This window comes from Oncorhynchus gorbuscha, linkage group LG08, assembly GCF_021184085.1.
Source record: "Oncorhynchus gorbuscha isolate QuinsamMale2020 ecotype Even-year linkage group LG08, OgorEven_v1.0, whole genome shotgun sequence".
In the NCBI taxonomy this organism is placed as follows: Eukaryota; Metazoa; Chordata; class Actinopteri; order Salmoniformes; family Salmonidae; genus Oncorhynchus; species Oncorhynchus gorbuscha.
The window spans coordinates 36,275,211-36,419,389 of record NC_060180.1 but is presented as its reverse complement, the minus strand read 5'-3'; the positions used below and the strand labels follow the sequence as shown (position 1 = coordinate 36,419,389).

Below are 144,179 nucleotides of genomic sequence, written 5' to 3'. Positions count from 1 at the left end.
CGGGCAGTAAGGACAGCGTGGTTGATCTATGAGGGTGAGGGTTTGTGTAGTTTGCTGTCATTGATCATTAATCACAAAGTGTGGCTTGAACGCATGTGTGGCAATGTCGGTTACTCTCCCTGCAATAAAGAGGTTGGATTGAACCCTGAGACACCACATGCCTGATAACAGACATTCCTCTGAAATAGCAACTGGGAGAGAGAACAGTATACAGTGCTAAAAGTCTCTTTCGTGTTGTGTCGTGTGGATTGCATGTTGGCATGTGTGTTGCTCATGCCTGGCTGATCCATATTAATCCAGTCATGTGATTCCTTCTTATAATCCCCCAGTCATATCATGATGGGTTGTCAACAGCAATCTGGCCTGGTGGTTCATTCAACATTATGTTCTTTCGTCATCCATTTTGAATATGTATTATTCCATTCTCCTCCACATTTTCACTCTCTCGCTCTCCACTGTCCCACCCCACCCATGTTTCTCTCTCTCTCTCTCTCTCTCTCTCTCTCTCTCTCTCTCTCTCTCTCTCTCTCTCTCTCTCTTCCTTTTCCATTTCTCTTCATCTACCCCCCTGTCCTTACCCGTGTGTGTGTGTGTGTCTGTGTGTCTTTGTGTATGCACGTGTTTTGTGCATTATCAGTATGCTGATGGGAGGTATTGGGTGTACTCCCCAATTCTGGGTCGTAAGAAGCTCAACTCAAGCTCTAGCTGCAATGTAAGTCACGGCTGCTGGTTGCACAAGCCATAGTCCGTCGTAGTGTAATGTCAAGTGGTGTAGACTGGTGTCCGCTTCATTCCCCTGATTCTGAGCTTCTAGAACCCACCTCAAATCACCCCCTAACATAGCCCCTTAGGCACTTTGTGTAACTTAGATCGGAAAGGATCGGACAAATGTGAGACAAAATGACAAAACTACTAAACAATTAACACCCGAGATAGGGCTAGAAGACCTATTTAGGACTTGTGGAAGGTCTTCCTCCCTAAATGTACTTTTTCTCTCTCTTCCTCCGGTTTCTGCGAATGCTGACCTGTGTGTCTGCTGCCCCTGCTGGTTGGGTGGTGTAACAACAGAATCAGGAGGACAGGAGCTGGGTGTACTCTCCTCTGCACTACGGCTCGGAGTCCAGACCTGGCTCTGACGGGGAGAGCGAGACAGTAAGTGTGCACTTCGTCCATACCCATACAGAGAAGTTTCCTTCACTCATACCCTAACTCTAACTCGCCCTCTCGCTCAAATGTCTTTTTCTCAACAGTAAGTTGAGTGGAGTCTCCAATGTAAGCAAATCACTTTGAGAGGATTGAAGACTACAGACAGAAGCCGTGATGCTTCGCGACGCTCCAGGAAGCTCTATGAAGCTTCTACGGCATTGTGTAACCCTTGTGGCCCAATCTGCATGTGAAGGCTTGTTTTACCCACATGGATGGAGAAGGATTCTGTGGGGGAAAAAATAATAAAATGTTATTTCTCTGCTTTGGCAACACCTTCGTAACACACACGCATGCTAACACACACGTCTTCACACTCACACACCCTAACATTGTCCTATACAAGTATGCAACATGCGTGTGTTATAATAATAATGTGCCCTTTGCCGCAAAATCAACTCATAAGCATGAAAGTATGCATAATCTTCAATGGGAGTATTTTGAATAAAACCCTATTGCAATCATTTCCAAACATCAGCTAAGGCTGCCCAGAGAGACTATGGTAACAGTACTTTAGTTGGTCTTGTTGTGTTAAGAATGATATTTGTCTTTTGTTAACTGTGCTGTAGTATCACAAATGGAATATCATGTGTTATATTGTCTTGGTCAGGTTTTTGACTCCTATGGTTAAATGTTGGAGAGTTTTGTCTTTTTATGAAGCAGAACTTTTTTTCTCTCAAGTTGTTTATAATGTTGTGTGGTGTTCACTGGTCCGATGGTGGTGGTTTCAAATTCAGCTCAATCAATAATGTAATTTGAGAATCGTGAACATTTCTGTCTGGAATTGTGCTGTGCTCCGTGTTCTCACTGGGCATACTGGAGTCTTCAGAATGGTCATGAAAACCTGAACAGTTTATTTTATTATTAGCCCTCTAAGACTATCATTTTGTAAATGTAAAAAAAAAAAAACATATCTTTGTCATTGTTTTACATTTAAATGTTACATTTGAGTAATTTAGCAGAAGCTCTTATCCAGAGCAACCTACAGTTAGTTGGTGCATTCATGTTAAGATAGCTAGGTGGGACAATCGCATATCATATACATAGTGAGGACACATTTCCTCAATAAAGGAGCTATCAGCAAAGTCAGAGCTAGAAAGGGGGGGGTCAAGCGGTCAGTTTTTATTTGTTTCCTCTATTGCTGGGGAATGTTTTTCAGTTTTTTTTTTAGATATACTGAACAAATGTGATATAAGATCATATAAATGTGTTATTATTGCCTTACTGAGAAATATTCCCCTGGTCAGTTTCATTTTTTTTTTGTAAATTAATTTTGATCAAATGGGCCAGGGTAGGTGTAATATAAAATATGGTAATATATGCCATTTAGTAGACGCTTTAATCCTAAACGAATCACAGTCATGCATGCATCCATTTGTACCGATGGGTGGCTCCAGTGGGAATCAAACCCACCACCCTTGGAGTTGCAAGCGACTGAGCCACACACAGTGTGTTGAACTTCAGCGTAACTTTCAAAATATATATTGTTAAAATACTCTATTATAAGAGGTCCATACACTCCTCAATAGTTCTATAATGTCATTCTTCAGCATCTAAGAATATTTTTTTTTGTTTTTGTGAATTGTAAATAGTGTGTGTGGTAGTGGGTGCGTGGGTGACAAAGCGAAAGGGTTGGTGAGGAAAATAAGATATTGCACTTTGTCCTGGTCGATAATATAAAACATCAAGGGTTAAAAAAAATTACAAAGTTGTTCCAGTCCAGGGAATTTTAAAGGCTATAAACATTACTGTAACATTTAATCAATGTCCATCCTTCTAAAGGTGCAATCTGTAAGTTATCTGGCTCACTGTGGCTACCAGACAAAGGGAAAAAACACAATTGACCTGAAACAAAACACAAAGAAAAAAGATATATAATTCAAATTTGTCAATGATACTGTACTTGTACGACTTCATTATCAATCCCCCGAAAGGTGTTGGGGTGAACGTACAGATTGCCCCTTGAAGACAAACCAATGGCTGTTTGTTAAGTGTTTTGACAAGGAGTTGGAGCTTATCACTGAGTAAAAATTCAATCATATCTTGTGTAAGAATTAGTCAATTAAATCTCTCACTTAACAGGATCGGTGGCTCCCCCACGGGACAGTTGAGCTAACGTAGGCTAATGCGATTAGCATGAGGTTGTAAGTAACATTTCCCAGGACATAGACATATCTGATATTGGCAGAAAGCTTAAATTCTTGGTAATCTAACTGCACTGTCCATGCTATTGTTTGAGGAGAGTGCACAATTTTGAACTTGAAAAGTTATTAATCAACCAATTGGGCACATCTTGATACAAAATTTCGAACAGAAATACAATAGTTTATTGGATCAGTCTAAAACTTTGCACATACACTGCTTCCATCTCGTGGCTGGGCTGGAATAATACATTAGGGCATTTCTCTTGCATTTCAAAGATGATGTTACAAAAAAACCTGTAGTTTTTTTCTTCGTATTATCTTTTACCAGATCTATTGTGTTATATTCTCCTATATTACTTTCACATTTCCACAAACTTCAAAGTGTTTCCTTTCAAATGGTAACAAAAATATGCACATCCTTGCTTCATGTCCTGAGCTACAGGCAGTTTGATTTGGGTATATGTCATTTTAGGTGAAAATGGAAAAAAAAGGGGCGGATCCTTATCCTTTGAACTTGTTATGTAAAATAATGGCTGATATTTATTTATTTGCGCAGGGCTGCAAACACTTGAAGAATCTGACCCATAGAGGTGCTATATTCAGGGACGGCTCCAGACATAAGAAACATAAGGGGTCACTTAGTGGTCGCATGGGGGCCCCCGACCCCCCAACAAAAAAACATTATTGTGTTTTGGGGGTAATTCAGGGTCTCAACTTACTGTTGAGAGTTAGAATAGTAGGAGCAATTTCCACATGTGGTTGTGCATCCACAGCTTTTCTTTCATGTCAGTCACTGACTGTCACTAAATTAGCCATGTTGGTTAACAATTCTTAAGAGCCAGTTATCTAAACTTAGTAATCATGTCCGAATACCAACCAGGACACTGTTTCCCAAAAGCATCTAAAGGCTAAATTAATCGTGAGACCCTTCGTAGGGAGCATCATTAAAACTCTGAGCTGGTTCCCAAAACCATCATGATGAATGTTTCTCTTAAAAACGCTTGTAATCTAACGCCTGCCTCAGACCACTCGTAGAAAATGCAAGTGTGTCGTTAGACTGCATAAAAATTCAACAGTAATCGGCCTATTTGAACCATATTGATATACATTTCATGTTCAATCAATTGAGTTCTATTTTGCTGCTTGTAGGCTACTGTCTATAATTTGTCTCAATATATTTCATGATGTGTGGCCTAACATGTGCACTGTGATGTGCCAAATCGGTGATTTAGTGCATTTTCATTTGGTAAGCATTGGAATAAGCCCCCTCGATATTTGCATCCGTATGTGGTAATATCTCTGGAGGTGATCCGTCATCAGTATTGTGAAATCACTCTGATGTTAAGGTAAGATCTGAACGGAGAAAGCTGATCTGAGAGCAGCGCTGCCTTTAGATCCTATCAGTATCAATACATGCTCCAACAACGCACGTAACAAACATTCCTTCTGCATGATGTTTTGGGAAACATGACATTTTCGGCCATTGTAGGAAAGATGCATCTTTATAACACTTGTAAAGGCTAAATTCCAGGGCTATCAGGAAACTGGGCCCGGGTCTGCAGGACACGTGCCCAGGGGCTCTGACCTCCACGGGTTCCCCGTTGATTTGATTTTATTCGTCACTCTTATTTAAGGCTGTTGCGGCGACCATATTACCTCCACACCTGCAGTTGAGTCATGACCGCATTGAGTCACTGTAATCTCCTTTTATGCGCTCTGGACATGTGTGAATAAAATCCAACCAAACTTTATTTGTTACATGCGCCGAATACAACAAGTGTAGACCTTACCATGAAATGCTTACTTACAAGCAGCAGTGCAGTAACACAATAAAAGAACAATAAAGAGGCTATATACAGGGGTACCGATTAGTTGAGGTCATTTGTAATGTAGGTAGGTGTGAAGTGACTATGCATAGATAATAAACAGCGAGGAGCAGCAGTGTACAAAAAAACAGAAGGAGGGGGGTGTCAAAGTTAAATAGTCTGGTTGCCATTCGATTGATTGTTCAGCAGTCTTTTGGCTTTGGGGGTAGAAGCTGTTAAGGAGCCTTTTGGTCCAAGACTTGCCGCACCGGTACCGCCTGCCGTGCGGGAGCAGAGAAAGCAGTCTTATGACTTGGGTAATAATACCTAACTCACTAATGATCATCAGGTCACTAATGGTCTGGTACTCAGGGCTCTAGTGTCCCTCTAACCACTCTGACATCAATGCAAATGCAACCGAAAATCACATCAAACACTTATCATCAAAACCGTATGTGCTTTTAAACCTCAGCTCACTGTGATCGATCGATATGAAGAACGAATTTGAACAGCAGGTTGAAACTGAGTGGAAAACATGGTCATTGTGGATGTTGTTTCAAAGCCTAACTCAACAAAATGGACAGCGCTTTCTAAGGTGATGACAAAATCAAAACACAAGATATGTATATTGGAGCTTACAGTTACTTCCACTGGAATCTTTAATAAATAAATAACTTTAACATACGGCTCTCTTCTGATGTCGGTATCAATTCTTTGACGTCCATCACTCAAGCGGGTTGCTGGCTAGCATCAATCCGGCTGGTAGCTAGCTCCATTAATTGAACTCACGGTAATCCCGAAGGCGAAAAGGACACATCGGTGGTATGGAACAATCGTCTTCCAGAACTAGCACGTCCTCTTCCTCCCACGATACTCTGACGGAGGTCTCCTCTCTACTCGTTATTATTCTCTAACTCTCCACCTTTTGCAACACACTTGCCCGCACACTCGCTCGTGCCACCTCCTCCCAGGACCTTTCAGAGTCGGCGGTGATATCACCTTCCTCATAGTAGTCTTGGAAAGTCCCTGAACAGAACGGCAAAAGCCATATCCCTAGACTCCGCCACATTCCCCTCTGCAAAACCCTGCCAAGCCCAAGTACCTCTGAACACAGAAAACAACCATTCACATGCTTGACCTTGCAGTGCACATCAACTTAACTTCTACAGGTTTCATGTTTCGGTATCACAGGATAAGGATAAGACATGCACTTCCTAAACCTCACAGGCAATGTACTCCTAGAGCTCCTCTCTGACCATCGGGGACCCTCCAACCCCTCATTCGCTGTGTGCATGCTTTCTTCCTCCTCAGGGGGTGCCTCCTCTTCCCCTGACATCAACTCAGGCTCTTCTATGCCTACTTCCGTTTGCAGAACCCCTGCTGGCACATCCCCATGACCGTCCTGGGGCAGTGCTCTCAACATGTCATGCATCGTACGATTGAACCTTCCACATTGACCATTTCCCTGAGCGTGGTAGGGGCTACTGCGACTTTTATCGATACCATAGAGATTTCAGAGTTCCTTGATCATGTTGGCCTCAAAACACCTCCATTGGTCAGAATGCAATCTTGCTGGACACCCATAGTATTTGATCCAATACTGCAACACAGCATTAGCCATAGTGTGAGTTGTCTGGTTCTTTGTCAGCACTGCTATGTTGAACTTGTTAAACATGTCTGTTAAGACCAAGACATTCTCAAATCCATCTGTTGTCCTCCAACAGCGTGACGCCCATGGCAACAACCTCTCTTGGTACCATCCCGTTGCTGCAAGTCATGCGTTCCCTTTGCATGGGGAACACATCCCTATCCAAGGCACAGCGTTTACATTGTTTCACCCATATCTGGACAGTCTTCAGCATACCAGGCCAGAAGTAGCTCTTATGCATTGCATCATGCTTCTCTTCATATGCCTGGAACTGCAGTGGTTCTGGCACTACCAACTGCCACATTACCTCTCCATCTCTATGATCTATGAGCCTTCTGAAACAAAGCCTTTCTCATTCACCTAGAAGAACCCTGGAAGACTCCTGAACAGCTAATTAAAGGGCTACCCAGACCCCTCTTTTTACGCTGCTGCTACTCTCTGTTTACTATCTATGCATAGTTACTTTAACTCTACCCAAATGTACATATTGCCTCAATTACCTCGTCTAACCTGTGCCCCCGCACATTGACTTTGTACCGGTAGCCCCTGTATATAGCCTCGCTACTGTTATTTTACTGCTGCTCTTTAATTATTTGTTATTTGTCATTTAAATGTTTCACTCTTCTAGGTTTTACTTAACACTTGTTTTTTCCCTCCGTAAAACTGCATTGTTGGTTAAGGGCTTGTAAGTAAGCATTTCACTGTAAGGCTGTTGTATTCGGTGCATGTGACAAATAACATTTGATTTGATTTGATTGGAGTAGCCGACCAAACATGAGTAAAAATTATAACCAGCAGGAAAGTGGCCTCCATTTGCTATTGAATTGTTTTCTCTTGTGTTTTCTCTTGCCTCTGTTCCGGCCCATTTGATAATGGACCATTCTAAATCAAAACACATTTGACATATTAGTAAAGACACGATTAAATTGAGAATAGTCTGATGGGTGGAAATATGATAAATTGATGAGAGAACATCGTTGTTTTCTTCAACTTTCTCACATGATCACTAGCCTATAGTCCATCAAGCCCATATATCGTAAGATTTCTAAGGCGTTCGAAGGTTTCTATCATCCACAGCTAAAGTTGCCAAATAACTTTAAATCTAGCATATAAGACCTGTTTCAAACAATCCGTTTGAATCTGAACATAGTCACTTCAAATGTGCACTCTTGCTTTAGTATATGGCATTTAGCAGACGCTTTTATCCAAAGCGACTTACAGTCATGTGTGCATACATTCTACGTATGGGTGGTCCTGGGAATCGAACCCACTACCCTGGCGTTACAAGCGCCATGCTCTACCAACTGAGCTACAGAAGGACACATATCCGTTCTATTTTATTCAGGTAAGTTCAATTATATTCTTCTTACTATGAAATCATATCATGTAAAAAAAGAATTGCACGGGATGGGGAATGGCGTATATCCAGATAACATACAGTAGGCCAACTCATACTCTGTTCTTCTGAAATACCTGTTCTTCATATCATAATGTTTCTTTAGACCTGCCTAACGTAAATCATGGATTTATTGTGATGGTGTATATGCAATTGATTTATTATACTTTTCTAAATGTAGATGTACCAAAGGTCTGCATCAGTAGCTGCTATGCATGGAGGCCTGGAGATGCTACATGTGTTTATGTTCATTAATGGTCCGTGAGATCGGCAGTCTTTTGCATGACAGTAACCATCTGACTAACAGCCCTACTCTCACTCAGACATAATTAACAGGGCAAAAATGTTCTCTCTACTCCATGGCAAAATATTTACATTTACATTTACATTTAAGTCATTTAGCAGACGCTCTTATCCAGAGCGACTTACAAATTGGTGCATTCACCTTATGACATCCAGTAGAACAGTCACTTTACAATAGTGCATCTAAATCTTAAAGGGGGGGGGTGAGAAGGATTACTTATCCTATCCTAGGTATTCCTTAAAGAAGTGGGGTTTCAGGTGTCTCCGGAAGGTGGTGATTGACTCCGCTGTCCTGGTGTCGTGAGGGAGTTTGTTCCACCATTGGGGGGCCAGAGCAGCGAACAGTTTTGACTGGGCTGAGCGGGAACTGTACTTCCTCAGTGGTAGGGAGGCGAGCAGGCCAGAGGTGGATGAACGCAGTGCCCTTGTTTGGGTGTAGGGCCTGATCAGAGCCTGGAGGTACTGAGGTGCCGTTCCCCTCACAGCTCCGTAGGCAAGCACCATGGTCTTGTAGCGGATGCGAGCTTCAACTGGAAGCCAGTGGAGAGAGCGGAGGAGCGGGGTGACGTGAGAGAACTTGGGAAGGTTGAACACCAGACGGGCTGCGGCGTTCTGGATGAGTTGTAGGGGTTTAATGGCTACAGGCAGGGAGCCCAGCCAACAGCGAGTTGCAGTAATCCAGGCGGGAGATGACAAGTGCCTGGATTAGGACCTGTGCCGCTTCCTGTGTGTGGCAGGGTCGTACTCTGCGGATGTTGTAGAGCATGAACCTACAGGAACGGGCCATCGCCTTGATGTTAGTTGAGAACGACAGGGTGTTGTTCAGGATCACGCCAAGGTTCTTAGCGCTCTGGGAGGAGGACACAATGGAGTTGTCAACCGTGATGGCGAGATCATGGAACGGGCAGTCCTTCCCCGGGAGGAAGAGCAGCTCCGTCTTGCCGAGGTTCAGCTTGAGGTGGTGATCCGTCATCCACACTGATATGTCTGCCAGACATGCAGAGATGCGATTTGCCACCTGGTCATCAGAAGGGGGAAAGGAGAAGATTAATTGTGTGTCGTCTGCATAGCAATGATAGGAGAGACCATGTGAGGTTATGACAGAGCCAAGTGACTTGGTGTATAGCGAGAATAGGAGAGGGCCTAGAACAGAGCCCTGGGGGACACCAGTGGTGAGAGCGCGTGGTGAGGAGACAGATTCTCGCCACGCCACCTGGTAGGAGCGACCTGTCAGGTAGGACGCAATCCAAGCGTGGGCCGCGCCGGAGATGCCCAACTCGGAGAGGGTGGAGAGGAGGATCTGATGGTTCACAGTATCGAAGGCAGCCGATAGGTCTAGAAGGATGAGAGCAGAGGAGAGAGAGTTAGCTTTAGCGGTGCGGAGCGCCTCCGTGATACAGAGAAGAGCAGTCTCAGTTGAATGACTAGTCTTGAAACCTGACTGATTTGGATCAAGAAGGTCATTCAGAGAGAGATAGCGGGAGAGCTGGCCAAGGACGGCACGTTCAAGAGTTTTGGAGAGAAAAGAAAGAAGGGATACTGGTCTGTAGTTGTTGACATCGGAGGGATCGAGTGTAGGTTTTTTCAGAAGGGGTGCAACTCTCGCTCTCTTGAAGACGGAAGGGACGTAGCCAGCGGTCAGGGATGAGTTGATGAGCGAGGTGAGGTAATATAGGGAGAAGGTCTCCGGAAATGGTCTGGAGAAGAGAGGAGGGGATAGGGTCAAGCGGGCAGGTTGTTGGGCGGCCGGCCGTCACAAGACGCGAGATTTCATCTGGAGAGAGAGGGGAGAAAGAGGTCAGAGCACAGGGTAGGGCAGTGTGAGCAGAACCAGCGGTGCCGTTTGACTTAGCAAACGAGGATCGGATGTCGTCGACCTTCTTTTCAAAATGGTTGACGAAGTCATCTGCAGAGAGGGAGGAGGGGGGGGGATTCAGGAGGGAGGATAAGGTGGCAAAGAGCTTCCTAGGGTTAGAGGCAGATGCTTGGAATTTAGAGTGGTAGAAAATGGCTTTAGCAGCAGAGACAGGAGGAAAATGTAGAGAGGAGGGAGTGAAAGGATGCCAGCTCCGCAGGGAGGCGAGTTTTCCTCCATTTCCGCTCGGCTGCCCGGAGCCCTGTTCCGGGCAGCAGAAAACATGCTTTAAATCTGGAACAAACAAAAAAACTCCACCCCATGGTAAACTGGGTACAATTGCAGGAAATTAGATGCAAAATTCTCTTCGCTGGCAGAATTTGTAGAATAGCATGAGTTGTAAAGCATGTGTTGTAAAATTGATACATTTTATGTCTGCCCCATGGCAAAATGAGTAGACTTGCGTGAAATGTGTTAATAAAATTGCTAAATGTTCTCTCTGCCCCATGGCAAAATGGGTAGAATTGCAGAAAACATGCTTTAAAATGGCAACAGTTTCTTTTTTTAACTGACCTGCAGTAGTTCAAGCGCATTTCACGGGGCATACAGGATCTGTGCTAGGGTGGTTTTGCCACTAGGTGGCAAAGTTGTAACGTTTAGGAGAGTTGAGTTTATTGACATTACTGTAACTCTATTGCAAAATTCAATTGAACAATTGTTTTTCATTTCCCAGACAGTATGATGATTTTTTGCTTGTGTTCTTGAGTGTTTGTGTGTGTTTTCTGATTTGCCCTTTTTCTTGTTCCCTGGAGAGGCTTTTCCATTCTTGATCACACACACACACACACACACACACACACACACACACACACACACACACACACACACACACACACACACACACACACACACACACACACACACACACACACACACACACACACACACACACACACACACACACACACACACACACACACACACACACACACAGCACAGTTTGATGGTGTATTTCTTTAGTGCTAAAATAAAATGTCTGCCTTGGGTCGATATGACTCAACCTCACTCAATCTAGAGGCTCGTTTATAATCTCAGGCAGCACACACACATTTGTATTTCTGTTTTATGTTTGCCTACAGTACTCTCCACCTCTACCACAGAAGGGGAAAACAAGAGCAAAAGAGGAAATCCATGAGATATCTGTGTGTGTGTTTGTGTGTACGTGTGTGTGTGTGTGTGTGTACGTGTGTGTGTGCTTGCATACATGTACTTGTTTTCCTACATTATCAGGTCCCCAATGTCCTAACATTTCACTCCAATGTCCTGAAAAGGTAGGAAAATCAGAACTCTTTTGAAAACTCTGGACTTTTTTCAGGTCCTGAATGCTATTATAAGCTTAAGGGTTAGGTTTAGATTTTGGGGGGGTTAGGGTTAGGTTTAAGGTCAGGTTAGGAGTTAGGTTTAAAGTTTTAAAGGTTCAAGGTTAGGTGTATGGTTCGGGGTTAGGGAAAATAAGATGGCGCCAGAGAAAGATGGCTGATGTTTTTCCATACTCCCTTACTAAATGTGTTTTTTTGTTCGTTTTTTTTGCGTTGTTTGGAACTTATTTTAATTTTTTTAAACTTATTTAACTTTTAACTGGTCTGTACATAATGTCGTCTCTTATGACCGAAAACAACTTCTGGACATCAGAACAGCGATTACTCACCATGAACTGGCAGAAGTAGTTTTTCTTCCTTTAACGAGTCCGACGAACCCGTTGTGAAGGACATACTGCTTTCCCGGGAACAGGCCCCAGATCACTAGCCATGTAGCATTATTACTCATCTCATGTGTACAAACTGGACTCCACACTATTCTACGGTATCTTAGTCACTTTTAAATTGTGTTTTTATATTGCATCACCCATTTCATATATATATATATATGTATTCTATACTACACCATTGACTGCCATCCCAAGCACATCAGATGCTGCTGCCTGTAGACATAGATTAGGAATCAGTGGCCACTTAAGAGGAAATTAAACACTAGCCACTTTAATGATGTCTCCGTATCTTGCATTACTCATCTCAGATGTGTAAATTGTACTTTATACTAGTCTACGGTATCTTAGTCACTTTAATTGTTTGTAAATATTGCATCACCCATCTCATATGTACACTACCGCTCAAAAGTTTGAGGTCACTTAGAAATATTCTTGTTTTTGAAAGAAAAGCTATTTTTTTGTCCATTAAAATAACATCAAATTGATCAGAAATACAGTGTAGACATTGTTATTGTTGTAAATGACTATTGTACTTGGAAATGGCAGATTTTTTATGGAATATCTACATAGGCGTACATAGGCTGATAATGATCAGCAACCATCACTCCTGTGTTCCAATGGCACGTTGTGTTAGCTAATCCAAGTTTATAATTTTAAAAGGCTAATTGATCGTTAGAAAACCCTTTTGCAATTATGTTAGCATAGCTGAAAACTGTTGTTCTGATTAAAGAAGCAATAAAACTGGCCTAGTTGAGTATCTTGAGAATCAGCACAGGCTCAAAATGGCCAGAAACAAAGCACTTTCTTCTGAAACTCGTCAGTCTATTCTTGTTATGTGAAATGAAGGTTATTCCAATGCCAGAAATTGCCAAGAAATTGAAGATCTCGTACAACTCTATGCACTACTCCCTTCACAGAACAGCGCAAAATTGCCCTAACCAGAATAGAAAGAGGAGTGAGAGGCCCCGGTACACAATTGAGCAAGAGGACAAGTACATTAGAGTGTCTAGTTTGAGAAACAGACGCCTCACAAGTCCTCAACAGCTTCATTAAATAGTACCCGCAAAACACCAGTCTCAATGTCAACAGTGAAGAGGCAACTCCGAGAGGCTGGCCTCCCATACATACTCCCAATCAGAAGCCATGGATTACAGGCAACATCCGCACTGAGCGAAAGGCTACCGCTTTCAAGGAGCAGGACTCTAACCCGGAAGCTTGTAAGAAATCCCGCTATGCCCTCCGACGAACCATTAAACAGGCAAAGCATCATTACGGGACTAAGATCGAATTGTACTACACCGGCTCCGACAGTCGTTGGATGTGTCAGGGCTTGCAAACCATTACAGACTACAAAGGGAAGCACAGCCGAGAGCTGCCCAGTGACACGAGCCTATCAGACGAGCTGAACTACTTCTACGCTCGCTTCTAGGAAAATAACACTGAAACATGCATGAGAGCACCAGCTGTTCCGGACTCTCCATAGCCGATGTGAGTAAGACCTTTAAACAGGTCAACATTCACAAGGCTGCAGGGCCATACAGATTACCAGGGCGTGTACTGCAAGCATGCGCTGACCAACTGGCAAGTGTCTTCACTGACATTTTCATCCTCTCCCTGTCCGAGTCTGTAATATCATCATGTTTTAAGCAGACCACCATAGTCCCTGTGCCTAAGGTAACCTACCTAAATGACTACCAACCCGTAGCACTCACGTCCGTAGCCATGAAGTGCTTTGAAGGGCTGGTCATGGCTCACATCAACACCATTATCCCAGAAACCCTAGACCCACTCCAATTTGCATACCGCCCCAACAGATCCACAGATGATGCCATCTCTATTGCACTCCACACTGCCCTTTCCCATCTGGACAAAAGGAACACCTATGTGAGAATGCTATTCATTGACTACAGCTTAGTGTTCAACACCATAGTGCCCTCAAAGCTCATCAATATGCTAAGGACCCTGGGACTAAACACCTCCCTCTGCAACTGGATCCTGGACTTCCTGACAGGCCGACCCCAGGTGGTAAGGGTAGGTAACAACACATCCGCCACGCTGATCCTCAACACAGGGGCCCCTCGGGGGTACATGCTCAGTCCCCTCCTGTACTCCCTGTTCACTCATGACTACACAGCCAGGTATGACTCCAACACCATCATTAAGTTTTCCGATGGCACAACAGTGGTAGGCCTAATCACAGACAACGACGAGACAGCCTTAAGGGAGGAGGTCAGAGACCTGGCAGTGTGGTGCCAGGACAACAACCTTTCCCTCAACGTGATCAAGACAAAGAAGATGATTGTGGACTATAGGAAAAGGAGGACTGAGCACGCCCCCATTCATATCGACAGGCTGTAGTGGAGAAGGTTTTGTGAGCTTCAAGTTCCTTGGTGTCCACATAACCAACAAACTAACATGGTCCAAGAACACCAAGACAGTCGTGAAGAGGACACGACAAAACCTATTCCCCCTCAGGAGACTGAAAATATTTGGCATGGGTCCTCAGATCCTGAAAAGATTCTACAGCTGCACCATCGAGAGCATTCTGGCTGGTTGCATCACTCACCGGTATGGCAACTGCTCGGCCTCTGACCACAAGGCACTACAGAGGGTAGTGTGTACGGCCCAATACGTCACTGGGGCCAAGCTTCCTGCCATCCAGCACCTCTATACCAGGCGGTGTCAGAGGAAGGTCCTAAAAATTGTCAAAGACTCCAGCCACCCAAGTCATAGACTCTTCTCTCTGTTACCACATGGCAAGCGGTACCGGAGTGCCAAGTCTAGGTCCAAGAGGCTTCTAAACAGTTAACAACCACAAGCCATAAGACTCCTGATGATCTAATAAAATGGCTATTTGCATTGATGCTGCCCTTTACTTACTTGTTCCTTTTATTTCTTATTATTTTTCATATTTTTTTAACTGCATTGTTGGTTAGGGGCTTGTAAGGAAGCATTTCACTGTGGTCTAAACATGTTGTATTTGGCGCATGTGACTAATACAATTGCATGTCTTGTGTGGATTCAATGAGTGTCCAAACTGTGTACCAACTGCTTGAACAGACAGTTTGGTACCTTTAACCCATCAACACCTCGCACAACGACCAATATTGATGCAGTCAATCTCTGATAAACTTTGCAAGGAGAGATTGACATGCATGTCATTGATATTTGCCCTCTGTGTACATCTAAGTGCAATAAGTGCTGCTCTGTTCTGGACCAACTGCAACTTGCACAACTGGACATTAGTCCAGGTGAAACTAAACATGATCACACAACTGGACAGTAGTCCAGGTGGAACGACACATGATCACACAACTGGACATTAGTCCAGGTGGAACTAAACATGATCACACAACTGGACAGTAGTCCAGGTGAAACTACACATGATCACACAACTGGACAGTAGTGGAACCAGGTGGAACTGGAAAAACATGATCACACAACTGGACAGTAGTCCAGGTGGACAGTAGTCCAGGTGGAACTAAACATGATCGACATTAGTCCAGGTGGAACTACACATGATCACACAACTGGACATTAGTCCAGGTGGAACTAAACATGATCACACAACTGGACAGTAGTCCAGGTGGAACTAAACATGATCACACAACTGGACAGTAGTCCAGGTGGAACTAAACATGATCACACAACTGGACAGTAGTCCAGGTGAAACTACACATGATCACACAACTGAACATTAGTCCAGGTGAAACGACACATGATCACACAACTGGACAGTAGTCCAGGTGGAACGACACATGATCACACAACTGGACAGTAGTCCAGGTGGAACTAAACATGATCACACAACTGGACAGTAGTCCAGGTGAAACGTCCAGGTGAAACACATGATCACACAACTGGACAGTAGTCCAGGTGAAACAACACATGATCACACAACTGGACAGTAGTCCAGGTGGAACGACACATGATCACACAACTGGACAGTAGTCCAGGTGAAACGACACATGATCACACAACTGGACAGTAGTCCAGGTGGAACGACACATGATCACACAACTGGACAGTAGTCCAGGTGGAACTACACTGATCACACAACTGGACAGTAGGCCAGGTGAAACACATGATCACACAGCTGGACAGTAGTCCAGGTGAAACGACACATGATCACACAACTGGACAGTAGTCCAGGTGGAACTACACATGATCACACAACTGGACAGTAGTCCAGGTGGAACTAAACATGATCACACAAATGGACATTAGTCCAGGTGAAACTACACATGATCACACAGCTGAACAGTAGTCCAGGTGAAACTACACATGATCACACAACTGGACAGTAGTCCAGGTGAAACAACACATGATCACACAACTGGACAGTAGTCCAGGTGAAACTACACATGATCACACAGCTGAACAGTAGTCCAGGTGAAACTACACATGATCACACAACTGGACAGTAGTCCAGGTGAAACTACACATGATCACACAACTGGACAGTAGTCCAGGTGAAACTACACATGATCACACAACTGGACAGTAGTCCAGGTGAAACTACACATGATCACACAGCTGGACAGTAGTCCAGGTAGATCACACAGGGACAGTGAAAACTACACATGATCACACAGCTGGACAGTAGTCCAGGTGAAACTACACATGATCACAGTAGTCCAGGTGAAACTACACATGATCACACAGCTGGACAGTAGTCCAGGTGCGACAATACTAGGGCCTGTAGGACCTGTCTGGTTGACTGAGATATCAAGAAAGCAGAGCATTGCCTATCATGGACATACCTCTTCCCATTTCAATAACCATTTAGTCTATAGGTTAAAGTGTTTCCAGTACCTGTTTGACTGGGAGGGTTAATGCCCGGAGGAGAGGTGCTGGGTTCCCTCTAGAGACTTCCACCGACGACACCCCGGTCAACCAGGTATGCACCCAGGTAGGATGCCAGGTGGCACCCCTAGAGGAGGTGTACTGTCGCACCCTGATCTGGTTTACCTGTCCTTGTGATTGTCTCCACCCCCTCCAGGTGTAGCTTATCATCCCCAGTGTATTTATCCATGTGTTTCCTGTCTCTCTGTGCCAGTTCGTCTTGTTTGCCAAGTCAACCAGTGGTTTTCCTTGCTCCTATTTTCTCCTGTCTCTGTTTGTTTCTAGTCCTCCAGGTTTTGACCCTTGCCTGTCCTGTCTCCAAACCCGCCTGCCTGACCACTCTGCCTGTTCTGACTACCAGCCTGCCTATCCCCTTGTACTGTTTTGGACTCAGATCTAGTTTGTGACCCCTGCCTGGCCTGACCTCGAGACTGCCTATCGTCTGGTACTGTTTGGACTCTGACCTGGTTTATGAACTCTCGCCTGTCCTGGACCTGCCTTTGCCTTCTCCCTTTGTTATAATAAATATTGGTGCTCTACCGCATGCTTCCCGTGTCGGCATTTGGGTCTCGCCTTGTGCCCTTATACCGTTACGCATGATTAAGAAGGCTCAGCATTTGTTTTTTTGCATACATGCCTAAATTCACTAATCTTGTCAACAAAAAACGGGGTTGGCAATATCAAAGGGTTTTGTTATGAATGAGCCGTCAGCCTCAATGAAGGATGGAGCTGAGTTTGCTTTTGTGCCCGGGATTTCATTTAAGGTACTCCAGAGCTTTCCACTATCATTGTTTATATAATTTATCCTTGTTCCATAGTAGAGTGTTTTCTTATTTTTCTCTAGTTTAGTTAGGTGATTTCTCAATTGACTGTATGTTTGCCAGTCTGCTGTGTTGACTGACGACTTTGCCATTCCCTTTGCCTCTCCCCTCTCAGCCATACAGTTTTTTCAGTTCATCATCTATCCATGGGGATTTGGCAGTTTTAACAGTCAGGTTCTTTATGTGCCTGTCAGTAAGAGCAAGATGCAGTTTCATAAATGCTTCAAGTACGGTGTCAGGATGTTCCTCATTACACATTTCAGACCAACAAATATTTTTCACATTTTCAACATAGGAATCAATGCAAAACCTATTGTATGATTGTTTATACACAATTTTATGTCCAGTCTTTTTTTTTCTTCTAGATTTTGCTATTATATTATGATCACTACATCCAATGGGTGTGGATACAGCTTTAGAGCAGATTTCTGCAGCATTAGTAAAGATGTGGTCAATACGCGTGGAGGATTTAGCTCCTGTTCTGTTATTAAATACCCTAGTAGGTCGGTTGACTGATAACCTGAACAAGGTTGCAGGCACTGGTTACAGTTTGAAGTGGACAGCTTGATGAAATTCAGTCACCCAGAAAATATACATCTCTGTTGATGTTGCATACATTATCGAGCATTTCACACATATTAACAAGATACTGACCGTTAGCACTTGGTGGTCTATCGCAGCTTCCCACCAGAATAGACTTTAGGTGAGGCAGCACTTGACATCAGATCCTCTCTAAACTTTACACAAAGTGTGTGTGTGTGTGTGTGTGTGTGTGTGTGTGTGTGTGTGTGTGTGTGTGTGTGTGTGTGTGTGTGTGTGTGTGTGTGTGTGTGTGTGTGTGTGTGTGTGTGTGTGTGTGTGTGTGTGTGTGTGTGTGTGTGTGTGTGTGTGTGAATGTCATCGCGGGTGTTAACTCAGCCCTGTCTGGCCATAATGGAATCTCTGATGGACAGGGATCACAGGCTGCTGGTCCAATCTTCTCCTTTAATGAAAACAAGATTCCTATTTCTCTTCTCTCTTTCTCTCGCTCACCCTTTTTCTCTTTTCATCTCTTCTCTATCATAGATTCTAACTCATGTTTTGTTGAGAAAGAGACATAAAACATATTGTTGGAAAGCAAGGAAGGAATATAATGGATGCCTTCTAATAAAGACAATAAACCCTGCATGTAGAAATTGCTAATTTTATGGTGCAGTAAGTCAATGAGACTGGGAAGAAAATACACTGAATGCCCACAAGGTTTTGTAGAGGCATGAAAAGTATGAGAGAGACAGAGGAAATACTATGGGCAGAATGCTGGATAGACTACTGGGTTAAAGAAAGGATGGTGTAAAGTGGCTCAGAGAGAGAGGGAAGGTGAAGAATGATTGCAGTGTTTTTGTGGCAGTTATCGGAAGCTGATCAGAGTGCCGTGGGGTTGGTTGGGGAATTTGGGATGAGGTCTGGATAGCATCACATTGGCCCAGGAAACACACGCCGTTTGCCACCGTCGAGGTCTCTTCCTGTCCTGTGACGCTGTAACTTCCTTCTGGTGGCGCTCTCCTGACATCCATGGCTGTCCTCACGGCCTGGTTGTCATCACAGCCTGGTTGTCATCACGGCCTGGTTGTCATCACGGCGATTGGTGTTTATTTACATTTTCAAGGCATGGAGAGTGTGTGCGCGTATGTGTGTATGTCTGTCTATGCAGCACCACTAGGCTTCCAAACAGTCTATCTTGTCCTAGTATCAGTGACCTTTTTAACCTGTTCTTTATCCTTGCCATGTTGTGCAGTATGCTTCATTCTCTCTGAAGTGAAGGTACTTCTCCCCTATTTCACACACCACCAGTCCTATGAGTATTTCTCCCTTTTCTCATCTCTCTCTATCCCCTTAGATTCCCTTTGTGTGTGTGTGTGTGTGTGTGTGTCCCTCTTCTTCTCTTCCTATCCCCACAACTACTTTCTCCTGCCAGACGTCCAGACACAAGCACTCTGTCATCACCTTGTCAAAACAGTTTTAAACTCAGACAGACACCATCCAATGGTGATGACTCCATTCTCTTTCTCTTTTCCTCTTTCTCTTTATCAGTTGTGAAGGTTTTAAAGTGTATTGGTTAGGCCAGTGTGTTTTTGCCAGGTTTCGGGTGTTAATGGTGCGTAATAATTACTCACTTCCTGCCAATCATCCCTCATGAGCCTTGGCTCTTTACAGTTTCCATGGGGGCCATAGCAGTTGCAGTGGCCCACAGGAAACCGTGACTTACTGGACTCCAGGGACCTGTTACTGAGAGCGAATAAAAGCCCAATGATGTTGTTAGGAGATTCTGGCACAGGGTGATGATACGTGATGCCCCAATGAGGCAGGAGCAGGTGGGTGGGCAGGTACTTGTGCATGCTGATGACAAGGCTCAGTGGCAATGAAATGAGGGCTTACTGGCAATGCAGAAATGTGGGTGTATGTGTGCATGAATGTGTGTCAGTGTGGTCAGGGTCTCCTCCTCTCATAGGGCTTGATTCAGACTTAGGAAACATATCCCTTTCTTATGCATGCCTTTCCTATGCACTTCACAGTAGTTGGTATTTAGACTTACCTTACGAAGGGGCGTAACAGGCTTTGCAGGTTTGATTCCCTTGCACACGCTGAATTAAATGTAATTTAAATGCTGAAAACCCTCCCACTTGCTGTCCAACAGATTTTCTCATGGAGTTTTCATTCAATAGGGTACCATGTCTGCAGCATTGAAGATCCCCAAGAACACAGTGGCCTCCATCATTTCTTAAATGGAAGAAGTTTGGAACCACCAAGAATCTTCCTAGAGCTGGCCGCTCAGCCAAACTGAGCAATCGGGGAGAAGGGTCCTGGTCAGTGAGGTGACCAAGTACAAAATGGTCACTCTGAAAGAGTTCCAGAGTTTCTCTGTGGCTATGAGAGAACCTTCCAGAAGGACAACCATCTCTGCAGCACTCCACCAATCAGACCTTTATGGTAGAGTGGCCAGACGGAAGCCACTCCTCAGTAAAAGGCACATGACAGCCTACTTGGTGTTTGCCAAAAGGCACCTAAAGGACACTCAGACCATGAGAAACAAGATTCTCTGGTCTGATGAAAACAAGATTGAACCCTTTGGCCTGAATGTCAAGCGTCATGTCTGAAGGAAACCTGGCACCATCCCTACAGTGAAGTATGGTGGTGGCATCATCATGCTGTGGGGATGTTTTTCAGTGGTAGGGACTGGGAGACTAGTAGGGATCGAGGGAAAGATTAACAGAGAAAAGTAGAGAGAGATCCTTGATGAAAACCTGCTCCAGAGCGCTCAGGACCTCAGACTGGGCCGCATACTGGTTCACCTTCCAACAGGACAATGACCCTAAGCACACAGCCAAGAAAACACAGGAGTCTCTGAATGTCCTTGAGTGGCCCAGCCAGAGCCCGGACTTGAACCCAATCTAACATCTCTGGAGAGACCTGGAAATATCTGTGCAGCGCCGCTCCCCATCCAACCTGACAGAGTTTGAGAGGATCTGCAGAGAAGAATGGGAGAAATTCCCCAAATACAGGTGTTCCCAGCTTGTAGTGTCATACCCAAGAAAACTTGAGGCTGTAATCTCTGCCAAAGGTGCTTCAACAATAACTGAGTAAAGGGTCTAAGGCTGTAATGTAACAAAATGTGTAAACAGTCAATGAATACTTTCCGAATGCACTATAAGTGTGTCTTTCTCCGTTTTCTTCCTACCTCGACTGCACCACAGCAGCTGATCTGTCCTTTATCAGACACAGACACAGCACTCAGACCAGCAGAACCAGAACTTTTAGCCAATAAGTTGGCACATTGGCACCACCTTTACATTTTTCTGTTCTGACTGAGTGACTGACAGACAGTCAGAACGTGTCTCACTAGCTTTGATGATGTGCACTTGACTTTGGATGTGAATTTGCGCCAACTGAGCCAATCTTAAAATCGGGGCTGGCCATCTTGGTAAAGGGGCCGGCCGTTGACAACTGGTCAGCCAAATGCTCAATATAGATAATTATGACAACAGAGAAATTGCGCAAAAGTCAATTAAAAAACCAATCCCATATTTTTGGGGTCAATTTCAACCAGCCCACCCCAATAAAATCTGGTCCGGCCCTTCTGGCATTTGCCAGAATTCAGAACTGCCAGATGGCCAATCCGCCCATGCGATCCCCTTATCCAATTGGCTTACTTATTTACCTAGCTTTTATCAATAGCTCTCATCAATTTGTAAATTACAGTACATGGAAAATGGTGTTATTTCTATCTGAAAAAATGAAGTAGATGCTGCTCCATTTGGAACCGAGAGGTTGCGCGTTTCATTGCACATGAAGGTGGTGGAGTCAGATTACTCGTAGAGAGAAAAGTGCATACTACGTTTCCATTTACGCCCGCTTAACTCGGGTCCGAATTACCCCCCATAGAGATTAGCAGTCCAGTCTCTAACTGAGGCCTGAAATCTCCCTCTCAGCGCTCACCCACTAGGCTACAGCACACACCCACACACAAAAAAAACACACAGAAGTACATTGATTTATGATTATGAGAAAAAGATGATAACATTTTCAATATATACTGCTCTTTCCATGGCATGGACTGACCAAGCGTAATCCAGGTGAAAGCTATGGTCCCTTATTGATGTTGCTTGTTAAATCCACTTCAATCAGTGTGGGTTAAGGGGAGGAGACAGGTTAAAGAAGGATTTTTAAGCATTGAAACAATTGAGACATGGATTGTGTATGTGTGCCATTCAGAATGTGAACGGGCAAGACAAAAGATTGAAGTGCCTTTTGAACTGTGTATGGTGCCTTTTGAACGGTGTATGGTGCCTTTTGAACGGTGTATGGTACTAGGTGCCAGGAGCAGCAGTTTGTGTCAAACTGCAAAGATGCTCGATTTTTCACGCTCAACAGTTTCATGTGTGTATCGAGAATGGTCCACCACCCAAAGGACATCCAGCCAACTTGACACAACCGTGGGAAAAATTGGAGACAACATGGGCCAGCATCCCTGTGGAACGCTTTCAACACCTTCTAAAGTCCATGTTCCAGATTTTTGCTATACTCTAGTGTATTTTATGTATGGTCGTATGCACACTGCAAAAAGTGACTTTTAAGCAAACAAAACATTTTATATTGAGTGATAATTCGCTTCTCTTATTTTCTTGTTTTTTTACCAAGCTAAATTATCTAACAATATTGTTATCTAACATAATTTGCTTATTTTAACATGAAAAAAAAAATGCTATTTTTGGTTAATAACTCAATTAAAGATCAATTACTTGTTTTAAGCCTTTTTTTAGGTTAAAATAAGCAAAGATATCTGCAATCGACGTTAGATAATTAACATGGTAAGAAAAAAACAAGAAACAAAACATTTTAAGTGAATTATCACTCAACACAAGATATTTAAAATAGGCTTTCTTAGATGTACTTTTTGCGGTGTATGTGAACATGAACTGTGCAGGAGGACTATGTGAAACAGCCCATTCATGGTGATGACATGAACTGTGCAGGAGGACTATGTGATACAGCCCATTCATGGTGATGACATGAGCTGTTCTGTACTTCCCCACCACATCCTATTGGTGTTTCATTCACGCATGACTATACCTGCTTCACATGTTTTCTGCAGATGACTATGTGGACATGTTAACAGATCTCTCTCTCTCTCCCCCTCTCTCCCCTCTCTCTCTCTCTCTCTCTCTCTCTCTCTCTCTCTCTCTCTCTCTCTCTCTCTCTCTCTCTCTCTCTCTCTCTCTCTCTCTCTCTCTCTCTCTCTCTCTCTCTCTCTCTCTCTCCCTCTTCATTTCTGTGTAGTCTGCATGTTCTGTATCAGGGGGAAATGGGGCGTAACAAAGCAAACGTTTCATCTGCAGGGAAAACTCTGTTATTATTTGAGCAGGAGAACAAAGGAGAGGAGGAAGAAAGCAGCAGAGGAACAACAAACAGGGAGAGGGGGTGAAAGAGAATGACAGAATCAGTTAGAAAGAGAGAGAGAGAGAGAGAGAGAGAGAGAGAGAGAGAGAGAGAGAGAGAGAGAGAGAGAGAGAGAGAGAGATGGATGGATGGATGGATGAGAGGAGAGAGAGAGAGAGAGAGAGAGAGGATGATGGATGGATGGATGGAGAGAGAGAGAGAGAGAGAGAGAGAGAGAGAGAGAGAGAGAGAGAGAGAGAGAGAGAGAGAGAGAGAGAGAGAGAGAGAGAGATGGATGGAGAGAGAGAGAGAGAGAGAGATGGATGGAGAGAGCAGATCAAAGCAGATGGGAAGTGTTTGAACTCCAGAGGGAGAGAACGAGACGGAGACGAAGATTTGGTCCTGTGTGGGAGGTGACTCTGTACCTACCTACCCATCATGCATTGCGTCACCCCTATCAGCCCACTCATGGTTTTTGGGCCATCACTGTTCTTATTACGTTACCATGGATATGATAAACCCCCATAAGAAACCAACAAAAGGTTACAGAGTTTTTTGGGATTTGGGAACCAGTGACAAAGTCATTTTAATCAAAATCTGATATGATGGCATAGCTTGCCCAAAATTGAGATTGTATATTGAGTTAGATACGATTTATTTACACAGCACAGCAAAACGCCCTACAACCATGGTCTGTTGAAGGTTTTATAGTTTGCACACTTTGCTCCCATGACAGCATGCCAGAATACTGCCAGGATAGGAGTCATTTTAGGAATCACATTGAAATGAAAATATTTACCAAATTAACAAAGTAAAAAATGATAAAAAAGTAACACAATAAAATAACAGTAACAAGGCTATATACAGGGGGTACCTGTACCGAGTCAATGAGCGGGGTTCAGGTTAGTCGAGGTCATTTGTATATGTAGGTAGGGGTGAAGTGACTATGCATAGATAATAAACAGCGAATAGCAGCAGTGTACAAAACAAATGGAGGAGGGGGGGTGGATGTCAATGTAAATAGTCTGGTGGCCATTTTATTAATTGTTCTGCAGTCTTATGACGGGCAAAAGAAGCTGTTAAGGAGCCTTTTGGGCCTAGACTTGGCACTCCGGTCTAGGACTTGGGTAACTGGAGTCTCTGACAATGTTTGAGGCTTTCCTCTGACAGTGATGTACTGGGCCGTACGCACTACCCCCTGTAGCGCCTTACGGTCAGATGCCAAGCAGTTGCCATACCAGGCGGTGATAGAACCGATCAGGATGCTGTCGATGGTGCAGCTGTAGAACGTTTTGAGCATCTGGGCACCCATTCCAAATCTTTTCCAAATCTCGTCTCCTGAGGGGGAAAAAGTGTTGTTGTGCCATCTTCATAACTGTCTTGGTGTGTTTGGACCATGATAGTTCGTTGGTGATGTGGACACCAAGGAACTTGATGTCCAGGAACTTTGTAGTCCGTAATAGTTTTCAAGCCCTGCCAGATCCGACGAGCGTCAGAGTCGGTGTAGTGGGATTCATTCTTAATCCTGCATTGCTTGTTTGTTTGTTTGCTTCGCTTGTTTTGATGGTTCATCTGAGGCCATAGCGGGATTTCTTATAAGTGTCCTTGAAAGTGGCAGCTCCAGCCTTTAGCTCGATGCAGATGTTGCCTGTAATCCGAGATTTAGCCGGTGGTAACTTGCGGAATAGACACTGGCTGTAATACAATGGGTGGGTGTAATCCTGACTGCAGGTTGGTTAAAAACTACATTCCAGCTGGCGTCTATTCCAAAAGTTACTACCGGCTATTTCTTGGATGTTAAAATGCCTATTTAGTCTGTTCCATCTGACTGCGCAATCAACTGTCTCATCAGCCCAGCCCGGCAATTTATAAACTTCATCTCCACTATAAAAAGCATCTAGACATTATCTCACATTTCTTTTAGACTAACCTTTCGTTTTCAACAGCATAGATTTATATTAACCTTGTTCGCTGTCTCCCCGACATTTGCAACATTGTTTCAATATTCAAATTCGATCTCAGGATGTCAGGATGAGACAGACAGGCAGGCAGGCAGCATTTCTCAGACAGTCAAAATCATGAATCAGCTAGCATCATTATGGATAATATACAAAGAAATGTCAGTTGAGAAAGGGTCAAATGAAGCAGTGCAGCCAGGTTGCAGTCTTTCCAGCTTCAGTATGAAGTGATTGTGTTAAATGTGTTGTTGGCTAGTTCCTCTGAACAACAGTGTCCTGACGAGTGAGCAAATGTTCTATGCCAGGCGAAATCCTGCCTCATTAGCTCATTGTTATGGATGTATTCAAATTAATGTCACCGGCTTAAACAAATGCAAATGCAGCTACTTTGCTGTTATTCTGGCAGCACTTTTTGACGCGACTGTACAGTATGTTAGCCATAGATTGGTAGCAACCAAGGGATAAGGACATTGCCAGCCAGTATGGCAATGGAACATTTAGAATGAACAAGAAGACTGAACCACTGGGTTTCGACACTAGCAACCAAACTGATAGAATGAACAACCAGCCGGCTTGGGTAGCAACCCTTGATTTGTGTCGGGACTATATCTTTTGGAATCGATGAAAGAGTATGAGTAAATTAATCAAAATAAAGTTTTATTTATTTATTTATTGATATTGAAAGCAAACGTCGAATTGAAAACAGTATTGGTATTGTTGAGTTCGATTTTCATAATAGCAAGCTACTGTAGGACTGATGGTTTGGTCAGCTAAACTAACAGGTCTGTTTGTTTGGTTACCAAGGCAACCACTGTAGCTGTCTAGTAAACTTGCAAGCTACTTCAGTGGATGTTGAACACGTCTACTGGAAAATGAACACATTTCCAGGCTTTACTGTATATGTATTTATATTCCTAATGTGATTTGGAGCCTGGAGTGTGGTTTTGGAGCCTGGAGTGTGGTTTTAGAGCCTGGAGTGTGGTTTTGGAGCCTGGAGTGTGATTTTGGAGCCTGGAGTGTGGTTTTGGAGCCTGGAGTGTGGTTTTGGAGCCTGGAGTGTGGTTTTGGAGCCTGGAGTGTGATTTTGGAGCCTGGAGTATGGTTTTGGAGCCTGGAGTGTGGTTTTGGAGCCTGGAGTGTGGTTTTGGGGCCTGGAGTGTGGTTTTGGAGCCTGGAGTGTGGTTTTGGAGCCTGGAGTGTGGTTTTGGAGCCTGGAGTGCCTGGAGGTTTTGGAGCCTGGAGTGCGGTTTTGGAGCCTGGAGTGTGGTTTTGTTGGAGCCTGGAGTGTGATTTTTTTGGAGCCTGGAGTGTGGTTTTGGAGCCTTTTTTGGAGCCTGGAGTGTGGTTTTGGAGCCTGGAGTGTGGTTTTGGAGCCTGGAGTGTGGTTTTGGAGCCTGGAGTGTGGTTTTGGAGCCTGGAGTGGTTTTGGCCTGTTGGAGCCTGGAGTGTGGTTTTGGAGCCTGGAGTATGGTTTTGGAGCCTGGAGTATGGTTTTGGAGCCTGGAGTGTGGTTTTGGAGCCTGGAGTATGGTTTTGGAGCCTGGAGTGTGGTTTTGGAGCCTGGAGTATGGTTTTGGAGCCTGGAGTATGGGTTTGGAGCCTGGAGTGTGGTTTTGGAGCCTGGAGTGTGGTTTTGGAGCCTGGAGTATGGTTTTGGAGCCTGGAGTGTGGTTTTGGAGCCTGGAGTATGGTTTTGGAGCCTGGAGTGTGGTTTTGGAGCCTGGAGTATGGTTTTGGAGCCTGGAGTGTGGTTTTGGAGCCTGGAGTATGGTTTTGGAGCCTGGAGTATGGTTTTGGAGCCTGGAGTGTGGTTTTGGTATGTTGCAGTGGTATCAACTGCTGTGGTTGGTTTTTGGCACTCCATCGTGATTGGAAATCTGTCCTGGAATTAACATACTGTGGTGGTTCTGTTTTTTTTCTATAGAGGGGGAAAGATGGGTTGGGTTAGGGGGTTGAGAGGTTTAGGGAGAGGCTGGTCGTGCGAGAGGTGAAGTAGAGGTGGAGTTCTTTCTCTCTCTCAGTAATGAAGCAGGAGAGATGTGACAGGCAGACTGTCTGCTCTGCTCTGCTCTGACCTCTGTAGATTACTACACTATGACGGGGGGGGTAAGGGTGAGGGTTATTTGTGTGTAGTAGGGCTATGTAATGGTTGACCTTCCATGCAGGTTCTGGCATGTGAAGAGTTCATTCATGGACACATACGGTGTTATCCTCAATACTGCAGGACACATGTGGACATGGACATGTTATCAGTAAGGGGGGGGGGGGGGTGTTGTGGTGTTCCTTACAGCTGCTAAGGAAGAAAGTTTTATTGCCCAGGCTGACTGATCAACCAGCAGCTCAGTAAAGAAAATATTTGACATTGTTGAAATGTGTTTTAGCTCCTAAGTATCTCTGAGCAGAGTCTGTGTTTGTCTTTGCCTTGGGCGGAGACAACAAAGTAATTGATTTCAAATAGAAATCCCCTCCTCTATAGTCTGTCCTATCAAGATTTAACTCATCCCAACTGAGATAGAGGGGTAGGGAGCCCATAAAGGACAAAACTCTCTCCATCTCTACTCACTTTTAATTTCTTTCTCTCAGGCACTCTTCTCTTCTTCTGTTCTGCAGTCAAGCACCCCAGTACTATAACAAGTTAAATGTGCTCATGTAGTGGAGAGGGTTTGGTGAACATGTAATGAGTAGCCTTACCTTGATCCTGAGGCTTCATGTTATCTACCAGAACAATTACCTGTAGGCTTTAGCTCAATGTGCTAACATGGTCTTGAGGCCCACAGATGACCTAGGATTGATACCCAGTCTGTGACATTTCCATGAAGTTTCTCTGCTTTTGGGATCTTTTCCCATGACCTCACAGCCAATTCTTACTCTGCCGTCATGGCTGCCTGAGCAAGTTCACTGAATCGACTTGACTGCAAATGACTCAATTCTTCTCTTTCTCCATTGATTGGACTCCTGGCTGTGAAAGTGTACCCCTTCCCCTCTCTCTCATCTCTCCATTCACCGTTGCCCTTTCTCCATCTCTCTCTCTCTCATTCTTTTTCTTCTTCTCTCTCTCCAGGGTGTATCATGTTTCAGTCCAAACATCAGTAATTGTCCGGTCTGTGTTTGACTAGCGGGTGGCATGTCCTCAGCTCCGAGTGCCCGATATTCAATGACAATGGCTCTTTTTCTCCAGCCGTAGTGGAATGCTCGAAACGCTGTCTTTGATACATTTGATCTTATGTAAATATTGTTGAAGCTGTAGGATCTTTCCTTGTGTGTCATAGTCAGACTAGCTATTCGAACCGACTCCGATATACCCCAGCATGTATTTGGTCAGCCTTGCTTTATGTAGACATAGTGGTTATTGCTGTCAATAAGGGTCTCTGTGGTTATAAATGTTGAATTGAAGTACAGAATCTATGGGAGTCCATTCACCCAATCGCCTGCTATTACCTGAAAATGTTGGTTGTATTTTTCAACCATCTCCTTTACTATTTTCTCCTTCACACTTCTTTCTTTTCCTCTATTTCCGTAACTATGGAATCCCAATGTTGGGCAACTTCCAAACTCATGTACATACAGTATGTTTCATTCTGTATATTGTTGCAATAGAAATGTTTGACGCGGTAGGAGAATATGGTACCGCAACGGGAGAGTCCCAGTCAAACCAAGAGGGTTGTGTTGCGTTCCTCACCTTCGTTTCCAGTAAATGGGACTTTACTAGAAGCAACACTGGTCCACAGGTCTGACCCCACGAGCACACGCCCTTCTGTCAACACACTAGCCACTTACTCTTTCTTCAGACAACCGTGGGTGCACGGGCGCGCGTGTCTTTTGCATGCGTGTGCATTGCATTTCAGGCACCGCATTCATTCTCTAGAGAGCAAACAGACATCGGGGAGCAGCATCAGATTGTAACGGAGGCGGAGATAGATAATGATCTATAATAGGAGACATGATGTAATGTAGATTGCTAGTCTGAAAGACGATGTGATACAGATTTGTAGTTGACTTTGTCAGACACACACAAGCGTGTGCGCGCATGCATACACACCCATGCACACACGCACGCACGCACGCATGTGCGCACACACACACGCACGTAACGCAAGCACACCCACACACACACAAACACAAACACACAAATGATGCACTATTGATTTCAGTCCCCTCTGGGGATGGACAGACACTCTTTCTCATGACGGCACACTGTACGTTGGGCATTGTTGGGTATTAAGAGTGTTATGTGTTATATTGCACATTTCTGAGCACCCCTCACAATGAGGAGATGAACAGACGGAGAGATGAGTGTAGAGGCGCTTAAAGGAGAGAAGATCCATGACAGATTCTTTCATCAGCAAGAGACAGTATGTGTACCTTCTTCTCTCTCTCTATCACTCTCTCACGCTCTCAAAAACACTCTCCTCTCCATCCTCTCCTTCCCACTCACTCTTTATTTTCTCCCATCCTCCAACAGCAGTGGGGAGTGTACCCCCTGCCAAGGGAAAGCAAACTCGGTGTTTTCAGATGTTCCTATGAAACCATAACAAAAAAGCCAGGAACGGACGATCTGACTGATGCAACTGAAACGTCCTGTTGAATAGCCTCCAGAGCCTAGGGGATTCATGTTATAGACATACACCTACTGTACACACACACACACACACACACACAAGAGGATTAGAAATTTGAGTTAGAATGTGAATTTCAAAAAAGTTAATACAATGGAATTCTCTTTGAGTTGGGTAGCAAAAACGTTAATGGTATACTCTTGGACAAATGTGGTTCCAAAAAGGGTTCTTTGGCTGTTCCCATAGGACAACCCTTTTTGGTTATGGATAAAAAAAACTTTTTGGTTCCAGGTAGAACCATTTTGAGGTCCATGTAGAACCCTCTGTGGAAAGGGTTCAACTTGTAACCAAAAGGTTTCTACCTAGAACAAACAAGGGTTCTTCAAAGGGTTTTCCTATGGGGACAGCCGAAGGACCCGTTTAGGTTCTCGATAGCACCTTTCTTCCAAGAGTAGTCCTCCTGAAAGGCACAATGTGTAAGTTGTGTTGTTTGATTTGGTTGGCTAGGGAGCTAAGTGATCTGGTTCTGAAGTTGGGGTCATAGTTCATTTGGATGTCTCTCTCTCTCTCTCTCTCTCTCTCTCTTTCTTTCTTTCTCTTTCTTTCTTTCTTTCTTTCTTTCTTTCTTTCTTTCTTTCTTTCTTTCTTTCTTTCTTTCTTTCTTTCTTTCTTTCTTTCTTTCACTCACTCACTCACTCACTCACTCACTCACTCACTCACTCACTCACTCACTCACTCACTCACTCACTCACTCACTCACTCACTCACTCACTCACTCACTCACTCACTCACTCACTCACTCACTCACTCACTCACTCACACACACAAATGAACAGACAGAGAGAGATATATAGAGACTGTTTCTCATTAGGACAGTAACCCTAGTCTATGTTTGTCTCATGTGATCCAAAACAGGAAGTAAAGGGCCACCTTTCAGACATCCCCTAGCAGAACGGACTGCACTTTCATGTCCCTCTGTGCCACGCACACACACACACGCACACACGCACGCACACACACACACACGCACACACACACACACACACACACACACACACACACACACACACACACACACACACACACACACACACACACACACACACACACACACACACACACACACACGTCTGTTTTAAGGTCTCCTCCCCATACATGTGCCCCATATCATGACCTTCTTGGATTTCATGGCCCACAGTACCCTGCTAATTAATGTCAGAATGTTTCTCTTCAGTCTTTTCCCGCCCCTCTCCAAATTTCTCTACCCCTCACTCTGTCAAATGTTCTACCTTTCTCTCACTCTTATTTTAAGAACAAGACAGACCTACACAAACGTTGGCTGTGCACAGCAGGTGGCCGTCCTATCGCCTCTGACCAAAGAACGTTGGCCGTCAATTTCTGTTAATTCTCCAATGATTCGACATGTTGAATCACCACCGTTCGTCGACACACAGCAGATGATCTACTGCGCATGGCCGATGTTCATGTTGGCCTGTCTTGTTCTCTATTCTATCCACCCCCTTGCCACTTCTCTCTATGTCTAACACACACACACACACACACACACACACACACACACACACACACACACACACACACACACACACACACACACACACACACACACACACACACACACACACACACACACACACACACACACACACACACACACACACACACACACCGCTGTTACCCTGCTGCTGAGGACAGTAATTGCATTAACCCTGCACCCCAATAACCACAACACTTCATTTGTTCACTCAGCGAGATGCCAGATTGATTGACATGCCTTTCGTCTCCGCCTCCTCCTCCCTTCTGTCTACCTCTCTTTGACCTCTAACAGAACCCACAGACACAGACCTATTTTAGAGTGACAAATACCTAGAGTGGAGAGAGGGGAACAGTAGGACAATCAGTCAGTCAATCAACCAATAAATCCACCGATCAAGGACAACCAATCAATCACATATAGAGATATGCAGAAGAGGGAATTGGATATTTAGCCGATTTCGATATGTACAGTGTAAGTGACTGGATGTTAAACCCTGGTTGTCTGTGTGACTCAAACTTGATATACATTTCTACGACTGAATCCCGGCCTACACTGCAACAACAAAAAGATGTTGGTTCAACGCACAATTGTAAGGCAACCTGCTACAGTAGGATTGTGAGTTTGCTCAACATTTGGACATGGATCTTAAATAACATACATTTTCAAGTTTAATTGAATGTTCACGCAGCTTGTAATTTTAGGTTGAGTGAACAAACAATTTAAACTCCCAAATTTATTTGACCTTATTTGCATATTTCGCAGTGTGCCTTGTCTTTCGAGGGAATTGTAAGTTACCACCCATATGTTGTTCGTCACATGAGTTAAAGATAAATATATATATAGTAACTCTAGGCGTGAATACAAGGTGAATAACAAATACCAAGTAAAAAATAACATGGCTGAGGTAGAACCACAGGGAGTACCAGTTGATGTGCCGGGGTACGAGGTAATTGAGGTGGCTATGTACATAGTCAGGGGTAAAGTGACTAGGCAACAGGATGATAATAGACAGCAGCAGCATATGTGGTGAGTGTGAGAGTGTGTGTTTGCGTGTGAACATATGTATTCTGTGTGTGTGTTTATGTATGTATGTATGTGTGTGTGTGTAAGTATGTGTGAGAGGTGTGGGTAGAGTCCAGTGTGTGTGTGCGTATAGTCAGAGCAGGAGAGTTAGTGCAAAAAAAGTGAATGTGTGTGTTGTGTTGTGTAAGTGTGTGTTGGGGGTTAGGGTAAGTATGTGTGAGTGTGTGGGTAGAGTCCACTGTGTGTGCATAGAGTCAGTGCAAGATAGTTAGCACAAAAAGGGTAAATGTAGGTAGTCGGGGAAGTCATTTGATTAGATATTTAGCAGTCTAGTTTAGCGGTCTTATGGTTTGGAGGAAGAAGCTGTTCAGGGTCCTGTTGGTTCCAGACTTGGTTCACTGGTACTGCTTGCCATCAAGATGTTCTCAATGACGCAGCTCTAGAACTTTTTGAGGATCTGGGGGCCCAGGCCAAATCTTTTCAGCCTCCTGAAGGGGGAAGAGGTCAGGTCGTGCCCTCTTCACAACTATGTGGACCATGTTAATTCCTTAGTGATGTTGACACAGAGAAACTTGAGGCTCTCAACCCGGTTCACTACAGCCCCATCGATATGGATGGGGGTATACTCGCCCCTCCATTTCCTGTAGTCCATGATCAGCTCCTTTGTCTTGCTGACATTGGGGGATAGAGAGATTGTTTTCCTGGCACCATACTGCCAGGTCTCTGACCTCCTCCCTATAGGCTGCCTCATCGTTGTCAGTGATCAGTTTACCATCATCCTGTCGTCACCAAACTTGATGAGTTCAGGAGGGGACTAAGCACACACCCCTGAGGTGCCCCCGTGTTAATGGAAGTCCAGAATCCAGTTGCAGAGGGAGGTGTTCAGTCCCAGGGTCCTGAGTTTGGTGATGAGCTTGGAGGGGATGAGTTTTGAATGCTGAGCTGTAGTCAATGAACAGCATAGGTATTCCTTTAGTCCAGTTGTGTGAGGGCAGTGTGGAGTGCAATAGTTATGGGGTCATCTGTGGATCTGTTGGGGCGGTGTATGAATCGGAGTGGGTCCAGGATGTCTGGGATGATGGTGTTGATGTGAGCAGTGACCTGTCTTTCAAAGATTTTAATGGCTATAGATGTGCCTTCTACGGGGAGAGAGTCATTTAGGAAGTTTACCTTGGTGTTCTTGGGCACGGGGACTATAGTGGTCTGTTTGAAACAAGTTGGTATTACAGACCTGGTTAGGGATAGGTTAAGCATTTCAGTAAAGACACTTGCCAGATGGTGAGTGCATGCTCTGAGCACGCATCCTGGTGTTCCGTCTGGCCCCTCTGCCTTGCGAATGTTTACCTGTTTAAAGGTCTTACTGACATCATTAGCCGTAGCGGAGAAAGAGATCACACAGTTGTCCGGAACAGCTGTTGTTCTCATGCATGGTTCAGTGTTTCTTGCCTCAAAGTGAGCATAGAAAGCATTTAGCTCGTCCGGTAGGCTTGCGTCACTGGGCAGCTCGTATTGTAATCCGTGATAGTTTGCAAACCCTGCCACATCCATCGAGCAGAGTAGGATTCGATCTCAGTCCTCTATTGACGCTTTGACTGTTTCATGGCTCATCTAAGGTCGTAGCGAAATGTCTTATTACCATCCGGATTAGTTTCCTGCTCCATCACAGTGGCAATTCTAGCCTTTAGCAGAGTGCAGATGTTGCCTGTTATTCATGGCTTCTGGTTGTGGTATGTACAGTGCATTCAGAAAGTATTCAGACCCCTTGACTTTTTCCACGTTTTGTTCCGTTAAAGCTTTATTCCAAAATGGATTTAAAAAATATATTCTCACCAATCTACACACAATACCTCATAATGACAAAGCAAAAACACTGCAAATGTATTCAAAATACATCTCTCGATTGCTCAGTGTGGCCGAGTGGCCAGCTCTAGGATGAGCCTAGGTGGTTCCAAACTTCTTCCATTTAAGAATGATGGAGGCCACTGTGTTCTTGGGGACCTTTAATGCTGCAGAAATGTTTTGGTACCCTTCCCCAGATCTGTGCCTCAACACAACCCTCTCTCGGAGCTCTACGGACAATTCCTTTGACCTCATGGCTTGGTGTTTGCTCTGACGTGCACTGTCAACTGTGGAACCTCATGTAGACAGGTGTGTCCCTTTCCAAATCATGTCCAATCAATCCAATTTACCACAGGTGGACTCCAATCAATTTGTAGAAACATCTCAAGGACGATCAATGGAAACAGGATGCACCTGAGCTCAATTTCGAGTCTCATAGCAAAGGGTCTGAATACTTATGCAAATAAGGAATTTCTAAAAACCTGTTTTCGCTTCGTCATTCTGGGTTATTATTGTGTGTAGATTGCCAAGGGAAAATTTATAATTTAATAAATTTTATTATAATTCTGTAACGATTCAATTTGTGGGAAAAAGTCAAGTATGGTCACATATTCCAGTCTGTGCTAGTGAAACAGTCCTTTAGCCTAGCGTCCGCTTCAGTGGAACACATCCGTATTGAGCGCATCACAGGTACTTCTGGAGTTTTTGCTTGTAAAGCAGGAAGTAGGAAGATGGAGTTATGGACTGATTTGCCAAGGGGGGCAAGGGAGAGCCATGTGTGCATTTCTGTGTGTGGAATGAAAGTGATCTCGAGTTTTGTCACCTTCAGTTGCACGCGTGACCTGCTGGATAAAAAACCTTAATATACTCAGAGCTTTTCGCTCTCAGAGCGTTCAGAAAGCACACTGGACGCTCTGACCAAGGAGTAGGGTTGATTTGAGCATTCTGACCTAACAACAGCAGTCAAGCACCCAAGCTAACCGGCTAATGTTGGCTAGCTTGCTAGCTACTTCCAGACACAAATGAGAGAACTGCTCACTCTGACCATTTTACTCACCCTAGCAGAGCTGGTTAGGCTGTTTTTATGTTAACCAGACCATTAGTGACTATAACTGTGCTGCTGGCAATAATTGAAATACGCTATTTTGCCAACGTTTACTGACACCGACCACGGGTGTTGAGCGTTCATAAATGTGTCAGTTATTCTGCTCTTTGGCACAGAGCTCTGGCACGGAGTCGATAGGCAGTGTGAATTTAACAGCTACGTCTATTGACAGTTGTTGCATTGACATCATGAACATTCTATTGAAATGGCTGCTTGAATAGTGGAGTCTTTTGTTTAGTTATTTAGCTAGCTAGCTAAACAATGAACCATAATCCTAACTCATAACGCTACTACCCTGCATGAATATGCAGGTAGCTAACCAACCAGGTCCAATGTTAGTCTGCTAACTAACACTGGGCAATAACTAACAATGTGAATGGCTCTGAGATACGTATACTTTTTCTACACAGGTCATACAACTAACATTAGCTAGTGAGCCAGCCAGCAAACATTAGCTAGATAATTAACAGTACCTTTAACTTGAAATGACAACAGCTTTCTGACAAATTGACAAACCTGTAATATCTGAAAATGTAGCTAGCTAGACTATCTAGACTATGCTTCTCCTTCTCTGTCATGGATGCCATGGTTGCCCTTAGTTTGAAGATGTAATCCAGAGACAGGTATTTTATAGAACAGTCTTTTGTGTGTTCTCTTTTCGACATCTCTCTGCATATTTGCAATCAATTGCCAGAATTTTCTACATCTCCTTAGTTAATTCCACTGTTCATTCCACTGATTTCAAAACTCTGTCCTCCAGAAAGTGGAGAAGCCTTTTTCAGTTCTACTACATGACATCTTTCAAAAAGGTGTGTTAAAAAGGATTACCTACACATACTGACCAGCTCATATTACAGACAGAAGCGTGCTACATTGCAGACCAATCCGAACGTATCTCTCGGCATATCCAGCCCATGCATTGTCCCAGCCAATCATAAATAGAGGGAAGGTTCCTGAATTTTTCCGTGGCTAAACCAACTAGGCTTCACAGATCTTCATTGTAAAGGGTTTAAACACGGTTTCCCATGCTCATTCAATGAACCATAAACAATTCATGAACATGCACCTATGGAATGGTCGTTAAGACACTAACAGCTTACAAACGGTAGGCAATAAGGTCACAGGTATGAAAACTTAGGACACTAAAGAGGCCTTTCTACTGACTCTGAAAAATAGCAAAATAAAGTTGCCCAGGGTCCCTGCTCATCTTGCGTGAACATGCCTTAGGTATGCTGCAAGAAGGCATGAGGACTGCAGATGTGGCCAGGGCAATAAATTGCAATGTCCGTACTGTGAGACACCTAAGACAGCGCTACAGGGAGACAGGATGGACAGATGATCATCCTCGCAGTGGCAGACCACGTGTAACAACACCTGCACAGTATCGGTACATCCCTACATCACACCTGCGGAACAGGTACAGGATGGCAACAACAACTGTCCAAGTTACACCAGGAACGCACAATCCCTAAACCAGTTTACAGACTGTCCTCAATAGGCTGAGAGAAACTGGACTGAGGACTTGTAGTCCTGTTGTAAGGCAGGTCTGGCAAAAAGTGCTCTTCACTGATGAGTCGCGGTTTTGACTCACCAGGGGTGATGGTCGGATTGGCGTTTACCTTGGAAGGAATAAGCGTTACTCCGAGGCCTGTACTCTGGAGCGGGATCGATTTGGAGGTGGATGGTCCATCATAGTCTGGGGAGGTGTGTCACAGCATCATCGGACTGAGCTTGTTGTCATTGCAGGCAATCTCAACGCTGTGTGTTACTGGGAAGACATCCTCCTCCCTCATGTGGTTCCCTTCCATGCTGGAGGGTCATGCTCATCCTGACATGACCCTCCAGCATGACAATGCCACCAGCCATACTACTCGTTCTATGTGTAATTTCCTGCAAGACAAGAATGTCAGTGTTCTGCCATGGCCAGCGAAGAACATGGATCTCAATCCCATTGAGCACGCCTGGGACCTGTTGGATCGGAGGGTGAGGTCTAGGGCCATTCCCCCAGAAATGTCCGGGAAGTTGCAGGTGGTTTGGTGGAAGAGTGGGGTAACATCTCACAGCAAGAACTGGCATATCTGGTGCAGTCCATGAGGAGGGGATGCACTGCAGTACTTAATGCAGCTGGTGGCCACACCAGATACTGACTGTTACTTTTGATTTTGACCCCCACTTTGTTCAGGGACACATTATTCAATTTCTCTTAGTCACATGTCTGTGGAACTTGTTCAGTTTATGTCTCAGTTGTTGAAAATTGTTATGTTCATACAAATATTTACACATGTTAAGTTTGCTGAAAATAAAGGCAGTTGACATTGAGAGGACGTTTCTTTTTATGCTGAGTTTATGTTTCAGAATGTATTTCTGCCAAAAAATGCGTTTCGATTTGAAAAAAAATTGTAAGGCTCGCCTGTGAAGTAGTGACGCTCGCAACATATACCTAGTTTCCAGAAACGAGTCACAAATGAGTGTCTAAGTAAATATGATATCAGTACAATTAAACTCTTCATTACAAAGCATGTAACAGCAAGATGGCACTGGCAGACATGGCAGCTCTGCTTCTAGCTCCTAAGCAACTTGGCAGTATTAGATTTTTTTGGTGTGTTATTTCTTGCATTATTAGCCCAGAATGTTTTTCTTTGTGTTATTAAATACACTTGGAAATAACTTTTGGATTTCAGAGTGGCGGTAACTCAACAGCATTACCAACAGGAATATGACTTTCCCCAACTGGATCCTTGTTCGTAACCCCCAGGGCAATTTTCTTTGTTGATTTGTTGAAATGTTGTCATCAAAATGTTCACATTTTATTATATTGACCTAAAATATTGGTATCATCATCGGCCCTAAAAAAGTATATATTTTTCTCTAACACACACACGCTCCTACAGATACACACTCACCTGTCCCTGTTCTACCCCACAGGAGGCCAACCCACTCTCCACGGGACCGTGAGGGGAGGTTCTTATTTCATACCCTTTCAATCTAACACATCTTTCTCATCTGACCATTCTGACTTAATCGATGGTCCGTTCCTGTGCTGTCCCATGTAGTTTCAGGCCGCAGCAGGAAGTAGTGGCACGAGCAGACCATCACTGTAGCTGTAGAGGTGAAGAGGGAACCTACAACCAGGTACACAGGTACACACACACACACACACACACACACACACACACACACACACACACACACACACACACACACACACACACACACACACACACACACACACACACACACACACACACACACACACACACACACACACACACACACACACACAAAGACAAAGCAATATAAATAATATACTCAACTAGAAAAAAAATACAAATAAAAATACAAATAAAAAAATAGCTTTACAGATACCAGACTTTAGACAATTTAAACACACCAGGCAGAAGGCTACAGAGGTTAAAGGGCAATCTATAGTACAGGGACAGAGCAAACACCTCACCATTGTTCCTGTAAACAGTCAAGGGATAAGGGTGGAGAAATGCAACCACTCACAGACAATCATGGCCACAGACCGACCATCCACTGGACCAAAAATAAAGTTTACAATGCTTTAAAATAAAAAAATAGAATGATTATTCATGTAGGTGTGAACAAAGTGTAAAAATAACTGGGAAAAACAAACTCACACTTCAGTCTCTGCCTGAGCAAGATGAACAAGGCATCCGCGGGTCACAATCAATAAGCACATGGACCTTAATGCCCCCCCCAGAAAAAACACAGAGAGAAGCTCCTCCAACCCTTAAGTCACAGGGGGGTCAAATACAGAATTATTTTAGTTTTAATTGGAATGCCATCAGAGGATGGACTGTTTACAGTAAGACCGGAATGGAGCCCAAGCCCCATTAAACAGTTTGGGTTTCCCACGTGAATTGAATTGACATTTTTCTAGTTTCAGAGAGCACAACACATCTCTAACCCAATATTTATAAGATGGGGGAGCTGCCATCTTCCAGTTCTGTAGTATTAGCCGTCTAGCTAAAAGAGTTGTATAAGCAACAGTGTCCGACTGGATTCTTGACAGGGGGGTACCTATGGGCAGTACTCCAAAAAGGGCTGTAAGGGGAGACGGATCTATAACAGAGTCATATATAGAGAAACATTTAAATATTCATTCCCAGAAACCTGACAGTTTATGACAGCCACAAAACATATGCAACAGTGTGGCTGGTTCCACCTTACATCTGACACAGGTAGGATCAAAATCAGAGAATATTCTTCCAAGTTTGGCCCCCGACCAGTGGATACGGTGAACCACCTTGAATTGAATGAGGCTGTGTCTAGTGCTAAAAGAGGACGAGTGCACCCTGTGCAGCACAGATTCCAAGGCGTTTTCCCCAAGTTCCTCCCCCAAATCCTTTTCCCATCGAGTCTTTAAAGGCACCAAGGAAGGGTTCTGTAAGTCATGAATGATTGCATATACATCTGAAACTGCGCCCCTAGGAAGCTTGTTCAGCTCCAAGATGCTCTCTATAGCTGTATTCGCAGGCCTATGGGGAAATCCAGGTGTGTTCGCTCTGACAAAGTTTCTAGTCTGGAGATAGCGGAAAAAGGGGGATTGGGGGAGATTGAACTTTTCCTGCAGCTGAGAAAAAGAGGCAAATGTATCATCAAAGAATAATTGGGCTAGCGAGGAGAGGCCTAGTGAGTGCCAAATGCCAAAAGCCCCATCATTCAAAGATGGAGGAAATAAAATGTTCTGATTGATTGGGCCTGATAGAGAAAAGCCTCGGAGGCTAAAGGCTAAACGGAACTGATTCCACATTTTAAGAGACTGCTTTACACTTGGGTTGACACACCTTTTGCCTAAGGACACTGGGAGAGACGAGCACAACACAGAGGAAAGTGCTGCAGGTTTACACGATTCAGACTCCAGCTGGACCCAGAGTGGTCTGGGGCCAGTAGGATCAGTCTGCAGCCAGTACAGAAGGGCTCTGAAATTTGCAGCCCAGTAGTATGTCTGAAAATTTGGTTGAGCTAAACCCCCCAATGACCTAGGCTTCTGTAAATGTTTTCTACCAATCCGTGGTACCTTGCCATCCCAAATAAAATGCATGAATGTTTGATCCAGTGAAATGAAAAAGTGATTTTGGGCAACACATTCATTTCAATGACATTAATCCTTCCGATAAGAGAGAGGGGTAGCGAATTCCCAAAAATAAAAGATTGTTTCAAACTGTCTGCTAGAGCAACAAAGTTTTCCTGAAACAAATTTGAATATTTCCTTGTCACTTTTACTCCCAAGTAGGTAAATTGATCCCGGACAATCCTAAACTGAGAACTTGTAAAAGAGCACTTTAAAGCAGCCTTGTTTACCGGCGGTGGAGAACAGGTTTTCGGAGTGAACCTCTAGTCCGACCTCTAGTCTGGGCATACCATCTACCTCTTCTGAGGACATTACTTTCTAATGTTCAGTCTCTGGACAATAAAGTAGATGGGCTCATGGCGAGGATGTCCTTCAGAGAGATATCAGGGTCTGTAATGTACTCTGTTCCACAAAATCATGGCTATCTCCAAATATACTGTATCTACCATCCATACAGCCAGTTGGGTTCAGTACATCGCACAGAAAGAAATAAAGAACTCCCCGGGAAGAAGAAAGGCGGTGGTGTATGTTCCATGATAAACTACTCATTGTGTGATTGTGATAACATACAGAAACTCAAGTCCTTTTGTCCTTTTGAATACCTCACAATCAAATGCTGACCGTATTACCTCCCAAGACAATTCTCTTCGGTTATATATATTCCCCCTCAAGCCGATACCCCGGTGGCCCTCATGGAAGTACACTGGACTTCATGCAATCTTGAAACCACATATTCTGAGGTACTCGCACTGCTAAAACACTCAACCACTGTTACTCCCCTTTCTGGGATGCCTACACGGCCTTCCCCCGCCCTCCCTTCGGCAAATCCGATCACGACTCCATTTTGCTCCTCCCTTCATATAGGCAGAAACTCGAAAAGGAAGTACCGTGCTAAGGTCTATTCAATGCTGGTCTGACTATTCGTAATCCATGCAGACTTGAGATATGTTGTGGGTAGCCTCTGAGAATAACATTGACGTATGGCTGGGAATATGGTTGAATATATGGTTGAATATGGTTTAATATGGTTGAATACAAACAATGCAGTTATTCCCTCTATAAGGCAGTCAAACAGGCAAAACGGCAGTACAGAGACAAAGTGGAGTCGCACTGATACAGCCTGTTGGGCTGTATCACCGCCTGTTACAACAACTGCACCGCTCGCAACCACAGGGCTCTCCACATGGTGGTGCGGTCCACTCAACTCATCACCAGGGGCACACTGCCTGCCCTCCAGGACACCTATAGCACCGATGTCACAGGAAGATCAACAAAAAGATCATCAAGGACGTCAACCACCCGAGCCACTGCCTGTTCATCCTGCTATCATCCAGAAGGCGAGGTCATTACAGGTGCATCAAAGCTAGGACTGAGAGACTTAAAAACAGCTTCTATCTCAAGGTCATCAGACTGTCAAATAGCCATCACTAGCTGCCTACCACCCGGCAACTTAGAGGCTGCTGCCCTATGTACATAGACATGGAATCACTGGTCATTTTAATAATGGAACACTAGTCACTTTAACAATATTTACATACTGCTTTACATACTGTATTCTATTCCACTGTATTTTTGTCAATGCCACTTCAACATTGCTCATCCAAATATTTATATATTTATTTAATTCCATTCTTTTACTTTTAGATGTGTGTCTATTGTTGTGAATTGCTAGATACTACTGTGCTGTTGGAGCTAGGAACACAAGCATTTCGCTACACCCGCATTAACAAATCAAATCAAATCAACATCTGCTAAATATGTGCCAAATAAAATTTGATTTGATACAGTATAAGGCCTAGCATGGGAGGCAGATTGTTCTGACAAATCTCACATAGAAACTTCATTGGGAGGAAGAATGTTTGACATGCTATTTACATTCGTAGCACAAAACATTCTTTAGAAAATCATGATGAAAATGGACATTTCTTGGGCCCTTTTTAGACCTATACATGTCTCCTGTAAGACCCTATGATCTGTGAACCGTACATGATACAAGACAACATCTTGGTGTCATTATACTCCTTATAGTGGGCTCTGACATATGGAGTATGTCTTGGTTCTGAACTACACATTATATTAATATGAATATCTCAAAAGTACTCTTCTTGATTTAGTTCATTTTAAGACATTGTTTGTAAAGAATATACTCTACAAGTGCATCCCTTTTCCAGAGTGGGCTCTCTGGTAATTCTAAAGTTGTGAAAAATGTTATGAGCACCGGCAACAAAGTGAATGCTAAATGGATTCAAAGGGAATTCCTTCTACTGATGATTTGCTGAATGTGCAATCCCAAAGGAGGGCTGTGATTGGTTAATGAACTATAATGTCCATTACTATGTATAAAATGGGTCATATCGTTAAAAGTACCAGAGAGCCCACTCTGAAATTTTGACTTGTTTGAAGAGTATATTGTTAAACAATATCAAAAAGGGTGCTTTTGAGATATGAATAATAATATTTTTTTATTGTTAAATACATTATTGTGAATAAGAAAAATCAGAATCTCGACCTACTCCATATGTTAGAGCCCACTATAAGGAGTATAATGACACCAAGATGTTGTCTGTATCATGTACGGTTCACAGATCATAGGGTCTTACAGGAGACATGTATAGGTCTAAAAAAGGGCCCAAAATGTCCACTTTCATCATGATTTCCTAAAAAATGGTTTGTGAAACAAATGTAAACATCATCCTCCCAATGAAGTTTCTATGTGAGAATTGCCAGAACAATCTGATGTATGTTGGCATGGAATCGCAATTCTGAAAAGCAACCTGCAGTAGAGCATAGTGGGAAATATGATAATGATGGGCATGGTTTAGAGTGGTTTTGAGCAAACATTAATTTGTAGTTTTATATTCAGCTCACTATTAAGCTGGTTCAGTAAACACATTTTAACGCATTAGCTCAAATTCTTCTCCTTTTGAAGTCCAGTCAACTCACAGAATAACGCTGATTAATTGGTTTCGTTTTTTTAAACAGTGTATCACAGAGGACACAGACATTAAAGAATAGAGGACTCACACACAATTAGGACACCACACACACACACACACACACACACACACACACACACACACACACACACACACACACACACACACACACACACACACACACACACACACACACACACACACACACACACACACACACACACACACACACACACACACACACACACACACACACACACACACACACACACACACACACACACAGGAGGGGTGTATCTGGTGGCAGATGGGGAGCAGTCTGGTACCTTGGCAGCTCAGGAGAGAGAACCCACATTTCTCTACCAGAATCAGTGGACACACTCATGGACAAGGGGAAAAGAGAGCAGGAGAGGAGGAACCTGCACTTTGTCATTGTGCCCTGGACCGGACAAACACAATACAGTCAGCAGCATCTCAAACCAAATCAAGTATTATTTGTCACATGCGCCGAGGGGTGAAAGTATAATTAATTTATTCCCGGTACGGGACCTGCTATATGTGCACGCGCTTACGAGTGTATGAATTTATTTATCGGCCTAACCATAGAATTACATACGGTGCATCCAGGAATTATTCAGACCCCTTGACCTTATCCACATTTTGTTACGTCACAGACTTATTCTGAAATGGATTAAATAAATGTTTTACCTCGTCAATCTACACACAATACCTAATAATGACAAAGCAAAAAAATAAGGAAATACCTTATTTACATAAGTATTCAGACCTTGTGCTATGAGACTCGAAACTGAGCTCAGGTGCATCCTATTTCCATTGATCATCCTTGAGATGTTTCTACAACTTGGAGTCCAACTGTGGTATATTCAATTGATTGGACATGATTTGGAAAGCCACACACCTGTCTATATAAGGTCCCACAGTTCACAGTGTATGTCAGAGCAAAAACCAAGCCATGAGGTCGAAGGAAATTGTCCGTAGAGATCTGAGACAGGATTGTGTTGAAGCACAGATCTGGGGAAGGATACCAAAAATGTCTGCAGCATTGAAGGTCCCCAAGAACACAGTGGGCTCCATCATTCTGAAAAGGAAGATGTTTGGAACCACCAAAACTCTTCCTAGAGCTGGCCGCCCGCCCAAACTGAGCAATCGGGAGAGAAGGGCCTTGTTCAGGGAGGTGATGGTTACTCTGACAGAGTATTCCACCAATCAGGCCTTTATGGTAGAGTGGCCGAACGGAAGCCTCTCCTCGATAAAAGGCACATGACAGCCCTCTTGGAGTTTGCCAAAAGGCACCTAAATTACTTGTTTCTCATGGTCTGATGAATACAAGATTGAACTATTTGGCCTGAATGCTAAGTGTCACATCTGGAGGAAACCTGGCACATTCCCTATGGTGAAGGATTGTGGTAGAGACTAGTCAGGATCAAGGGAAAGATTAATGGAGCAAAGTACAGAGAGATCCTTGATGAAAACTTGCTCCAGAGCTCTGAGGACCTCAGACTGGGTTGAAGTTTTACCTTCCAACAGGACAACGACCCTAAGCACACAGCCAAGACAACGCAGGAGTGGCTTCGGGACAAGTCTCTGAATGTCCATGAGTGGCCCAGCCAGAGCCCGAACATGAATCCGATCTAACATCTCTGGAGACACCTGAAAATAGCTGTGCAGCGACGCTCCCCATCCAACCTGACAGAGGTTGAGGATCTGCAGAGAAAAATGGGATAAACTCTCCAAATACAGGTGTGCTAAGCTTGTAGCGCCATACCCAAGAAGACAAGAGGCTGTAATTGCTGCCAAAGGTGCTTCAACAAAGTACTGAGTAAACGGTCTAAATACTTATGTAAATGTAATATTTCAGTTTGATATTTATTTATACATTTTGCAGACAATTCAAAAACCTGGCTTGGCTATGTCATTATGGGGTATTTTGTGTAGATTGATGAGGAAAAAAGCATTTGACACGTAACAAAATCAACTGCTGGAAAAAGTCAGCCCGGTCTGAATACTTTCCGAATGCACTGTATAGAATCCCTATTCATTGATTCAATGTATTACCATTTATTGTGGCATAAACACAACCAGTCAAACAATCACTTCAAAGGGCTCCTCTACTAGGCTACCCGTGCACGTTCATTCACTTGCAACTTATAGTACCTTCAGAAAGTACCCATAACCCATGACTTATTACACATCTTGTTGTGTTACAGCCTGCATTCCAAACAGATAATATATTTATTTCTCACCCACCTACACACAATAACCCATAATGACAAGGTGCAAACATGTTTTTGAACATTTTTGCAAAGGTATTCTAAAATGAAATCTTCACACCCCTGTTAGAATAACCTTTGGCAGTAATTACAGCTGTGAGTCTTTCTGGGTAAGTCTCTAAGGGCTTTCCACACCAGTATTGTATAATATTTACACATTATTTTTGTTTCAATTGTTGAGTTTTAGTTTATTATCCTGCTGAAAGGTACATTTTCCCGTGTTTGGTGGAAATCAGACTGAACCAGGTTTTGCTCTATGGTTTTGCCTATGGTTATCTCTATTCCATTTATTTTTATCCTCAAAAGCTCACTAGTCCTTGCCAATGACAAGCATATCCATAACATGATGCAGCCACTACCATTCTGGAAGGCGAAGGTTCACCTTCCAACAGGATAACTACCCTTTGGGGCGGCAGGTAGCCTAGTGGTTAAAGCACTGGGCCAGTAACCGAAAGGTTGCTAGATCGAATCCCTGAGCTGACAAGGTAAAAATCGGTCGTTCTGCCCCTGAACAAGGCAGAAATCCCACAGCTCCTAGGCCGTCATTGTAAATAACAATTTGTTCATAACTGACTTGCCTGGTTAAATAAAAAAGTATTGAAAATATGAAGAGTGGTACTCAGTGATGTGTCCTGTTAGATTTTCCCCAAACATAATGCTTTGTATTCAAGACTTAATGTTCATAATTTCTTTGCCCCATTTTGTGCAGTTTCACTTCGTGTCTTATTGCAAACAGAATGCATTTTTTGAATATTTGTTTATTCTGTACAAGCTTCCTGTCATTTAGGTTAGTATTTTGGAGTAACTACAAAGTTGTTGATCCATCCTCAGTTTTCTCTGATCACAGCCATTTAACTCTGTAACTAATTTTGGTGAAAGCCCTGAGGAGTTTCCTTCCTCTTAGAGTTAGGAAGGACCGATGTATCTTTGTAGTGACTGGGTGTATTGATACACCATCCAAAGTGTTATTACTACCTTCACCATCCTCAAACGGGTATTCAATGTCTGCTTTTTTACCCATCTGCTGTACCAGTAAATGCCCTTCATTGCGAGGCATTGGAACATTTCCTAGGTCTTTGTGGTTGAATCTGTGGTTGAAATTTACTGTTCGACTGGGGACCTTATAGATAATTGTACACTACATATACAAAAGTATGTTGACACCCCTTCAAATTAGTGGATTCGGCTAGTTCAGCCACACCCGTTGCTGACAGATGCATAAAATCGAGCACACAGCCATGCCATCTCCATATAAAACATTGGCAGTAGAATGGCCTTACTGAAGAGCTCAGTGACTTTCAACGTGGCTCCGTCATAGGATGACACCTTTTCAACAAGTCAGTTCATTCAATTTCTGCCCTGCTAGAGCTTCCCCGGTCAACTGCAATTGCTGTGATTGTGAAGTGGGAATGTCTAGGAGCAACAACAGCTCAGCCATGAAGTGGTAGGACACACAAGCTCACAGAATGGGACCACAGAGTGCTGAAGCGCGTAGCGTGTAAAAATGGTCTGTCCTCGGTTGCAACACTCACTACCGAGTTCAACATAAAGGCGTGAAACTACACCTTGGGGAATACGTGGAAAAAGGAATCTGGTTGATATCCCTTTCAATGGCCAATAAGGGTGCATAGGAACACAACGGTTTCAAAATAAGAGGCACTTCCTGATTGGATTTTCCTCAGGGTTTCGCCTGCAATATCAGTTCTGTTATACTCACAGACAATATTTTGACAGTTTTGGAAAATTGAGTTTTTTCTATCCTAAGCTGTAAATTATATGCATATTCTAGCATCTGGTTCTGAGAAATAGGTGGTTTACTTTGGGAACGTTATTTTTCCAAAAATAAAAATAGTGCCCCCTAGTTTCAAACTATAGTTCTGGCACGTCGGTTAGGACATCGTCTTTGTGCATGACACAAGTCATTTTTCCAACAATTGTTTACAGACAGATTATTTCATTTATAATTCACTGTATCACAATTCCAGTGGGTCAGAAGTTCACATACACTAAGTTGTCTGTGCCTTTACACAGCTTGAAAAATTCAAGAAAATTATGTCATGGCTTTAGAAGCTTCTGATAGGCTAATTGACATAATTTGAGTCAATTGGAGGTGTACCTGTGGATGTATTTCAAGGCCTACCTTCAAACTCAGTGCCTCTTTGCTTGACATCATGGGAAAATCAAAAGAAATCAGCCAAGACCTCAGAAAATAAATTGTAGACCTCCACTGTCATGTCTTGTCATTGATTATCATGTCTTGTCCCTGTGCTTCCCTTCTATTCGTTTCCCTCTGCTGGTCTTATTAGGTTCTTTCCCTCTTTCTATCCCTCTCTCTCCCCCTCCCTCTCTCCCTCTCTCGCTCTCTCCCTCTCTCGCTCTCTCTATCTATCGTTCCGTTCCTGCTCCCAGCTGTTCCTCATTCTCCTAACTACCTCATTTACTCTTTCACACCTGTCCCCTATTTTGCCCTCTGATTAGAGTCCCTATTTCTCCCTCTGTTTTCCGCTTCTGTCCTTGTCGGATCCTTGTTTGATGTTTGCTGTTCTGTGTCCTTGTTCCGCCCTGTCGTGTTTTTGCCTTCTTCAGATGCTGCGTGTGAGCAGGTGTCTATGTCAGCTACGGCCTGTGCCTTCCCGAAGCGACCTGCAGTCTGTGGTCGCGTCTCCAGTCGTTCCTCTCTACTGACGAGAGGATTTCAGTTTTCCTGTTTTGTATTTACCTAAGATAATATCCAGGATTATCGTTTTTGTTTAAGACTGGAATAAAGACTCTGTTTCTGTTAAGTCGCTTTTGGGTCCTCATTCACCAGCATAACAGAAGGATCCGACCGAGAATGGACCCAGCGACTACGGATTCTCGCAACACTGCCGTCGAGATCCAGGGAGCAATGCTCGGCAGACATGAGCAGGAATTGTCTGCTGCTCGTCATGCCGTTGAGACCCTGGCCGCTCAGGTCTCCGACCTCTCAGGACAGTTTCAGAGTCTTCGTCTCGTGCCACCAGCTACTTTCTGGTCTTCCGAGTCTCCGGAACCTAGGGTTAATAACCCACCATGTTACTCTGGGCAGCCCACTGAGTGCCGCTCCTTTCTCACCCAGTGTGATATTGTGTTCTCTCTCCAGCCCTACACATACTCAAGAGAGAGAGCTCGGATCGCCTACGTCATATCACTCCTTACTGGTCGGGCTCGGGAGTGGGGCACAGCTATCTGGGAGGCAAGGGCTGAGTGTACTAACGATTATCAGAACTTTAAAGAGGAGATGATACAGGTTTTTGATCGTTCAGTTTTTGGGAAGGAGGCTTCCAGGGCCCTGGCTTCCCTATGTCAAGGTGATCGATCCATAACGGATTACTCTATAGAGTTTCGCACTCTTGCTGCCTCCAGTGACTGGAACGAGCCGGCGTTGCTCGCTCGTTTTCTGGAGGGACTCCACGCTGAGGTTAAAGATGAGATTCTCTCCCGGGAGGTTCCTTCTAGCGTGGACTCTTTGATTGCACTCGCCATCCGCATAGAACGACGGGTAGATCTTCGTCACCGAGCTCGTGGAAGAGAGCTCGCGTTAACGGTGTTCCCCCTCTCCGCATCTCAACCATCTCCTCCCACCGGCTCAGAGACTGAGCCCATGCAGCTGGGAGGTATTCGCATCTCGACTAAGGAGAGGGAACGGAGAATCACCAACCGCCTTTGCCTCTATTGCGGTTCTGCTGGACATTTTGTCATTTCATGTCCAGTAAAAGCCAGAGCTCATCAGTAAGCGGAGGGCTACTGGTGAGCGCTACTACTCAGGTCTCTCCATCAAGATCCTGTACTACCTTGTTGGTCCATCTACGCTGGACCGGTTCGGCTGCTTCCTGCAGTGCCTTGATAGACTCTGGGGCTGAGGGTTGTTTTATGGACGAAGCATGGGCTCGGAAACATGACATTCCTCTCAGACAGTTAGGGGAGCCCACGCCCATGTTCGCCTTAGATGGTAGTCTTCTCCCCAGTATCAGATGTGAGACACTACCTTTAACCCTCACAGTATCTGGTAACCACAGTGAGACCATTTCCTTTTTGATTTTTCGTTCACCTTTTACACCTGTTGTTTTGGGTCATCCCTGGCTAGTATGTCATAATCCTTCTATTAATTGGTCTAGTAATTCTATCCTATCCTGGAACGTTTCTTGTCATGTGAAGTGTTTAATGTCTGCTATCCCTCCTGTTTCTTCTGTCCCCTCTTCTCAGGAGGAACCTGGTGATTTGACAGGAGTGCCGGAGGAATATCATGATCTGCGCACGGTCTTCAGTCGGTCCAGAGCCAACTCCCTTCCTCCTCACCGGTCGTATGATTGTTGTATTGATCTCCTTCCGGGGACCACTCCCCCTCGGGGTAGACTATACTCTCTGTCGGCTCCCGAACGTAAGGCTCTTGAGGATTATCTGTCTGTTTCTCTCGACGCCGGTACCGTGGTGCCTTCTTCCTCTCCCGCCGGAGGGTTTTTTTTTGTTAAGAAGAAGGACGGTACTCTGCTCCCCTGCGTGGATTATCGAAGGCTGAATGACATAACGGTCAATAATCGTTATCCGCTTCCCCTTATGTCGTCAGCCTTCGAGATTCTGCAGGGAGCCAGGTTCTTTACTAAGTTGGACCTTCGTAACGCTTACCATCTCGTGCGCATCAGAGAGGGGGACGAATGGAAAACGGCGTTTAACACTCCGTTAGGGCATTTTGAATACCGGGTTCTGCCGTTCGGTCTCGCTAATGCTCCAGCTGTCTTTCAGGCATTAGTTAATGATGTACTGAGAGACATGCTGAACATCTATGTTTTCGTTTACCTTGACGATATCCTGATTTTTTCACCGTCACTCGAGATTCATGTTCAGCAAGTTCGACGTGTACTCCAGCGCCTTTTAGAGAATTGTCTCTACGTGAAGGCTGAGAAGTGCGCCTTTCATGTCTCCTCTGTCACATTTCTCGGTTCTGTTATTTCCGCTGAAGGCATTCAGATGGATCCCGCTAAGGTCCAGGCTGTCAGCGATTGGCCCGTTCTAAGTCACGTGTCGAGTTGCAGCGCTTTCTCGGTTTCGCTAATTTCTATCGGCGTTTCATTCGTAATTTCGGTCAAGTGGCTGCCCCTCTCACAGCTCTTACGTCTGTCAAGACGTGCTTTAAGTGGTCCGGTTCCGCCCAGGGAGCTTTTGATCTCCTCAAGAAGCGTTTTACATCCGCTCCTATCCTTGTTACTCCTGACGTCACTAAACAATTCATTGTCGAGGTTGACGCTTCAGAGGTGGGCGTGGGAGCCATTCTGTCCCAGCGCTTCCATTCTGACGATAAGGTCCATCCTTGCGCTTATTTTTCTCATCGCCTGTCGCCATCGGAACGCAACTATGATGTGGGTAACCGCGAACTGCTCGCCATCCGCTTAGCCCTAGGCGAATGGCGACAGTGGTTGGAGGGGGCGACCGTTCCTTTTGTCGTTTGGACAGACCATAAGAACCTCATCCGTTTGGACTGACCATGACCAGAACCTTGAGTACATCCGTTCTGCCAAACGACTTAATGCACGTCAAGCTCGTTGGGCGTTGTTTTTCGCTCGTTTCGAGTTCGTGATTTCTTATCGCCCGGGAAATAAGAACACCAAGCCTGATGCCTTATCCCATCTCTTTAGTTCTTCTGTGGCTTCTTCCGACCCCGACGGGATTCTCCCTGAAGGGCGTGTTGTCGGGTTGACTGTCTGGGGAATTGAGAGACAGGTAAAGCAAGCACTCACTCACACTGCGTCGCCGCGCGCTTGTCCTAGTAACCTTCTTTTCGTTCCTGTCTCTACTTGTCTGGCTGTTCTTCACTGGGCTCACTCTGCCAAGTTAGCTGGCCACCCCGGCGTTCGGGGTACGCTTGCTTCTATTCGCCAGCGGTTTTGGTGGCCGACTCAGGAGCGTGACACGCGCCGTTTCGTGGCTGCTTGTTCGGACTGCGCGCAGACTAAGTCAGGTAACTCTCCTCCTGCCGGTCGTCTCAGACCGCTTCCCATTCCTTCTCGACCATGGTCTCACATCGCCTTAGACTTTATTACCGGTCTGCCTTCGTCTGCGGGGAAGACTGTGATTCTTACGGTTGTCGATAGGTTCTCTAAGGCGACACATTTCATTCCCCTCGCTAAGCTTCCTTCCGCTAAGGAGACGGCACAAATCATCATTGAGAATGTGTTCAGAATTCATGGCCTCCCGTTAGACGCCGTTTCAGACAGAGGCCCGCAATTCACGTCACAGTTTTGGAGGGAGTTCTGTCGTTTGATTGGTGCTTCCGTCAGTCTCTCTTCCGATTTTCATCCCCAGTCTAACGGTCAAGCAGAAAGGGCCAATCAGACGATTGGTCGCATATTACGCAGCCTTTCTTTTCGAAACCCTGCGTCTTGGGCAGAACAGCTCCCCTGGGCAGAATACGCTCACAACTCGCTTCCTTCGTCTGCTACCGGGCTATCCCCGTTTCAGAGTAGTCTTGGGTACCAGCCTCCTCTGTTCTCGTCCCAGCTCGCCGAGTCCAGCATTCCCTCCGCTCAGGCTTTTGTCCAACGTTGTGAGCGCACCTGGAGGAGGGTCAGGTCTGCACTTTGCCGTTACAGGGCGCAGACTGTGAGAGCCGCCAATAAACGTAGGATTAAGAGTCCTAGGTATTGTCGCGGTCTGAGAGTGTGGCTTTCCACTCGTAACCTTCCCCTTACGACAGCTTCTCGCAAGTTGACTCCGCGGTTCATTGGTCCGTTCCGTGTCTCTCAGGTCGTCAATCCTGTCGCTGTGCGACTGCTTCTTCCGCGACATCTTCGTCGCGTCCACCCTGTCTTCCATGTCTCCTGTGTCAAGCCTTTTCTTCGCGCCCCCGTTCGTCTTCCCTCCCCCCCCGTCCTTGTCGAGGGCGCACCTATTTACAAGGTACGGAAGATCATGGACATGCGTTCTCGGGGACGTGGTCACCAGTACTTAGTGGATTTGGAGGGTTTACGGTCCTGAGGAGAGGAGTTGGGTTCCGTCTCGGGACGTGCTGGACCGCTCGTTGATTGATGATTTCCTCCGTTGCCGCCAGGGTTCCTCCTCGAGTGCGCCAGGAGGTGCTCGGTGAGTGGGGGGGTACTGTCATGTCTTGTCATTGATTATCATGTCTTGTCCCTGTGCTTCCCTTCTATTTGTTTCCCTCTTTTTTATTTTATTTTTTATTTCACCTTTATTTAACCAGGTAGGCTAGTTGAGAACAAGTTCTCATTTGCAACTGCTACCTGGCCAAGATAAAGCATAGCAGTGTGAACAGACAACACAGAGTTACACATGGAATAAACAATTAACAAGTCAATAACACAGTAGAAAAAAATGGGCAGTCTATATACAATGTGTGCAAAAGGCATGAGGAGGTAGGCGAATAATACAGTTTTGCAGATTAACACTGGAGTGATAAATGATCAGATGGTCATGTACAGGTAGAGATATTGGTGTGCAAAAGAGCAGAAAAATAAATAAATAAAAACAGTATAAAAACAGTATGGGAATGAGGTAGGTGAAAATGGGTGGGCTATTTTCCTATAGACTATGTACAGCTGCAGCGATCGGTTAGCTGCTCGGATAGCTGATGTTTGAAGTTGGTGAGGGAGATAAAAGTCTCCAACTTCAGCGATTTTTGCAATTCGTTCCAGTCACAGGCAGCAGAGTACTGGAACGAAAGGCGGCCAAATGATGTGTTGGCTTTAGGGATGATCAGTGAGATACACCTGCTGGAGCGCGTGCTACGGATGGGTGTTGCCATCGTGACCAGTGAACTGAGATAAGGCGGAGCTTTACCTAGCATGGACTTGTAGATGACCTGGAGCCAGTGGGTCTGGCGACGAATATGTAGTGAGGGCCAGCCGACTAGAGCATACAAGTCACAGTGGTGGGTGGTATAAGGTGCTTTAGTGACAAAACGGATGGCACTGTGATAGACTGCATCCAGTTTGCTGAGTAGAGTGTTGGAAGCCATTTTGTAGATGACATCGCCGAAGTCGAGGATCGGTAGGATAGTCAGTTTTACTAGGGTAAGCTTGGCAGCATGAGTGAAGGAGGCTTTGTTGCGGAATAGAAAGCCGACTCTTGATTTGATTTTCGATTGGAGATGTTTGATGTGGGTCTGGAAGGAGAGTTTGCAGTCTAGCCAGACACCTAGGTACTTATAGATGTCCACATATTCAAGGTCGGAACCATCCAGGGTGGTGATGCTAGTCGGGCATGCGGGTGCAGGCAGCGATCGGTTGAAAAGCATGCATTTGGTTTTACTCGCGTTTAAGAGCAGTTGGAGGCCACGGAAGGAGTGCTGTATGGCATTGAAGCTCGTTTGGAGGTTAGATAGCACAGTGTCCAATGACGGGCCGAAAGTATATAGAATGGTGTCGTCTGCGTAGAGGTGGATCAGGGAATCGCCCGCAGCAAGAGCAACATCATTGATATACACAGAGAAAAGAGTCGGCCCGAGAATTGAACCCTGTGGCACCCCCATAGAGACTGCCAGAGGACCGGACAGCATGCCCTCCGATTTGACACACTGAACTCTGTCTGCAAAGTAATTGGTGAACCAGGCAAGGCAGTCATCCGAAAACCGAGGCTGTTGAGTCTGCCGATAAGAATATGGTGATTGACAGAGTCGAAAGCCTTGGCGAGGTCGATGAAGACGGCTGCACAGTACTGTCTTTTATCGATGGCGGTTATGATATCGTTTAGTACCTTGAGTGTGGCTGAGGTGCACCCGTGACCGGCTCGGAAACCAGATTGCACAGCGGAGAAGGTACGGTGGGATTCGAGATGGTCAGTGACCTGTTTGTTGACTTGGCTTTCGAAGACCTTAGATAGGCAGGGCAGGATGGATATAGGTCTGTAACAGTTTGGGTCCAGGGTGTCTCCCCTTTGAAGAGGGGGATGACTGCGGCAGCTTTCAATCCTTGGGGATCTCAGACGATATGAAAGAGAGGTTGAACAGGCTGGTAATAGGGGTTGCGACAATGGCGGCAGATAGTTTCAGAAATAGCGGGTCCAGATTGTCAAGCCCAGCTGATTTGTACGGGTCCAGGTTTTGCAGCTCTTTCAGAACATCTGCTATCTGGATTTGGGTAAAGGAGAACCTGGAGAGGCTTGGGTGAGGAGCTACGGGGGGCGGAGCTGTTGGCCGAGGTTGGAGTAGCCAGGCGGAAGGCATGGCCAGCCGTTGAGAAGTGCTTATTGAAGTTTTCGATAATCATGGATTTATCGGTGGAGACCGTGTTTCCTAGCCTCAGTGCAGTGGGCAGCTGGGAGGAGGTGCTCTTGTTCTCCATGGACTTCACAGTGTCCCAGAACTTTTTGGAGTTGGAGCTACAGGATGCAAACTTCTGCCTGAAGAAGCTGGCCTTAGCTTTCCTGACTGACTGCGTGTATTGGTTCCTGACTTCCCTGAACAGTTGCATATCACGGGGGCTATTCGATGCTATAGCAGTCCGTCACAGGATGTTTTTGTGCTGGTCGAGGGCAGTCAGGTCTGGAGTGAACCAAGGGCTGTATCTGTTCTTGGTTCTGCATTTTTTGAACGGAGCATGCTTATCTAGAATGGTGAGGAAGTTACTTTTAAAGAATGACCATGCATCCTCAACTGACGGGATGAGGTCAATGTCCTTCCAGGATACCCAGGCCAGGTCGATTAGAAAGGCCTGCTCACAGAAGTGTTTTAGGGAGCGTTTGACAGTGATGAGGGGTGGTCGTTTGACTGCGGCTCCGTGGCGGATACAGGCGATGAGGCAGTGATCGCTGAGATCCTGGTTGAAGACAGCAGAGGTATATTTGGAGGGCCAGTTGGTCAGGATGACGTCTATGAGGGTGCCCTTGTTTACAGAGTTAGGGTTGTACCTGGTGGGTTCCTTGATGATTTGAGTGAGATTGAGGGCATCTAGCTTAGATTGTAGGACTGCCGGGGTGTTAAGCATATCACAGTTTAGGTCACCTAACAGAACGAACTCTGAAGCTAGATGGGGGGCGATCAATTCACAAATGGTGTCCAGGGCACATCTGGGAGCTGAGGGGGGTCGGTAGCAGGCGGCAACAGTGAGAGACTTGTTTCTGGAGAGAGTAATTTTCAAAATTAGTAGTTCAAACTGTTTGGGTATGGACCTGGAAAGTATGACATTACTTTGCAGGCTATCTCTGCAGTAGACTGCGACTCCGCCCCCTTTGGCAGTTCTATCTTGACGGAAGATGTTATAGTTGGGTATGGAAATCTCTGAGTTTTTGGTGGCCTTCCTGAGCCAGGATTCAGACACGGCAAGGACATCAGGGTTAGCAGAGTGTGCTAAAGCAGTGAGTAAAACAAACTTAGGGAGGAGGCTTCTGATGTTGACATGCATAAAACCAAGACTTTTTCGATCACAGAATGATCGACAAATGAGGGTACCTCGGGACATGCGGGGCCTGGGTTTACCTCCACATCACCCGCGGAACAGAGAAGGAGTAGTATGAGGGTACGGCTAAAGGCTATCAAAACTGGTCGCCTAGAGCGTTGGGGGCAGAGGATAAGAGGAGCAGGTTTCTGGGCATGGTAGAATATATTCAGGGCATAATGCGCAGACAGGGGTATGGTGGGGTGCGGGTACAGCGGAGGTAAGCCCAGGCACTGGGTGATGATGAGAGAGGTTGTATCTCTGGACATGCTGGTTGTAATGGGTGATGTCACCGCATGTGTGGGGGGTGGGACAAGGGAGGTAACAGGGGTATGCAGAGTGGATCTAGGGGCTCCATTGTGAACTAAAACAATGATAACTAACCTGAACAACAGTATACAAGGCATATTGACATTTGAGAGAGACATACAGCGAGGCATACAGTAGTCACAGGTGTTGAATTGAGAAAGCTAGCTAAAAACAGTGGGCGAGGATAATCAGCTAGCACAACAAACAGCAGGTAAAATGGCGTTGACTAGGCAACTGGGCCGACAGATAAAACAAACAAGCAGAGTGGAGTACCGTGATTAATGGGCAGTCCAGTGTGCGTCAGCTATGTAGCCAAGAGATCAGTGTCCAGGGGGCAGCGGTGGATGGGGCAGGGGGGCTGGGCTGGCGAGTGTTATCCAGGTTGTTGTTTTTTTTAATTTTTTACTAACAATGACTAAATAGCTTGTAGCTAGTTAGCTGGTTAGCGTCTGGAGGTTCTTGAGTGTGTCATAAAATAAAAATTAAAAGTAACAGCGATTCCGTACCACAGTGGGTGAGGCAAGTTTCCGGAAGGTATAAACAAAATAAAAATCAAAAAGAGATAGAAAGTAAATGGGTTCAGAGTGTTTGGGATGCAGTGATTCAGATGGTTAGCAGGCCTGTGCTAACAAGCTAACAGTTCGTAGGCTGGTCTTATTAGGTTCTTTCCCTCTTTCTATCCCTCTCTCTCCCCCTCTCGCTCTCTCCCTCTCTCTCTCTATCGTTCCGTTCCTGCTCCCAGCTGTTCCTCATTCTCCTAACTACCTCATTTACTCTTTCACACCTGTCCCCTATTTTGCCCTCTGATTAGAGTCCCTATTTCTCCCTCTGTTTTCCGCTTCTGTCCTTGTCGGATCCTTGTTTGATGTTTGCTGTTCTGTGTCCTTGTTCCGCCCTGTCGTGTTTTTGCCTTCTTCAGATGCTGTGTGTGAGCAGGTGTCTATGTCAGCTACGGCCTGTGCCTTCCTGAAGCGACCTGCAGTCTGTGGTCGCGTCTCCAGTCGTTCCTCTCTACTGACGAGAGGATTTCAGTTTTCCTGTTTTGTATTTACCTAAGATAATATCCAGGATTATCGTTTTTGTTTAAGACTGGAATAAAGACTCTGTTTCTGTTAAGTCGCTTTTGGGTCCTCATTCACCAGCATAACATCCACAAGTCTGGTTCATCTTTGGGAGCAATTTCCAAACGTCTGAAGGTACCATATTCAACTGTACAAATAATAGTATGCAAGTATAAACACCATGGGACCACGCAGCCGTCATACCGCTCAGGAAAGAGACGCGTTCTGTCTCCTAGAGATGAACGTACTTTGGTGCAAAAAAGTGAAAATCAATCCCAGAACAACAGCAAAGGACCTTGTGAAGATAATGGAGGAAATAGGTACAAAAGTATCTATATCCACAGTAAAATTAGTCCTGTATCGATATAACCCGAAAGGTCGCTCATCAAGGAAGAAGCCACTGCTCCAAAACCTCCATAATAAAAGCCAGACTATGGTTTGCAGCTGCACATGGGGACAAAGATCATACTTTTTTGGAGAATTGTCCTCTGGTCTGATGAAACAAAAATACAGTTTGGCTATAATGACCATCGTTGGGCTTGGAGGAAAAAGGGGAAGGTTTGCAAGCCGAAGAACACCATCCCAACCGTGAAGCACGGTGGGTGGCAGCATCATGTTGTGGGGGTGCTTTGCTACAGGAGAGACTGGTGCACTTCACAAAATAGATGGCATCATGAGAAGAAAAAAATTACGTTGATATATTGAAGCAACATCTCAAGACATCAGTCAGGAAGTTAAAGCTTGGTCACAAATGGGTCTTCCAAATGGACAATGACCCCAAGCATACTTCTAAAGTTGTGGCAAAATGGCTTAAGGACAACAAAGTCAAGGTATTGGAGTGGCCATCACAAAGCCCTGACTTCAATCCTATAGAAAATTTGTGGGCAGAACTGAAAAAGCTTGTGTGAGCAAGGAGGCATACAAACCTGACTCAGTTTCACCAGCTCTGTAAGGAGGAATGGGCTAAAATTCACCCAACTTATTGTTTGACCCAAGTTAAACAATTTAAAGGCAATGCTACCAAATACTAATTGAGTGTATGTAAACTTCTGACCCACTGGGAATGTAATGAAAGAAATCAAAGCTGAAATAAATTACTCTCTCTACTATTATTCTGACATTTCACATTCTTAAAATAAAGTGGTGATCCTAACTGACCTAAGACAGGGACTTTTTACAAGGATTAAATGTCAGGAATTGTGAAAAACTGAGTTTAAATGTATTTGGCTAAGGTGTATGTAAACTTCCGACTTCAACTGTCTACAGTATATGAAGGCAGGGTAAAGTGACGAGGTATCAGGATAGATAATAAAACAATTAAAACAGAGAACAGTGTAGGAGCAGCAAATTCTGAGTGTAAAAGTGTGTGTGTGAGTGTGAATGTGTATGTATGTACGTGTGTTTGTCGGCATGCGTGTGTGTGAATATGTAGTGTATGTGAAAGTGTGTGGGTTTTGTGTGGGAGTGTCAATATAGTGTGTGTGAGTGTGTATACATAGTCTAGTAAGTGTGAGTAGAGTCAGTGCAGATAGTTCAGGTACCATTCATTGACTATTTAGCAATCTGGCTTTTTAGCAGTCTTATGGCTTGGGGGGTAGAAGCTGTAACGGAGCCCGTTGGTCCGCGAGCCAAATATCCAGTACTGTTGCTGCACGGTAGCAGATTGAATAGACTATGGCTTGGGTGGCTGGAGTCTTTGTCAATTCTTCAGGCCTTCCCCTGACACCGCCTGATATAGAGGTCCTAGATGGAAGGGAGCTTTGCCCCAGTGATGTTCTAGGCTGTCCGTACCACACTCTGTAGGCGGTGCATTTGCCATACCAAGTGGTGATTAGTCCAGTCAAGATGCTTTCAGTGGTGTAGCTGTAGAACTTTTTGAGGATCCAAGGACCCATGCCAAAACTTTTCAGCCTCCTGAGGGGGAAGAGGTGCTGCCGTGTCCTCTTCATGATTGTGCGGGTGTGTGTGGACCATTTTAAGTCCTTTGTTTGATGTGTACGCCAATGAACTTGGAGCTCTTTTCCCACTCCACAAGAGTCCTGTGCTCTCCCTCATTCTCCAATAGTCCACTATCAGCTCCTTGGTCTTGCTGAAGTTGAAGGAGAGGTTGTTGTCCTGGCATCAAACTGCTAAGTCTCTAACCCGCTCCCTGTAGGCTTATTTATCACGTCGGTGATCAGGCCTGCCACCGTCGTGTCATCAGCAAACTTGATTATGGTGTTGGAGTCATGCTTGGCCATTCAGTAGTGGTTGAACAGAAGGGGACTAAGCACACACCCCTGAGGGGCTCCCGTGTTGGGTCAACGTGGCTGAGGTGTTGTTGCCAACCCTCACCACCTGGGGCCGGCCTACTAGGAGGTCCAGGATCCAGCTGCAAAGGGAGGGGTTCAGTCCGAAAGTCCCTAGCTTGGTGATGAGCTTGAGGGCACTATGGTGTTGAACGCTGATCTGTAGTCGATGAACAGCATTCTCATATAGTTATTTCCCCTCTTGTCCAAATGGGAGAGGGCAGTGTGAAGTGCAAAATGAAGATTGCGTTATCTGTGGATCTCTTGGGGTGGTATGCGAATTGGAGTGGGTCTACAATGTCTGGGATGATGGTGTTGATGTGTCTCATGTCCAGCCTTTCAAAGCACTTCACAATTACAAATAAGCTTGGAGCTTTCATTTCTCGTCAGAGGTCGTAGGGGGCTTTCTTGTATGTGTCCATGTCCGTGTCCCGTTCATTGTAAGCAGTAGCTCTAGCTTTTAGCCCATTGTGGATATTACCTATAATCCATGTTTTTTTATTTGGATCTATTCTTATAGTCACGGTGGGGATGACATTGTCTATGCATATATTGGTGAAGCCTGTGACTGTTGTGGTAAACTCCTCAATGCTATTGGATTAATCCCGGAACACATCGCAATATGTACTAGTCAAACAGTCTTGTAGCCGCGCGTCTTCTATATTCAACCACTTCCGTATTGAGGGCATCACTGGTACTTCCCGTTTGAGCTTTTGTTTCTAACATGGAAGCAGGAGAATGCAGTCATGATCAGATTTGCCAAAAAGAGGACGAGGGAGGGCCTTGTATGCATCTCTGTGGGTAGAATAAAGTGGTGCATGGAACGTGTTGGTAGAAGTGAGATAGGACGGTTTTAAGTCTTCCTGGGTTAAAGTCTACGCCCACTAGAAACACTGCCTCTGGGTGAGCAGTTTCTTTAACTTCACTAGGGTAGGGGGCAGCATTCGGAATTTTGGATGAAAAGCGTGCCCAAATTAAACTGCCTGCTACTCAGGCCCAGAAGATAGGATATGCATATAATTAGTAGATTTGAATAGAAAGCACTCTAAAGTTTCCAAAACTGTTAAGATAATGTCTGTGAGTTTAACAGAACTGATATGGCAGGTGAAAACCAGAGGAAAATCCAACAAGGAAGTACTATTATTTTGAAAGGCTGTTTTTTCATTGAAAGCCTATCCACCATACAAAGACTTAGAACCCAGTTCACGAGCTCTGTGCCTTCCTCAACATGTGACCAGTCTTTAGGCATTGTTTCAGGCTTTTACTCTGAAAAATGAGGGAGATACAGCACTTTCAATCAGTGGCCAATGGAAATTTCCATTCATCAGCCATGCGCCTGATAGGGAACGCGCCTTTCTTGTTTCTCCTTTCCTATTGACGAAGCTTTTGTCCAGTTGAAATATCTTTGATTATTTATGACAAAAACAACCGGAAGATTGATTTTAAACATTGTTTGGCATGTTTCTACTAACTTTTATTATACTTTCTTTTGACTTTTCGTCTGGACATAGCATTTGGATTACTGGACAAAACGTGCAAACAAAAAGGAGGTATTTGGTCATAAAGAGGGACATTATTGAACAAAACAAACATTTATTGTCTAACATGGAGACCTGGGAGTGCCACCAGATAAAGATCATCAAAGGTAAGTGATTAATTTGTATGCAATTTCTGACTTTTGTGACACTCTCCTTGGCTGGAAAATGGCTGTATGGGTTTCTGTGGTTAGGTGCAGACCTGACATAATCGCAAAGTGTGCTTTCTCCGTAAAGCCTTTTTGAAATCTGACACAGCGGTTCCATTAAGGAGAAGTTTATCTTTATTCGTATGTTTAACACTTGTATCGTTTATCGATGTTTATAATGAGTATTTCTGTAATTTGATGTGGCTCACCGGATGTTTGTTTGAGACAATGCATTTCTGACCATAACGCGCCAATGTAAACTGAGATTTTTGGATATAAATATGAACTTTATAAAAAAAACATACATGTATTGTGTAACATGACGTCATATGAGTGCCATCTGATGAAGATCATCAAAGGTTAGTGATAAAATTTCTCTATTTCTGCTTTTTGTGACTCCTCTTTGGCTGGAAAAATGGCTGTATGGTTTTCTGTGACTAGGTGCTGACTTAACATAATCGCATGGTGTGCATTTGCAGTAAAGCCTTTTTGAAATCAGACACTGTGGTTGGATTTACAAGAAGTTTATCTTTAAAATGGTGGATAATACTTATTTTAATTTTAATGAGGGATTTTTGTTGTTTTGAATTTGGCACCTCCCCCCAATTTCTCTGGGTGTTGTCGATGTGGGACTCTAGCGTCCCACTTGTACCAGAGAGGTTAATGTCTATGGCCCCAGTTTACAGTTTGCTGAGTGCCAGAGTGGTGTTGGCTGATGGAGGGATGTAGACAACTGTGATAATTACAGATAAGGACTCTGTTGGTAGTCCTTATTTCCTACACACTTGAAGCAGCACGGCAGTTGTTATTTGACGAAAAACCACACTCCATCTCCTTTTGAATTCCCAGAGGCTGCCTTCTGATCCTGCCTCTGCATGGACAATCCACGAGTACTACGTGCGTAGCATCATCATCCAGCCACGTTTCAGTAAGACATATAATATAGTAGCTTTTCAAGTCTCTCTGCTAGGAGACTCTCGAATGAAGCTCATCCATCTTATTCTCCAGTAACTGGACATTTTCCAGTAGAACATAGGGGAGCGGCGTTTTGTTTTCTCATCGCAACCAATTTCCCCACCTCGTCTCCCGTGTCTACACCGGCTGCATTTTGGTAGCCCCTGGAACAATGAATAAGGTTCGGTATGAACAGTGGAACAGCTGAGTCGCATTCGAAGTTGAAATCGAGGTTCGTAACTTTTGATCTGATGTCCAGAAGTGCTTGGTGGTCATGTGTGATGTTAGTACACATTTTCTTTTAAGATCAACACGATATAAGTCACTATATAGCCAAGTTGGGGTCGAACTCGTAAGATGTCACCCTTTTTGGGGTTGGGGACTGGGGCTTGTAGTCTGTAAATGTGATTGGCAATTGGTGGTCCTAGTGTAATGTTGTAACGGCGGGAGGAGGCTTCGTAGAGAGCAGCAAGATTAGTGTTAATCACACTGGTATTCCCCAAGGAGATTCTGAATAGACAATGACAGAGACATTGTAGGTCTGCAGACCACACCCTTCCTCCCCCGACTCGGACAACTACGCCCTCAGCGACCCCTCTATGACCTTTAAACCAGGACTCCTCAACTCTGGGTCCATCTAGGATCAGGTCCCCTCTGTCAATGTATTCATTAGGATCAGCATTTCCACTCTGAGACTCTGTTTGTTGGTTTTCATTACAGCCACTTACTTTCCTTGACAAGACTCCATGAAATGGCTGTGGCTGTTTGAAGTATTCCTGATAACTATTCCACAGAAAAGTCATAGAGCTATTACCCAACTGTCTGAACAGTTTATAGGGTGAAAGGTGCTGTGGTAGGATGCCACATCATACTCATTAATTGGCTGCTAATGTCTGTCTCAGACTCATTAGTCAGCTTTTAATGTCTGTCAGATGTTATCTGTCCACTGGCAGCGGGAGAGGTGGATCACATGACTCGAGTCAGTGGCTTCAGTAATAAAGGGAGCACATGTTGCCAAATTGGACAGGTGGCTACGCCAGGATGGCGTGAAAGAGGGAGATAAAAAGAGGGACTAGGCGTTTCTGTATACACTGAGTGTACAAAATATTACAAACACCTTCCTAATATTGAGATGCACCCCTTTTTGCCCTCAGAACGGCCTAAATTCGTCGGGGCATGGACTCTACAAGGTGTCGAGTGTTCCACAGGGATGCTTCCCACAGTTGTGTCAAGTTGGCTGGTAGCAATTCTTGACACAAACCGGTGCTCCTCGCATCTACTACTGTACCCGTTCAAAGGCACTAAAATACACATACACAATCCATGTCTCACTTGTCTCAATGCTTAAAAATCCTTCTTTAATCCATCTCCTCCCCTTCATCTACACTGATTTGAAGTGGATTTAACAAGTGACATCAATAAGGGATCATAGCTTTCACCTGGATTCACCTGGCCGGTCGATGTCATGGAAAGAGCATGTGTTCTTAATGTTTTGTATACTCAGTGTATGCTATTTTACACTGGGGAGACTGCCTGTCACCTCTCTACCAGTACCAGTGGGCATGCAAACTTGCTTGCACGTACACACACACAAAACACGCACACCAGGGTTACCGTGGGAATGCCTCTGGCATTGCGTTGGTCAATGAGGTGATGCATTTAAATGGAAATCCTGAAAGAAATGTAAACCCTGGCGGTGTGTGTGTGTGTGTGTGTGTGTGTGTGTGTGTGTGTGTGTGTGTGTGTGTGTGTGTGTGTGTGTGTGTGTGTGTGTGTGTGTGTGTGTGTGTGTGTGTGTGTGTGTGTGTGTGTGTGTGTGTGTGTGTGTGTATGTGCGTGCATGCGACTGTGTGTGTGTGTGTGTGTCTAAACCCTGTTTCTCTCCTCCCAGTCACACACACATTAGGGTACGGTTGGCTGGCTATTAAAGACACCCCACGGTCGCTCCCCCTGTGTAAGACCAGGCGAGATTAGCCTGTTCTATTACCACACTAATCTAGTGACCAAAAGACCACAATGACACCCTACAGAGAGCGGGAGAGAGAGAGAGAGCGCGCGAGAGACAGAGGGGAGAATTTTTTAATTGAAGTATTCATCCTAACAGAGATTCTGTTCTCTTAACATGGTTTTTTCAGTGGCAGCCTGCGTAGACAGACGGACAGATTAAGAACGGGTGTCTATCTTCGTGCTCCGGTCTCCCTCAAACTCTATTAGAGTGGGAGAGTGGGCGCACATGAATCTATAAGGACAGAGTGGGTTTTGTCCGAGATGGGTTTCGTCTGTGGGAGAGAGGAGTGTGTCTAACACCATTAACAGGATAAACTCTTCAAAAAGACTGTCCCAGCATATCTGCCCCACACCCCTAACCCACAGGCCGGCTTTGTGTTGGTGCGAGTGTGTGTGTGTGTGTGTCTCTCTCAGATCATATGCAAAATCCCGGTGTAGAATGTCTGAGTATCCAAGGTGATTTGCCTGTTGTCTCCAGCTGGCAAGGATTTTATTTAATCCAAAAAAGCAAATATCCCTGATTTGAATGTGAAATTGAGGTTTGGTTTTGTGCAAGTACATGTCGTTGCTAAAGTGACATATCTGTGTTGTACTGCTACCGATGTCCTTCACCTATGCTGTCCATGTGTGTGTGCCCGAAGTTCTCTCCTGCTGCGTGTGTGTCACAGTGTGTGTATGTGACACACTGTGTATGCGTTTCTCCGTGTGTGTTTAGCAGATGGCTCTCTCCACACCACTGAACGTTTTAACAGAATGCCTCCCAGCACCCTTCACTTTAATCCACCTGGCTTTGTTGCCAGTCAGACCACACCAGTGCACACACTTCCCTTAGTTACACACACACACACACACACACACACACACACACACACACACACACACACACACACACACACACACACACACACACACACACACACACACACACACACACACACACACACACACACACACACACACACACACACACACACACACACCAAACACACACCAAACACATACTTCCCAGTCGCACACACACACACACACACCAAACACACACTTCCCAGTCGCACACACACACACACACCAAACACACACTTCCCAGTCACACACTTCCCAGTCGCACACACACACACACCAAACACACACTTCCCAGTCACACACTTCCCAGTCGCACACACACACACACCAAACACACACTTCCCAGTCGCACACACACACACCAAACACACACTTCCCAGTCACACACACACACACACCAAACACACACTTCCCAGTCGCACACACACACACACCAAACACACACTTCCCAGTCGCACACACTCTTCCGCATCTGCTTCAAAAAGAAGTTCAGACAGAAATGACCCATTTCAGTCATTTACATTTGTCCTATTTCACAATGTACAACCTGGATAATAAGAAGACGATAAATAGAATGAAATCCTTTATGCACCTGATTGTATTTCCAAACAGTAACATTTTACAAAGACATGTAATACCTAGAGTATATGTTAATCGTTGACGAGATAAAACTAGCTAATACTGTTGTTAATGTGCTCATCCTAAATAAAAGCCAGCAAGAGCTTGGCACACATACATTCTATCACAAAACGCTCCCCTGCCCATATTTCTGTCTTTGAATATCCCAAACTAGTCCTCAAAGGCAAGCACACACACCAGGATTGAGGTCAATTCCATTTCAATTCCAGTCTATTCAGAAAGTAAACCCAATTCTAATGGAACATTTTACTGATTGAAAAGCATTGGAAGAGAATTGGAGTTGGAATTTCATTGTATTTTCTGAATTGACTGGAATTTAAATGGAATTGACCTGACACACACACACACACACACACACACACACACACACACACACACACACACACACACACACACACACACACACACACACACACACACACACACACACACACACACACACACACACACACACACACACACACACACACACACACAGTGATGCTTCAGAACTACACTTTATCAGCTCGTCCATTAAGTTTCTCGACTTCCAGACGACATTCAATTTGTCCTGTTTTTATTTGTCGAACTATGCTTCACTATTAACTTACAAGTCTTTGTTGGTGAATATTTGTAGCACTCATTAGTCCTCGTCTACAAAGCTCAATGGATGGATTACTTCTTCGTGGGAATGGGAGCTGGAGTCCTTCTGGTATAAAGACAAATTGGTCGTCTAGTCCTGAGATGCATATGAGGCAAACTGGAGGTGTCTATTCCGTTTTGAAATGTGTACGGGAGAGAAAACAGTTTCTAAACTGAAAACTATGGCACCACTCTGAATGAGCTACAGACACGTTTTGTGCATGACAAGTCGGGATGACACAAAATCAGCAACAACAAAAATGTTTTTAAAAAGAAAAATCAGGAGCAGATGAAATGTTATTTACACGGACACGTATGTACAAAAAGTAAACAAAAAAGGGACAAAATGTCTCGTTGTTTCCTCAGTGTTGCAGTGAAACCATCTTCAGCAGCTTCTTCAGCCTCAGGTCAAACCTCAGGTCATAGTTCAAAGGTCAAAGTTTATAGGGTTTATAAAAGTGCTGCTTTTCTCTCTTCCGTTCATATTTTCTGTTGTAGTTTTTTGTATGTTGATGTAATTCCTTGTGAAAATCTCATTCTAAAGTGCATGGATGAGGTAAATAAAATTCATTAAAAAAAATTGTTTTAGTTTTGTATCCATTCACTGGCTCAGACGGGAACCATACTGTCTGGCATCTGTTCCTGTATTTGTTGCATGTGGGACAGCAATACCTGCTGCACACTGGCAAGGATCTGGTCCTGGTGTGATGGTGTGATAATTCCTATACTGGTCATATCCCTGTAAACATGGAATAATTCAATTAGACATGTTCAGAGTTAAGAAGACTATGAGTACCCACCCAGAAAGAAAGAGAGAGAGAGAAAGAGAGAGCGGGGGGGGGAATAGAGGGAGAGAAATAGAGAGCAATAGTGATATATAGAGAGGGGGTTAGAGAGAGAGATACAGAGAGAGAGAGACTCACTGATGTGTGAGGGTCAGCAGAGAAATAGAGAGAGCCATAGTGATATATAGAGAGGGGGGGTTAGAGAGAGACTCACTGATGTGTGAGGGTTAGCAGAGAAATAGAGAGAGCCATAGTGATATATAGAGAGAGGGGGGATTAGAGAGAGACTCACTGATGTGTGAGGGTTAGCAGAGAAATAGAGAGAGCCATATTGATATATAGAGAGGGGGGGGGGGATTAGAGAGACTTACTAATGTGTGAGGGTTAGCAGAGAAATAGAGAGAGCCATAGTGATATATAGAGAGAGGGGGGGGGATTAGAGAGAGACTCACTGATGTGTGAGGGTTAGCAGGCTGTCAGGGCTGGTGTATCCAGCAGTAGTGAGCGTGTCTCTATACATGCCCATCCCTATAGCCTGAAGACAGTCTTCTGCTGACCACACTGACACAAACTCTGGACCTCCTACAGGCTCCAACAGACTGGGAACAGGTCTGCACAGAGAGATAAAGACAGAGGTTGAGGTAGTTATGGGGAGTGGATGTTATGCTGGAAAAACACATTGAAAGAGCTTGCAATGAAAGACGTTGTGTCCCCCGTGTGTACCTGTCTTCTCCTGTCCTCCTCAGAGTGGTGGTCGGGTTGCGGATGAGTTTATCCAGCATGTTGAGGATCTGTGTGAAGCTGGGTCTGTGTGTTCTCTCTGTCTGCCAGCAGTCTAACATCAGCTGGTGTAGACACACAGGACAGTCCATTGGCGGGGGCAGACGGTAGCCCTCATCTATTGCTTTTATCACCTGGAGAGAGAGGGAGACATTTGTCATTTCTTTCTTCTTTTGGAATTTATGTGAGTGTAACGTTTACTGTTCATTTTTTATTGATTATCTCACTTTTGTTTACTAAGGGAAAATGGCGCTGGAAGAAATGGCAGCAGTTTTACGGGCGCCCAACCAATTGTGCTATTATGTGGGGTTTTTTTTCGTGTTATTTGTAACTTATTTTGTACATAATGTTTCTGCCACCGTATCTTATGGGAAAAAAAGAGCTTCTGGATATCAGGACAGAGATCAATCACCTCGGATTAGACAAAGAGCTTCTGGATATCAGGACAGCGATCAATCACCTCGGATTAGACAAAGAGCTTCTGGATATCAGGACAGCCAGCGATCACCTCGGATTAGACAAAGAGCTTCTGGATATCAGGACAGCGATCAATCACCTCGGATTAGACAAAGAGCTTCTGGATATCAGGACAGCCAGCGATCACCTCGGATTAGACAAAGAGCTTCTGGATATCAGGACAGCGATCAATCACCTCGGATTAGACAAAAAGCTTCTGGATATCAGGACAGCGATCAATCACCTCGGATTTGTCATGTTTTGTCATTTATTATCACGTCTTGTCCCTGTGCTTCCCATTCTATTCGTTTCCCTCTGCTGGTCTTATTAGGTTCTTTCCCTCTTTCTATCCCTCTCTCTCCCCCTCCCTCTCTCACTCTCTCGCTCTCTCTTCTCTCTATCGTTCCGTTCCTGCTCCCAGCTGTTCCTATTCCCCTAATCATCATTTAGCCTTCCCACACCTGTTCCCGATCCTTTTCCCTGATTAGAGTCCCTATTTCTCTCCTTGTTTCCCGTACCTGCCCTGTCGGATCCTCATTTATATTCACCGTGCTGTGTCTATGTTTTGCCCTGTCGTGTCGTGTTTCCCTCAGATGCTGCGTGGTGAGCAGGTGTCTGAGTCTGCTAGGTTCAAGTGCCTTCCCGAGGCAACCTGCAGTTCTCGATCAAGTCTCCAGTCTGTTCTCGTCTTTACGTGTAGTATTATGCTTTTTGTTTTGTAATGTTTATTCTGGATTAAATACTCTTTTTCGCCAAGTCGCTTTTGGGTCCTCATTCATCAGCATGACAGAAGGATCCGACCAAGGAATGGACCCAGCGACTACAGACGCTCGTAACACTGCCGTCGAGATCCAAGGAGCCATGCTCGGCAGACACGAGCAGGAATTGTCTGCTGCTCGCCATGCCGTGGAGAGCCTGGCCGCTCAGGTTTCCGACCTCTCTGGACAGTTCCAGAGTCTTCGTCTCGTGCCACCTGTTACTTCCTGGCCTGCCGAGCCTCCAGAACCTAGGGTTAATAACCCACCTTGCTACTCCGGGCAGCCCACTGAGTGCCGCTCCTTTCTCACCCAGTGTGAGATTGTGTTCTCTCTCCAACCCAACACATACTCTAGAGAGAGAGCTCGGGTTGCTTACGTCATTTCACTCCTTACTGGCCGGGCCCGAGAGTGGGGCACAGCTATCTGGGAGGCAAGGGCTGATTGTTCTAACAATTACCAGAACTTTAAAGAGGAGATGATTCGGGTTTTTGACCGTTCAGTTTTTGGTGGGGAGGCTTCTAGGGTCCTGGCTTCCCTATGCCAAGGTGATCGATCCATAACGGATTACTCTATAGAGTTTCGTACTCTTGCTGCCTCTAGTGACTGGAACGAGCCGGCGCTGCTCGCTCGTTTTCTGGAGGGACTCCACACTGTGGTCAAAGATGAGATTCTCTCTCGGGAGGTTCCTTCCAGTGTGGACTCTTTGATTGCTCTCGCCATCCGCATAGAACGACGGGTAGATCTTCGTCACCAGGCTCGTGGAAGAGAGCTCGCATCAACGGTGTTTCCCTGCTCCGCATCGCAACCATCTCCCTCCTCTGGCTCTGAGACTGAGCCCATGCAGCTGGGAGGGATTCGCATCTCGACTAAGGAGAGGGAACGGAGGATCACCAACCGCCTGTGCCTCTATTGCGGATTTGATGGACATTTTGTTAATTCATGTCCAGTAAGAGGCCAGAGCCCATCAGTAAGCGGAGGGCTACTGGTGAGCGCTACTACTCAGGTCTCTTCATCTAGATCTTGTACTACTATGTCGGTCCATCTACGCTGGACCGGTTCGGTGCTACATGCAGTGCCTTGATTGACTCTGGGGCTGAGGGTTGTTTCATGGACGAAGCATGGGTTCGGAAACATAACATTCCTTTCAGACAGTTAGACAAGCCTACGCCCATGTTTGCCTTAGATGGTAGTCATCTTCCCAGTATCAGATTTGAGACACTACCTTTAACTCTCACAGTATCTGGTAACCACAGTGAGACTATTTCTTTTTTGATTTTTCGTTCACCTTTCACACCTGTTGTTTTGGGTCATCCCTGGCTAGTATGTCATAATCCTTCTATTAATTGGTCTTGTAATTCTATCCTATCCTGGAACGTATCTTGTCATGTGAAGTGCTTAATGTCTGCCATCCCTCCCATTTCTTCTGTCCCCACTTCTCAGGAGGAACCTGGCGATTTGACAGGAGTGCCGGAGGAATATCATGATCTGCGCACGGTCTTCAGTCGGTCCCGAGCCAACTCCCTTCCTCCTCACCGGTCGTATGATTGTAGTATTGATCTCCTTCCGGGGACCACTCCTCCTCGGGGTAGACTATACTCTCTGTCGGCTCCCGAACGTAAGGCTCTCGAGGATTATTTATCTGTGTCTCTTGACGCCGGTACCATAGTGCCTTCTTCCTCTCCGGCCGGGGCGGGGTTCTTTTTGTTAAGAAGAAGGACGGTACTCTGCGCCCCTGCGTGGATTATCGAGGGCTGAATGACATAACGGTTAAGAATCGTTATCCGCTTCCCCTTATGTCATCAGCCTTCGAGATTCTGCAGGGAGCCAGGTGCTTTACTAAGTTGGACCTTCGTAACGCTTACCATCTCGTGCGCATCAGAGAGGGGGGACGAGTGGAAAACGGCGTTTAACACTCCGTTAGGGCATTTTGAGTACCGGGTTCTGCCGTTTGGTCTCGCCAATGCGCCAGCTGTTTTTCAGGCATTAGTTAATGATGTTCTGAGAGACATGCTGAACATCTTTGTTTTTGTCTATCTTGACGATATCCTGATTTTTTCACCGTCACTCGAGATTCATGTTCAGCACGTTCGACGTGTTCTACAGTGCCTTTTAGAGAATTGTCTCTACGTAAAGGCTGAGAAGTGCTCTTTTCATGTCTCCTCCGTTACTTTTCTCGGTTCCGTTATTTCCGCTGAAGGCATTCAGATGGATTCCGCTAAGGTCCAAGCTGTCAGTGATTGGCCCGTTCCAAGGTCACGTGTCGAGTTGCAGCGCTTTTTAGGTTTCGCTAATTTCTATCGGCGTTTCATTCGTAATTTCGGTCAAGTTGCTGCCCCTCTCACAGCTCTTACTTCTGTCAAGACGTGTTTTAAGTGGTCCGGTTCCGCCCAGGGAGCTTTTGATCTTCTAAAAGAACGTTTTACGTCCGCTCCTATCCTCGTTACTCCTGACGTCACTAGACAATTCATTGTCGAGGTTGACGCTTCAGAGGTAGGCGTGGGAGCCATTCTATCCCAGCGCTTCCAGTCTGACGATAAGGTTCATCCTTGCGCTTATTTTTCTCATCGCCTGTCGCCATCTGAGCGCAACTATGATGTGGGTAACCGTGAACTGCTCGCCATCCGCTTAGCCCTAGGCGAATGGCGACAGTGGTTGGAGGGGGCGACCGTTCCTTTTGTCGTTTGGACAGACCATAAGAACCTTGAGTACATCCGTTCTGCCAAACGACTTAATGCCCGTCAAGCTCGTTGGGCGTTGTTTTTCGCTCGTTTCGAGTTTGTGATTTCTTACCGTCCGGGTAGCAAGAACACCAAGCCTGATGCCTTATCCCGTCTGTTTAGTTCTTCTGTGGCTTCTACTGATCCCGAGGGGATTCTTCCTTATGGGCGTGTTGTCGGGTTGACAGTCTGGGGAATTGAAAGACAGGTTAAGCAAGCACTCACGCACACTGCGTCGCCGCGCGCTTGTCCTAGTAACCTCCTTTTCGTTCCTGTTTCCACTCGTCTGGCTGTTCTTCAGTGGGCTCACTCTGCCAAGTTAGCTGGTCATCCCGGTGTTCGAGGCACTCTTGCGTCTATTCGCCAGCGATTTTGGTGGCCGACTCAGGAGCGTGACACGCGCCGTTTCGTGGCTGCTTGTTCGGACTGCGCGCAGACTAAGTCGGGTAACTCTCCTCCTGCCGGTCGTCTCAGACCGCTCCCCATTCCTTCTCGACCATGGTCTCACATCGCCCTAGACTTCATTACCGGTCTGCCTTTGTCTGCGGGGAAGACTGTGATTCTTACGGTTGTCGATAGGTTCTCTAAGGCGGCACATTTCATTCCCCTCGCTAAACTTCCTTCCGCTAAGGAGACGGCACAAATCATTATCGAGAATGTGTTCAGAATTCATGGCCTCCCGTTAGACGCCGTTTCAGACAGAGGCCCGCAATTCACGTCACAGTTTTGGAGGGAGTTCTGTCGTTTGATTGGTGCGTCCGTCAGTCTCTCTTCCGGGTTTCATCCCCAGTCTAACGGTCAAGCAGAGAGGGCCAATCAGACGATTGGTCGCATACTACGCAGCCTTTCTTTCAGAAACCCTGCGTCTTGGGCAGAACAGCTCCCCTGGGCAGAATACGCTCACAACTCGCTTCCTTCGTCTGCTACCGGGTTATCTCCGTTTCAGAGTAGTCTGGGTTACCAGCCTCCTCTATTCTCTTCCCAGCTTGCCGAGTCCAGCGTTCCCTCCGCTCAAGCGTTTGTCCAACGTTGTGAGCGCACCTGGAGGAGGGTGAGGTCTGCACTTTGCCGCTACAGGGCACAGACTGTGAGAGCCGCCAATAAACGCAGGATTAAGAGTCCTAGGTATTGTTGCTGCCAGAGAGTGTGGCTTTCCACTCGCAACCTTCCTCTTACGACAGCTTCTCGTAAGTTGACTCCGCGGTTCATTGGTCCGTTCCGTGTCTCCCAGGTCGTCAATCCTGTCGCTGTGCGACTGCTTCTTCCGCGACATCTTCGTCGCGTCCATCCTGTCTTCCATGTCTCCTGTGTTAAGCCCTTTCTTCGCACCCCGTTCGTCTTCCCTCCCCCTCCCGTCCTTGTCGAGAGCGCACCTATTTACAAGGTACATAAGATCATGGACATGCGTTCTCGGGGACGGGGTCACCAATACTTAGTGGATTGGGAGGGTTACGGTCCTGAGGAGAGGAGTTGGGTTCCGTCTCGGGACGTGCTGGACCGTTCACTCATTGATGATTTCCTCCGTTGCCGCCAGGATTCCTCCTCGAGTGCGCCAGGAGGCGCTCGGTGAGTGGGGGGTACTGTCATGTTTTGTCATTTATTATCACGTCTTGTCCCTGTGCTTCCCATTCTATTCGTTTCCCTCTGCTGGTCTTATTAGGTTCTTTCCCTCTTTCTATCCCTCTCTCTCCCCCTCCCTCTCTCACTCTCTCGCTCTCTCTTCTCTCTATCGTTCCGTTCCTGCTCCCAGCTGTTCCTATTCCCCTAATCATCATTTAGCCTTCCCACACCTGTTCCCGATCCTTTTCCCTGATTAGAGTCCCTATTTCTCTCCTTGTTTCCCGTACCTGCCCTGTCGGATCCTCATTTATATTCACCGTGCTGTGTCTATGTTTTGCCCTGTCGTGTCGTGTTTCCCTCAGATGCTGCGTGGTGAGCAGGTGTCTGAGTCTGCTAGGTTCAAGTGCCTTCCCGAGGCAACCTGCAGTTCTCGATCAAGTCTCCAGTCTGTTCTCGTCTTTACGTGTAGTATTATGCTTTTTGTTTTGTAATGTTTATTCTGGATTAAATACTCTGTTTTCGCCAAGTCGCTTTTGGGTCCTCATTCATCAGCATGACAGGATTAGACAAAGAGCTTCTGGATATCAGGACAGCGATCAATCACCTCGGATTAGACAAAGAGCTTCAGGATATCAGGACAGCCAGCGATCAATCACCTCGGATTAGACAAAGAGCTTCTGGATATCAAGACAGCCAGCGATCAATCACCTCGGATTAGACAAAGAGCTTCTGGATATCAGGACAGCGATCAATCACCTCGGATTAGACAAAGAGCTTCTGGATATTAGAACAGCGATCACTCACCTCGGATTAGACAAAGAGCTTCTGGATATCAGGACAGCGATCACTCACCTCGGATTAGACAAAGATTTTTTCTACAACAAGGACGACGCACAAGATACTCTCCAAACACCCCACAGGGCCAACATCCACGTTATTTGCAAGAGGAAGTGACGCAGGTACAGAGGACAAAGAGCCAGATGCCTGGTCAGGACACGTAGAAAGCGAATGGGAAAGCTGCCGTTACAGTCAATACTATATTAGACGAGGTACGATCACGAATATCCTACCAACGGGACATCAAAAACTGTAATATTCTATGTTTCACGGAATCGTGGCTGAATGACGACATGGATATTCAGCTAGCGGGACATACGCTGCACCGGCAAGATAGAACAGCACACTGTGAGATGGGGGGGGGGCCTTTCTGTGTATATTTGTAAACAACAGCTGGTGCATGAAATCTAAGGAAGTCTCTAGATTTTGCTCGCCTGAAGTAGAGTATATTGTGATAAATTGCAGGCCACACTACTTGCCTAGAGAGTTTTCAGCTATACTTTTCGTGGCTGTTTATTTACCACCACAGACAGATGCTGGCACAAAGACCGCACTCAGTCAGCTGTATAAGGAAATAAGCAAACAGGAAACCACTCACCCAGAAGCGGTGCTCCTAGTGGCTGGAGACTTTAATGCAGGGAAACTTAAATCAGTTCTACCAAATTTCTATCAACATGTTAAATGTGAAACCAGAGGGAAAACAATTCTAGATCACCTGTACTCCACACACAGGGACACGTACAAAGCTCTCCCTCGCCCTCCATTTGGTAAATCAGACCACAACTCTATCCTTCTGATTCCTGTTTACAAGCAAAAATTAAAGCAGGAAGCACCAGTGACTCTGTCTATAAAAAAGTGGTCAGATGAAGCAGATGCTAAACTACAGGATTGTTTTGATATCACAGACTGGAACATGTTCCGGGATTCTTCCGATGACATTGAGGAATACACCACATCAGTCACTGGATTTATCAATAAGTGCATCGAGGACATCGTCCCCACAGTGACTGTACGTACATACCCCAACCAGAAGCCATGGATTACAGGAAACATTTGCACTGAGCTAAAGGGTAGAGCTGCCGCTTTCAAGGTGCATGACTCTAACCCGGAAGCTTACAATTAATCCTGCTATGCCCTGCGATGAACCATCAAACAGGCAAGGCGTCAACACAGGACTAAGATTGAATCATACTACACCGGCTCTGATGCTCATCTTATGTGGCGGGGATTGCAAAATATTACAGACTACAAAGGGAAGCACAGCCGCGAGCTTCCCAGTGACACGAGCCTACCAGAGAGCTAAATCACTTCTATGCTCACTTCAAGGCAAACAACACTGAGGCATGCATGAGAGCATCAGCTGTTCCGGACGACTGTGTGATCACGCTCTCCGTAGCCGACGTGAGTAAGACCTTTAAACAGGTCAACATTCACAAGGCTGCAGGGCCAGACGGATTACCAGGACGTGTGCTCCAGGCATGTGCTGACCAACTGGCAGGTGCCTTCACTGACATTTTCAACATGTCCCTGATTGAGTCTGTAATACCAACATGTTGTTTCAAGCAGACCACCATAGTCCCTGTGCCCAAGAACATAAAGGCAACCTGCATCACTCACGTCCTGTATCACTCCCGTCTGTAGCCATGAAGTGCTTTGAAAAGTTGGTAATGGCTCACATCAACACCATTATCCCAGAAACCCTAGACCCACTCCAATTTGCATACCGCCCAAACAGATGATGCAATCTCTATTGCACTCTACACTGCCCTTTCCCACCTGGACAAAAGGAACACCTACGTATGTGAGAATGCTATTCATTGACTACAGCTCAGCGTTCAACCATAGTACCCTCAAAGCTCATCACAAAGCTAAGGATCCTGGGACTAAACACCTCCCTCTGCAACTGGATCCTGGACTTCCTGACCGGCCGACCCCAGGTGGTGAAGGTAGGTAGCAACACATCTGCCCCGCTGATCCTCAACACTGGAGCTCCCCAGAGGTGCGTGCTCAGTCCCCCCCAGTACTCCCTGTTCACCCACGACTGCATGGCCAGGCACGACTCCAACACCATCATTGCAGATGACACAACAGTGGTAGGCCTGATCACCGACAACGACGAGACAGCCTATAGGGAGGTGGTCAGAGAACTGGCCGGGTGGTGCCAGGACAACAACCTATCCCTCAAAATAACCAAGACTAAGGAGATGTGGACTACAGGCAAATCAAATCAAATCAAATTTTATTTATATAGCCCTTCGTACATCAGCTGATATCTCAAAGTGCTGTACAGAAACCCAGCCTAAAACCCCAAACAGCAAGCAATGCAGGTGTAGAAGCACGGTGGCTAGGAAAAACTCCCTAGAAAGGCCAAAACCTAGGAAGAAACCTTGAGAGGAACCAGGCTATGTGGAGGACTGAGCACGCATCCATTCTCATCGACGGGGCTGTAGTGGAGCAGGTTGAGAGCTTTAAGTTCCTTGGTGTTCACATCAACAACAAACTAGAATGGTCCAAACACACCAAGACAGTCGTGAATAGTAAGCGTATTCCCCCTCAGGAAACTAAAAAGATTTGGCATGGGTCCTGAGATCCTCAAAAGGTTCTACAGCTGCAAGAGCATGGTTGCATCACTGCCTGGTTGAAAGTATGTGTTGCCCAGCAACAATTCCAAAACATCACTGCTCTAGAGGAGATCTGCATGGAGGAATGGGCCAAAATACCAGCAACAGTGTGTGAAAACCTTGTGAAGACTTACAGAAAACGTTTGACCTTTGTTATTGCCAACAAAGGGTATATAACAAAGTATTGAGATAAACTTTTGTTATTGACCAAATACTTATTTTCCACCATCATTTGAAAATAAATTCATTAAAAATCCTACAATGTGATTTTCTGGATTTTTCTTTCTTATTTTGTCTGTCATAGTTGAAGTGTACCTATGATGATGAAATTACAGGCCTCTCCCATCTTCTTAAGTGGGAGAACTTGCACAATTGATGGCTGACTAAATACTTTTTTGCCCCACTGTACATGTTCATACTAACTCAATCAGCCTGACTAACCGGTGTCTGTATGTATCCTCACTACTTTTATAGCCTCTCTACTGTATATAGCCTGTCTTTTTACTGTTGTTTTATTTCTTTACTTACCTATTGTTCACCTAATACCCTTTTTGCACTATTGGTTAGAGCCTGTAAGTAAGCATTTCACCTGTTGTATTCGGCGCACGTGACAAATAAACTTTGATTTGATCGAGTTCACTTGCTTTGGAAATGTTAACATATGTTTCCCATGCCAATAAAGACCTTAAATTGAATTGAGAGAGAACAGGGTATAGAGAAAGAGGGTAAGAAAGCATGTTTAACTAACTTTGTCTCCAGTGAATACATTTGCACACATTTCTAATAACCTGTTTTCACTTTACCATTATGTGTAGACATTGTGTGTAGACTGATTTAACCCATTTTAGAATAAGGCTGTAGCGTAACAAAATGTGGGAAAAGTGGGCTCTGAATACTTTCCAAATGCACTGTAACCATCTAACTTTGCTTCAGTCCACACAAAAAAGATTCCACGTTCAGGGGAAAATCCATTACATAGAAAACGCACTTACATCCTGGTTACTCATGTCCCAATATGGTCTCTCTCCATAGGACATCACCTCCCACATGACCACGCCATAGCTCCAGGTGTCAGAGGATGGGGTGAACTTCCTGTAGGCGATGGCCTCTGGAGAGGTCCATCTGATGGGGATCTTCCCCCCTGGAGAGTGGTACGTCCCAGTCACCTCCTGTAACACATGGGAAGAGAATTGTAATTTAATCCACAGTCTAGCACAATGGACCCATAGTTCAAAGGTGAGTGATCTTAGAGTCATTGAAACATGAACCTATCTCACATTACCCCAGATAGACATGTTAGTGTTCTATTTCTCCCTGTGTTCTTACCCGTGTGGAGTAGGCATTCTCAGGGTCCTCTTGGAGTACTCGGGACAGGCCGAAGTCAGACACCTTGCACACCAGGTTGCTGTTGACCAGGATGTTGCGGGCGGCCAGGTCTCGGTGAACGTAGCTCATATCAGACAGGTACTTCATGCCCGACGCGATGCCACGCAGCATGCCCACCAACTGGATCACTGTGAAATGACCATCGTGTTTCTAACAGAGAGAGAGAGAGATTTTAGGACAGGTGTCAAACTCACTCCACGGAGTGCTGAATTCAGGTCACTGACGAGTAAGGAACTCCCCTCAACTGGTTGTCTAGGTCTTAATTGAAACCCCCGCTGTTTTAGAATATAACACACAGTACAAAGACATAGAACTTATTTCTAATCTTTGCTTAACTTGGCAAGTCAGTTAAGAGCAAATTCTTATTTACAATGACAGCCCACCGGGGAACAGTGGGTTAACTGCCTTGTTCAGAGCTACACCTTGTCAACTCGGGGATTCGATCCAGCAACCTTTTGGTTACTGGTCCAACGCTCTAACCACTAGGCTACCTGACGCTCCAAGAAACACTAGGACCTCTTACCCTGAGGAAGGTGTCAAGAGATCCATTCTCCATGTACTCTGTGATGATCATCACTGGTTTACCTACACAGGAGACAAACAAGCAGCGATTAAGACAGGGGGGTGTTCCACAAGGATCAGTTTCGGGGTCCTCTGCATTTTTATATCTTTATAAATGTAGACGGAACCTGTCAATCTCTGCTTGGATTGGTCAAAGTAGCTGTCAATCACTCACATCGCGTGACCACGCCCTCTAGTCTGATGATGTTTGGGTGGTCGAACTGTCCCATGATGCTGGCTTCAGAGAGGAAATCTTGCCTCTGTTTGTTAGAGTATGCTGCCTTCAGACTCTTTATGGCCACGTAGATCTCCCTCTTTCCCTGGAGACGCAGACGGCCACTACACACTTCCCCAAACTCACCTACAACACAGACACACAGCATAAATAACTACACACCTCCCCAAACTCACCTACAACACACACACACAGTATAAATAACTACAAACTTCCCCAAACTCACCTACAACACAGTATAAATAACTACACACTTCCCCAAACTCACCTACAACACACACAGTATAAATAACTACACACTTCCCCAAACTCACCTACAACACACACAGCATAAATAACTACACACTTCCCCAAACTCACCTACAACACACACAGTATAAATAACTACACACTTCCCCAAACTCACCTACAACACAGACAGTATAAATAACTACACACTTCCCCAAACTCACCTACAACACACACAGTATAAATAACTACACACCTCCCCACACTCACCTACAACACACACACACAGTATAAATAACTACACACTTCCCCAAACTCACCTACAACACAGACAGTATAAATAACTACACACTTCCCCAAACTCACCTACAACACACACAGTATAAATAACTACACACTTCCCCAAACTCACCTACAACACACACAGTATAAATAACTACACACTTCCCCAAACTCACCTACAACACAGACAGTATAAATAACTACACACTTCCCCAAACTCACCTACAACACACACAGTATAAATAACTACACACCTCCCCACACTCACCTACAACACACACACACAGTATAAATAACTACACACTTCCCCAAACTCACCTACAACACACACAGTATAAATAACTACACACTTCCCCAAACTCACCTACAACACAGACAGTATAAATAACTACACACTTCCCCAAACTCACCTACAACACACACAGTATAAATAACTACACACTTCCCCAAACTCACCTACAACACACACAGTATAAATAACTACACACTTCCCCAAACTCACCTACAACACAGACAGTATAAATAACTACACACTTCCCCAAACTCACCTACAACACACACAGTATAAATAACTACACACCTCCCCACACTCACCTACAACACACACACACAGTATAAATAACTACACACTTCCCCAAACTCACCTACAACACACAGTATAAATAACTACACACTTCCCCACACTCACCTACAACACACACACACAGTATAAATAACTACACACTTCCCCAAACTCACCTACAACACACACACAGTATAAATAACTACACACCTCCCCAAACTCATCTACAACACACACACACAGTATAGATAACTACACACTTCCCCAAACTCACCTACAACACACACACAGTATAAATAACTACACACCTCCCCAAACTCATCTAGAACACACACAGTATAAATAACTACACACTTCCCCAAACTCACCTACAACACACACAGTATAAATAACTACACACCTCCCCACACTCACCTACAACACACACAGTATAAATAACTACACACTTCCCCAAACTCACCTACAACACACACAGTATAAATAACTACACACTTCCCCAAACTCACCTACAACACAGACAGTATAAATAACTACACACTTCCCCAAACTCACCTACAACACACACAGTATAAATAACTACACACCTCCCCACATTCACCTACAATACACACACGCAGTATAAATAACTACACACTTCCCCAAACTCACCTACAACACACACACAGTATAAATAACTACACACCTCCCCAAACTCACCTACAACACACACAGTATAAATAACTACACACCTCCCCACACTCACCTACAACACACACAGTATAAATAACTACACACTTCCCCAAACTCACCTACAACACACACAGTATAAATAACTACACACTTCCCCAAACTCACCTACAACACACACAGTATAAATAACTACACACCTCCCCAAACTCACCTACAACACACACAGTATAAATAACTACACACTTCCCCACAATCACCTACAACACACACAGTATAAATAACTACACACTTCCCCAAACTCACCTACAACACACACAGTATAAATAACTACACACCTCCCCAAACTCACCTACAACACACACAGTATAAATAACTACACACATCCCCACTCACCTACAACACACCTTCAAAACCTTGACGTTTTACTGTGAGTGTGTGTGTCAGGCTCCCTTACCAATGCCAATAACCTTCTCTATGTGTATGTAGGAGGCATCAATTTCTTTGGCAAACTCATGAACTGCCTGGTCTGGGTCCTCATAGGTGAACGGGTCCACGTATATCCTCACACCTACAGATGGAGAAAGGGGAGGAGATGGGTTGGGGAAAGGAGTTCGACATGTTTGTGGAATAGGATGAGGTGTGTGTGTGCGTGCGTGTGCGGTCTTACCTGGGTTTAGGTGTTTCTCCTCCTCGGAGTCTTGCTTGGCTTGGCTGTATTTGCCCCTCCTGAAAGAAGAAAGGCAGAGGAAGAAGTGGTGAGTGGCACGGAACACACACAATGTGAGTGATTGACACCTACTTTGACCAATCCAAGCAGAGACGGGTTATTCAAGGTGAGTAGAGGGGAAGAAGGAGAAGGGGGATGGAGTGTGGGAAGGAGAGAGAATAGTGCCTCGGGTAATATAGGAGGAAAGGTGTGTTATCTTACAGAACCTGTCTGTAACACTACCCATTGTGTCTTTAAGCGGTGTGGTGTGTCATACCTTGAGAGCCACTGTCAGTAAAAAGAGGCCTCAAGGGAGAGGTTGTGTGTGAGTGTTCGGAGGCCAGGGGGAAGCTGATACAGTGGCTGTGTTGTTGTGGAGACACTAATGATAAGTCAGGGACAAGGGGATTACCAGGTGAACAATCAGACCTTTAGAAGGACATACTGTCTCCTCTTTAATCCCCCTCCAAAGCACCAGGTGATCTCTGTGTGTGTATGTGTGTGTGTGTGTGTGTGTGTGTGTGTGTGTGTGTGTGTGTGTGTGTGTGTGTGTGTGTGTGTGTGTGTGTGTGTGTGTGTGTGTGTGTGTGTGTGTGTGTGTGTGTGTGTGTGTGTGTGTGTGTGTGTGTGTGTGTGTGTGTTTTAGCGGTTGTTCTTCTGAGGCCATATGTGTTTGTACCTGCGGCTGATAATGAAGACTGCGGTGGAGGTGAGCAGTAGAATCACACCTCCGCTGATTGACAGCAGGAGCAGGGTGGAGCTGGCGGCATCACCAATCAGAGGCAAGGGATCTGTCAGTGGGAGGAGACAACAGGTTACAAACCAGGTTGTTTTCATTAAAAACAGGTCCCCCCCCCAAAATGCAATATCTCTTGCTCAAAAACAGCCGAATATAATAGATTAGACTGTCTTCTACCTGAGTCGGTGGAGAACTCCAAGGGGCCGCTGAACTCTCCGTATCCGGCGGCTGTGCGAGCGCGCACCTGAAACAAGTACACTGTGAGCGGACTCAGCCCAGTGATGTCAGCACTGCGAGATGCCGTCTTCATGATGCGGTAGGAGCTCTCCTTCTGATCCTGATGGGACGAGAGACAGGAAGAGAGAAAGAGGGGAGGGATCTGTTAATGAGCAGAAATCTGCGGTCATATACATGAATCTTTCCAAGATACAGCATAACTTAAATACACCCCATTTTAACTGGGAAGTGTAAAGATAAGGGGTCACGGATGAGGTCATGATCCTAAAATGTAACTTGAAGTTGCAGAACAATGTGTGGTTCTGGAGCGAAATACCTCTCCCTGTGGACCCTAGGCCTATAATCACAAAACCAGACAAGCAAGGACAAACTGTAGCCACACAATTCCAAATCAACTACAAATCACTCCCGCCCATCTTGCTCTCTCCACAAAAAAAAATAGTAGTTGATTTAGTAGTAGTCTCTCCCTTCATGTCTCCCTCCCTCTTTTTCCATGTCAAACACAAGGAATGCTTTGAAGATTGTTTATTGGTTGTTTTATAGGTCTATTGATACCAGTTTAAGCAGATAGCATGTGAACACTCACAAACATGCATGGGATGCACATAACACACACACACACACACACACCAGTTATAGGTTTCCAAAAAAAGAAAGTGGTATCAAAAATAGTGGTATCTAAAACCTAAAACGGTTCTTTGGCTGTCCCCATAGGAAAACCATTTGAAGAACCCCTTTTGGTTCCAGATAGAATCCTTTTGGGTTCCTTGTAGAACCCTTTCCACAGAGGGTTCTACCTGGAACACAAACGAGTTCTCCTATGGGGACAGCCGAATAACTCTTTTGGAACCCTTTTTTCTAAGAGTGTAATTTTGTCATTTTTTTAAAAAGGATTTCTGAACCGCGGTTCGCACGAGGCATCTCACCTTCTCGTAGTACTTGACCTCATACTCCAGGATCACACCATTGGGACGATCGGGCTGTTGCCATGCCAACGACACACCATGCCTGGTGACATCACCAGCCTGGATGGATGTAACTGGGGAGGGAGCTGAGTGAGTGAGAGAGGTACACAAGTTGAAGAACTAGGACAGCCCAGAGATATATCATGGCTTTTATGTTTGTGTATTGAATCTCTTGAATAGTTTACCAGAAAAGAATGTATAAGACACAATGGCATAACATCCGCAAATAAAATAATTCAAGCTACAGGATTGACAGGTTTTCATCCAAATCCACATTTGGAGTTATAAAAAAAACACTTCCCTGAATGTTTGATGGCAGTCACAATGGCCCAATCAACCACAGCTGAGTACTGGATGACATTTTTACCTTTTTCTCTTGGGAACAGGCCATGACCTTTCTCACCTCTTTTCCTTTCTATCCCTTTATCATCGTCTTTCCCACATCCTTTCTATCCCTTTATCATTGCCTTTCCCACTTCCTTTCTATCCCTTTATCATTGTCTTTCCCACATCCTTTCTATCCCTTTATCATTGCCTTTCCCACTTCCTTTCTATCCCTTTATCATTGTCTTTCCCACATCCTTTCTATCCCTTTATCATTGTCTTTCCCACATCCTTTCTATCCCTTTATCATTGTCTTTCCCATATCCTTTCTATCCCTTTATCATTGTCTTTCCCACATCCTTTCTATCCCTTTATCATTGTCTTTCCCACATCCTTTCTATCCCTTTATCATTGTCTTTCCCACTTCCTTTATCATTGTCTTTCCCACTTCCTTTCTATCCCTTTATCATTGTCTTTCCCACTTCCTTTCTATCCCTTTATCATTGTCTTTCCCACTTCCTTTCTATCCCTTTATCATTGTCTTTCCCACATCCTTTCTATCCCTTTATCATTGTCTTTCCCACATCCTTTCTATCCCTTTATCATTGTCTTTCCCACATCCTTTCTATTCCTTTATCATTGTCTTTCCCACATCCTTTCTATCCCTTTATCATTGTCTTTCCCACATCCTTTCTATCCCTTTATCATTGTCTTTCCCACATCCTTTCTATCTCTTTATCATTGTCTTTCCCACTTCCTTTATCATTGTCTTTCCCACTTCCTTTATCATTGTCTTTCCCACATCCTTTCTATCCCTTTATCATTGTCTTTCCCACTTCCTTTATCATTGTCTTTCCCACTTCCTTTCTATCCCTTTATCATTGTCTTTCCCACATCCTTTCTATCCCTTTATCATTGTCTTTCCCTACATCCTTTCTATCCCTTTATCATTGTCTTTCCCCACATCCTTTCTATTCCTTTATCATTGTCTTTCCCACTTCCTTTATCATTGTCTTTCCCACTTCCTTTATCATTGTCTTTCCCACATCCTTTCTATCCCTTTATCATTGCCTTTCCCACTTCCTTTCTATCCCTTTATCATTGTCTTTCCCACATCCTTTCTATCCCTTTATCATTGTCTTTCCCACATCCTTTCTATCCCTTTATCATTGTCTTTCCCATATCCTTTCTATCCCTTTATCATTGTCTTTCCCACATCCTTTCTATCCCTTTATCATTGTCTTTCCCACATCCTTTCTATCCCTTTATCATTGTCTTTCCCACTTCCTTTATCATTGTCTTTCCCACTTCCTTTCTATCCCTTTATCATTGTCTTTCCCACTTCCTTTCTATCCCTTTATCATTGTCTTTCCCACTTCCTTTCTATCCCTTTATCATTGTCTTTCCCACATCCTTTCTATCCCTTTATCATTGTCTTTCCCACATCCTTTCTATCCCTTTATCATTGTCTTTCCCACATCCTTTCTATCCCTTTATCATTGTCTTTCCCACATCCTTTCTATCCCTTTATCATTGTCTTTCCCACATCCTTTCTATCCCTTTATCATTGTCTTTCCCATCATTGTCTTTCCCACATCCTTTCTATCCCTTTATCATTGTCTTTCCCACATCCTTTCTATCTCTTTATCATTGTCTTTCCCACTTCCTTTATCATTGTCTTTCCCACTTCCTTTATCATTGTCTTTCCCACATCCTTTCTATCCCTTTATCATTGTCTTTCCCACTTCCCTTTATCATTGTCTTTCCCACTTCCTTTCTATCCCTTTATCATTGTCTTTCCCACATCCTTTCTATCCCTTTATCATTGTCTTTCCCACATCCTTTCTTTATCATTGTCCCTCCTTATCATTGTCTTTCCCATCCCTTTATCATTGTCTTTCCCACATCCTTTCTATCCCTTTATCATTGTCTTTCCCACTTCCTTTATCATTGTCTTTCCCACTCCTTTCTATCCCTTTATCATTGTCTTTCCCACATCCTTTCTATCCCTTTATCATTGTCTTTCCCTACATCCTTTCTATCCCTTTATCATTGTCTTTCCCACTTCCTTTCTATCCCTTTATCATTGTCTTTCCCACTTCCTTTCTATCCCTTTATCATTGTCTTTCCCACATCCTTTCTATCCCTTTATCATTGTCTTTCCCACATCCTTTCTATTCCTTTATCATTGTCTTTCCCACATCCTTTCTATCCCTTTATCATTGTCTTTCCCTACATCCTTTCTATCCCTTTATCATTGTCTTTCCCTACATCCTTTCTATCCCTTTATCATTGTCTTTCCCACATCCTTTCTATCCCTTTATCATTGTCTTTCCCACATCCTTTCTATCCCTTTATCATTGTCTTTCCCACATCCTTTCTATTCCTTTATCATTGTCTTTCCCACTTCCTTTATCATTGTCTTTCCCACTTCCTTTCTATCCCTTTATCATTGTCTTTCCCACTTCCTTTATCATTGTCTTTCCCACATCCTTTCTATTCCTTTATCATTGTCTTTCCCACTTCCTTTATCATTGTCTTTCCCACATCCTTTCTATCCCTTTATCATTGTCTTTCCCCACATCCTTTCTATTCCTTTATCATTGTCTTTCCCACTTCCTTTATCATTGTCTTTCCCACTTCCTTTATCATTGTCTTTCCCACATCCTTTCTATCCCTTTATCATTGTCTTTCCCACTTCCTTTCTATTCCTTTGTCTTTGTCTTTCCCACTTCCTTTCTATCCCTTTATCATTGTCTTTCCCACATCCTTTCTATCCCTTTATCATTGTCTTTCCCACTTCCTTTCTATCCCTTTATCATTGTCTTTCCCACTTCCTTTATCATTGTCTTTCCCACTTCCTATATCATTGTCTTACCCACTTCCTTTATCATTGTCTTTCCCCACATCCTTTCTATTCCTTTATCATTGTCTTTCCCACTTCCTTTATCATTGTCTTTCCCACTTCCTTTATCATTGTCTTTCCCACATCCTTTCTATCCCTTTATCATTGTCTTTCCCACTTCCTTTATCATTGTCTTTCCCACTTCCTTTCTATCCCTTTATCATTGTCTTTCCCACATCCTTTCTATCCCTTTATCATTGTCTTTCCCTACATCCTTTCTATCCCTTTATCATTGTCTTTCCCACTTCCTTTCTATCACTTTATCATTGTCTTTCCCACTTCCTTTCTATCCCTTTATCATTGTCTTTCCCTACATCCTTTCTATCCCTTTATCATTGTCTTTCCCACATCCTTTCTATCCCTTTATCATTGTCTTTCCCACATCCTTTCTATCCCTTTATCATTGTCTTTCTCATCATCCTTTCTACTCCTTTATCATTGTCTTTCCCATCATTTGTCTTTCCCACTTCCTTTCTATCCCTTTATCATTGTCTTTCCCACTTCCTTTATCATTGTCTTTCCCACATCCTTTCTATTCCTTTATCATTGTCTTTCCCATTCATTGTCTTTCCCACTTCTTTATCATTGTCTTTCCCACATCCTTTCTATCCCTTTATCATTGTCTTTCCCCACATCCTTTCTATTCCTTTATCATTGTCTTTCCCACTTCCTTTATCATTGTCTTTCCCACTTCCTTTATCATTGTCTTTCCCACATCCTTTCTATCCCTTTATCATTGTCTTTCCCACTTCCTTTCTATTCCTTTGTCATTGTCTTTCCCACTTCCTTTCTATCCCTTTATCATTGTCTTTCCCACATCCTTTCTATCCCTTTATCATTGTCTTTCCCACTTCCTTTCTATCCCTTTATCATTGTCTTTCCCACTTCCTTTATCATTGTCTTTCCCACTTCCTTTATCATTGTCTTTCCCACTTCCTTTATCATTGTCTTTCCCACTTCCTTTATCATTGTCTTTCCCACATCCTTTCTATCCCTTTATCATTGTCTTTCCCACATCCTTTCTATCCCTTTATCATTGTCTTTCCCACTTCCTTTCTATCCCTTTATCATTGTCTTTCCCACATCCTTTCTATTCCTTTATCATTGTCTTTCCCACTTCCTTTATCATTGTCTTTCCCACTTCCTTTATCATTGTCTTTCCCACATCCTTTCTATCCCTTTATCATTGTCTTTCCCACTTCCTTTCTATCCCTTTATCATTGTCTTTCCCACATCCTTTCTATCCCTTTATCATTGTCTTTCCCACATCCTTTCTATCCCTTTATCATTGTCTTTCCCACATCCTTTCTATCCCTTTATCATTGTCTTTCCCACATCCTTTCTATTCCTTTATCATTGTCTTTCCCACATCCTTTCTATCCCTTTATCATTGTCTTTCCCACATCCTTTCTATCCCTTTATCATTGTCTTTCCCACATCCTTTCTATCCCTTTATCATTGTCTTTCCCATTGTCTTTCCCACATCCTTCCCACTTTCCCACATCCTTTCTATCCCTTTATCATTGTCTTTCCCACATCCTTTCTATCCCTTTATCATTGTCTTTCCCACATCCTTTCTATCCCTTTATCATTGTCTTTCCCACATCCTTTCTATCCCTTTATCATTGTCTTTCCCACATCCTTTCTATCCCTTTATCATTGTCTTCCCCACATCCTTCCTTTCTATCCCTTTATCATTGTCTTTCCCACATCCTTTCTATCCCTTTATCATTGTCTTTCCCACATCCTTTCTATCCCTTTATCATTGTCTTTCCCACTTCCTTTCTATCCCTTTATCATTGTCTTTCCCACTTCCTTTCTATCCCTTTATCATTGTCTTTCCCACTTCCTTTCTATCCCTTTATCATTGTCTTTCCCACATCCGTTCTATTCCTTTATCATTGTAATTCCCACATCCTTTCTATCCCTTTATCATTGTCTTTCCCACTTCCTTTCTATCCCTTTATCATTGTCTTTCCCACTTCCTTTCTATCCCTTTATCATTGTCTTTCCCACTTCCTTTCTATCCCTTTATCATTGTCTTTCCCACATCCGTTCTATTCCTTTATCATTGTAATTCCCACTTCCTTTCTATCCCTTTATCATTGTCTTTCCCACATCCTTTCTATTCCTTTATCATTGTCTTTCCCACTTCCTTTCTATCCCTTTATCATTGTCTTTCCCACTTCCTTTATCATTGTCTTTCCCACTTCCTTTCTATTCCTTTATCATTGTCTTTCCCACATCCTTTATCATTGTCTTTCCCACATCCTTTCTATCCCTTTATCATTGTCTTTCCCACATCCTTTCTATACCTTTATCATTGCCTTTCCCACTTCCTTTCTATCCATTTATCATTGTCTTTCCCACATCCTTTCTATCCCTTTATCATTGTCTTTCCCACATCCTTTATCATTGTCTTTCCCACATCCTTTATCATTGTCTTTCCCACATCCTTTATCATTGTCTTTCCCACATCCTTTCTATACCTTTATCATTGTCTTTCCCACATCCTTTCTATCCCTTTATCATTGTCTTTCCCACTTCCTTTCTATCCATCTATCATTGTCTTTCCCACATCCTTTCTATTCCTTTATCATTGTCTTTCCCACTTCCTTTCTATCCCTTTATCATTGTCTTTCCCACTTCCTTTATCATTGTCTTTCCCACTTCCTTTCTATTCCTTTATCATTGTCTTTCCCACTTCCTTTATCATTGTCTTTCCCTACATCCTTTCTATCCCTTTATCATTGTCTTTCCCACATCCTTTCTATCCCTTTATCATTGTCTTTCCCACATCCTTTCTATCCCTTTATCATTGTCTTTCCCGCATCCTTTCTATTCCTTTATCATTGTCTTTCCCACTTCCTTTATCATTGTCTTTCCCACTTCCTTTCTATCCCTTTATCATTGTCTTTCCCACTTCCTTTATCATTGTCTTTCCCACATCCTTTCTATTCCTTTATCATTGTCTTTCCCACTTCCTTTATCATTGTCTTTCCCACTTCCTTTCTATCCCTTTATCATTGTCTTTCCCACTTCCTTTATCATGGTCTTTCCCACATCCTTTCTATCCCTTTATCATTGTCTTTCCCCACATCCTTTCTATTCCTTTATCATTGTCTTTCCCACTTCCTTTATCATTGTCTTTCCCACTTCCTTTATCATTGTCTTTCCCACATCCTTTCTATCCCTTTATCATTGTCTTTCCCACTTCCTTTCTATTCCTTTGTCATTGTCTTTCCCACTTCCTTTCTATCCCTTTATCATTGTCTTTCCCACATCCTTTCTATCCCTTTATCATTGTCTTTCCCACTTCCTTTCTATCCCTTTATCATTGTCTTTCCCACTTCCTTTATCATTGTCTTTCCCACTTCCTTTATCATTGTCTTTCCCACTTCCTTTATCATTGTCTTTCCCACTTCCTTTATCATTGTCTTTCCCACATCCTTTCTATCCCTTTATCATTGTCTTTCCCACATCCTTTCTATCCCTTTATCATTGTCTTTCCCACTTCCTTTCTATCCCTTTATCATTGTCTTTCCCCACATCCTTTCTATTCCTTTATCATTGTCTTTCCCACTTCCTTTATCATTGTCTTTCCCACTTCCTTTATCATTGTCTTTCCCACATCCTTTCTATCCCTTTATCATTGTCTTTCCCACTTCCTTTCTATTCCTTTGTCATTGTCTTTCCCACTTCCTTTCTATCCCTTTATCATTGTCTTTCCCACATCCTTTCTATCCCTTTATCATTGTCTTTCCCACATCCTTTCTATCCCTTTATCATTGTCTTTCCCACATCCTTTCTATCCCTTTATCATTGTCTTTCCCACATCCTTTCTATTCCTTTATCATTGTCTTTCCCACATCCTTTCTATCCCTTTATCATTGTCTTTCCCACTTCCTTTCTATCCCTTTATCATTGTCTTTCCCACATCCTTTCTATCCCTTTATCATTGTCTTTCCCACTTCCTTTCTATCCCTTTATCATTGTCTTTCCCACTTCCTTTCTATCCCTTTATCATTGTCTTTCCCACTTCCTTTATCATTGTCTTTCCCACTTCCTTTCTATTCCTTTATCATTGTCTTTCCCACATCCTTTATCATTGTCTTTCCCACATCCTTTCTATCCCTTTATCATTGTCTTTCCCACATCCTTTCTATACCTTTATCATTGCCTTTCCCACTTCCTTTCTATCCATTTATCATTGTCTTTCCCACATCCTTTCTATCCCTTTATCATTGTCTTTCCCACATCCTTTATCATTGTCTTTCCCACTTCCTTTATCATTGTCTTTCCCACATCCTTTATCATTGTCTTTCCCACATCCTTTCTATACCTTTATCATTGTCTTTCCCACATCCTTTCTATCCCTTTATCATTGTCTTTCCCACTTCCTTTATCATTGTCTTTCCCACTTCCTTTCTGTTCCTTTATCATTGTCTTTCCCACTTCCTTTATCATTGTCTTTTCCACTTCCTTTCTATCCCTTTATCATTGCCTTTCCCACATCCTTTCTATCCCTTTATCATTGTCTTTCCCACTTCCTTTATCATTGCCTTTCCCACTTCCTTTCTATCCATCTATCATTGTCTTTCCCACATCCTTTCTATTCCTTTATCATTGTCTTTCCCACTTCCTTTCTATCCCTTTATCATTGTCTTTCCCACTTCCTTTATCATTGTCTTTCCCACTTCCTTTCTGTTCCTTTATCATTGTCTTTCCCACTTCCTTTATCATTGTCTTTTCCACTTCCTTTCTATCCCTTTATCATTGCCTTTCCCACCTTTCATCCTTTCTATTTATCCTTTCCCACATCCTTTCTATCCCTTTATCATTGTCTTTCCCACTTCCTTTATCATTGTCTTTCCCACTTCCTTTCTATCCCTTTATCATTGCCTTTCCCACATCCTTTCTACCCCTTTATCAGTCTTTCCCACATCCTTTCTATTCCTTTCCCACTTCCTTTATCATTGTCTTTCCCACTTCCTTTCTATTCCTTTATCATTGACTTTCCCACATCCTTTCTATCCCTTTATCATTGTCTTTCCCACATCCTTTCTATCCCTTTATCATTGCCTTTCCCACATCCTTTCTACCCCTTTATCATTGTCTTTCCCACATCCTTTCTATTCCTTTATCATTGCCTTTCCCACTTCCTTTATCATTGTCTTTCCCACTTCCTTTCTATTCCTTTATCATTGTCTTTCCCACATCCTTTCTATCCCTTTATCATTGTCTTTCCCACATCCTTTCTATCCCTTTATCATTGTCTTTCCCACATCCTTTCTATCCCTTTATCATTGTCTTTCCCACTTCCTATATCATTGTCTTTCCCACTTCCTTTCTATCCCTTTATCATTCTTTCCCACATCCTTTCTATCCCTTTATCATTGTCTTTCCCACTTCCTTTATCATTGTCTTTCCAACTTCCTTTCTATCCCTTTATCATTGCCTTTCCCACATCCTTTCTATCCCTTTATCATTGTCTTTCCCACTTCCTTTATCATTGCCTTTCCCACTTCCTTTCTATCCATCTATCATTGTCTTTCCCACATCCTTTCTATTCCTTTATCATTGTCTTTCCCACTTCCTTTCTATCCCTTTATCATTGTCTTTCCCACTTCCTTTATCATTGTCTTTCCCACTTCCTTTCTGTTCCTTTATCATTGTCTTTCCCACTTCCTTTATCATTGTCTTTTCCACTTCCTTTCTATCCCTTTATCATTGCCTTTCCCACATCCTTTCTATCCCTTTATCATTGTCTTTCCCACTTCCTTTATCATTGTCTTTCCCACTTCCTTTCTATCCCTTTATCATTGCCTTTCCCACATCCTTTCTACCCCTTTATCAGTCTTTCCCACATCCTTTCTATTCCTTTCCCACTTCCTTTATCATTGTCTTTCCCACTTCCTTTCTATTCCTTTATCATTGTCTTTCCCACATCCTTTCTATCCCTTTATCATTGTCTTTCCCACATCCTTTCTATCCCTTTATCATTGCCTTTCCCACATCCTTTCTACCCCTTTATCATTGTCTTTCCCACATCCTTTCTATTCCTTTATCATTGCCTTTCCCACTTCCTTTATCATTGTCTTTCCCACTTCCTTTCTATTCCTTTATCATTGTCTTTCCCACATCCTTTCTATCCCTTTATCATTGTCTTTCCCACATCCTTTCTATCCCTTTATCATTGTCTTTCCCACATCCTTTCTATCCCTTTATCATTGTCTTTCCCACTTCCTATATCATTGTCTTTCCCACTTCCTTTCTATCCCTTTATCATTCTTTCCCACATCCTTTCTATCCCTTTATCATTGTCTTTCCCACTTCCTTTATCATTGTCTTTCCAACTTCCTTTCTATCCCTTTATCATTGTCATTCCCACATCCTTTCTATCCCTTTATCATTGTCTTTCCGACTTCCTTTCTATCCCTTTATCATTGTCTTTCCCACATCCTTTATCATTGTCTTTCCCACATCCTTTGTCATTGTCTTTCCCACATCCTTTCTATCCCTTTATCATTGCCTTTCCCACATCCTTTCTATCCCTTTATCATTGTCTTTCCCACTTCCTTTCTATCCCTTTATCATTGTCTTTCCCACTTCCTTTCTATCCCCTTATCATTGCCTTTCCCACTTCCTTTATCATTGTCTTTCCCACTTCCTTTCTATCCCTTTATCATTGTCTTTCCCACTTCCTTTCTATCCCTTTATCATTGTCTTTCCCACATCCTTTCTATCCCTTTATCATTGTCTTTCCCACATCCTTTCTATCCCTTTATCATTGTCTTTCCCACATCCTTTCTATTCCTTTATCATTGTCTTTCCCACTTCCTTTATCATTGTCTTTCCCACTTCCTTTATCATTGTCTTTCCCACTTCCTTTATCATTGTCTTTCCCACTTCCTTTATCATTGTCTTTCCCACTTCCTTTATCATTGTCTTTCCCACATCCTTTATCATGGTCTTTCCAACTTCCTTTCTATCCCTTTATCATTGTCTTTCCCACAACCTTTCTATTCCTTTATCATTGTCTTTCCCACATCCTTTATCATTGTCTTTCCCACATCCTTTATCATTGTCTTTCCCACTTCCTTTATCATTGTCTTTCCCACTTCCTTTATCATTGTCTTTCCCACATCCTTTATCATTGTCTTTCCCACTTCCTTTATCATTGTCTTTCCCACTTCCTTTATCATTGTCTTTCCCACTTCCTTTCTATCCCTTTATCATTGTCTTTCCCACATCCTTTATCATTGTCTTTCCCACATCCTTTCTATCCCTTTATCATTGCCTTTCCCACTTCCTTTATCATTGTCTTTCCCACTTCCTTTCTATCCCTTTATCATTGTCTTTCCCACATCCTTTCTATCCCCTTATCATTGCCTTTCCCACTTCATTTATCATTGTCTTTCCCACTTCCTTTCTATCCCTTTATCATTGTCTTTCCCACATCCTTTCTATCCCTTTATCATTGTCTTTCCCACTTCCTTTCTATTCCTTTATCATTGTCTTTCCCACTTCCTTTCTATTCGGTACACAGGGAGACAACACACTTCCCACGGGTAGTCAGAGCAGGTGTGTCTGCCACTATCTGGGACTCAGAGGCCGTGTTTACCTAGGCATCTGATCTTTTTTTCCCTTCCACTCATTGATATTTTGACCAATTCGATCAGCTCTGAAAAAGATCTGATGTCAAAAGATCTGATGTGATTGGTTAAAAGGTCAATTCCTGGAGAAGAAAAAATCTGAATTGGGCTTCCTGTGTAAATGTAGCCAAAGACATTGTAAAGATAGTCAGTGGGCAGTGTTCCAGTTCACGCAAAGTAAACCACACGGAAAAACCACGTACATAGGCACAGACTCCATCTGACTCACACTCCCCGTAGAAGCTCAAATGAAACACCTTGTAAAAAACTTTACAGACCTCCTAAATGTAGAGGTGATCAAACCAACACACTTTCTCCCCGCACGTGACACACACACACGCACACACCGTGGCATAAGCCAATAAGACCGTGGCATTCTGTTTATGTCTTCGAGACAAGTCATTCCTTGAGAGTTTGACAAACACACTCACACACATTACTCCCATTTACTGTTCCAGAATGTATTCACACCCCTTAACTTATTCCACATTTTGTTTGTTACTGCCTGAATTCAAAATGGATTACATGCAAATGTATCGAAAATGAAATACAGAAATATCTCATTTTATATAATTATTCACACGCCTGAATTAATACTTTGTAGAAACAGCTTTGGCGGCTATTACAGCTTTAAGTCGTCTTGGGTATGTCTGTATAAGCTTTAAGTTGTCTTGGGTATGTCTGTATCAGCTTAAATTGTCTTGGGTATGTCTGTATCAGCTTTAAGTAGTCTTGGGAATGTCTGTATCAGCTTAAATCGTCTTGGGTATGTCTGTATCAGCTTTAAGTCGTCTTGGGTATGTCTGTATCAGCTTTAAGTCGTCTTGGGTATGTCTGTATCAGCTTTAAGTCGTCTTGGGTATGTCTGTATCAGCTTTGCACATCTGGATTTGTTCCTTGCAGATTTTCTCAATATTTGCTATGTTAGATGGGGATCGGCGCTGAATAGCAATCTTCAAGTCTTTCCACAGATTTTCCATGGGATTCAAGTCTGGGCTTTGGCTGGGCCACTCAAGGACTTTCACATTCTTGTTCTGAAGCCATTCCAGCCCTGCTTTGGCTGTATACTAGGGGTCATTGTACATTCATTGTCCCCTGTATCCTTACCCTTCTCCCAGTCCATGCCACTGAAAAGCATCCACATGATGCTGCCACCACCATGCTTCACGGTAGGGATGATGTTAGACGGGTGATGAGCTGTGCCTGGTTATATCCAGACATAGCACTTTGTATTCAGGCCAAAGTGTTTTATCTCATCAAACCACAGAATATTTTGCCTTATACTTTGAGTCTTTCACATGCATTTTTGCAAACTCATGGTGTGCTGTCATGTAACTTTCTCAGGAGTGGCTTCTGTCTGGCCACGCAAAAAGCCCAGATTAGTGAAGTGCTGTAGAGGCTGCTGTACTTCTGGCAGGTTCTCCCATCTCAGCCAAGGAACTCTGCCGTTCTGTCAGAGTGGTCATTGGGTTCTTGGTCACCTCCCTGACTGAGGACCTTCTTTCCCGGCTGCTCGGTTTAGTCAGCCGACAAGCCCCAGGCAGAGTCTGAGTAGTTCCATATTTTTTCAATTTCCCAATGATGGAGACTGTGCTGTTGGAAACTTTCAACACTCTAGAAATTGTTTTATACCCTTCGCATCACAATTCTATCTCGGAGATCTACTGACTTCATGGTGTAGTTTCTGCTCTGACAACAATCTTATATAGACAGGCGTGTTTCTTTCTAAATCACGTCCAAACAATTGAATTGGCCACACCTGGACTTCAATCAAGTTGGAGTGACATCTAAAGGATGATAAAAGGAAATTGGATGCTCCTGAGCTCAATTTGGAGTGTGCAAAGGGGTGTGGTGTGAATACTTTTGTAAATAGTGATAGTTCTGTATTTCATTACCAATAAAACATTTATTTTCTAAAAACACATTTCACCTTTATGGGGTATTGTGTGTAGGAAGAAAAAATAAAATAAAAATATATATATTTAATTAATTTTGAATTCAGGCTGTAACACAACAAGATGTGGGTATCAAGTCAAAGGGTATGAATACTTTCTGAAGGCCCGTATACAGACACACACCAGCAGGCACACACACTTCTTCCAATTCACATTCCCCAATTAAAGGCTACCTGCTTCACAGACATTCTCACACACACTCCCCTCAATCCCCCACACTCCGTGCAATGCACAGCCTGTACTTGGCCACACACACACACACACACACACACACACACACACACACACACACACACACACACACACACACACACACACACACACACACACACACACACACACACACACACACACACACACACACACACACACACACACACACACCCCTCCTTACTTACACACTCCTTCACACAAACTCACCAGCCTGGTTGGTGGTGAGAGTGACGGACACACTCTGTCCTGCCCCTGCACTGTGGCCCTGGGAGACCCCGTTGTGGGCGAGAATGGTGAAGGTGTAGCGTGTGTGTGCCTGCAGCTCGCTCACACACACCCTGGTGGCCCTTAGGCCACTCTGCTGGGGAGAGAACAGGACATCTTGACTGCAGGGCAGGCAGAGCTGGGCCCCAAGAGGACCCTTAAGAGCCGCAAGGCTACCAGCTTCTCCGAGTTGACTCCCAATATAAGTTCGATTCCCGGTTTGACTCTCAGGTCCGTGGCAGAGCAGGCAGTCCACACTGTAGCTGATGTCACTTCTCCCTCCGAGCCTGAGGGGGGTGCTCCACTCCAGAACCACTGATGTCTCGTTGACCTCGGAGATCAGCTGCTGCGGAGCAGATGGAGGTTCTGGGATACATAGGACAGGGAGGTTGAGTTAGAAAATATATTGTGGCTGTGGTTACATATACTTTCCTCTGTGTTACAGTTTTTCGTTATGTTTTTGTGTGAGAGAGTGTTGTCTGCATTCTCAGGCTGACTGGTTGAACCCTGTGCTGTATATATTCGCGTGAAACTGAAAGCGCGAACCACTGCTTTTAATCAGGGCAAGGTGTCTGGTAACATGACCGAATATAAACAATGCAGCTATTCCCTCCGCAAGGCTATCAAACAAGCTAAGCGTCAGTACAGAGACAAAGTAGAATCTCAATTCAACGGCTCAGACACAAGAGGCATGTGGCAGGGTCTACAGTCAATCACGGACTACAAGAAGAAAACCAGCCCAGTCACGGACCAGGATGTCTTGCTCCCAGGCAGACTAAATAACTTTTTTGCCCGCTTTGAGGACAATACAGTGCCACTGACACGGCCTGCAACAAAAACATGCGGTCTCTCCTTCACTGCAGCTGAGGTGAGTAAGACATTTAAACGTGTTAACCCTCGCAAGGCTGCAGGCCCTGACGGCATCCCCAGCCGCGCCCTCAGAGCATGCGCAGACCAGCTGGCCGGTGTGTTTACGGACATATTCAATCAATCCCTATACCAGTCTGCTGTTCCCACATGCTTCAAGAGGGCCACCATTGTTCCTGTTCCCAAGAAAGCTAAGGTAACTGAGCTAAACGACTACCGCCCCGTAGCACTCACTTCCGTCATCATGAAGTGCTTTGAGAGACTAGTCAAGGACCATATCACCTCCACCCTACCTGACACCCTAGACCCACTCCAATTTGCTTACCGCCCAAATAGGTCCACAGACAATGCAATCTCAACCACACTGCACACTGCCCTAACCCACCTGGACAAGAGGAATACCTATGTGAGAATGCTGTTCATCGACTACAGCTCGGCATTCAACACCATAGTACCCTCCAAGCTCGTCATCAAGCTCGAGACCTTGTGCAACTGGGTACTGGACTTCCTGACGGGCCGCCCCCAGGTGGTGAGGGTAGGCAACAACATCTCCTCCCCGCTGATCCTCAACACGGGGGCCCCACAAGGGTGGGTTCTGAGCCCTCTCCTGTACTCCCTGTTCACCCATGACTGCGTGGCCACGCACGCCTCCAACTCAATCATCAAGTTTGCGGACGACACAACAGTGGTAGGCTTGATTACCAACAACGAAGAGACGGCCTACAGGGAGGAGGTGAGGGCCCTCGGAGTGTGGTGTCAGGAAAATAACCTAACACTCAACGTCAACAAAACTAAGGAGATGATTGTGGACTTCAAGGAAACAGCAGAGGGAACACCCCTCTATCCACATCGATGGAACAGTAGTGGAGAGGGTAGCAAGTTTTAAGTTCCTCGGCATACACATCACAGACAAACTGAATTGGTCCACTCACACTGACAGCGTCGTGAAGAAGGCGCAGCTGCGCCTCTTCAACCTCAGGAGGCTGAAGAAATTCGGCTTGTCACCAAAAGCACTCACAAACTTCTACAGATGCACAATCGAGAGCATCCTGGCGGGCTGTATCACCGCCTGGTACGGCAACTGCTCCGCCCTCAACCGTAAGGCTCTCCAGAGGGTAGTGAGGTCTGCACAACGCATCACCGGGGGCAAACTACCTGCCCTCCAGGACACCTACACCACCCGATGTTACAGGAAGGCCATAAAGATCATCAAGGACATCAACCACCTGAGCCACTGCCTGTTCACCCCGCTATCATCCAGAAGGCGAGGTCAGTACAGGTGCATCAAAGCTGGGACCGAGAGACTGAAAAACAGCTTCTATCTCAAGGCCATCAGACTGTTAAACAGCCACCACTAACATTGAGTGGCTGCTGCCAACACACTGTCATTGACACTGACCCAACTCCAGCCACTTTAATAATGGGAATTGATGGGAAATGATGTAAATATATCACTAGCCACTTTAAACAATGCTACCTTATATAATGTTACTTACCCTACATTATTCATCTCATATGCATACGTATATACTGTACTCTATATCATCGACTGCATCCTTATGTAATACATGTATCACTAGCCACTTTAACTATGCCACTTTGTTTACTTTGTCTACATACTCACCTCATATGTATATACTGTACTCGATACCATCTACTGTATGCTGCCCTGTACCATCACTCATTCATATATCCTTATGTACATATTCTTTATCCCTTTACACTGTGTATAAGACAGTAGTTTTGGAATTGTTAGTTAGATTACTTGTTGGTTATCACTGCATTGTCGGAACTAGAAGCACAAGCTTTTCGCTACACTCGCATTAACATCTGCTAACCATGTGTATGTGACAAATAACATTTGATTTGATTTGTTATAGGCATAATTAAGTTTATGACAAACAGACCAAGGTCTCAGTCAGAGAGAGAGAGAGAGAGAGAGAGAGAGAGAGAGAGAGAGAGAGAGACTGAAAGTGCCATGTAACTGAGCCCGAGGACTATTCATTCGATCGCAACGCCTTATCTCCCGTCCAGGACATGGTGGATTAGTCAGAAGTCATTAGATCAGTACAGAGGGACGACAGAGGAAAGAGAGAGAGGACAAAAGAGAGAAGAGGAACCGAGAGGAGAAGGAGTACAGATGTATCGACCCCTTGGGGGGAAATGATGTGTGTGTTCTTACGTGTGCAGGGCATAGATGCAGGGTCGCTCTCAGAGCGGTAGTATCCCGGGTTGCAGTCACAGACAGCAGCCCCCTCCTTCTCTGAGTGACTGTGCGGAGGACACTTGGAACATGCTCTGTCTGTAGACACAGCTCTGTTGAAACCGACCATGCACGCTACAGAGAGAGGATGGGATTCCATTCATTTTCATTCCAGTACAAACAAAACACATGCATTGACATGGCAACACTCAGTTTGACTTATTCAGAATGCCCAACCCCCATGTGTCACACCCTGACCATAGTTTGCTTTGTATGTTTCTATGTTTTGTTTGGTCAGGGTGTGATCTGAGTGGGCATTCTATGTTGTGTGTCTAGTTTGTCTGTTTCTGTGTTTGGCCTGATATGGTTCTCAATCAGAGGCAGGTGTTAGTCATTGTCTCTGATTGGGAACCATATTTAGGTAGCCTGTTTGGTGTTGGGTTTTGTGGGTGATTGTTCCTGTCTCTGTGTTAGTTTGCACCAGTATAGGCTGTTTAGGTTTTCTTGTTACATTTTTGTACTGTTCGTGCTCTTATTCATTAAAAAATGAATCTAAATAGCCACGCTGCATTTTGGTCCTCCTCTCCTTCAACTCAAGAAAACCATTATGCTATGGCTGTCAACCCATTCATGAAACCATTCACTTTTTCACAACTCTTCTGGAAGTAATTACATTACTATCTCTATTCTCCCCCTATTTCATTTCCAGGGGGTGACCAAGTCATCGCAGTGGGAGTGGTTCGGAATGTGGGAGTGACAGAGTTTGTGTTTGTAAATGGGGGTGACAGTGTGTGTGTGACAGAGTGTTTTATGACACTCATCAGTAGAGGAAGTCTTCCCATAGGAATGTCCCGTCTCTGTAATCAATGCTGTCCTAACCATCCCTCTCTTCTGGGAGTCTCTAACTCTCTCACACACACTTTCTTTCTCACGCTCTATCTATCTCTCTGTATTCCTCTCCCTCTCTGTATTCCTCTCCCTCTCTCTGTATTCCTCTCCCTCTCTATTCCTCTCCCTCTCTCTGTATTCCTCTCTCCCTCTGTTTTTCCTTTCCCTCTCTATGTATTCCTCTCCCTCTGTATTCCTCTCTCCCGTTCTGTATTCCTCTCTCCCTCCCCCCTCTCTGTATTCCTCTCTCCCTCGGTCTCTGTATTCCTCTCTCCCTCCCTCTCTGTATTCCTCTCTCCCTCCCTCTCTGTATTCCTCTCTCCCTCTGTTTTTCCTTTTGCTCTCTCTGTATTCCTCTCCCTCTGTATTCCGCTCTCCCTCTCTGTATTCCTCTCTCCCTCGCTCTCCCTCCCTCCCTCTCTGTATTCCTCCCTCCCTCCCGCTCTGTATTCCTCTCTCCCTCCCTCTCTGTATTCCTCTCCCTCTCTCTGTATTCCTCTCCCTCTCTCTCCCTCCCTCTCTGTATTCCTTCCCCCCTCTGTTTTTCCTCTCTCTCTCTCCCTCCCTCTCTGTTCTTCCTCTCTCTCTCTCCCTCTCTCTGTATTCCTCTCCCTCTCTCTCCCTCCCTCTCTGTATTCCTTCCCCCTCTCTGTTTTTCCTCTCTCTCTCTCCCTTCCTCTCTGTATTCCTTCCCCCCTCTCTGTTTTTCCTCTCTCTCTCTCCCTCCCTCTCTGTATTCCTTCCTCCCTCTGTTTTCCTCTCTCTCTCGGTCCCTCTATGTATTCCTTCCCCCCTCTCTGTTTTTCCTCTCTCTCTCTCCCTCTCTGTTTTTCCTCTCTCTCTCGCTCCCTCTCTGTATTCCTTCCTCCCTCTCTCCCTCCCTCTCTGTTTTTCCTCTCTCTCTCCCTCCCTCTCTGTTTTTCTTCTCTCTCCCTCCATCTCTGTTTTTCCTCTCTCTCCCTCCCTCTGTTTTTCCTCTCTCCTCCCTCTCTGTATTCCCCCCTCTCTGTTTTTCCTCTCTCTCCCTCCCTCTCTGTATTCCGTCCTCCCTCTCTGTTTTTCCTCTCTCTCTCTCCCTCACTCTCTGTTTTTCCTCTCTCTCTCTCCCTCACTCTCTGTATTCCTCCCCCCTCTCTGTTTTTCCTCTCTCTCTCCCTCCCTATCTGTATTCCTCCCTCCCTGTCTGTTTGTCCTCTCTCTCTCTCCCTCCCTCTCTGTTTTTCCTCTCTCTCTCTCTCCCTCTCTGTATTACTTCCTCCCTCTCTGTTTTTCCTCTCTCTCTCCCTCCCTCCCTCTCTGTATTCCTTCCTCCCTCTCTGTTTTTCCTCTCTCTCTCTCCCTCACTCTCTGTTTTTCCTCTCTCTCTCTCCCTCCCTCTCTGTATTCCTTCCTCCCTCTGTTTTCCTCTCTCTCTCTCTTTCCCTCTGTTTTTCCTCTTTCTCTCTCTCCCTCTGTATTCCTTCCTCCCTCTCTGTTTTTCCTCTCTCTCTCTCCCTCCCTCTCTGTATTCCTTCCTCCATCTCTGTTTTTCCTCTCTCTCCCTCCCTCTCTCTCTGTATTCCTTCCTCCCTCTCTGTATTCCTTCCTCCCTCTCTGTTTTTCCCCTCTCTCTCTCTCCCTCTGTATTCCTTCCTCCCTCTCTGTTTTTCCTCTCTCTCCCTCCCTCTCTCTCTGTATTCCATCCTGCCTCTCTGTTTTTCCTCTCTCTCCCTCCCTCTCTCTCTGTATTCCTTCCTCCCTCTCTGTTTTTCCTCTCTCTCCCTCCCCCTCTCTCTGTATTCCTTCCTCCCTCTCTGTTTTTCCTCTCTCGCCCTCCCTCTCTCTCTGTATTCCTTCCTCCCTCTCTGTTTTTCCTCTCTCTCCCTCCCTCTGTTTTTCCTCTCTCTCTCCCTCCCTCTGTGTTTTTCCTCTCTCTCCCTCCCTCTCTGTTTTTCCTCTCTCTCTGTATTCCTTCCTCCCTCTGTTTTTCCTCCCCTCCCTCCCTTTGTTTTTCCTCTCTCTCTCTCCCTCTCTGTTTTTCCTCTCTCTCTGTATTCCTTCCTCCCTCTGTTTTTCCTCTCTCTCTCCCACCCTACCTGAATTCCTCCCTCCCTCTCTGTTTTTCCTCTTTCTCTCCCTCTCTGTATTTCTTCCCCCTCTCTGTTTTTCCTCTCTCTCCCTCTCTGTATTCCTTCCTCCCTCTCTGTTTTTCCTCTCTCTCTCCCTCCCTTTGTTTTTCCTCTCTCTCTCTCCCTCTCTGTTTTTCCTCTCTCTCTGTATTCCTTCCTCCCTCTGTTTTTCCTCTCTCTCTCCCACCCTACCTGAATTCCTCCCTCCCTCTCTGTTTTTCCTCTCTCTCTCCCTCTCTGTATTTCTTCCCCCTCTCTGTTTTTCCTCTCTCTCCCTCCCTCTCTGTTTTTCCTCTCTCTCCCTCTCTGTATTCCCCCCTCTCTGTTTTTCCTCTCCCTCCCTCTCTGTATTCCTTCCTCCCTCTCTGTTTTTCCTCTCTCTCCCTCCCTCCCTCTCTGTATTCCTCCCCCCCTCTCTGTTTTTCCTCTCTCTCTCCCTCTCTGTATTCCTTCCTCCCTCTCTGTTTGTCCTCTCTCTCTCTCCCTCTGTTTTTCCTCTCTCTCTCCTCCCTCTCTGTATTCCCCCCTCTCTGTTTTTCCTCTCTCTCTCCCTCCCTCTCTGTATTCCGTCCTCCCTCTCTGTATTCCTTCCTCCCTCTCTGTTTTTCCTCTCTCCCTCCCTCTCTGTATTCCTCTCTCTCCCTCCCTCTCTGTATTTCTTCCTCCCTCTCTGTTTTTCCTCTCTCTCCGTTTTTCCCCTCTCTCTCCCTCCCTCTCGGTTTGTCCTCTCTCCCCCTCCCCCCTCTGTTTTTCCTCTCTCTGGAATGCTTTGAAGATTGTTTTTTTTATAGCTCAATCGATACCAGTTAAGCGCTGACTGCATAAGAACATGCACACACACGTGCACTAACACACACAGATAGGAGCCATTCACATCTTTGAACCCTGCTTGTATGTCAATCACTTTACAGCTGTAGACCTTGATGTCGACATTTTACATTTGAGTCATTTATCTAGCCGACGCGCTTATCCAGAGTGACGTACAATTAGTTAGTGCATTCTTCAATCTTAAGATGAATGCAGACAACCACGTATCACAGTCGTAGTAAATGCATTTTTCCTCAATACAGAAGTTATCAGAAAGTCAGTGCTAGTTGAAAAAAGGCAAGTGCAGGTTTGTTTTTGACTGAGCCCCCGCTATCAATGAGTGAGTGAAGTTCCGGGTATTATAATACTATCTGCAGAGACCCTGGTGTGTGTGTGACACCATAAGGTCGTAAACTGTTGAGGATGGTGGTCTTTGTGAGGGTGCGACAGAGGGGAAAGAGGTGTGGAGAGAGAGAGAGAGAGAGAGAGAGAGAGAGAGAGAGAGAGAGAGAGAGAGAGAGAGAGAGAGAGAGAGAGAGAGAGAGAGAGAGAGAGAAGCAGTCCACTGTAGCCCTCTCTTATATAGGGCTAATAACGCCTTTATGAGCTGTCATTCCAGGTCAACGCTCACTCTCCCTTTGCAGCACAAACACAAATCATGACACACACACACACACAAGCCTTTCCCTTCAGAGAGAGGAATGATGAAAAATAGAGAATATCAGAGGCTGTGGGGAAAGAGAAGAGAGAGGGACAGAAACGTAGAAGATAGGGAATGAGCGAGAGAAAGAAAGAAGGAGTGTTTATGGGTTGGTGGCCACACTCCCTCCCTTTCTTATTCTCTCCCTCTCTCTTTCACCTTCACTCTGTTCATTGTGAAAAAAGGGAGAAAGGCAGGATTGGACGGAGACAAAGCCAGCTCACAGCCTTGAGTCCTGCCCTCCTGCTACAATGCAATAGCTCACGGTGTGCCAACAATGTGTGCCAGTGTAGCTGTATGTGTGCCGGTGTGTTTGTGCATGTTTGGGAGAGAGAGAGTGTGTGTGTGTGTGTGTGTGTGTGTGTGTGTGTGTGTGTGTGTGTGTGTGTGTGTGTGTGTGTGTGTGTGTGTGTGTGTGTGTGTGTGTGTGTGTGTGTGTGTGTGTGTGTGTGTGTGTGTGTGTGTGTGTGTGTGTGTGTGTGTTCATGTCAACGGCAGGTCAGGTATCACGTGTCTCTATGATGGACATCCCCTGGGTCGTCCATCAGACTCAGAGACAGGAGTCCCGCCCAGCAGAACGCACACAGTAGGAGTGTGTGTGTGTGAGGGAGGGGGGTGGCAGTTGACAGAGGAGGAAGGACAGTAGGACACACACACACAAACACACGCAGTGTAAACAATCAGATCCTTGGCTCTTGTCTCCAGTCTCCTGATGAGAGCAGCTGAAGCTGCTAGCCAAACCCAGCAGGTAAGGGGTAGACAACTCACATTACTCTCTATTATCCCTAAACTCTCTCTCTCTCTCTCTGTGTGCAAGAGAGATCCCTCTCCACTCCTGTAGTTTCTCCTTCCCCTTTGCTCTTCATTTGACAGAAAATGCTGAGTTGGGTAGAGTTAGGAAATGAGTGTTGGCTACTTCATTTTTACTACAAACTCCATAAACTGTGTGTGTGAGTGAGTGAGTGAGTGAGTGAGTGAGTGAGTGAGTGAGTGAGTGAGTGAGTGAGTGAGTGAGTGAGTGAGTGAGAAGCATGTCTTTGACTATGTACAGACTCAGTGAGCATAGCCTTGCTATTGAGAAAGGCCGCCGAAGGCAGACCTGGCTCTCAAGAGAAGACAGGCTATGTGCACACTGCCCACATGTGCACACTGAAATGAGGTGGAAACTGAGCTGCACTTCCTAACCTCCTGCCAAACGTATGACCATAGAGACATATATTTCCCATATAAATCCAATTTTGGGGGCGTCTGACATGCTAATATTCTGACTGTCAGTTCCAACCGCCCCTCCCCCAGCCTGGGCACACACACTAAACACTGTGTGAATGTGAAACTAAATCCACCTAGACTAGTGTGTAACTAGCAGGTCTGGGTGACTGATGGAGGAAGAGGAGCGACAAACTCTGTAAATATCCTCCAAGACAACGAGTGTCAACACCTTTCCAATGACAAATGCATTCCACATACAAACACACAGGGATGTGCTTGCATATCTGTGTGTGCGGTGGTGAGGTAGGAGCTAATCCTGGTTTACCCTAAGGGAAAGGCAGGCTGACAGTCAGACAGACAGACAGACATCTCAGTCACTCAGGGGAGCCGTATATAACATCTAACCAGGCTCTCATACAGATGTTCTGTTGTGTGTCAATGCAGAGGTGACACATCTGCATTGAGGATCATAGTTCTTCTGGTTAGGAACTCTGATTTCGTTCACGAGCCACAAGAGGAAGTACCGGAACACAAGAGGGATTACGTAATCAGACAAGATTGCAACATTTAAGTAGCTATATTCTGCTACAATGTTGAAGAGCCCCTTGATCACAGAGGAGTGAATGGGACAGGCCTTGGGATCACTAATCTACAATGGTTAACTCTGGAAAAACTAATCTAGTTTTCCCCAGGTCTACCAGGCACCCATAACTCCCTCTGATGTCCATCCCTCCCTCTCATTTATCACTCCATCCATCCATCACTCCGTCCCTCCCTCGATCCATCACCTAGACAGCCGACACACTGGAGCGGTCAGGGGCACTTCCGACTCACAGAGAGAGATAGAGAGAGAGAGAGCGGGAGAGAGAGGACGACAGGACAGGGTTATAGAGAAACTCACACACACACACAGGCAGGCACACACACACACACACTGTATGTAATGAGATAGATTTGCATTTTATCTGGATTTGAATTTGCGCAAAAAAAATGAATATGTAAATGACCTAGATGATAGCAATAAAAGGGCACCTTTACTGTGAATGTTTCCCTTTCACTCTCTCCTCTTGTTCTCCCACTCCCTACACCTATCTCATCTCTCTATCGGTCTCCCTCGTCTCTCTCACTCTCTCGCTCGCTCTCTTCTCTTCTCTTCTCTTTCAGTAGACAGGTGATGATCATGTATTCAGTATTCTCCCACAGAGAGAAGCAGACAGGATATGAATATTCAGACTGCCAATACCTTTTGTTTTACAGACACAGAGGAGAAGCAACACACAGCACTGTGATCACACACATTTCTAAAGTAATATCCATATTCAACGGGTGTTGAGTGTTCGTAAATATGTCAGTTATTCTGCACTCTGGCACACTCAGATGAGAGTGCTCTGAAATCAGAGTAGATAGCCAGAGCGAATTTACCAGCTACGTCTATCAACAGTTGTCGCAGTGACATTCTATTGAAATGGTTACTTGCATAGTGGAGTATTTTGAAGCTAGGGGGCACTATTTTTATTTTTGGAAAATAACGTTCCCAAAGTAAACTGCCTATTTCTCAGGACCAGATGCTAGAATATACATATAATTGACAGCTTAGGATAGAAAACACTCTAAAGTTTCCAAAACTGTAAAAATATTGTCTGTGAGTATAACATAACTGATATTGCAGGCGAAATCCTGAGAAAAATCCAATCAGGAAGTGACTCTTATTTTGAAACCCCTGTCTTTCTATGCATCCCTATTGCCCATTGAATGGGATATCAACCAGATTCCATTTTCTGTGGCTTCCCTAAGGTGTCAACAGCCTTTAGACGTAGTTTCAGGCCTTTATTTTGAAGAATGAGCGTAAACGTCCACATTGCGTAAGTGGTCAGTTGTTGGCTCTCAGTGTGATTTTAAACAGAGAGGTAGCCATTTTTCCTCACGGTCTTACTGAAAAACCAACTGTCCCGGTTGATATATTATCAAATAGATATTTGAAAAACACCTTGAGGATTGATTATAAAAAACGTTTGCCATGTTTCTGTCGATATTATGGATATAATTTGGAATTTTTGTCTGCGTTGTCGTGACCGCTATTTCCGGTGGATTCCTAGGCATAACGCATCAAACTAACGGAGGTATAAGGTAAACGATTAATTTGATTGCTTTTCTGATTTTCGTGACCAAGTTACCTGCCGCTAGGTGTACATAATGTTTTGCTAGTATATCGCTAAACTTACACACGCTCATTGTTTTCGCTGTAAAGCATAATTTCAAAATCTGAGACGATGGGGTGATTAACAAAAGGCTAAGCTGTGTTTCGCTATATTTCACTTGTGATTTCATGAATATGAATATTTTCTAGTGAGATTATTTGACCGATGCACAATGCTATTTAGCATATTTGATGACAATTATCCCGGATCCGGGGGGGTCCAAGAGATTAAGCCATGTAGCTACCTGCATGAATCTGCAGGTATCTAACCAGCCAGGTTAGATCATACATGTAACTTCAGCTAGCGAGCCAGCCAGCTAGCGTTAGCTGGCTAGCTAACAGTACACTTGAACTTGAAATGAAAATGACTTTGTCAAAATTAGAAACGTGTAATATCTGAAAATGTGGCTAGCTAGACTATCTTACCCATATCATGGATGGGCGCTTCTCCCTATCAAGGATGCCATGGCTGCCCTTAGTATGAAGATGTAATCCGGAGATAAGTGTTTTCTCCATCTCCTTAGCTATCGTACTCTATTCTACTGATTTCAAAACTCGGTCCTCCAGAAAGTGGCTCTCCTGTGCTCTCCTGTGAAGTAGTGACCCGTGACATACGCCTAGTTTCCTGAAACGAGACACATTTATGTCTTGCACAGAATAGAATAGGTTAACCTTTGTACTATGAAAGATAGTAAATTGACATAGGCTAGTTATTTTGCCATTTGTTAGGCCTACTCATCATATTGGCTGATGAAAAGTAAATGTGGAGAGTTATTTTATTTGGATGGGCAAGGAGGTACAGTAGGGCCAGGCCCCATAAGGCCCACCCATAACGCTGGCCCTGTCTCTCTCTCTGGCCATCTCTCTCTCTACACACACACAATACAAACACATACACACACACATAACCAAATCCTCTGTTGGTTGAGTTACTGAAGGTGCACCGGAGTGAGTTGCAGTTATAAAGTCTCTCTGACGTCGATCACACTTGGACAACCGCCACCATCTATCTTATTAAATCTAATTTCAGGTCTCTCTCTGTCCCTCTCTTACTCGCTTTATTTCACCTCTCCCTCCACACAGTGTCTTCGGAAAGTATCCAGACCCCTTGACTTGTTCCACATTTTGTTACGTTACAGCCTTGTTCTAATAGGGATGAAATGTGTTTTTCTCAGCAATCTACACACAGTACTCCATAATGACAAAGCAAAGAAAAAAACAGAAATACCTTATTTACACAAGTATTCAGACCCTTTGCTATGAGACTCGAAATTGAGCTCAAGTGCATCCCTTCCAAGACTCAGACCATGAGAAACAAGAATCTCTAGTCCAATTAAGCCAAGATTGAACTCTTTGGCCTGAATGGCAAGCGTCACGTCTGGCGCCATCCCTACGGTGAAGCATGGTGGTGGCAGCACCAGTCAAGACAACGCAGGAGTGGCTTCGGGACAAGTTTCTGAATGTCCTTGAGCGGCCCAGCCAGAGTCCGGACTTGAACCCGATCTCTGGAGACACCTGAAAATAGCTGTGTAGCCACGTTCCCCATCCAACCTGACAGAGCTTGAGAGGATCTGCAGAGAGGAATGGGAGAAACTCCCCAAATACAGGTGTGCCAAGCTTGTAGCGTCATACCCCAAAAGACTTGAGGCTGTAATCGCTGCCAAAGGTTCTTCAACAAAGTACTGAGTAAAGGGTCTGAATACTTATGCAAATGTGATAATTTATTTATAAAATAAAAAAATATTTGCAAGAATTTGTAAAAAAACAGTTTTTGCTTTGTCATGATAGGGTATTGTGTGTAGATGTATGAGGGGAAAAAAATATTAAATACATTTTAGAACAAGGCTGTAATGTAACAAAATGTGGAAAAAGTCAAGGGGTCTGAATACTTTCCCGAAGGCACTGTATATCCCACACAAACACATATACACACTGCAGAAATGAGAAACACACACACACAGATAACGCCCACATAGGACACCCAGTAATAGCAGCAGATGAGCAACCACAGCTGAACAAAGTCCCTCTAAAAAGGCGCCGTCAAAAGTCTAACAAAACTCTTAACAAAACGCAGAGATCCTTTTTCATTCCGGAGTCTGGCTGTCCCATTCACATTTAAACCACCTCTGTTTGTCTCTCCTCCCCTTCTCTGTCCCCTCCCTTGATTCCTCTCCTCCCAGCCCGAATCACAGCTGTCAGAGTTTTGACGTCTTTATCAACCTCGGTCATAACCCTGCCCTTCACAACTTAACAGAGTGTATGTGTGTGTGTGTGTGTGTGTGTCTGTCAACATTTTTGACGGCTTCATCAAGCCTGGTCATGACCCTGCTCTTAAAGGTGTGTGTGTGTATGTGCGTGTGTGGGGGTAAGGGGGGTAAGGTTGGGGGTAAGGGACATTGGGGGATATAGTTGAGGGGAGCGGGGGGATAACCTCTCTTATGTTTGTGTTCTTGCCCCTGTGTGAGCCCACTGCACCACCTCTAACACCCAGACATAGTAACAATTGGGGAGGGGGCTGGGCTATCATTGATGCCTTAAATGGCCTCCTTATAGAACCCCCTCTCTATTCACAAACTAATTCCCCCCCCCTCTCTCCAATCCTCCACCCCTACTCCACCTCTATCCTCCGGTATCTCCCTGCACTGCTCTATTTCTCTCTCTGTCTCTTTATAGCACTCTGTAGCGCTAAACAGTCTTCTACTCATTCCCTGCCTCGCTTTGTCGTTTCTCTCTTCCTATTGGTCACCCGTCTCCGCTAATTGATATGACGGGGAGACTTAATCTAGTGTCCAATCGGTCGTCAAGCCTGACAGTGTATTTGCAAATCACTAGAGCACTCCAATCCTGAGTGGGCTGTTTCAACTTAGAGTGGGGAAAAGGAAATACTTAAAAAGAGCTAGTCCTTCACTTCAGTTCAAAGGTGATCAGAGTCAAGAGTCTAGTTAAATCTTGTTAAAGAAAACAGCCTTTAGACGTCATTAACTCTGCTATGGATAAAGAGAGGGAGGTCTGGATGGAGAGAGAGGGAGGGAGAGAAGCTGGTGTCTGTCAAATACAGAAATGTTTGATAGCTGTCCCTTTCTCTACTATCACAGACACACACCTTCTGCTCGGGTCCGCAGGCCTTTAAAAGTTGAAGCTGTTTGTTATATAATTAGCCTGCTGGGATGGCCATAATAAATAGGGTTGAGAGAATAGACCCACAGCTGTAAATCATACCCTGCTGAAGCACTGACGCTCAACTGGTGTGTGTGTGTGTGTGTGTGTGTGTGTGTGTGTGTGTGTGTGTGTGTGTGTGTGTGTGTGTGTGTGTGTGTGTGTGTGTGTGTGTGTGTGTGTGTGTGTGTGTGTGTGTGTGTGTGTGTGTGTGTGTGTGTGTGTGTGTGTGTGTGTGTGTGTGTGTGTGTGTGTGTGTGTGTGTGTGTGTGTGTGTGTTGAACAGAGACTCTCTATTCAGAGAGAGTAATGGTGTGCTATAAAACTGTCTTCAGAACGTGTGTTCCCTCCAGTCTCGCCTATTTCCCTCACTCTCTCTTCCAGAGGTCCAAGAGCTGATGACTTAACTTTAGCTCAGTCGCCTAAGTGCATACGCCCGGGGGTTCGATACAATTTAGAAGAAAATGTGGTCATTAAATTAAAAGCAAATCAAATGCCTTACCCTGACAGGCTCCGCTTTTCTCCTCGTATCCCAAGTTACAGACACACCCTCCAATGGGGACCAGCCATTCCCCGTCTGCGCCACAATACATCTTGGGCTCCTCCCTCTCTTCTGATTGGTTCACGCACGACCCCCTGACCTCCACTAACGAGGAAGTGTCAGCTCCGGTGTTGGTATCGGGGAAGGTTGCTAAGTTGCGGACAGTGAGGGGGCAGGTTTTGTAGAAGACACGTACGGAAACCAGAGCGATGCAGGCGCCAACATCCTGGAACGCCAGGTAGAAACCCTTCCGGGTTGTGACCTTTACGTCACGCACCTCAGTGTTCAGCTTCATGATGCGGTCCCCAATGTCCACCTGATCAGTGTAATAATAACATAATTACTGATAATAAATAGCCATAAGAACACAACAATGTTCCGTCATTGTCATTTTCACATTGAAAAAACATAATCAAACACACCATCAGATCTTAAAATGTAACAAAGAGATTAAAAACAAACCAAGGCTCCTAACCTGAGTGAAGCTCTCGTCGGCTGCCACGGTGTCGATCTTGAGAAAGTTGCTCTCTCTGATGTAGTGCTCTCTGTCGTTGTTGGACTCATAGTAGTAAAGGTTGAAGGTCTCCTTACAGGTGCCGGTGACTCCAGGCAAGCTGTTACAGTCCCGGAGGGTGAACTTGATCTCGACGTAGATGCGCTGCGCTCCAGACCGAGGGATCCAGTCGGTTCTAAGCCAGTTGCTCTGGCTGGGTTCCATCACGTTACACACCTGGTACGTTCTGATAGGGACGTTCTTCTCATCCATGATGCTCACCTCCTCCCACTGGGAACACACACATTCTGATCATTAGACCAAAGTCATTTCTAGTCATTAATCAGCTTCAGTGATGACAAAACCTTCCATGTGTTTACCTTGGATAATTTATCAAGGACGTTTTATGGACTTGCATGGTGACCTTGCCTAACTATGGCATCTTATTACCATGGAATAATAATGTGGCCTCCCACTCCCTGCTGGTGAGAGCTTTAGACGAACCGAGCCAGAGACGGTGTGTGTGTAGAGGTGCATCTATAAGAGCTGTCATAGAGTATGACTCAAAGCTTTATTCCCTCCTTTGGAGTCTTTGTTGAAGGACAGAAATCACAGCTGTCACAGTCGTAAAGCTGGACACGGGCCCCGACTGTGATGTGGAGAGGGGTTTGTGTGTGCGTACGTGCGTGTGCGCGCGTAAGCAACGGGTGGAGGGGGGGGGGGGTACGCTGGCAATCAAAGGGCTCAGTGTGTGGGGACCAGGACCTTGTCAATCAAGCAGTTCAGTAAAAGAAAGTGAGCACAGGGAGACTGGAGAGGAGTCAAGTTCACCGATAACTCTTAAACTAACAAAGAGGCTGGCGAGAGTGGAAGTGAGCGCGAGAGAGGGTGTGCTGGCAATGAAGACAGAGGGAGATGGAGACTGCAGTAGAATGCCGTCGAGCTTGGATTATAGGGTATTTAAAAAAATAATGATACTCACCCATAGTCTACCTGTGTACAACTATGCATTATAAAACACATATTCTCACTGAAATGGGTTATTTTGTCTCGGCAGGACCACATACCCCTCCTTCTGTTGGACTTGCCGCCCATTTCAGCTCGCCAGGAACTGTCCTTGTGTCCAGTAACGTCTCTGAAACACACAGTTACAAACAGGTACGGAAGGTGATTTCCACTTTCCATTGGCAGTACACTTCCACTTCCTACACTTCAAGAAGAACCCGTAAATACTGTATTCATACAGATGCAGACATGGAAAGAAAATGATAAGATTGATAAAATATCACAAACAGACAGACTATCTCAAATATACTGGAACGAATGTATAGATTTTGGGCTAAACTTGACACATTTAGCTCGCCCATGACACTGTGTTGGGATTAACTCGTGCCCCTGTACATTTTTTAAAATGTAATCTTTATTTAACTAGGCAGGTCAGTTAATTAAGAACATTTTATTTTGTATTTTTTTACAATGACAGCCTACACCGGCCAAACACAGACGACGCTGGGGCAATTGCGCACCGCCCTATGGGACTCCAAGTCAATGCCGGTTGGGATACATCCTGGATTCAAACCAGGGTGTCTGTAGTGACACCTGAAGTAATGAGATGCAGTGCCTTAGACCACTGCAACATTGACTCTGTACCGGTATGCCCTATATATAGCCTTGCTATTGTTATTTTACTGCTTCTCTATTATTATTTGTTACTATAATTTCTTATTTTTTTTACTTAAACCTGCATTGTTAGTCAAGGGCTTGTAAGTAAGATGTTCACTGTAATGTCTGTATTCGGCATATGTGACAAATACAATTTGATTTGATTTTAAAAAAACGTAGCGCAAAGGACGTAGGTCACTGCTGAAACCGAAAATGTTTTTGACGTTTTACTTGTTAGAAATGTGTCATTTGTCAGAATCTGGAGGTTTAATTTGTGCCCCTGTTCAAACTGCTTTCGGCTAAACAGGCTACTGACTGCATAACATTGAAATTCAGCTCAAATGATAAAGAAAGATAGTTTGGGAGGCAACCACATACATGTTTTGGATTGCAGTGATTGCGATTATCATTCATCATTCTAAGCTTGTGAAACAAATTGTTGGATAAAAGTCAAATGAAAGAGGAACAACTGTATGTACATACTTGAACTCCCAAGTATGTAACATGCGAAATAAGAAACAGCTGTTTCCAATAGTGCCCGAATATGAAGGGATAAAAACGGACCCTCAATTAAGACACGTTAAGTAGCCTAACCAAATATTTCGGAGAACCGTACACTCCCTTAAAACAACTGCAAAACACTGATTTCCTTACCTTCGTTAGGTGGATACACTCGAGCGGTGGAAATAACTGTAAACATCCATATGAACGCACAAGTTGTTTTGCAAAAACTCGCAGCCATTTGTGCTGTATGGAGGTGTCTCCGTTTAGCTCCGCGCATCCCTGTCGGAAAACTGTGTGTGTGTGTGGGAATGATATACTTGGAACGCTGTGGGCAAAAGGAGGTCCTCTCTCGCTCCCTCTGACGCAGTTGAAGGTAATCTTCTCTTCTCTGGTCAGTGGTATCTCGCTGGCATAGGGTGGACGTGTTTGTCAAAGTGTGAGTTGTTATATGTCATATGTGTAGATTATGCTGTAATGTCTGCGTGTTTTTACTGTTTTTACCTGTGCTCCTGGCAATGAAGTCACTGACAGTCGTGTGACAACATCACACTAAGCTCGCGTCATTGATTCGTCATGATGAGCCAATACAACGTGATCGTTTCGATAAATCAACAGACAAGCTTTTAACGAAACATATGTAGTATGTGACAAATAATAACCTTTTTGTTGTTGTTTGGGATTGAATAGGACTAATTTAAGATATAAAACTGCTTGTAGATTGAAACAAAAGTGATAGATAAAATAGCCGTTGGCTATATATTGTCGCTTTGGAACTGGGAACACATCAAATATGAAGATCACTTCCCACTGGGCAAAAACTGGTTGAACCAACGTTGTTTCCACGTTATTGCAAGCCAAATAAATATATGTGATGACATTTAGTCAACGTGAGAAACTGTTTCGATTTGCCTAAAGTAACCAATTGAAGGGCATTTCGTCTTTTTTTCCACCCAACTGTTAAGTCCAATGGCATAATGACCTTTTTTTTGGTGATTTCACATTGAATTAATGTTAGTTGAAATGTAAATCAAAACGAGACGTTGAACTGACATTCGTCCCAGTCAAAAGTAGGTTGTTTGTTGCTTGCTGCATTTACAATGACTCACTGACAAGGATGCAGGAAAAACAAGAGGGAGATAGCGCCCCCTGTCTTTAGCTAATATCTCTCTCTCTCTACCTGACACTCTTCCATTGGGAGTGAGATCTGGGGTGATGCTGATCTATCTCAATAGCCTAAGGCCAGGGATGGGTAGGTTCCTTTCTAAATGTAATCAGTTACTGTTACTAGTTATCTGTCCAAAAATTGTGATCAAAAACGTAACTTTTGCATTACCCAAATTCAGCAATAATTACGTCAGGTTGTGGTTCGATCGATGGGCCAGTAACCAAAAGATTGCCGAATCAAATCCCCGAGCTGACAAGGTAAAAATATGTTGCTCTGTCCCTGAACACGACAGTTAACCCAGTGTTTCCTCGTATGCTGCCATTGTAAATAAGAATTTGTTCCTAACTGACTTGCCTGGTTAAATAAAGGTAGAGTAACATTTAGTTACTTTGAGATGACTTTCCCCTTAAGAGGCAAGAAGACAAAAATGTATGTTACCAATGGAACGACATCTAAATGTAATTTTATGGGTTGGTTATGTAGGCTTTTTCTAACCCTTTGCTTTCTAACACATATAATAATACTATTACATTATATCTTCACTTTAATGTATATAATTTATAAATCCCAAAATGGATGTAGCAACTACAGATTGCCCCTTTAAGGCTATCAAATGTGTGCCAGTTTGAACATGTGTCCATTAGGCCAATGGAAATAGATTGAGCAATTAAAGCCCCACTTTTATTCCATAAACTGGGATCCGCACTATGCAGCTGTTGCAAGAGCACATTTTTCACTGACTGTCCACTGGTTTCAAAAACAATGATTTATAAGCAACTTAAACGTCCTGAATTCAACGATTATTGGGTTCAAATGCACATTTAGATTTGTGAACAGCCATCCACAACAACCACAATCTGTAAGGCGCAAATGGCTAAATGAGAGGGCAGCACTGTGATTCACATCAATGCACTTTGTAAATATCATTAATAAGTGACATCCATATCGCCGTAGTCTACACCACCGCTGTCATCCTTACCTCCAAGCTTTCTTTCAAGTTGGATAATCTTAGGATGCCGACAGCAGTCGCACCATTGGAAGACATAGCTTGGACTGTATCCTACAAAAGCCTATTCCTGCTATTGTTACACGATACGTCAAACCCATTAGGTGTGTCGTCATAGTGATCTCTGACTTGTGGTCAGACTCGCTCAGCTGGAACAAACTTACACGTTCTCCTTTTTTTCAATGTTGATTTGAATGTCATTGAGAAAACAGAGATGTGTCAAATATTTTTTTTCCCCAAATATCCTTTCTGAATTTAAAAGTAATCCTCAAAGAAATCATATAGTTTTTCAAAAGTATCTGTAATCCGGCTACAGTGTTTTTCCGGGTAACGTAACGGATTACAGTTACATATTTGTTGTAATCCCTTACATGTAATCCATTACTCCCCAAACCCGCCTAAGGCTATGGACAACTACACAATAAGAACAGTGACACTGTCAACATAAAAAGGGTCTGAACACCAGAAACGTTGCCGTAACGGGACACGCGCACCACCGTGCCATAACGATCCAGACCCCTTGGCAAAGGTCATACTATGCTTACATCGACCGTATACAGGTAGTCCACCGAGGCAGGCACGCACCGCAGCCATTATTACACACTGTTCAGAAATAAAGTCTGCCTCCATCCTGTGCAGGCTGTAGAAGCGTTGAGGAAGAACAAAGAGAGGGGTTTGCGTCCTCCCACACCTTCTCTCTCTCAATGGAGTGGCTGCACAAAGCAACACAGTGGATGTCTCTTAAGAGAAGAGACACAGGTCTTTTACTATAGCCTGTTACGGCTGTTTATCCCAACCCCGACTTGGTAGTCCACGATCTTTAATTCCGTCCTGTCCACGTCTAATATTGTTTTCGACCGGGTCACGCGAGTTGCGTGTGATTTGTTAAGAGCTCTATCTAGGGAGTTTGTGATGTCGACTAGAGGCCTTTTGTCATATTGAAACATGTTCAACCTCGAGTGAGAGTGTGTAACTTTTGTGCTGACCTCAATTTAGAGACGGAGGGATAATTTATTGTGTGTGAGACCTGTATATTTGAATTGTATGTGTGTTCGCCATACACTTTCCATCTCGGTGCATGGGGCCATTCCCAGGTCCGGGCGGGGCCCTTAGTACAGGGTGCTGTGTGTTTGTGTTTCTCCAGGGTCCTATTCTGAACGCCTTTGTGTCATTTCGGTTGCTCAGGCGAAACCATCCCGTCCCCCATAATGCACCATAATGGAACCAGGAAGAGCATCTGGTGCTTTGAGACCGAAACCCATCGCCTCACATCGACCCGTCACTCACCGCCGCAGACCATAATGCCGTTTTCACCACCTCGTTTTCCTCCAAACCCACGACAGACTGCGCATTCACAAAGACCCAATTAGCCGAGAGCGGGTGGCAGCTTCGCTGTGGAGTCGGTGTCCAATCACATCGAGCCGTGGAGGGCAGGGGGTGCCAGTGGGCAGACCCTCGCCACGGGTCGGAGGTGACACAGTGACATTATGGAGTTGCAGGCCGTTGTTCAGGCTCGTTTGTGTCAGTGTAGTTTTGATTGATGACCGTCGTGATGGTGTTCCCATTCTCCTGTGGGATTCCCAGATCTGAAGAGTGAACTCCCACTGCGGCCCCGAGCCTTCGGCCCCCACACACATGTTTTGTTCCTATAGGGCCCCAGATGGCTCCTACTGCCCACACATCTATATTGTGTGTGTGTGTGTGTGTGTGTGTGTGTGTGTGTGTGTGTGTGTGTGTGTGTGTGTGTGTGTGTGTGTGTGTGTGTGTGTGTGTGTGTGTGTGTGTGTGAGAGTGTGTGTATGTGTGTGTGTGTGAGCACCCCTTAACCCCTAGGGATACTTTACCTTCCCCTAATAACTAGAAAGCCTAAACCCACCAAACCCACTAACCCCCAGAAGAGCTCCTGAAGCCACAGTGAAGTCATCTTGGCCCTCTCCAAACCCCCTCCTCAAATCTCCAACTAACTCCTCATGCCTCCCACAGACACCATTGGGTACTCGTCATAGAAGTAGTGATAAAAGGAGTCATGGGGAGAAGTTCACAGAAGGGCCCTGTAATAGTGTGACAAATATATGTCTAACTGCTTTGTAGACACATCGCTGAGAAGGATAGGGGGATGCTTGTGTATGGAGAGATGTTGGACATGTGTTGTGTGTGTAAGGAGCTCGGGCAACGAGATATTTTCAAATAGCATGTCTCACTCTCGCTTGCCCTCTCTCTCTCTGTGTGTTATAAACACGACGGTCAGTTCACAGTGATCCAGTTTGTGGGCATGTTGCATGGCATCGCGTCGGGCATGAAGTACCTGCAACATCCTGGTCAACAGCAACCTGGTCTCTCTCTCTCTCTCTCTCTCTCTCTCTCTCTCTCTCTCTCTCTCTCTCTCTCTCTCTCTCTCTCTCAGTGTGTGTGTGTGTGCATGTGTGCATGTGTGCGTGTATGCGTGTATGTGTGTATGTGTGTATGTATGTATGTATGTATGTATGTATGTATGTATGTATGTATGTGTGCATGTGTGTATGTATGTATGTATGTATGTATGTGTGTATGTATGTATGTGTGTATGTATGTATGTATGTATGTATGTATGTATGTATGTATGTATGTATGTATGTATGTATGTATGTATGTATGTATGTATGTATGTATGTATGTATGTATGTATGTATGTATGTATGTATGAGCTGCAGGTCTGGTAAAGGCTCCAGGGATGTAAAAGATATGTGGGTGGTTAAGACAGAAGAACAAAGGAGGAGAAGGAGAGGACAGAAGTGTTGCTAGTGGAACTTCTGTATGGGGCCTTTCAAAAACCTCCTCATATATCACGTGCACTCCACGAACAAGAGTACGGGTTAACAGACAGCACAATCTGTGCTATTATATTGGGGCTCAAACATAGAAAGAGGGTAGCAGATATTTGTGTGTGTGTGTATGTTCACGCGTGTGACCAGAGCCCACAGTTAACGGAGCATCATTAACATGCCTGAGGCGTAGTGGTGAGACCTAGGGATCGCTAGCATCTGTCACACCACTCTGAGGGAGCACAGACACACACACACGCATGAGTGTACACACAGCTGACGTGATTCCACTGAGCCACCGGCTGCTCTGAGGGAGAGTTGGCGGAATAAGACTCCAGGTGCATCAAGTCTAGCATGATGGTCCTCTACTCTCTTTTCCTTCATATGCTCTGATGAAAGGACTAAAGAGGTCAAATCCCCTTGCAATCCTCTGCCATAATGTATCTGCTGCATGTGTGTGTGTGTGTTTGTGTGTGAAAAAAGGTTTAAGTTGCCAACAGAGGAAGAAGGGGGGCAGCATAAGATGTCGTCAGTAAACCCAGGAGTGTGTGTGTGTGTGTTTGTGTCTGTGTGTGTGAAAAAAGGTTTAAGTTGCCAACAGAGGAAGAAGAGGGAAGCAGAAGATGTCGTCAGTAAACCCAGGAGTGTGTGTGTGTGTGTGTGTGTGTGTGTGTGTGTGTGTGAAAAGGTTTAAGTTGCCAACAGAGGAAGAAGAGGGCAGCAGAAGATGTCGTCAGTAAACCCAGGAGTGTGTGTCCTTTTATTTGTTTGCTTACTTTGACGCTAAAAGAACACAGCCAGGGAACCTCTCCCCTCTTTAATTCTCTTCATCTCCCCCTCCCTCTCGTTCTATTGCTGTCTTTCCTTGTTAGCATGTGGTAGAAAGATAACTTTTTACGCGTTCATCTATGTGTGGGTATCTGTGAGTGCGTGAGTCAGTGTGTGCGGTTATGTAAAGTGAAGTGATATGATGCAGAACACGTTTGTTCTCTCCATCCATCCATCTGTTGTGCTGGCGTCTTGTTGGCGGCTCGCTCCTCAGGAACAGGGGAACACTTTCTCCCTCTCTCCAACTGGTACACTAAGGCAGAATGAACAGATCACTGCAGTCCCAAGGGAAAGAGAGAGATGGGTAGAGTGAGTGAGAAAATCGAGAGAGAGGCCGTGAGTGACTGGGAAAGAAAGATAGGAAAAAGAGAGAGAGAGCTGTGGGGTGGTGGTAGATTCCGTGGTGGCCTTGGTTGTGTCTGTCTGTCAGCACAGTCTGCGACGCACACTCTCAGGTCACCTGGTGACCCCGCAGGCTCCATCCTGCCTCTCACCCCACGCATGTGTGTGTGTGCGTGTTTGTATGTGTACGTTTGACCAAACCACACCTCTCAACATCTCCCTCTCTCGCACACCCTGAGGTCTCCGACACGACTCACATGGTTATATATAACCAACCACTAATAGTTCCAAAGCGTGTGTGTCTTGGGTGTGCGTTTGTGTGAGCGTGCCCTTACTTCCAGAGGGAATGTACTATGATTCTCATCCGTCTTGGTAGTTTGTGTCGCTCTGGTGATGGATGATATTCATCAAGGAAAAAGGCTTAGGGCTAACCACTATTCCACAGCCATTAATTATGTCAGTCAAGAGGATCCTCCGCTGTATGTGTGCGTGTGACATTCTGGAATGAGACTCATTGTAATCTAGTATCTAAATCGTTGCTGGTAATTCACACTTAATGACACAGTACTTGTTCAATTGGAGAGGACTCGAGGAACACGAGCTTCCACTGAAAGTTTGAAGGCAACGCCTTTGCAGCTTCTGTTGCCCCACAGCCCATGCAGGAGAGAGGTGAGCGGAGGACACAGTGTGCGGGTGGGCAACTCAAAGGGACTCCCTCCCGCCTTTTCCACCATTTTGGGAGGGCGAGTGGGAGAGAGGCCCAAGGCAAGACATATGTGGACAGGGAAGACTTTCTTTCTTGCTCTCTCTCTCTCTCTCTCTCTCTCTCTCTCTCTCTCTCTCTCTCTCTCTCGCGCACACACACACACACACGTGTTTTGCTTATGCAAACATTTAGCTCTTTCGTGTTGGACAACATTCACGCTGAATTCAAACACAGATCACCACTCACATGCCACTGTATAGGAGCACCACTACATAAACACAGATTCACTTCCCACTGTTACTGAAAACAAACACATGATTACAGGGCACAAGAGCCACAATAAATCAAAGTGGCAGAGGATGTGGGGAAAGAGGAGGGGAGAAAGAGAGAGAGAGAGAGAGGAAGAGTGAGTGAGCAAAAGAGATGAAAGGTGTCTTCTCAGAGAAGGATCCCTCTGTTGATGTCTCTTTGAGTGAGCAGGGGGAAGGAAACAAAGTGAACTGTGTTATGAGGGAGATTACTTGGGGATTCGATGTAAACAGATGATTGCACATGTCAGGCCCTTGTTGCACTGATGAGACAGGAGACACACACACACACTACAAAGCAGCTCTACACCAGCCCTCTGTTAACAAAGCATTAACTTGGGTATTACATAGCAAAGCTTTGAGAGCAGAAAGGAGAGAAGAGGAGACCAAAAATAAGGAAGAGAACAGTGGACTCTCCCAACAGGAAGTTGGTTTTGAGATCCGTCACTCGTCACCTTTGACTTCCTGTCTCTGTCTGTTGACAGCCCCCTCCGCCATGTTTGTTCTTTCACACCAACTAACACTCACACACATGCAGGAGGAGGGTGAAGGAGGGAAGTGTCAAATAACCAATCATCACTTCTTTCTTTGCCTTCTTTATCTCTCAGTTCTTCAAGGATGAGAGGACAACAAGGCCCTGTGTTTTGAAATGGCAAAGAGAGAGAGAGACAGACAGGGAGAGACAAACACCAAGATAGACCAACTCACGGAGAGTTCCTCTGAACCTGCTTGATCCATTTGACTTTCTATAGGTGTTATTCACCATCTTCTACTGGCTGATTCTAACCCAAACCTGGGAGCTCCGGGTTCAAGGTTACGTCTATTGGTTTGTGCTACACTTAGACCTCCCCACCATGTTTTCCTTCCTTCTCTCTCTGCCTAAACTGAGGATGATCAAAGCATGGGTCTATCTGACACATCTCCAGGACTGGGCTCATCAAAGTCAATGATAGTCTACAGATCAACTGGAAGGCTTGCTCTGATTCCACTGCATTCTGGAGTTTATCAGTCTGTACCAAAGGACTGAGACTTCGGGGGTCACCAGGGTCAGAGATAGCTGACTGGAGTATACCAAAAGACTCCAAGGTGCGGGGGATGCACAAGGTCAAAGACTGCTGGACAATGAACACCAGGGCCAGTTAAAGACTGCCGGACAATGAACACCAGAGGCAGTCAGTGCAGATATGACACAGACAGACATGAGAGGGTCAGACAGAGACCAAGAGCTTGCATATGTGCCTATCAATGATTTATACATACACTACATGACTGCCACCGCACCTCCATTTTACTACTCCCCCACCATTGTACAAAAGATTTTGGAAGCTATAGAAATGCATTTATTGATGTCTACATTCATTTTAACCATGTTTATTCTATTACAGACAACGTAATGCACACTTTTAAATGACATTGTGTGAGTTAAACATACAAATAAAAAAATACATTTTTTTGAGAGTACTTATGTTACTGTCCCCACAACAACCAAATAATACTTAAATACATGTTATTTTGTCCTTGAAACATTTAATTGAAATACTGTACATTCCTATGAAGGACTGCTTCTTCTGAGGAGTACCAATATGGCCGACGGGAGGCTTCAAAGCTTCTCATTGGCCAATACATAGCAAATCGCAATCTAGTGTTTATATACATCATTGACGTCTACTGACAAATCTAACAATACAGAATGGAATGAGATTATATTAAATCTATTCATGCAGATTACATGTATTTTTATTTGAATTACTGTACCATATCCCCCTCCACTGGTTATGATTAAAACTACAACATTGACAAAAAGGCTGTGGAGTGTGGGTGTGGGTGTGGGTGGAGGGTGAGTGAAAACCTTGAGATGAGTGTGTCAACATCCTACCTAAGGGCACAGTGAGCCATGCATTCAGACATCGCTGAGAAATTCTGATCTTGTTTAAAACAGCTGCAGGCACCCCTTCCTCCACATCAGCACACTGTGGTGACAGTTTATGGATGGCAATGCACCATTTCAGAGTACACAAATTCAACTGCTGATATAGATATTTCAGCAAAAAAATATGATCTTATGTGAGAGACCGTTAGACAATCTCTAACTTTTCCTTTGAACTTTTCAATATCAGAAGAGGCATTTGTAGAAGGTCAACACAATATAATAGCCATATCTAGGAAAACCAAAGTTCCAAAGGCTGGTAATAAGAGGTTGTACAATACGTTTTGTAGTGAATCATATGTTGATGATTTAAAGAATATTTGCTGGTCTGTGGTGTGTAATGAGGAGCAACCAGACGCTGCACTTGGCACATTTATGAAATTGATTATTCCAGTTACTAACAAGAACGCACCAGTTAAAAAATTACTCTAAAAATGGTTAAATCCCCTTGGATTGATGAGGAATTGAAAAATGTTATGGTTGAGAGGGATGAGGCAAAAGGTATGGCAAATAAGTCTGGCAGCCCAACTGATTGGCAAACATACTGCAAATGAAGAAATCATGTGACTAAACAAAAATGAACTATACTATGAAACAAAGATACACTATATAAAGAATGATAGTAAAAAACCTTTGGGGCACCTTGAATTACATTTTGGGGGAAAAAGCCAACTCGGCTCCATCATTCATTGAACCATCATTCATCACAAAGCCTGCTGATATTGCCAACTACTTTAATGACCTTTTCATTGGCAAGATAAGCAAACTTAGGGATGACATGCCAGCAAAAAATGCTGACACTACACATCCACTTATATTGGACCAAATTATGAAAGACAAGAATTGTAGTTTTGAATTCCATAAAGACAGTGTGGAAGAGGTGAAAATTGTTTTGTTGTCTATCAACAATGACAAGCCACCGGGGTCTGACGATCTGAATGGATAATTACTGAGCATAATAGCAGACGATATTGCCACTTTTATTTGCCACATCTTCAATTTAAGCCTACGAGAAAGTGTGTGCCCTCAGGCCTGGAGGGAGGCTAAAGTCATTCCGCTACCCAAGAATAGTAAAGCCTCCTTTACTGGCTCAAATAGCCGACCAATCAGCCTGCTATCAATCCTGGAAAAAATCGTGTTTGACCAGATACAATGCTATTTTACAGTAAAGCTCACTCACAGCCTCGCCTTGTTGGGGCAGGAAGTCCAAATAAGGCTTGGGTGTGGAGCCAGGGGGCTGCAAGATATCTCCCCTCAATAACCACTCCCCTCACCTCTCCCTGCCATCTGCCACCGCATTCTTTAACTTAGGGCTAGGCTCCTTTTTCTCTCCACTTCCTGCCTGAATGACGTGCCCAAAGTAAACTGCCTGTAGCTCAGGCCCTGAAGCCAGGATATGCATGTAATTGGTACCATTGGAAAGAAAACACTTTGAAGTTTGTAGAAATGTAAAAATAATGTAGGATAATATAACACAATAGATATGGTAGGAGAAAATCCCCCAAAAAAACAACTAGATTTAAAAATAAATAATAATGTTTAGAGACCATCCTCTTAGAAATGCAAGAGAAAGGTCACATTGAAAATTAGCTCCCTGGATGCAATTTCTATGGCTTCCACAATGTGTCAGTTGTCTATGTTCAAGGTTTCAGGCTTGTAACTTAATTTTTTTTTTTAAAGTCAGTTTTAGTAGGACACAGTCTTGGAAATTCTTGATTGCATGTACCATGAAGACACTATGGGCATGCTAAAATCGGTTTCCTATTGAACATACTTCTTTCCGAAATAAATATTACAGTTTGATTACATTTTAGGGTATCTGAGAAGTAAATAGAAATGTATTTTGACTTGTTGAAAGTTTAGGGGTAGATTTTTGGATTCCTTTCTCTGCAAGTTAAACGAGTGGATTACTCAAATCGATGGCGCCAACTAAATTTTATCTAACAAAATGGCACTACATGTTATAGCTGGGACACTTTGGATGACAAATCAAAAAGTAAGTGAATATTTAATTGTTATATGTGAATGTATAAAACCTGTACCTGTGGAAAAATATTTTGATGTCGAGTGCCGTCCTCAAACAATCGCAGGGCATGCTTTCGCTGTACTAGCTACTATAAATCGGACAACGCAGTTAGATTAGCAAGTATTTAAGCTTTCAGCCGATATGTGACACTTAAATGTACATAAATGTTGTAAGTCGCTCTGGATAAGAGCGTCTGCTAAATGACTTAAATGTAAATGTAATGTTTAAAATCCATAATATTTACGATTGTTTATTTGAATTGCGCGCCCTCCAGTTTCACTGGAAGTTTAAATGGAAGCCTCTCAAACATAATCCAGGTAGAATCAGGAATTCCCCAGGGTAGCTGTTTAGGCCCTTTGGTTTTTCAATATTTACTAACGACATGCTACTAACTTTGAGTAATGTATGCTGATGACTTAACATTATACACGTCAGCTAAAAAACTAACTGAAATGACTAACATTTAACAAAGAGTTGCAGTTAGTTTCAGAGTGGGTGGCAAGGAATAAGTTAGCCCTAAACATTTCTAAAACTTAAAGCATTGTATTTGGGACAAATCATTCACTAAACCCTAAACCTCAACTAAATCTTGTAATAAATAATGTGGAAATTGAGCAAGTTGAGATGACTAAACTGCTTGGATTGTAAACTGTCATGGTCAAAGCATATTGATACAACAGTAGCTAAGATGGGGAGAAGTATGTCCACAATAAAGCACTGCTCTGTCTTCTTAACAACACTATCAACAAGGCGGGTCCTACAGACCCTAGTTTTGTTGCACCTTGACTACTGTTCAGTCTTGTGGTCAGGTGCCACAAAAAAGGACTTACAGTAGATTGGCAATTGGCCTAGAAGAGGGCAGCACGGCTGGTCCTTGGATGTACACAGAGAGCTAATATTAATGTCAGTCTCTCCTGGCTCATAGTGGAGAAGAGATTAACTTCATCACTACTTGTATTTATGTATTGACATGTTGAATGCACCGAGCTGTCTATTTGAACTACTTGCACACAGCTCGGACACCCATGAATACCCCACAAGACAAGCCACAAGAGGTCTCTTCACAGTCCCCAAGTCCAGAAGAGACTATGGGAGGCACACAGTACTACATAGACCTGTGACTATATGGCACTTTTTTCCACATCAAGGAACTGATGCAAGCAGTAAAATTAGATTGAATAAACAGATTAAAAAACACCTTATGGAACAGTGGGGAATGTGAAGCAACACATATAGGCACAGACACATGCATACACACACACACACGCGCGCACGCACGCACACAAACACACACACACATGATAACATACGCACTATACATGCACATGGATTTTGTACTGTAGGTATGTGGTAGTGGTGGAGTAGGGGCCTGAGGGCACACAGTGTGTTGTGAAATCTGTGAATGTGTTATAATGTTTTTAAAATGGTATAAATTGGCTTAATTTTGCTGGACCCCAGGAAGAGCTGCCAAGGCAGCAGCTAATGGGTATATAATGGGTATCCATAATATATACAAATACATTGTCCCAAACTCCCACACTGTCACTCCCCCGCTAATATGTTGTTCGATTGGAGTATTACTCAAATACTTTATGTGAAAAACACTTCATGTAGCTGACCCACAATCAATAGGCTACTTCTCAGAAATCTGTATGTGGATGGCTTTTCAATAGCAGCTGCATATATATTGGAAAGTTTAAAGTGGCTTAAATGAATGACAAAAAAAGCATTTGAAAATGGTCATAGTTGCCACAGAAGTAGCAAATGATGAGTTCTATTAAACTATTATTGATTTGAGCTTTAATCAATTGATTTGAAGCTACTATGCTAATATTGTTCAAAAACTGTTCAAAAATGTACTTGAACCATGCACTTTTTATTGATCTTCGCTAGTTAGGTCAAATGTATTTTCTTTCATAGTGCTGCACCAGATTCTGGGTTCAATCGAACCCACATAGTTGTATTTCCCCACTAGATATTTTTCTCATGGCATTTGTTATTGAGACTAATGTTCAGTGCTGCATGACAACACAATAATAGCATTTATTTGATCTAGGTCAGGTGATCTGGGTTTGCTCTTGTCAGCTTTCTGCAGGAACCACTAAATAGGTCACGGTACAGACGAGGGTTTTTTTTTTGACAACCTGCTAATGTTTCATAACTTCACCACAAACACTCTCATACAGGGGAGGCTTGCCTCGTGATAATGGCTGGAACAGAACGGCATCAAACCGGAAACCATGTGTTGGATACCATTCCACCTACTCCGCTCCAGGCATCACCACAAGCCTGTTCTCTCCAATGTTTTCATTTCAATTCAACCTTTATTTAACAGGGCATGTCAGTTAAGAACAAATTCTGATTTACAACGACGGCCTACTGGGGAACAGTGGGTTAACTGCCTTGTTCAGAACGACAGATGTTTTACCTTGTCACCTCAGGGATTTGATCCAGCAACCTTTTGGTTACTGGCCCAACACTCCAACCACTAGGCTACCTGCCACACTAAGGTGTCACCAACCTCCTGTGCTCTCATAATATTATTACTGACTATTCTTGAGCTTGTAAAAGATGCTCGACTCATGAATGTTAGAGTTTGAATATCAGACATGACAGCCAAACACCTTTTTAATATGCCCATGTGGGGTGATGCTCTTTTTGGGAAAAGTCGAGGGGAGCCTGAGTTGGCCTTGACCATGCATTAGTCCCTAGATTTGTACGGTCACTACTGTATGCATATCAGTCAAAACACACACCATTCAAGCACCATTAGGTGTGGACCTATGATATGACCGTAACCAGGTTATACGACTGAGAACAAATTAGCATACAGCGACAACCAGTGCAACAACTGATATATATATGCAGAGATGGGCTTCCTGTCCTCAATTTAGAAACCACAGGATAGGAGTGAAGGACATGATTGACATGCATCAGAATCGTCAACAAACACACACTCACATGCACACACCTATTTATAGGGGTATATAGGATCAGTCCGTAGGCACGTTTGGTGTATCTTCTCTAGTCTACCGTCACCATGGCTCCCACATACCTGGAGACAATCCTGCTTCTCTGCTGTGTTGTGACCATGTTCAGTTCAACCTCAGCCTCATGCAAGTTTACCTGGTAACCAATTTACCCGTTTAAGAGTTTTGCCCATGTACACGTACCACTTTTTTGTTTTTACCAAGGTCTGATAAGGTCTAGCTGTGAGACCTGCCAACTCTGTTGTGGGGTCATGTTGGTTAGGTTAGATCAGAAGACGAGCATTGTAGTTCACAGAATAGATTACAGTGAAATGAACATTTGACATTCATGTTCTTGTGGTCTGCATGTGTGTGTGTGGCATGTGGCTGACTGATGTTTGTGCATGTGTGTGTGTGGCATGTGGCTGACTGATGTTTGTGCATGTGTGTGTGTGGCATGTGGCTGACTGATGTTTGTGCATGTGTGTGTGTGGCATGTGGCTGACTGATGTTTGTGCATGCTGATGTGTTTGTGTGTGTGTGTGTGGCATGTGGCTGACTGATGTTTGTGCATGTGTGTGTGTGGCATGTGGCTGACTGATGTTTGTGCATGTGTGTGTGTGGCATGTGGCTGACTGATGTTTGTGCATGTGTGTGTGTGGCATGTGGCTGACTGATGTTTGTGCATGTGTGTGTGTGGCATGTGGCTGACTGATGTTTGTGCATGTGTGTGTGTGGCATGTGGCTGACTGATGTTTGTGCATGTGTGTGTGTGGCATGTGGCTGACTGATGTTTGTGCATGTGTGTGTGTGGCATGTGGCTGACTGATGTTTGTGCATGTGTGTGTGTGGCATGTGGCTGACTGATGTTTGTGCATGTGTGTGTGTGGCATGTGGCTGACTGATGTTTGTGCATGTGTGTGTGTGGCATGTGGCTGACTGATGTTTGTGCATGTGTGTGTGTGGCATGTGGCTGACTGATGTTTGTGCATGTGTGTGTGTGGCATGTGGCTGACTGATGTTTGTGCATGTGTGTGTGTGGCATGTGGCTGACTGATGTTTGTGCATGTGTGTGTGTGGCATGTGGCTGACTGATGTTTGTGCATGTGTGTGTGTGGCATGTGGCTGACTGATGTTTGTGCATGTGTGTGTGTGGCATGTGGCTGACTGATGTTTGTGCATGTGTGTGTGTGGCATGTGGCTGACTGATGTTTGTGCATGTGTGTGTGTGGCATGTGGCTGACTGATGTTTGTGCATGTGTGTGTGTGTGCATGTGGCTGACTGATGTTTGTGCATGTGTGTGTGTGGCATGGCATGGCTGACTGATGTTTGTGCATGTGTGTGTGTGGCATGTGGCTGACTGATGTTTGTGCATGTGTGTGTGTGGCATGTGGCTGACTGATGTTTGTGCATGTGTGTGTGTGGCATGTGGCTGACTGATGTTTGTGCATGTGTGTGTGTGGCATGTGGCTGACTGATGTTTGTGCATGTGTGTGTGTGGCATGTGGCTGACTGATGTTTGTGCATGTGTGTGTGTGGCATGTGGCTGACTGATGTTTGTGCATGTGTGTGTGTGGCATGTGGCTGACTGATGTTTGTGCATGTGTGTGTGTGGCATGTGGCTGACTGATGTTTGTGCATGTGTTCAGACGGTCCTAGGAGACGTTACTGTTGTGTGGAGTACCAGGAGAAGCCTGTGCCTGACCAGCAGATAAAAGGCTACAAACTACAGAGCTCCAAGGAGGTGTGCAACATCGACGCTGATCATGTAAGCCCTGACACTGATGTTTGTGCATGTGTGTGTGTGGCAGTATACACACACACCTTTACCATAGTCTTAGAATGTATGCTCATATTTTGTCACCTCTATGGGGTCAAGGGTATAAAGCTACAGTCCTTAATTGAAACAATAACAAAGAGTGACCCCGCCTCTGATTGGGTAAAAAGATGAGGTATGGGCCTGCAGAAATATAACCACTCTCAAATTCACAGACAGAGCTATGGACGCAAGGACTGACCATCCACGACGTACAAAAAAAATGGTTGTTCTATTAACCACGTGGAGGCTATATCGTTTTAGTTTGACATTGTTTACAAACGTTGGCGTCAAACACGCTTATGTATGGTGTGTTTTGTCGTAGCTTCTACACCTTGAAGAACAAAAAGGTGTGCGCCACAGTTAAGGACAAATGGGTGAGGAAGGCTCTGGCTCGTCTCAGGTACGCAAACACACTTCTCTTAATAAGTCCACACATGCTGCCTTTCGACTGGAACACCAGTGTTACACTAGTGTGTACTGTGGCTGACTGATGTTTGTGCATGTGATGTGGCCTGATGTTTGTGCATGTGTTACACTAGTGTGTACTCCTTGATGTTACACTAGTGTGTACTCCTTGATGTTACATTAGTGTGTACTCCTTGATGTTACACTAGTGTGTACTCCTTGATGTTACACTAGTGTGTACTCCTTGATGTTACACTAGTGTGTACTCCTTGATGTTACATTAGTGTGTACTCCTTGATGTTACACTGGTGTGTACTCCTTGATGTTACACTAGTGTGTACTCCTTGATGTTACATTAGTGTGTACTCCTTGATGTTACACTAGTGTGTACTCCTTGATGTTACACTAGTGTGTACTCTGATGTTTGTGCTTGATGTTACATTAGTGTGTACTCCTTGATGTTACACTAGTGTGTACTCCTTGATGTTACACTAGTGTGTACTCTGACTTGGTTACACTAGTGTGTACTCCATTGATGTTACACTAGTGTGTACTCCTTGATGTTACATTAGTGTGTACTCCTTGATGTTACACTAGTGTGTACTCCTTGATGTTACATTAGTGTGTACTCCTTGATGTTACATTAGTGTGTACTCCTTGATGTTACATTAGTGTGTACTCCTTGATGTTACACTAGTGTGTACTCCTTGATGTTACACTAGTGTGTACTCCTTGATGTTACACTAGTGTGTACTCCTTGATGTTACACTAGTGTGTACTCCTTGATGTTACACTAGTGTGTACTCCTTGATGTTACACTAAGGATATTGTGTTTTCATAGCTAGTGTTGACAGTGAGGACTTGTGAAGAACAGAATCAACAACCTCTGCACAATCAAAACAGTTGCTTTGTGAGGTGTTAAAGTTCAGTTAGCCAGTGGTATGTAAATGTCAGCTGAAAAGTACCAGTGTCCTGGCTTTGGTTCCGAGTGAGAGCAGGACAGCCAGAGCCATGGCCCAGTGAGACAAATGGTGCCGGCCCTCGTAGATGGAGACAGAAAAGTCTGAGCCTTTTGGGTAAAACACTGTGGTTTCAGAACTACAAAATACACCAAAACCACAAGACTGGATGTCAATAGAACTTGCCGTACAGGTTTTACCCAGTGTCTTCATGTACAAAAGACTGCCTTCTAAAGAAAGACAATCATGCGAGTCTGCTTCAAAATGTCCTGAGTTTCATATTCTGTGTCATATGCAGCGCCGAACTGAAGAAGATGTCTAGCAGCAAGACTGTGACGGGAAACACCCCCCACCCCGATCTGAAAGAAACATCCAGCCACAGCAACATTCTCCTACATCACCAGTAATCCCAACATTCAGTAATGTGGTGAAATGATGCAGATATTATTTGAAATATAATGCATTAGCTCTGATGTTTGCTGTTGTTGATGACTGTAGTGCTTAAGCTTACAGGGGTCCTCTGAGTCAACGGCTTCAATGAATCATTTTTTTCTACATTTAAATGTTGAACGTTTGTTTCTTTCAAGGTCGGCAGAAATAAAATATTATTTGAGGTAATGCCAGCCTTGACTATTTTATTTGAGTCACATTACTGTAGAACTAGAGCTGACAACGGCATGGGCATTAGTTGTGAATGTGACCGACTTCAACAGTACAGTGCAAAACCAGAACCCTGACTTCAAATGATCCCCTGAGACAAACCAAGAGGTTGGGAAAAACAACTGTATATTTAATCATTTTGAATTATATAAAGCCAATTTATACAACGTCATTTCCTCAATCCCAGTTAAGGCACAACAAATCCATCATGTCATCAGGAGTGTGTATGTGTGTTCAGAAGACCCCGTAGCACATCTGCTGGAAGGTGTCCATGCGGGCCACTTCACAGATGATGTCACCGGTGGCCGTGTCCTTGTCGTCCTCGCTCTCGAGGGGCTTGGGGACCGGCATGCCCTGCTTGAGGTCATACATCAGCTGGAGGGGACACAGCACAGTTACAACGCAGACCAGTATAAATCACAATGTAGGCCGAGACACAAGAGAAAAACGGTGACACACATCCTCTGTTGTGCAAGACGAGCCAACGAGGTCCGAGTTGGAAGTAGATGCAGAGACTTCCCATCAGCGCCATTACATGTGCTCTACCTGGAGGTACTCCTCGAAGTTGATGGACTTGTAGTTGTCCTTGTCCGCTCTACTAAACATTTCTTTCCTGGCCTCCATAGTTGATGCATCGTTGACCATGTTCAGGGAAGCGCAACTGTCAGGGGGTAGAGGGAGGTAAGTCTGTGCTCGCAGTAGCCACTTTATTCAAGTGTGATGGTTTAAAACCACGATTCACAATAAGACTACTAGTAGACCTACCTCATTGTAGATGGCATTTGTGTGCGTGTGCTGCCACCTACAGCCCCCTAGGCTTGAGCTAAATACCACAGAGTAGCCACGACATCAAAAGTCACATCGGCGTGTACTACGTTCACTCACAACTCGCTGAAGTCCAGCAGGCGGTCTTTGTTGGTGTCAAAAATCTCAAACTGACGTCTCAGGTTGAGCAGGTCATCAGCTGTCCAGTGGGGGAACTCGTCCTTCAGATCCAACACACTGGTGTTCCAGTCGTAGCTGTACTCTACACGCAGGCAGACACACACGGGTTACATTTATAAAAACACAGTAGTAAATACTTTCTGAACACACTGTACAGATCCTTTTTGACTTCAGATTGGTGATGTAAGTAGAAAAGTTTATAGGAAACATGATGACACAATATCAATTGCTTAAAAACGGATCAATATCGTTGGTTTTGTACTGCTGATTTTGTCAACAGGGGGGGGGGTCGCAGGACTTAGAACGCAGCTATTATTTGATTTCTCAAATGCCACGGATAATTCGGGGACAGTCAATCGCTGGCCACACACCGATACACGGATTCGACATTCAAACTCTCTCTTCAACAGCAACCAACCATTGTCACCGTTGATATCCTATGGCGGGTTGTGATTCGTTGAAGTTAACTATCAGAGGAGGTGATTTGTTCCCTCTTACGTGATTGCAACCTCCCGAAATCAACATCCGCCCCATTCCAAAATATAGATAGAAGCCTTCTACAAATCCTCGTCAAACCAACCATGTGTAGGTCATTCCTAGTGTCCGTACGGCCTTTGATATAACGTACGTTTAAAACAGCACATACTACCCAAACGCTTGGGCCGTTCTATTGGTTTCAATGTGTAGCGATAGGAGTGATGAACAATGTCACATTACACTCGCCACGTTGGTGACTCGCGTCAATCAAAAAAAGCAAACACTTCAAAATGTAGCTCATCTTCCACGCGTTGTCCTCTACCAGTGAAATACAAATGATTCCCAGACTCTGTGTGGTTTTTGAGTTGTGCTTAGTGAACAGAATGTGCAACCACCCCCCCTCCCTCTCCCTCTATTGAAATCAACTTGATATCGTTAGGAGTAATTGATAAAAGTGTTGCGTTTGTCTTGGTTTTGGCAACCCCCATGTCAAAATTCAACACTGAAATGTAGCTGTCCATCTTCTGCAGGTTGTCCTCTAATCCATGATGTAAAAAAAGATATCCAGTTTCCATGTTTTCTGTTGTTGTTGTTGTTCGTTTCAACAGCACGTACAACCTGATTTCCCCCCCTGATCAATATGAGTAATATATTGTCACTTGTCAAAACAGGGTTTTTGGTGCGTGTGCAGTTGTTTACAAGGTGTTGTTAAAAAAATTATTGAAGAAATATGATTACTATTGTTGCACATGTATGTGTAGATAATACATTTGAATGTTTAGGGTTTTCAATGTATCAAACTGTTTCTGCATTGTGGTTATTGATTTGGAACTTCAAAGCTGTTGTGACATTAGGCTATTTATTCAATCGTCTTGTCAACAAGATCAGCAACGGCATCATTTTCCACTAAGGTTTTCGGAATATAAATGGAATTTTAAAAATGTATTAAATCCAAAAACATGCTGTGATTGACTTATTTGATGATATACCAGAATGGTATATGGTTTGCCCTCCCTATGTTAAGATGGAGCATTTGGCTGTTAAGGCTGTATTTCCTTCATTCTTTTATAGTCCTTAAAATTTCTCTCAAAATTATATATTTTTTTCATGATTATTGTATTTATTATATTTGTATTTAACATTTGTGTGTCCCTGATATCACTTTCCACCCTGTTACTTTGTAGTAATTTGTAGTAATTCTCATTTAAGAAAACAGCCCCTTCCAACAATGACATGAAGTTCAGGAAGTGCCATTATTTTGTTGGGCGGGACATTGCTGTGGGGACTTGCTTCCATTCAGCCACATGAGCATTAGTGAGGTCGGGCATTGATGTTGGGCGATTAGGCCTGGCTCACAGTCGGCGTTCCAATTCATTCCAAAGGTGTTTGATATGGGTTGAGGTCAGGGCTCTGTGCAGGCCAGTCAAGTTCTTCCACACCAATCTCTCGACAAACCATTTTGTATGGACCTCGCTTTGTGTGCGGGGGAATTGTCATGCTGAAACCGCAAAGGGACAAAATGTTGCCATGAAGTTGGTGATGGTGATGCGTGATTCATCACTCCAGAGGCCAATGGCGGCGAGCTTTACTACAACACTCCAGCCGATGCTTGGCGTTGCGCATGGTAATCTTAGGCTTGTGTGCGGCTGCTCGGCCAAGGAAGCCCATTTCATGAAGCTCCAGACAAACAGGTTTTGTGCTGACAGTTTGGAACTCGGTAGTGAGTGTTGTAACCGAGCACAGATGATTTTTACATGCTTCAGCATTCAGTGGTCCCGTTCTGTGAGCTTGTGTGACCTTACCACTTCGTGGCTGAGCTGTTGTTGCTCCTAGATGTTTCCACTTCACAGTAACAGCACTTACAGTTGACCGGGGCAGCTCTAGCAAGGTAGAAATTCGACAAACTGAACTTGTTGTAAAGGTGTCATCCTATGACAGTTCCATATTTAAAGTCACTAAGCTCTTCAGTAAGGCCATTCTACTGCCAATGTTTGTCAATGGAAATCGCATGGCTGTGTGCTTGATTTTATACACCTGTCAGCAACGGGTGCTGAAATAGCCAAATCCACTAATTTCAAGGGGTGTCCACATACTTTTGTATAGATAGTGTATATACACTCAGTTTGATCTATTTTTCCATGTTTGATGATGGTCTGTTTGTCTAATCCATACAGTTCCACCCTGTTGTTAGGCTAAATTATAGAGAAAAGTAATCCAATTTAACCGGTTAGCATTATGCAATGACTGTATGGGGTTAATTTTATGCACCTAACAGGGATTTAAGATGATTCAATGACTGTATGGGATTAGTTTTATGTAGCTAACAGTAATTTGTGCCGGAGTTTGACCAATATGTTTTTCTTGAAAGTCCAACATTTTTTTTGTATTTAACTAGGCAAGTAAGTAAAGAACAAATTCTTATTTACAATGACCTCCTACCCCGGCCTCCCAACCGATTGGCCGCTGCCCAGGATCGAACCAGGGTCTGCAGTAACACCTCTAGCACGGAGATGCAGTGCCAAAGACCACCGCGCCACTTGGGAGCCCGAGTATTTCTGATAGGATATTTACAACAAATATTACGAGGTCCAAACTCACTGTCAAATTTGGCGGACTCCTTGATAGAGCGAATCCTCTGTTGGATCATGTCGTATGTGTAGCTCAAGTTAATCTCGTGCAATTCCATAGCAAAATTCATCTCGTCGGAGTCTGGTGAGACGTTGGGAAACAAGAATGGTACACCAGCCATGCACAGGTTATTCATTCAGCATTTGAGCTACTAACGGTTGTTGACGCCATTACCTTCGTTTAGATCCGGATCCACATAACTTTCTGGCTCGTTCACCAGTGGATATGACAACGACAACCCCATCTTGCGCACTATGTTACCGTGGCTCGTTTGCACCTGTCAAGAATACAAAAGTACAGTACATTTAGGATAGCAGTTGATTAGCCACTGGCCAACAGTTCGGCGAGTAACGTTAGCTAGCTTTAGGTAACGTTTACGTTAGCGGTTCCAACTCGTGATTATTTAGCATAATCCTTCGAATAATTTTGCTCGACTTGTTTACCGAATGACACGAACATCTAACGTAAGCGAACTACCGTCATTACAATGCTTCATCAAACCTCCGTGTCACCTCGTTTGATAGACAGGCTCCAGGTGAAACGTTAATAATGCCGTTAGCTGGGAAGCGAATGACTATAATGGTCCGTTTGGAGCTTCGGATATTTTTTTTGAAAGGAAACGTCCGAATGTCGCGTGTCAAAGGAGTGCGAGATCGTGCACACATCTAGGAACTTCCTCTCCCCCCCTTCCATCTACACCGGTGCAGCAGGTCACAACATATTCCCATGTGGTTTTCATTTCCGTTTAATCGTCCACCGTAATTGCGTCAACTGTAACGCAAAACCCTAGGAGCTGATGGAGCTTCGAAGTCAAGTGTGAAATGAGAGAGATGAAATAAGGAAAGGTCCATACATGTTGAATGTAATGGAGCTGCAATGCTAAATTGAATCCGCCCGGTGGCGGCAAGAATCTATAAGTAGAGGCGATTCGGCCAAAATCTGGTTCAGAATGAAGAGATGAATGGGAGTGTGAAGCCAACTAACCCATGCAAATGGAGAATGTACAATACGCATGACTCATGTTTCTAACGAAATGACTAAGGGGATTGATTATAAGATGGGATAGCAAAGGATTCAGTTGTTTTATTTGGTATAAATACTTGACATACATTCTTACATCTCCAGTTTATTTCAACTTGGAAATAGGCTGTTGACCTTTGACTTTAAAATGCACATCATATGAATGAACAAAATGTTAATAGCATATAGCAAACTGCAATTCATACAAAGCCATTCAATCTACATATAAAACACCCAATAAATACTTCAACTGGCAATAAATAATAAATACACCAGTTTCTCTCATATTATCTCGATGGCTTTACATGTACCTTCTTTAGCATAAATAATGTAATAGTTTATCGTTTCAATTACAGGTTTAAACAACGCCATCCCTCAAGTTCAGCGAGTGACGATGATGATGATGAGGGTGAAGAGCGTCCTCTATGGGGATGTGGTGGGGGAGTTGGCGGTGGGGACCTGTGTGTCCAGTGACTTTCTGGCCATCCTAGAAGAAACAGCAGCACAAGTAAGCATTTCAACTTTCCACCAACCATTTATTTCTTTTACGTCCGGTCTTTTCTACTAATGGCGCTTGTACAGGTCTTTATGCAAGTCACCTACTCTAGCCAGCCATGAAAGTATGTAATCGGTGAGTATTTCAGGATTAGTCTACAGGGAGTACTACACTATGTATATGAATGAATAGGACTGACTATTGATCACTCATTGGTTATATTGTTGAGGACTTACTCCAGTTGGAAGAATGCTTTTCGAACCCAGGACTCTTTCCAATGGCTGCAGATGGTCTCTCCGTTGTCCGTCTCGAAGCTGTGCGGAACACAAGATGACAACATTGAGACAGCTGTCCTACTCTTTTGTCCTAATTCATTCGTCTGTCTGGAGGTTGTAAGAGTGGGCCTGAATACATGATGATTTGTGAAGTTCTGTGTTCTGTTGGGGTGGAGAGGTTCTTACATGACAGCGTTGACGCAGGGGAGGGCCTTTTTCTGCAGTCTGGCGCCGATGATGGGAACGGTGATCTTCTGCTTGGAGACCTTTGTGCAACAGTTGTGAACCTTGTTGGCGTCTGAAGAGTTAAAGAAGCATATGTGGTTTAGTACAACATGTTTTAACCCACCACCACCACCACCACCACCCCGCTCTAATTTCCTCTAGTACAGCAAATTTGTAATAACTGATTTTATTCCAGAAAATATTGTATTTACAGAGTTTATAAAACACAAAAATAGGGCTAAACCAATAACTTTGCCAAGGGTTACAGATCTCTTGGCATAATCTTAGTTGTTGGATGAACATATGCAAAGTTGTTGGTTCAAGTCCTGCAAGGGCAATACCCCCCAAATTCACTACAGTAGCAGACTGTACTTACCAGTGTCAGTGGCTGTTAACGAGAGAATGACAGCGAAGAGAGCGAGGCACGCCATTGGTCCGTAGCACAGCTGCATGGTTGCTATGGTGGTGTTCACAACTGTGTTCTTGTCTGATTCAGAAGGCTAGAACCGGCTGGAGGAGAGGAGATGACTGATCTTTCTTGACCAGATCCTCAGCTTTTAAACCCTAAAATGAGGAACCTGATTCAGTCCGACCGGATCTGTTTTTTTTTTTTTTCAGAGCGAGGATGGGGTTGGCTGGGGGGACGGGGGACACACTCATGGGTGCTTCTGCTTCGTCAGACATTTCCTGCAAAGATTGTGTAATTTGGACCATGGTGTGCTTATTGAATGAAACTCTGAAAAAATGATGGTCAGGCCACTGACTAGATGGATTCAGGCCTATGGATTTCTCTACTGTTGGAAAATGTAGAATTTATGTTGGATTTAGGTTAGGGGATGGTTCTTTCATGAGTCTTATAGGGACATTAATTTGCACGGGCCTAGTCCATTGAAATGAAACAAACCCAGGGCTAGGGGTTACTAGATTGTGATTTCCACTGTGCAGTGGTAGGTACTTGGAGTGTGTGTGTGTGTGTGTGTGTGTGTGTGTGTGTGTGTGTGTGTGTGTGTGTGTGTGTGTGTGTGTGTGTGTGTGTGTGTGTGTGTGTGTGTGTGTGTGTGTGTGTGTGTGTGTGTGTGTGTGTGTGTGTGTGTGTGTGTGTGTGTGTGCACTACTCAAAATGTGTAGAATAGCAGGGAATTAGCAACTTAACAATGCACATTTTTCTATACTGCCATACGACACTGTGTATTTGTATGTGTATGTGTGGCATGGTGGGGTGGGGTGGGGTGACGGGGGCCACAAGTGAGGATGTCAACAGATATGTTTGGGCATGCTGTGAGGTCATGAGATCATGTGCTGGTGACTGCACACATTTCACAGCCCTCCTTCCTCCTCTCCCGCCCTCCCTCCTTCCATCCTTCCTCCCTCCATCCAGATCGGTCCTTTGCGGTCAGAGCAGGACACTGAAAAGAGGAAGAAAGAGGGAGAGTTTTCTGTTCCCTGAAACCAAGTGCACCAGCCCCAGTCCACACCAATTCGTTGGCCTATATATATATACAGTGGGGCAAAAAGTATTTAGTCAGCCACCAATTGTGCAAATTCTCCCACTTAAAAAGATGAGAGAGGCCTGTAATGTTCATCATAGGTAGACTTCAACTATGACAGACAAAATGAGAAAAAAAAATCCAGAAAATCATATTGTATGATTTTTAAAGAATTTATTTGCAAATTATGGTGGAAATTTGGTCACCTACAAACAAGCAAGATTTCTGGCTCTTACAGACCTGTAACTTCTTCTTTAAGAGGCTCCTCTGTCCTCCACTCATTACCTGTATTAATGGCACCTGTTTGAACTTGTTATCTGTATAAAACACACCTGCCCACAACCTCAAACTGAGGTTTGAGGCTGGGAAGACTGAATCTGCAATAGGTAAGCAGCTTGGTTTGAAGAAATCAACGGTGGGAGCAATTATTAGGAAATGGAAGACATACAAGACCATTGATAATCTCCCTCGATCTGGGGCTCCACGCAAGATCTCACCCCGTGGGGTCAAAATGATCACAAGAACGGTGAGCAAAAATCCCAGAACTACACGGGGGGACCTAGTGAATGACCTGCAGAGAGCTGGGACCAAAATAACAAAGCCTACCATCAGCAAGGGCATTGAAGATGAAACGTGGCTGGGTCTTTCAGCATGACAATGATCCCAAACACACCGCCCGGGCAACGAAGGAGTTGCTTCGTAAGAAGCATTTCACGGTCCTGGAGTGGCCTAGCCAGTCTCCAGATCTCAACTGCATAGAAAATCTCTAGAGGAGATCTGCATGGAGGAATGGGCCAAAATACCAGCAACAGTGTGTGAAAACCTTGTGAAGACTTACAGAAAACGTTTGGCCTCTGTCATTGCCAAAAAAGGGTATATAACAAAGTATTGAGATAAACGTTTGTTATTGACCAAATACTTATTTTCCACCATAATTTGCAAATAAATTCATGAAAAATCCTACAATGTGATTTTCTGGATTTTCTTTCTCATTTTGTCTGTCATAGATGAAGTCTACCTATGATGCAAATTACAGGCCTCTCTCATCTTTTTAAGTGGGAGAACTTGCACAATTGGTGGCTGACTAAATACTTTTTGTCTCACTGTATATATAATTTTGCATTCATTTGCAGTTTTAAAACAAGTTTGCTGCAATTCTACACATCTTGACATGGGGCAGAGAGGAAAATGAGCTGGAGAGAAATGTTTGCAGTTTTTAATTTGATATCTGAGTGAGACTGACTAACAAAATATATGTTTTCTTAGCCAGGTCAGTAATTCAAACATAATAACATGTTTAGATAGACTGTCAGTGACTGACATAACAAGAGAAAAACAGCTGATACACAACCATATTAAGGAATTGCACCTTGTGTATTCTACTATTCTGGTCCTTCTGTAGCTCAGTTGGTAGAGCATGGCGCTTGTAACGCCAGGGTAGTGGGTTCGATCCCCGGGACCACCCATACATAGAATGTATGCACACATGACTGTAAGTCGCTTTGGATAAAAGCGTCTGCTAAATAGCATATATTATTATTATTATATTAACTCCCAACAGTAAGTTGAGACCCCGACTGAGTAAAAAATAAATAATTCCAATGATCTGAGGGCTTTCAAATGGTCGGCGAGCGGCTAGTTGCTCATCCCTGGACTAGGGGAAGCTTCTTACCACCACCAGCATCTTATCAGGCAGAAAGGTTAACCACAACAGGGAATATTGATGATGACTTTTTGCAGTGTGCAGACTCCACTCTCCTGTACTTCAGATCGCACTTTTGGCAAAAATAGGAATTGAGCGAAAATATGCCTTTGTGGATAAAAAGGCAACTCATAGTATATGCAGAAACGTATTGCCTAAAGCTAATGAGATGCATCCATCCCATTGATTTCCGTAGAGACAGCTCTGTGTCTGTGTTACATATGAGTTTGGTGTGACAGGAAACAGGTAGATGGTGTGGGTATTGAGTCATGTTTGGACCCATGGGTTGGGTAGTCATGCCTTTCAGGGCACGGCCTGTCTTCAGACTGCATTGGGCAAGGTGTTGTTGTGGTCGTTCAGATAAAGTGCACCCTGAAATAGTGAAAGACAAATTACCAAATGACTTGAATTCATGTTTGAAAACGCCAATATTCTCTAGTTCTGCATTGTGATTCCCCCTTCATGAAAAGCAGAAGTAGGCCGAGACTTTACCAGCAGTTTGGTCATTCAGATCCGTTTATCTGAATGAAGATGTAGTTTAAGCTATTGCGAAAGTCTTACATTTTATGAATTAGAACGGAAAGAGAGAGTGTAACAACAGAAGTTCTGCTTTTCCCCCATTCAGAATCCAGAGTTTGGTCATTGCCAAGTTGTAAGAGCTTGACCTATCCCTTACCTGGGAATGTCTTGCTGGGTTTAGTTTACATCTAGGTTTATTTGAACATCTTTGTATATTTAGCGTACGCTAAAAAATACATACTGTAATATGTGATGTCGTATGCTGTCTCGCAAAGCCTGTGTCAATGACTGATCTTGTCTAATGTTCCTTTGGCTCTATTAATATATAAACTCAGCAAAAAAAGAAACGTCCTCTCACTGTCAACTGCGTTTATTTTCAGCAAACTTAACATGTGTAAATATTTATATGAACATAACAAGATTCAACAACTGAGACATAAACTGAACAAGTTCCACAGTCATGTGACTAACAGAAATGTAATAATGTGTCCCTGAACAAAGAGGGGGGTCAAAATCAAAAGTAACCGTCAGTATCTGGTGTGGCCACCAGCTGCATTAAGTCCTGCAGTGCATCTCCTCCTCATGGACTGCACCAGATATGCCAGTTCTTGCTGTGAGATGTCACCCCACTCTTCCAACAAGGCACCTGCAAGTTCACAGACATTTCTGGGGGGAATGGCCCTAGCCCTCACCCTCCGAACCAACAGGTCCCAGACTTGTTCAATGGGATTGAGATCCGGGGTCTTCGCTGGCCATGGCAAAACACTGACATTGCTTTCTTGCAGGAAATCACTCACAGAAAGAACAGTATGGCTGGTGGCATTGTTATGCTGGAGGGTCGTGTCAGGATGAGCCTACAAGAAGGGTACCACATGAGAGAGGAGGATGTCATCCCTGTAACACACAGCGTTGACATTGCCTGCAATGACAACAAGCTCAGTCCGATGATGTTGTGACACACCGCCCCAGACCATGACGAACCCTCCACCTCCAAATCGATCCCGCTCCAGAGTACAGGCCTCGGTGTAACGCTCATTCCTTTGACGATAAACGTGAATCCAACCATCACCCCTTGTGAGACAAAACCGTGACTCGTCAGTGAAGATAACTTATTGCCAGTCCTGTCTGGTCCAGCGACGGTGGGTTTGTGTCCATAGGTGATGTCTGGTGAGGACCTGCCTTACAACAGGCCTACAAGCCCTCAGTCCAGTCTCTCTCAGCCTATTGCGGACAGTCTGAACACTGGTTGAGGGATTGTGCGTTCCTGTTGTAACTCAGTCAGTTGTTGTCATCTTGTACCTGTCCTGCATGTGTGATGTTCGGATGTACCAATCCTGTGTAGGTGTTGTTACACGTAGTCTGCCACTGCGAGGACAATCAGCTGTCCGTCCTGTCTCCCTGTTGCGCTGTCTTAGGCGTCTCACAGTACGGACATAGCAATTTATTGCCCTGGCCACATCTCAGTCCTCATGCCTCCTTGCAGCATGCCTAAGGCACATTCACACATATTAGCATCTGGGCATCTTTCTTTTGGTGTTTTTCAGAGTCAGCAGAAAGGCATCTTTAGTGTCCTAAGTTTTCATATCCGTGACCTTAATTGCCTACTGTCTGTAATCCGTTAGTGTCTTAACGACCGTTCCACATGTGCATGTTCACTAATTGTTTATGGTTCACTAATTGTTTATGGTTCATTGAACGAGCATGGGAAACGGTGTTTAAACCCTTTACAATGACAATCTGTGAAATTATTTGGATTTTTACGAATTGTCTTTGATAGACAGACTTTATGAACCTGAGCTACCCATACGAGTTTATGAACCATACGAGTTTATGAACATCTGCTAAATTGCATATATTATAATATTATGATGATGATG

The 144,179-nt window shown here is 44.3% G+C and overlaps 4 protein-coding genes and 2 long non-coding RNA genes across 16 annotated transcripts in view; 3 read left to right on the top strand and 3 right to left on the bottom strand.

The window, feature by feature from the left end:
• Window positions 1–2,437, top strand: part of LOC124041567 (phosphatidylinositol 4-phosphate 5-kinase type-1 gamma-like) — a 22,054-nt gene extending 19,617 nt beyond the window's left edge. For 4 of the 7 annotated variants that reach the window (XM_046359291.1, XM_046359292.1, XM_046359296.1 and 1 more), the window contains exons 17-19: window positions 638–712; window positions 1,069–1,152; window positions 1,251–2,437. In XM_046359291.1, the coding sequence (XP_046215247.1) occupies window positions 638–712; window positions 1,069–1,152; window positions 1,251–1,253 (162 nt within the window). In that variant the 3' untranslated portion in view covers window positions 1,254–2,437. Of the gene's footprint in view, window positions 35–637; window positions 713–1,068; window positions 1,153–1,250 lie in introns of those variants that run through there. The other 3 variants (XR_006839965.1, XR_006839966.1, XM_046359293.1) reach the window with 3 other exon arrangements.
• A 63,744-nt stretch (window positions 2,438–66,181) lies between these two features.
• LOC124041565 (ephrin type-A receptor 4-like) lies at window positions 66,182–115,095 on the bottom strand. Its single transcript, XM_046359290.1, has 18 exons — window positions 114,757–115,095; window positions 113,508–113,575; window positions 112,423–112,731; window positions 111,909–112,263; window positions 100,321–100,476; window positions 97,215–97,637; window positions 83,917–84,041; window positions 82,931–83,090; window positions 82,694–82,805; window positions 81,976–82,034; window positions 81,763–81,876; window positions 79,508–79,693; window positions 79,295–79,356; window positions 78,712–78,921; window positions 78,378–78,554; window positions 68,380–68,570; window positions 68,109–68,267; window positions 66,182–67,610 (listed from the first exon to the last, which is right to left on the bottom strand). Exons 1-18 carry the CDS (start codon window positions 114,881–114,883, stop codon window positions 67,481–67,483), a joined length of 3,123 nt encoding a protein of 1,040 aa, XP_046215246.1. The 5' UTR covers window positions 114,884–115,095; the 3' UTR covers window positions 66,182–67,480.
• LOC124041566 lies at window positions 112,480–114,373 on the top strand. Its single transcript, XR_006839964.1, has 3 exons — window positions 112,480–112,680; window positions 113,498–113,598; window positions 113,924–114,373. It is a non-coding gene; the product is annotated as an uncharacterized LOC124041566 (long non-coding RNA).
• Window positions 115,096–128,632: 13,537 nt separating the features above from the next.
• Window positions 128,633–130,939, top strand: LOC124041564. The gene is made up of 3 exons (XR_006839963.1): window positions 128,633–128,831; window positions 130,335–130,453; window positions 130,827–130,939. It is a non-coding gene; the product is annotated as an uncharacterized LOC124041564 (long non-coding RNA).
• A 1,698-nt stretch (window positions 130,940–132,637) lies between these two features.
• si:ch211-122l24.6 (uncharacterized protein LOC557261 homolog) lies at window positions 132,638–137,355 on the bottom strand. 5 transcript variants are annotated; one of them, XM_046359282.1, is made up of 6 exons: window positions 137,091–137,351; window positions 136,753–136,855; window positions 136,549–136,659; window positions 133,414–133,555; window positions 133,075–133,189; window positions 132,638–132,903 (listed from the first exon to the last, which is right to left on the bottom strand). In XM_046359282.1, exons 1-6 carry the CDS (start codon window positions 137,241–137,243, stop codon window positions 132,763–132,765), a joined length of 765 nt encoding a protein of 254 aa, XP_046215238.1. In that variant the 5' UTR covers window positions 137,244–137,351; the 3' UTR covers window positions 132,638–132,762. The 5 variants fall into 5 exon arrangements, with proteins under 5 accessions (XP_046215238.1, XP_046215241.1, XP_046215240.1 ...); XM_046359285.1 differs by having other exon boundaries at window positions 137,080–137,196; XM_046359284.1 differs by having other exon boundaries at window positions 137,056–137,190.
• Window positions 137,356–137,641: 286 nt separating this feature from the next.
• Window positions 137,642–139,124, bottom strand: LOC124041563 (C-C motif chemokine 4-like). Its single transcript, XM_046359288.1, has 4 exons — window positions 138,971–139,124; window positions 138,556–138,667; window positions 138,331–138,408; window positions 137,642–138,085 (listed from the first exon to the last, which is right to left on the bottom strand). The coding sequence occupies exons 1-4, from the start codon at window positions 139,044–139,046 to the stop codon at window positions 138,022–138,024; spliced, it is 330 nt and encodes a 109-aa protein (XP_046215244.1). The 5' UTR covers window positions 139,047–139,124; the 3' UTR covers window positions 137,642–138,021.
• Between the last annotated feature and the right edge of the window lie 5,055 nt (window positions 139,125–144,179).

Coding starts and splice junctions, on each gene's coding strand:
- LOC124041565 (XM_046359290.1), bottom strand. CDS start 114,883: ATGCGCGGAGCTAAACGGAGACACCTCCATACAGCACAAATGGCTGCG. Junction 97,638..100,320: donor TGCATCTATGCCCTGCACAC/GTAAGAACACAC, acceptor TATGTATCCCAG/AACCTCCATCTGCTCCGCAG. Junction 84,042..97,214: donor TCTCACCACCAACCAGGCTG/GTGAGTTTGTGT, acceptor TCACTCACTCAG/CTCCCTCCCCAGTTACATCC.
- si:ch211-122l24.6 (XM_046359282.1), bottom strand. CDS start 137,243: ATGTGTGCACGATCTCGCACTCCTTTGACACGCGACATTCGGACGTTT. Junction 136,660..136,752: donor GGATCCGGATCTAAACGAAG/GTAATGGCGTCA, acceptor ACGTCTCACCAG/ACTCCGACGAGATGAATTTT. Junction 133,556..136,548: donor GGAGTCCGCCAAATTTGACA/GTGAGTTTGGAC, acceptor GCCTGCGTGTAG/AGTACAGCTACGACTGGAAC.
- LOC124041563 (XM_046359288.1), bottom strand. CDS start 139,046: ATGCAGCTGTGCTACGGACCAATGGCGTGCCTCGCTCTCTTCGCTGTC. Junction 138,668..138,970: donor GTTAACAGCCACTGACACTG/GTAAGTACAGTC, acceptor TTAACTCTTCAG/ACGCCAACAAGGTTCACAAC. Junction 138,086..138,330: donor AAAGCATTCTTCCAACTGGA/GTAAGTCCTCAA, acceptor TGTTTCTTCTAG/GATGGCCAGAAAGTCACTGG.